This window comes from Drosophila miranda, chromosome XL (genome assembly GCF_003369915.1).
Source record: "Drosophila miranda strain MSH22 chromosome XL, D.miranda_PacBio2.1, whole genome shotgun sequence".
Classification (NCBI taxonomy): Eukaryota; Metazoa; Arthropoda; class Insecta; order Diptera; family Drosophilidae; genus Drosophila; species Drosophila miranda.
In genome coordinates, this window is record NC_046673.1 from 13826968 (window position 1) to 13964994 (window position 138027).

Below are 138027 nucleotides of genomic sequence, written 5' to 3' on the forward strand. Positions count from 1 at the left end.
GGTCTGAGAGGCTTGTGCCCATAACAATCTAAACTAACGCTAAATATCGAGAATGTTTATCAAGGCCTGGAGCCGGGGCCGGGGCTGGGGCCGGGGCTGGGGCTGGGGCTTGAGTCGTCTGGGGACTGGGGTTTTTCGGGTAGATACGAAAGTGTCCGTGGTCGCAGCAATATTTACGATGCGATTCAACGGTGGCGGTGGTAGACGTACTACGAGTAGACCCCGCTCTAACTAACAAATTAGTTGCAGTTGGCAGAAGTACATTATCAGTTTTTGACTGCCAACATTGCCACACCATGCCACGGCAGCCATGCCCGTACCATGCCCCTGCCCCTGCCCCTGCCCCAGCCCCAGCCCCAGCCCCAGCCCCAGCACCAGACACAGTCACGCCCACCCCATAGGATTCAGTTTTGTTGCGACTGCATTTGCCCTGGGATCCTCCGCCCCACCCATCACCACATGTGTGTGTGTTTGTGTGTGTAGCCTCCCGTACATGCCTCCCGAATGCACATAGATACACCACGCTCCATATCTATCCATCCATCTATCCGTAACGTACGTGTACGTGTACGTGTACGTGTGTGCCACCGGCCGACCGACATTTACCTGCGCCGTAAGCCCAGGCCCTGGACTCCCTCCTGACTCTATGTACGAGAGCCATTTACATGCATCCATCCGTCCATCCAACCATGTGGAAGAACCTGCCACATCGGCACCCCATTGTGTACATGGATGGGTCTTTGCTGGCTTCGACCTGCCTGCCACTGATGGGTGCACAAGCGATGGGTGGCAGTACGAGTATCGTTGTTCCAAAAATACAACAAGCTTGTGATTCCAATTACTGGCAGCATTATGGGGCCAAATGTCCTCTAAACCGAGAGACTGATATTCCAATTAGCAGCCAAACAAATATTCTTTCAGTAGCCAGTAGCGCACTAAAGCTGCAGCTTTTCGAATATTTTTGTAATAAGGACTGAAAAATAGTTCCAGATATTGCATTAGGAACAAATTCCATTTAAATACTTGTTCGCCAATGTCTGTGTATATTGTTGTTGGATTCTGGGACCAACTCAGCGACGAAGGATAGCCCAAGAGATCACCGCCATAGAACAGCTTTTTGGTGAATCCAAGGAAAAACATATCATAAGAAGAAATCGTATTTGATCTAAACATATTTTATATTCAAATTAATTTATACTTGAATTAGTAAATATTTTCCAAAAATTAAATGTATTAAATGTATTATAAAGTGTTCTATGTTTTCATATAAAAAACCGAATATTTAATTAAAGCATTGTTGTGTTTCTTAGTCATTTATCTCTGAGTGTTGTATGCTCTTTTGACACTTGTACGACTCTGAAACAAATGGCCAAAATCGGCTCTCGGGGATGGGGAAATGAATAACCTTTCATGATTAAATGCAGTTGTTACAACACTGTCTGGGAACACTGACAGCGAATCCTTTAACGGACAAGAGAGATATATTGCTGCGTGAGGAGGCATCAATAATTGTGACAATTTCTCACTCCCCATGAGATGCCCCCATGGAACCCCATGGAACTAGGCGATTAATCAAATATTATATTGTAAAAGCTCTCAATATGACAAAAGTGGAATTAATGATATACTTGAATACCGATTCCGAAAAATCCTACCAAAAAAAAAAAAAAAAATAACAAGGGAAGAAGAAGGCAAAAAGGCAAAAAGGAAAACGAAACCGAACGGAGTTGAAGCCTGAAAACAACAAATCATCAATTGACAAATCGATGCGCATCACTAAAAACTCATTATTACAATAACAGGACGCAGCAGCAGATCTTAGCCAGAAAAGACGGAGACGGAGAGCCCAGGAAAGGGCCAGCCAGTTGCCAGTTGGCAGTTTCTTTATGGAATTTTCTCCCCTCCTGTTGGCCAGGGCAATGGTAACACAGCATCAACATAACCATCATCATGTCTGTCCCTCCATCTGTCTGTCAGTCCATCTGTCTGCTGGACTCACCCACCTCCATGCAGGGCATGAGGCATGAGGCATGAGGCATGAGGCAGTCAACGTTAACGCTGGGGTCTCAAAATCGTCGCATTCGTCATCGTCATATCAGCCGCTCATCTTGTAGTTGAGTGCGAGAACAGTGGTCATTATCTGTTCAGATTTTGTTGCCCTGTGTTGGACACAAAGGGCAGGCGGATACTCGGATACTTGGATACTACCTACTACATGGATATACCATATATATATATGGGATCTATATATGTGTGGCTCTCTGTGCGACAACGGCGGAGAAACAATTTTGTAGTCCACTGCAATCATTGCCAGGATCAGGGCTCAGAGCGAAGAGTGGACTGTGGACTGTGGACTGTGGACTGTCGAGTAGTGTAGTGTAGAGTGAAGTGGAGTGCAGTGGTGTGTGGTGTGTGGTGTGGAGTGGTGTGTGGAGAGGCAAACTTAAATCCACTTTGCCTCATTCGTAATTTACCAGGTTAATGGCAAAAGGAGGGAACCCAAAACCGAAACAAGCTAAAGGCGACAGCCCCGGTCCCAGTACCGTCCAAAACGATGGCGAAAAACGAACGAAAACAAAAAAAAACAAAAAAAGAACGGCCAGGCGAAAAGAGGGAAGAGAAGAGGCTAACCAAACTAGACTGAACAATGGTTGGTCTCTAATCCATTCGATAAAAATGGCCCCAGCCTCGGACAGCTCATCTCAACTCATCTTAACTCGGTCTCCAGGTCCGTCCAGAGTCCGAGTGCCGCCTGCCGCCTGCCTGTTTGGGCTGGACTGGACTGGACTGGACTGTTGGCCTGTCCATCCATCTATCCATCGAGGGAGCAGGCGACCAAGAGACACATACAGCAACCAGCAACCAGCAAGAGGTAGAGCCAACAGCCAAGAGCCACAGCCATAGCCACAGCCAGTGTCAGAGTCGCAGTCGCAGTCGCAGTCCCAGTCAGAGCCACATATACATACATTATTCCAATTCTGATGGTCATCATCTTTATCATTAACTTTTTGCCATCGAAGATTATGCCCAGTCCCAGTCCCCAGTCGTGCCCTGTGCCCTGTCTGTGGTGTCCATGTGAGCGACAATGGCGCAGAGTGAATTAAAAATACAAAAATGAAAATAAATCATCATCAGAGACGCATGTCAAATTCATCTCTCGACTGCGTGTGTGTTGGATGGGGATTGCGGGATTGGGGGATTGGGGGGGGACACAGACTGTGAGACCCTGCCTGAGATTGAGATTGAGGCGAAGACGAGCCAGAGACGTCTCCCCGGCCATGGTTGTTGAACAATGTCATTGGAAATGTAACATGATGAAAATAATTAAGGCGCTTGCTCAGGGCCAGGGCCCAGGAATGTGACCCACGAGTGCGGTCCAAATGCGATTTACATATCGCCATTCTTGTGGCTAATCGGTGAAAAACACAACAGGGATGTATCGCACGATAATTCGATTACGATTGAAATGCAACGAGAAAGAAGAGGGAGGGATATACCTGAAGATATGTGTATATATATACCTGAAGGGGAGGTACTTTTCCTACTTTTTGAATGAATTTCAAGAGATATTATTGAAAATTCTGTTCAACTAAAATCAAACAAATATTTGATATTTACTAATCTTAGAAATACTTTTAACCTTATTTATAAGCTTTTATACATGGATTGGGCACATAAATTAAAAGTCAATAAATTATTAGAAATTATTTTCTAAAAATATTGATTCTCAATTGGCAAATAATTTCATTAACTGATCTGAAAACCTATTAAAATAAGCAAAAGTTTACTTTTTCTGTATTTTTGTTGCATTTTCTTATACTTTTCTGGTATATTTTTCAGATTTTAATATGAAAACCTATCATAAAGGATTGTCACGATGAAAGGTCTCACCTGTTTTCAAATTTGTGCTAAAATGTTTTATAAAATACTAAAGAAAGGAACTGCAATTAATCCCTGCATGAATCCACAGAAAAATATTTTTGCAAGAATAAGAAAATGATTTAATATAAGCCAATTCCTATGATGCATATGTATGTATGTACATACATATAATATAAAATGGAAAAAGTCAGTGTTTTTTACAGTCATTTACAAGCCATTCATCGAAGAATTTCATCTTGAAGCTATTATCAGTCTTTAGTATTTTTACAGAATCATTTGAATTACGCGTGTGCATCTCCAAAGATCAAGGCCCTTAAAACTTTAACAAAACTGTCATCTATATAGCATTTTAAATGCCAATAAACCAAGATGCAAGCAACATAATGTGGAATAATCCCCAAAGTTGAAGACCAGTCGGACCTGCATCGAAATGTCTTGTTAAAAAGTGTCAAAGGAGGGCTATGTGGTAATTACCCAGCATCCAGCAGTAATCTTCGTCTGCCTCAGTGCCGAAGTGTGAAAAGAAATCGGCTTAGAGACGCGTCTCAGTAGCCAAAGAATCAGATACCCCGAGACACACAATTGGGTACAGACGGACAATGGGCCCCCAGGCCTGGACATGTAATCAATCAAAATTAGATGTGACTTAGGGCAGGGCAGTAGTGCATATTGTGACAAAAACGCTGGAGAAGTGGCAAACCGAATCGAAGCCATCGCAGAGGTCACAAAAGCCACAGTCCAAAGCCAAAGCCAGAGACACAGACAGAGTCAGAGCCAGAGCCCCATATTCAAACTCGAATTAAGACACCACACGCAGACACCAGATACTCGTACGAATGCGCCCCGTGGGGATGCGTTGACAAACCGTGGGGACCGACGGACCGACGCGTTATGGAAGAGTTGTTGTCCCGAGTCATAACAGAGTCATTGCCGAAATCGCCCTGGATTCGGTGGGTACTCGCACTCGCGGGCAGTACTGCAGTAGGTTAGGCCCTGGCTCAGGCTTCATCCGTCTACCTGGTTATCCCAGATGCAGATAAAGCCGAGACCAGACCAGACCAGACCAGGCCTGTGCCAAACCGGCAATCAGTGGGCTTTAATAACAAGCTGGATCCAGGACCGACAGCAATTCCCATTCCCACAATCTGGTTGAGTGCAGGGTTTCGGTCTCTGAGGCGTGGATCGTGCCAGGCATTCAACATTATTGTCCATCGATCTTGACGCTCTGCATCTCTGCTTATCAGCCATACAATCGCAAGTCTTATGTGAGAGGAAAATATGTCAACCAAAGGGTTTCTAGATAGTTTATTCCTATTTGAAACCGTAAAGAATCCTACTCATTTTTCAATAATGAAATATACGAAACGATCTTTGAGATCTTCTACTTTTAAAAGGGTCCTTAATCGCGACTTTCTATTGCCTATCTAAATATCGGAATCATATATCGAGAGAATAGATATAGAAGAAAAGTCTATCGATGTTTGGTGGTGGAAACCGATCCTAACCGATCTGTCACCATGATGGTAAGAAGACCGATACGAGTACTCGTATCTTTCGCTGTCGGAGGGGAGGGATCCCTCAATGGAATGACCTTGCGTAATAGCAGGTAGCCAAAGTAGAGGTGGCCATCAGAGACAATCAGAGGCACCACCGAATGACACAACAGAGAGAGAGAGAGAGAAAGGGAGAGAGAGGATCGTTAAAGTAAAAAGGATGGAAAGGCACAGAAAGAAAAAGAGTAAGTTCTCAGGTAACCAATGGATTGGTTCAAGTTAGTGATTGCAGAGTTTAATAGCCGCATTATTACAGCCAAACAGAGCCATGCAAAAACCATAAAAAATGAAACTCCTCGAAAAAAAAAAAAACACACACACACACACACCAAACCCACAAGCAGGCACGGCAAGAAAGCTACCCAAGAAAGCCTACCAAAGCAAAGATCCCCAGCAAAACACAGAAAGCCACACAATATCCAGCGATATCCAGCAATATCCAGGCACCGTTCAAGTTCCAGTTATGCCCATAGTAAGTGCGCCTGCGCCCCGCCAGCAGCAGCCAGCAGCTCCATCAGGAGCCGAGCATAAAGAGGCTGTGGATGTGGCTGTGGCTGTGGCTGGGGATGAGGAGGCCCCTCCAACATTAATGCTCTCCAAGTTAATGAATATTGTGTTTCATAGCCTGCCGCAGAAGGCTGAAAGTCGTCTTTTACAGCTTCCGACTGGAATCCGTTTTGCCCACTGAAAATAAACCGATAGAGTCCCAACTTTTTCGCCGCTTCGAGAGATGGAAGCTTGAAGCTTGAAGCTGAAGCTGAAGCTTTGGCAACGGTTTGGGTTTGGGTTTGGGTTTGGGTTTGGCAGCAAATGGATCGTCTGCGTCTGCGTCTGCGTCGCCAGGGAAGGTCGTGCACGCCATCAACAGATCACCACGACACACTTACGCCGCTGTAGCGCCGTCCATACCATACCATACCATACCATAGCATACCCTCCGTGTGCATCCTCAGCCACAGATAGACAGAACCACACCGATCCAACGATCCACAGATCCACCGATCCACCAGGCAGAGTGAGCAAGTGTAGGCGTAATTGTTTTATGTTCGCTCGCTTCGCTACGCAAACTGTTTTTTGAAGCCCCGTCTCTGTGGACTGGGACTCCGAGTGGGTCTGGGTCTGGGTCTGGGACTCGGTCTGAAGCTGAAGCTGAGGTTTTGGCACTGCCTGTGTGGATGGTTATGTTATGGAGATGGAGATGGTTTCGGGAAAGCAACAACGACTCCAAACAAATATTACCAGAGTACGAGTACCAGTGCAATATCAAACGCTGACTGAAACTGCGGCTCATGTCATGGCTATGGCTGTGCGCTTCATCGTTCCAGAAGCAACATGCCTTTTAAATTGGCCGACTGCCCCGCCTACCACAGCCCACCAGCCTACCAGCCTACCAGCCTTTCAGTCATTCAGCCTCCATGCTGCTGCTTATGGCTGCACTTGACTCTAAACTCCGCTTCCATCTGCCATCTCTGCCTAGGCTGGCAATGAGCGCATTTTCAATTTTATGCTAATTAGTTTGGATTTGCTTGGGAATGGCGTTGGAGGAGGAGCTGCAGCTGGAGCTGGAGCTGGCACAGGAGCACTGGAACAGTGGTGCGCCGTTTGCCAGGGGTCTGGGGTCTTGGCTCTGGGGTCTTGGGTCTTGGGTCTGGAGGTGTTGGCCAAGGTGCGACTGCCTGCAGTTGCCTGCAGTGGTAGTTGGGGCTAAACGCCTTCCAGCCATAATACAGCCAAATTAATGAATGATTGCACCCGTTAATAGCTCAAATCGAAAGGAATCAGATCTCGGATTGAATCGAATCGGATTAGAGTTCAAAGACAAGTTGTCAAAGCACTCAACAAACAGCTTGGGAAAGCTATACTTGACCACTTTTCGACTTAAGATATTGCCTATTATATATCATAAACATTTTTGTGGGAACCATATAGCCGTTCCAGCAGTTTCAGCCTAGAACACACCCTAATACAGACGAGAGAGACCCAAAGTAATATCTATAATAAACAAATATAAGAAAGTGATATGAAGCCCCAAAGAGTTAATGGTCGTGGCATTATATTATATATTTTCTAATATGCTAAAATTAAAAGACAATTTTGGCTCATCTCTGGCTTATCAAACTTTCGACTCTGCTGGCAATAATACCAGTAAAGTACTATACTACTTACTCTATACATATAGATACTTATACTTACTCTATACTATACATATGTATCTCCTCATAGATCACAAGAAAAGACATTTTGGAACATAGCAATCATACAGCTGATAAGATATTTGGATATATGTTGAACACTTAATGTTTTAGTTTTATTATATTAAAGATCCTTTATTGCTTTTTCTGTAAGAGAAATCTATATTCTTCAAATTTCCTTTTTAAGACACAAAAAGAATACTCCAGAAATAATGTACAGAATAAAATACCGCTCTTTATTAGTATTTTCACTAATATATTATTAAATATAATAAAGATATTTGTAAGTAATTCCTTAGTAATTCCACGTAATTCGGTGACTAAATTTCTGAGAAAGGATATTCTCGTACCTTTAAATGATATATGGCGAACGAATTCAATCTTATCCTTGAGTGCCACTCAACTACAGCGACAAAATGGGAATTAATTGATTTCAGAATGTTCTAAAATGTGTTTTATTTTAAACTACATTTTTAAGATATCAAGATAGTAATGATAGTAATAGTAACATAGTAATATGATAGTATATGATAGTAAAATAGTATATGATAGTAATATATCAATATCACTAGACACAAGCCCCACCAAGAACTGATTTTCTACCTACTAATCGAATACTTACAAAACTTACCAAGGTATATGTATGGATATTTAAAAAATAGGAAACGCTGAAGAATATTTCAATTAAATGATCGAAAAAAAGAGCTCGAGGAGATTTGAAGGGCTTCGATAGAAACGAAAACCAAATATGCAGGAAGAAATGTGTGACAGGAGGCACGTCGGATATGGCTAGATAGAAATATAGAGAAATATGTAGGAATATGTATGGGAAGGCTGGACTGTAATGGATACTACACACAGTAGCTGGTAGCTTCTGTTTTTCTGTCCCTGGGCACGTATTCCTGTGGGATGGGAGATGATGCTGGGATGAGACCTTGGCATTGGGCCCCAGAACGGCAATAACATCAATTTCCTGTTAATGTCCATATTGTGCCTCTCGATACACGGGGGTACAGGGCAACAACAACAACAGCAACGGCAAAGGCAAAAATTTAATTGAACTCAATGCAAATTATGGTGAAGAGAATTTTCCCACAGATTGCCAAAGGTTTTAACGATACTTTTTCTCTCGCATCTTATGGACGTAATGAGCCTTAAAGTCAAACGTAGACCTGACAGCTACCAATGGCTTAAACGTAGCACAGAAGCTCTGCAACTAACCACAAATCACAATAACACCACACCACATCACATCATACCACAGCATGGGCTTGGACCTCAACCTGAGCCCGAGTCTGAGCCTGAGCCTGGGCCTCGACCTAACTGAGAATATGGGAAGAGTCGAGGCAACGCATAATCATTATCACTCAAATTGGGGGCCCCTCTCAATTGGTCGGCCGGCATACGATACGATGCGATATGTATGCATACATCCCCACAGATCCCCCCAGACGATGATGCCACGCCAGACCAAGACCAAGACCAATTATGTGGCGAAAGCCAAAGCCAATGCCAAACCCAAACCCAAAACTGAAAACTGAAAACTCAAAGCCAAAACCCAAAGCCAAAGCCAAAGCCGAAGCCAAAAGTCGAGACCAAACTCCTGACTTCTGAAATGATCAGGCGTATGCATATGAGCCCAGACCCAGGTCCAGACCCAGACCCAGGCCCAGGCCCGAACCTGAACCAGAGAGAGCCTTGATGGGATGCGCCGGCACTTAAACGGTCTACTAGCATGAAATGGGCTGGTCCCGAGCCATCTCCCCATCGAAATCCCAATTCGAGTACCGTAACTTAAGCCCCTGAATTAAGTCGCAGTCAAAGCCAAAGCCACAAAGCCCAGAGTACGTACATTTTTCAGCTCAATCGATCGACGGATCGATCGACCACTTGCCACAGAGATTGCCAGTTAGACGATCAGAGGGCCATCGCCGAGATCCTCTCTCTTTCTCTCTCTGGGGGATGGACACATCCCATCCCAACCCCATCCCCATCCCCAGCCTCATGCATGGTGGACTGCATGCTCGGAGCTCTGTGTTAACGCAAATTGTATGCCCCAAGCAAATTAATCGGCGATCCGTGTGTACTTATACTCGCTGAAACAGTTCTCACACTGATCCCCACTCACAGTCGCAGTCGCAGTGGCAGTGCGAGTGATGGGTGGTCAGCCCCAACACCAAAAACCATTGCTAATCAATTAAATCAATCTCCCTACCGGGAGGCATGCGACAATTTCCAAGTCCTTTCAGTATCTACTGGAAATTAGTTCATGTCTTCATATCCTTTGTCTGAAAATCTTTACTTCGAGCGCAGGAATGTTTTTCGCAATCCAAAAATTAACTGGGGAATATTGGAATAGAGAAGGTACTTCAAGATTAATCTGTTTTACCTTTAGGAATATTATTATGAATATCAAATATCTTCGTAGGATTCGGATAACATCAAAGTGCCTATTCTATACATAATTTTTGTGGAATAAAAGGCGAACTCATTAAGAAACTGATGCACATCGATTTGAATAGTCATTAACATAATGTTGTTTTAAGAAAATTTGTTTTCATTCGAATATTTATAAAGTTGTTTAGTAGTGATAGTCTAAACCCCAAACTAACACGATTTTTACTAGCATTGGCATCGGAGGACTTTGGCTATCAAACGAAAATGATTTATACAATTTATACAACAGCAAAACAGGACTTCCTGCCTCTTCCTCAATATACATTTACGTATGTATTGATTTAGAGCGCATGAATCCACAGTATTCAAAAAATCACAGCTATGTTTTGATCAATACGAATCCTGCCTTCGAATCACCCGGAATCCCTGCCCTAGCCAAGGCAAGAACCACGCAACTTACGCTAGCGTCCTCTATGGGATGGGAAATGATCATGCTTTAAAGCGGTGACACAAACCACCGCAAACTTTAAGCTCTATGAGGTTTAGTTTTTTGCTAAAAGCTAGTATTCTTTATTCTTGTTTTGTGTAAAAATATTATTTATAATTTTCTTAAATACTGCAGATTGCTGAATTTAGAGAATATTGGATAATTTTTGCCTGGGATCCGCGCTCAATTGCTTCACCTCTTGTAAGATGCAGTCAACGTCCAAACATTTATTTACTGAGATTTTCAATCCTCGGGCCGCCAAATATACGACTTTTGCAGAGGCAGAACTGCGAAAATGCATTTTACAGACGGAAGGTTCCTTTAAAAATTCTCTAAAAAACAATGTTTGTCGTATCTTTCCGAAGCCCAACATTATGTGCAGCAGAAATTTTTGTGAAAGCTGTCATGAAAACGAGCTTTGCATATTTTTCTTAAGACTCCCCTCTCAGTTTTCACCCGCTTATCCCACGCCCTTTTTATTTATTTTTTATATACATATGAACAGCATATTGGTTATTCCAAAGTGCATACTATGAAAGAGCTCTTATGCATAGCATTTCGACACCAAATCGCGTCGTTCCAAATTAGCGAAGTCAGCAATTGAAGAGTCCGTGGCTGGGCCCCATCCCCAGCTTGAGCCCTGTGCAGCGCATTTAATTCGAACCAAGCATATATGTATGTATGCGCGACGAATGACCGGCGGTTCCCGGGTGCAAGTTGCTGACGGTGAGTTCTGCCTGCCTTTCTTGTAATAAAACGGCAGTTCTCATTCGAAAAGGAAGCAGTTCGGAGTGTTCAGGCAGACAGTATAACCACAAATAGAATAAGTGTGCGCCCAGTTCGTTGAAACCCCGCGAGGTACACGTGAATACACGTGAATACACCGGAAACACCCACCCACAACCCGACACCGCCCAATAGATTAGAAACACAGTACACAGCAGAGGTAAGGGTAAGTTTCTCCGCCGACTCTCCTTAACCGTGATGTAGTTTCAGCGGCAAAACCTGACCCCACTGATGTGATACGCTCCGTGCCCCAACCTGCCAAGCCTGAAATAAGTTCATTACAAGGTTTTCCTATACTTTTTGTGCATTTACTTCGATTCTTTTAACGCTTCTTGCGCCTCGTCTTCTTGTGGGTTTTGTGGCGATGCAAGCTGACTTGCGATTTTCAAGGCTGCGCCTGCGCCTCGTTATGCCACGTGCACCCACCTCCTCCTCCTGCAGCTGCAAGCCACTGATTTATCGATATTTTTTTGTGCAGCCAACTTCCCTTCGAAGCGTTTGACCAGAAATTGCGCTTCAAAAACAAGTTGCTGAAGAAAACGAAAAAGAGTAAGTCTATTGAACATACGGATCACACACAGATCAATCCAGTGACGAAAATGGACAGCCAGGAAAGCTCCGCAACCTCTTCGTCCGCCGCTAAGAGACACCGCAGCTCCAAGCCAAAGCCGGTGCACGTCTTCGGCGACCAAGTCTTAAAGGACTTGGGCAGTCTCTGCATGAACGAGCTCTACTCGGACGTGACGTTCTTTGTGGAGGAGCATTGCCTGCCGGCGCACCGTCTGATACTAGCAACGCGCAGCGAGTACTTCCGCGCCCTGCTCTTCGGTGGCATGTTCGAGTCAACGGAACAAAAGGTGCGACTGGAGGCGCCGCTGGATGCATTCAAGGTAATCCTAGGCTATCTCTACTCGGGCACTCTTGCTGTATCCACACTGGACGTGGATGCAACCTCCAAAGTGCTTGGTTTGGCAAGTCTGTATATCTTGCCAGAAGTCGAATTGGCCCTAGCCAAACATCTGCAGAATAATCTGTCCATCAGCAACACGTGCATGATCCTGGATACAGCTCGCAAATTCAATCTTGCAGAGCTGACCATGAAATGCCTCAAGTTCATGGACAAAAATGCACCCCAAGTTCTGAAACATCAGTCCTTCGATATGCTGTCCAAGGAATCACTGGAAGAAGTCCTGCGACGGGACACATTGATTGAACACGAAATCAATGTCTTTCAATCGGTACTCAAATGGAGTCGCCACAATCAGGGCGTGGACATCAAATCGGTGCTCTCGCTTGTACGTCTCCCTCTCATTAGTGTCGAAGACCTGGTGCGTGTGGTGCGTCCCTCTGGGATCGTCGAGTCCTTAAAAATACTCGACGCCATCGAGAAACCGATAATCACGTCGATATTGCCCTATCGTGCCCACGTGTCTCCAGGAGTGGATGTGGCCTTCCATTTAGGGAGCGGTTTTGGTGTCAACCAAAATGAGATCGTTATTAAGCTGAGCTTCTGGTGCATAATCAATAACATCTCTATCGTAGGTATTCAAAATACACTATATAAACTATATACTAAAAACACGTCCAACTGCACCGTGGAGGTCTCTTGCGACATGATCCACTGGGATGACGTGGGAAATATAGCATTATCCGCACCCACGCAGCAGGATATCCGCTTCGCCCGCAGGCCTGTTCGCTTCATTCGGATCGTCCATCCAGAGAGTGGACGAAAAGATATTTTAAATGATGTCCTGCTCAAAGCCATTCTAAATAACACTATTCCCTAGACGCATAATCATAGAAAATTGCCATATCTACCAGATTGCCGTATCTGGATCAGATCTGATTATTTTTATAGCCAGAATGAACAAATCAATTCAGGCTCTTCCTCATTTCCTGTCTCTCACACTCTTCCTGGTGCAGTGTGCGCCCCCTGGCGGAGGGGAGACGTACTGACCGAGTATCGGGTAATAAATGTAGTTCCCGCTCGTTGTTTTTTTTTACTATTTAATCTTTTCGGCGGCAACGGCTATTTAAATACCCATGAAAATTAAGAAACTTGAGGAATATGTTTATCTTCTTTCAGAGACAAGAATATATTTCGGGATCAAAATATATATACAGAAAACCAATAAGATCCATGAATGAGTGAAAAAATATCAATCTGAGAAAAAGAAATTATTAATTAGGTTTTACAGCAGCTTGGAAAACATAATTTTAAAAGGGTATGCAACTTTCATCACCATCGAACATCAACACGCAAGTATGACGTAGCATTCCGAACACAATTTCATTCCGTAGCAAATGTGTATTTAAGGCGTAGTTACCATGTAAAAAATTTTTTGTAATCCTTATTTTATAAATAATGCAATAAAAAGAAGCACTTAAAATTAACCAATCTTGTAGAAAAATAATTCATCAATCGTATAAAAGTATGTGTTCAGTGCTGAGAGTCCCAGCTAGCTAAGTAACATTCAACCGAATATCAAAATCAAGAAATATGATTCCGACCATGGACAGAGAACGATTAACCCATTATAGACACGTGGGTATTTAAGTACATACACGAATATTATAAATCTTGACATTTTCAGCGCAATTCTGGTGAAAAATAAGGTGTACATTTGTAGGAGGATGGATAGGATGGATTTACAAGAAGAATATACAACCAGTATTATTTTCCGCTGTTTAACTTATTTTGCTTGCCTGTTTAAATAGAGTGGGATTAAGTGGGTTACGTTCGCTTTTTCTATCGGTATATTTACAGTATATTTTTGAAATAAGAAGGTATATTTCGATATATTTTTGAGGGTCAGACGGTATATTCTATCGACAACTCCCCGGTCACACTGCCGAATACTCAAATGTTTTCCAACTTTTGAACTGCGCGGTTCTGGGGTGGTCGTGTAACGTGCGAGCGCTGCGTTTAAATTTCTAAGTGTCTTGTTTTCAGTTTTTGCGTGTTTCGTTTGTTTGTTTGCATCTAGTTATTGTGTGTTTACAAGTGCTTGAAATACATGCAGACATTTTCGTGGCGAGCGGACGTGCTTTTGTTGTATTTTTTTTACCCGCCGTTTTTCATCGTATAGTGCGCGCGTAGTAAATTGTCTTTACTATTGTTTTTTATAATTACCGGAGAAGCGGAGCGGTTGACTGCTTTTTGCAATCTAGCAGTCAAGGAGAGCGTACGAGAGAGAGAGAGAGGTACAATAGGTTTTTTTTAACGTGCCTACGGTTTAAGTTAATGGTCGTTTACGGCGAAATTAATAACACTACAACAACCACCAAAAAACGAGCCTCTGTTGAATGCGTGTAAGAGTTTATCTGTGTGTGTGTGAGTGGTGATAGTATCTGTGTGTCGGCTTAACCAAGAATTGGAGTTTTTCTACGAGACCAACCAACTCGGGATGTTCTTATTGGCATTTGTCTCTGGTTGGGTTTGCCGGTGAATGAACCCCAGTACCAGTGCTTACCCTGCCCCGTGTAGCCATAACACGTACCCCGAACCCCTCACCCACTGCCGGAGAACGGCATTTACAAAACAGAGCTGTTCTGCGGCGGCCTCAAAATGGTGGTTTGTGGGAGAGGGAAACACTCAAAAACATTTTCGAATTATTAAACCAACTGTGCGCAACGGCATACTAAAGCCGCTGCAATAACAATAACGGTAACAAAGGCAAACGAAGAAAGCCAAACCAAAAGCAGAGCAGAAGGAAAGAGGTGCAGGGAGCAGGGAGCAGAGCGGAAGAGTGTGGGCAGCAGCGCTACAGCAGCCCGAGCAAAGCGGTGCACAGAGTAGAGACAGAGCGGAAAAAGCAATGACTTTCAAGGGGTAGAAGGGAGAACCGAGGAGGATAGACAGCAGCAGCCAAAGCAAAGCGGTACAGAGCAGAGCAGCGATGCAGCAGCGGCAGCAGCGGCAGCAGCAGCAAAGCCATGCCTGGAGTGGAGCGGAAGAGATTAGGCAGCGCTGCAACAGCAAAATCAAAGCCATATAGGGAGAAGAGCGGAAGAGAGTAGAGCAGAGCAGCGCTGTACCAGCTCTGCAGCAGCAACGCCGGCTGCAATTTAATGTCTTTCACAGTTGCTTTCGACACCCTGGCACTCGTAAAATACAAGGGTATATGCAGCAGGCAGCGGGAAGTGATTTTTGCTCTGGGTTTTTCTACCGATGCACCCAATATTATTTCCGAACGAATAATAATTTCAGAATTAGGAGTACAATACCTGTGACATCTGTAGTTTCCAAGGGTTAAAGTCCATAGGTCCGTGGGCGTCCAGTGAGTAACGGGTATCGTTTCGTCTAGACTCTCAAATGAGCTATAGCATTCTCTCTCTAGTTCTTGTTGTTATTCTCCCAATGCATCTTCCGCTGCTTTCCAAGTGCATACATGTACGACTGTGCATATGAGTGTGTGTGTGTGTTTGAGAGTGTTTGCAGTGCTTGGGTTTTTCCAGCCTCTCTCTCTCTCACACTACAGTGTGTCACTGCTTGGAATTCAAATTAGAATTGGAGCGGATCCACTATGTTTGTGTTTGCGTTTGTGTGCGCTCGCCAAGATAATTGTTGCTATCTTATCAGAGAGAGGTTTAATCTTTTTGCAATCTGCTGCTGCTGCTGCTGCTGGCAGGCCCCAACAGCTGCCTATTTAGCCAACTAACTAACTGCCTTTTCTAAATATATTCAACAAATATGGATAAAATATACTATAGATACCTGTATGTATTTACTAGATGTATGTGCATGTGCGAACTGGTGCTTAGTCAGACGGGGGCCATGTACTCGTATATTAGCTGTCTTCAAGGCGCGTTTTTCGGCGTGGCATAACGATGACGTTGCCCGGCCTGACACCCGATACCCCCTTAACCCATAACCCATACCGGTTTAAGGATTCTTCCACATAAAAACATACACACATACAGACACTGGCAAAGGGTGTGCCGAAAAAAAAGCTTGTGCACTTCCCATGTATTTGTTTGCCGTGAGTCGTCTTAAAGCGTCTTATGTCTGGAAAGACAAGCCATACACACAGGCCTAAGCATGTATGTGTGTGTGTACATACATACATACATACAGATGAGGGCAACATAATAGTGGTCCTACCCAGGGTTGGTATGTGTATGTGTGTATGGGAAGGGAATAACAGTTCTCACTTCCATATCAAGCTAAGAATTTGCAATACGATCAAATGTTCGCTTGGGATTGGAAAATGTCTTAAAACTTGTTAAGGAAACATGTATATACTCAGTGACAGACACTGTTTTAGAGGTTAAACCTTAAGATTGAATGACTAATAAGTGGTATATTTGTTTCTGTAAATATTTGCTCAGATGTCAGAGACACTTAACATCTTCACCGCAGCTGTGAATATGCGAGTATCTTCCCAGAAGTTTGTACTGACACATACAAATGTTTTTGGTTTTCATACACAGCTGTTCACACACACACACACATCCACCGTGATCGTGATCGGTTATCACACATTGTCAAGGTGAATCTGCTGTGTAGGTGTGATGGCTTTTTGTAATGTGCTAATACACGCAGCACAGTCGAAATGTCATAACGAAATATGTATCATGATATATGACTGGAACCGAAAGCCCCCGCCAAGCAGCAGCAACCTCCAATCACACACACACACATACTTCTGCTTACAAACACGTGAAAAAGACCCTCACATGCCAGTGTAATCTCCATTCCATACTATTCCATTCCCCAATTGAATGTCGCTATGTACTCGAGTACAACACACTGACGTGTGCAGCTCTGCCCCACTAAATGCTACAGTAAAAGCTCTCTTTGGGGGGCCGATGGCGATCGATCTCTACAGAGAGCCCTGTAGAGCCCAGCGAGCCTTCACTGTACCCAAATATTGCTCTTTTGTTGTTGTTGTAATTATGGAAATGTGAACAAAGTCTAACAGCCGGAAAAGTCACACACAGCGTTTTTGTTGTGCGAATACGATTACGTTTAATTTTTTGGGTGGGCTGTGCAGTGGGGGGGGGGAAGGTTTCTCTTCCTTTGCCCCGTTTCGTGTTACTTCGGAAAACTTGCGCAACATTTTATGGCGAAGCGGTACATCAACCCCAGGGCCCCGCCCAGCGGCGATGCAGAGTGTGAGAGAGAGAGAGAGGGGTGCAGGTCGCTTAGCCGACAACCGGCAGCCGGCTGCTGTAAACGCAATCAAATCAAATGTCAATCGTCAGCGGCCAACGGCAACGGCAGCCCCACCGCAGAGGCCAGACAGGGAGACAGCCACCGGTCTCCGTCTCCGTCTCCGACTCCGATGTCATAAAACTGTTTGTGCAAGCATCTGTGTAATAATTGCAACTGAATTTCCCCCCAGCAAGCGGTACGAGTACGAGTACGAGTAGTTGCTCCACTGAACAGCAGCAGCACCGAATCACACCACACACTCGACACGAGAGTGGGGAGGGCGACCCCTCCAGGGAGTAGGGTCGAGTTCGGACGGTCGAGTGGTTGGTTGGCTGGCTGTTCGGTAGGTTAGTAGTTCACCTGTTGATTCCAGACCGCAGCTCGGGCCTCGGCTCTGGTAATTCGATACACATAAACCCGTAACTGTACCCGTACCTACCCACAAATGTACTTATCATCAGCATTTGAGCGATAAATTTGTGGCAAATTAATGCACGATGTACGACCATGAGCAAAACAATAGATCGCACAGAAAATATGTAAATTTCTCCACTCTCCACAGACTACCATTAACTATTTGTAAATTCCCCTTTTGTATCTATTCAATTTCAATGTGCGTGACATTAATAATGGTGTAAAAGTTTTCAAGTTTAAATATGAATAAGACCTTTGGAAATATGTATAAGAGTATTACGAATCTGAATAATTGCTTGTAATAATAGGTAGTCATACAATTCGAAAAACAATAAATAAGCACGATCGATCTTTCAGAGCGGCCTGCAAATCCATCTAACTACATCTTTAATGGTAGATATAAGGTAGATATTGTAGATATAATAGTGCCTGCTATATAGCAGCGGTGGGCCTGCTTTTGTAACGTACTCATGCACACGCCATCTATGTTGTTTGCTGCTATTCTCGGGGATCAATCTACCGCGGGATGTCCCTGTACATCTATCTCTATCCAGTATCGTTTTGGGTGAAAAAATACCCTCTAAAGAGATAAAGAGGGAGTAAAATATATCCAAATAAGATCAGGTATTCCCTGATGGCAGGCACCACTATTATTTCTACCTCCATTGTGCCACAAACACATACGTATGTATATGTGTATATCCGCTGGAGTTATAACGGTGCTTTTGCAACATTGTAGATACCCTCGTATCTGTATCTGTATCTGTAGCTATGTGTGTGTGTGCACACTTCTGGTGCTTCCAGGCATTGCACAATCGCCACAAAACAGCACAGATACTCGCACTCGTACCCGTACGACTCGTGAGTTATCCATGAAATGAAACACAAGAAAGACTCCCCGACTCCAAGCCCCCGACTTCTTCTGCAACTTCTTTTTGGGGCCTCCATGGAACGACGCGGCGTACAACAAACGCTTTTCCGTCTGAGGCAAGCGAGTGACGTCATGCGGTGTATGCGCTATATGATGCACGATTGAGCGAACGGTGGATACAGTGGACGCGCGATGACGTGTACCACTCACATCGCATCGCATCGCAACACACAGGTTACAATCAGTGGCAGTGCCGCCGCGGGACCGGACCCGGACCCGGGCGGCCATTTATGGTGCGATTGTTAAAATCAATCAATATCGCCGCATCGTATGGCACCCGGGGACTCGGACTCGGACTGGGACTGGGACTGGCGCACTAAGCATTTGATGAAGTCAACCTCCCCAGTCGCTCAGTCGCTCAGCCGCTGCTCAGATTTATAGTCTAGTAAAACTAAACCCAGATAGTGCAAAAAAAAAACTGTTTGACATAGCCGTGATGGGCTTTGACAGCAGACATAAACAGTGAACGCTCGATAAGGCTCATTAGTTATGGCCAATGATTTCTCAAGATCATTATGGCAGGAGCAATCTTTAATGGCAGGTACTTCAAAGATATTTTTGCCCTATCGAACAGGAAGAACTCCCAATATTTATGAAATATTGTAGGAACCAATGTTCTCAGCGATGGTAGATATAGAAATGTGGTAGAAATCGCAGCCAGTGTCCACTGTATTACACCGCTGCGAACAAGCCTGGGCATCGATAGGAATTTTATGGGTCAATGGGGGCAACTATTGTTGCGACGTCATCTTCCATCAATTAATTGTGTGGAATGGAAAACCGTAAACTACAGAACTGAAAAAAAGCTGAAAAACTGAATGTTTAAATTTTCAAATTGATGATCGGAATGGGGGCCCCCAGATTAGCCAAAGGTCAGTCCCAGGCGCGGATGAGAGGCAGGAGGAGCGGCCACTCCTCAATTGGTCCGAAACCAAACCAAACCATTCTTTGCCACTGCCACGCGCACATTTGACGTATTAAGTGAACAATTAAAGATTCATTAGATTGCACAGATTGCCCCGGAGGAGGCCCGGGCCCCGGAGCGCCATGCCCAGGGCACATGCATATCATTATATAAATATAAATACGAGACTATACTCGTAAATATCATCTCTGGCATTTCTCGTACGCACATTTCTCGTAAATAAAAACAAACACTTGAGCCGGCTGGACCGTCGGACGGACTCCATCCCATCCATCCGCCAGATCTCATCTCCTCGCTCTACCACAAAACTTCTCCCCACCCCCCCTTCCTCCTTCATCGAGATCAAATAAAACGGGCAAATGCAAAGGCAAACACAGGGCGATACCCACAAACGAGTGTTGCCTCGACTTTGGGATACTCAGAAACCACAAACCCAAAAAAAATTCATGAAATTACTCCAAGGAAAGTGTATTAGGAAATGAAAGGAAACATAATGTGTAGTAATAATGAGATCCCTGTCCAATATACCCTCAAACTCTGCACAAATTACAGAGAGGTATGAAAGCCACCACGGAAGATACTCGTACTCCAGTCGTAAGGCCCGAGCTAAAGAAGTCAAAGACGGAGCCCTGAGGCTCTTCATTCAAGCTGATATTTGAGTACACACACCACACAGATACATACATATTTACCATAGATTTGTATACTATAGTATCTGTAGGGAGAGATCTCTGTTCCGTAAGTGTTGCGCAATTAATTATGCGAGGAGCGGCGCAGGGCGGAGCGGGTACTACGAACTACGTTGTGCGTGCCTGCGTGCGTACAACTTCTCCAGCAGTCCGATCTGAAACCAGAGTCAGAGCCACATAAAAAGCCCAAATAAAAATGACCAAAACACAAAACCCAATGCCAGAGCCACTGGTCAAGAGTGGCGTCACGAAGCACCGAAAATTGCGCCAGCACTTTACGAGTACGAGTACGAGTATGTCTGGGGATCGTTTGAAGCATCCGCATACTCGTACACACAAGTACACGCTTTGTACTCCACGTCCGTTCTTCGTTCTACGTTCTACGTTCTGTGGCAAGTCGCGACTCGAGCACAACACACCACACCACACTCTTGACCCAACCTGTTTGCCAGGTTCTAAAGTTCAAGTCGAGCACTAAAACTGTATTGAATTGACCAAAATAAAATGGTCTTGGGCTAGCCTCCCTCCATCCTCCAAGAAAGAAAGGCCAGACTTTGAAAGAGTTTTCGATGGTGCGGTGTGGCCGTTCCCTAGCAATAGATGGATATCGTTTGGAGTGCTGCTTTGAAGGACCTTTAGATGTCAGAATATGCCATCATCAGGTGTTTTATTTGCGTCTTATTTGGACAATATTTTACTGCCACTTAGCCTAAATAGTGGAATTGCCTTTAATGTGTGTACGCCTAGGCATTAAGCTGCTAAGCTGTGCTGTCCACTGAATACTAATCAAATACATCCACTGGCATGACTAAATTGTAAATTAAATAAAGCTGATGCCTGGGGGATCCCAGATGATTTTCGATAGGAGTACGACGATATTTATGGGGTTTCTAAAAAGAACAAGGCCAGAATTGTGGAAAACTAAAGCTCCTTTACATTCATTGGGATTCCATATTAGTTCTTCAAGCCTTCGGTAGTTACTTTCGGATCTAATCAGATCTTACAATAGACCCAATGGGTTTTACATATCATATGTACAGTACTTCCCATAACCATTTAATGGCCCATTGTTGCCGCCTTTTGTTTCGGCTCTTGACTTATCCAAGTGCTGTCGCTGCTCGTGGGGAGAGAGAGAGAGCACCTTAATAGAATTGATCAACTCAATTCCCGAGTGAGAATTCCCGAGTCGTAGATACATATCTGGCGGGCATATGCACGGTACTGGGGTAAGATACGAATAGAGCGCAATAGTACGGGCATCGGTACTGCCTGTGTTGCTGTTGTTGCTGTTGTCTGCCTTTATTGAGGTCGATTGTTCATTTATCGTCAATGTCAGTCATCAGTTGGGCTGCGTGCTGCGTGCTGTGTGCTGCCGCGTGTGTTTTGTTGTTTTTACACATTCCCTTGCGTTTTGTTTACGCGTTTAAGGCGTTCAATTACAAGACGCAGCCATAGCCTGGCCGGCCCTGGAGTTTCCCAATTCCAAACCAAATCCCAACCAGCTGGGAGTCTATCGATTGCCCAAACTCGCAGCCTGCTGCATCCTCCATCCGCCATCTGCATGAGTCATGGCCTGCTGGGTCCTCTGGACATTTGTCGCAGCTCATCTGCAAGATGCGCCCATAAACATCCATCCGTCTGGTCTGGTCTGGTCATTGACTCTATGACGTCCGAGTCATGCGCCAAAATATTCACACACAAACACCACATAGCCCCAGACAAAGGACCCAGAAGTCTGGCCAAAAAGAATGATTCACATCGATTTGGAACGGTTTCAAAAAAGATTAACAAAATGCCTCGGAAATATAAATCAAGCACTTAATCGATGAGCCCCGCAGCACAAAGAATACTCAATAATTGTAGATCTTTTGGTATGCCACCCACTGAAGGGAAGAGCTAAACAGATCTCGAGAAGAGAACTTGTGATTTTCCCACAAATTTGTGAAACCCAAACAAGCCCAAAATATATACAAACTAAGACTCTAAACGAGAGCGAAAGTGGAGTGGAAGAACTTTCCATAAACATTTGGTTTTGAGAGAAATTTCGAACAAAGAAATTATCAAAAATTCAGAGAGAGGACAAGAGGCAATCCTTTAGATTAACAAAAGAGGAGAAGTAAGATCTCTACAGATTGATCTGTATTAGATATTGGTAAAGGATGGTGGGCACAGATTTCCCTGGGCAATAAAATTAAGTAGCATTTTGAATGGCTTTTGTTTTTGATTGGAATTGTGCCTTGTGTGCCGTGTGGCACATGGCATATCGAATGGATTTGGCCTGCAGCGAAAGCGAAACGCAATGAAAATTTTTCCAATAATCCAAGAACTTTCTCCGTAGAGTCGTTTTGTCCGGGGTTCCGGGGGATGGTTTGGCCTTCCAGCTGTTGGGGGGTGGTTGCTAGTTCTAAGGGTGGCCGGCGGTGACGGTGACGGTGACCCCCGCCAGGCTATGGCTACCCCCAGAGAACCCAGAGAAAACAGAAGGGTGGTGCCATTTAGTTTCTGCCGACGGTTCACGGTCGGACTGGCTCTGCAACACCTGCCCTCGCAACGGCCCAAAAGCATTGTTTGTTTTTCTCGAGATTCTCGAATCTATGCAAAAATTATTATAATAATAATCACATGCAAGCGAGAGAGCAGATTAGCGATGGATTAGCACACGGGCACAAATGTGGCACAACCATAATGGGCGGGGCAGTGGGGGTGGTAGTGGGAGGCAGGGCGGGTCGGGTCGGGTCTTTGAGCAATTTGCAATTTAGCGTCGATTTCATGAGGCGAGCACTAAATGCGCCACTGTCCGTGGATCCAAGGTGCACTAGATACTGGACACAGAGGCGTAGGCCATGAGCGAGGGGGCAGACCCAAAAAGTAGTCCCAAAAATAACAGAAACACAGCCAAAAATTAAACAGAACTCACTTTGATTTAAACATAAATATAAAGCACTTATTTTTATTTTGTGGAAAAACATTTAATTAAAATCCGAAATATATTTAATTTAGGCATGAAATATATTTAGATTTATTTTTTTTTTAATTCATAATTTATTAATCAATCTAGGGGCTAACCAAAGCCCTAGGCTCGTTCTGGAGAGCTACAGCCCCCTCGGGGACGCCCCTGTCTAGATTTAAAAAAAAAAAACGCGCAAAACGGGGCCCCCCGGTTATGCAAATTGGATGTTTGTGCACTTAGAAATGCAGCAAACCGGTTTAAGTCGTCTCCCGGCCGCTGTCCCATCCCCCCGCCGTCAGGGGCTGCTCTCTGACCCACATTCTATGTAGAGTGTCACCTTTGGAGGCCTCCGAGAAATTATTGAAAAATATTGATTTCATCTGTTCTTCCTTCTTTCTGACAATTCCTCCATTCTCTGCTCTGGCAGGCAGCATTGTGGCATGCCCCTGATTGGCGGTAAAAGGTAAGGCGATGCCTGACCCATTATAAAGCCACCACAATTGGGGCCAGACTCAGGGGATTACTTCTTAGATTACTTCAAAAGCAAATCACAAAAGGGGGATTGTATCCACTTCGAGACTGTTGAAAGAAGATCCATAATATTCAACATTTCAATGGTTTGAAATCACCTAAAAGCGAGCAAAGAAAAAACTACTAAAAGAAAACCCTTTCTTGTAGAATTGCTAGTACTCGTTTTTGATATCTTCTTCTTTTAATATCCTTTAAGATGATTCTATTCCATAATGAATCTTTGACCCTGAACTTCGTTAGGTAGCGCCAAAACACCTCAAAAGAATCGAGCGAGAACGTCGTGATTCGCGGCAAGGGCCGCGGCTCTTCTCTTATACCTGGTACTCAGTGGGCCTACAAAATATATTTTATCACTGTTCGTAAAAGGGACAAAGTAATTTGTTGGTTTATGCGGGGAGGGGGCGATCTCTCCGCGATCTCTCTCAATTTTTCCCAGAGATGGAAGAATAAGGGAGAGAATTTTTTGGATTACTTTGGCGCCACTTAATCATTTCATAGGCAAATAGGAATAACTTGTATCTCTTTCGCTGGCAGTCTATTAGGTGTCCCGTAGAGTGCTGTTGGGGTTTATTTATCAACTATTTATGAACCACCTTGCTCTGGGCTACGTATAACCAGAATCGATCGGAAAGTTGCCAAAAACAAAACCAGTTTCTCCGTTTTTAGTTGGTTTTTTGTTTCGTTTGTAGCCATTTGTTGATTAATGGCCCATGAAATTTATGGAAACAGACTGAAAGAGAGGGCGATGGCAAATTGAGGGATTGCGAGTACACGTATAAGAATCCCCCCTGCCTGATGTTTACGCTAATCTTTTGGCATTTTTCCAGGTTCTGGCGGCTATTTTATTAACGATCTGTTGAATGGAGACTGCGTGGGAACTCTTCTTGGGCTAATCGCGCAGCCCCCACAAAAAAGGAAGAGATATTTAGACGTACGTATGAATGAATGAATGAAGGAATCAATGAACGAATCAGTGAGTGAGTGAGTGAATGAATTACTTTTTGATCTATTTAGATTTCCCCTAACGGACATTCAGGCCAGGCATTATCAATGGTGGGCGGATATACGAAAGCCAACTCCAACTCTTCCACTCTTCCAACTCTTCCACTCCAAGCCCCCTCCAAGTTCTCCCCCTCATTACCACCCCCCTGTCAGCAGCCATTGGTGAGCTATTACGAAACATGTCTGAGGCGATTATCGAGGAGGGAAATTGCAAACCAAATGGCAATGTAATCAACGAAGCCGTTGTTGAGGTCGCACCAGAGCCAGAACCACAACCACAGACAGAGCAAGAGAAAGTTGCAAACGGTACCAATCAGCGAGAATCAGAGATAGATAGCGATACGATCGACTATATCGATGCAACCCTGAAAATAGTGGAGGCCTTCGAGAGTGACGCGTCCTATGCCACACTGGAAAAGAGCAACGTCAACCTCAAGGACGGCAAGGCAAAAAAGAAATCGGTTAGCTTTAATCCGAACGACGAGAAGATACGAAAATTCACCACTGGAGAGCCCATCGTTGATCAAAAGAATCCCTTCCGGAATGGCCATATAGCGGGTGGAGGAGGAGGAGGAGGAGGCAGGGAGAAGAAGACCCCACCGCCAGTGCCCACAAAGCGATCGACATTGAGCGTACGGAAGACGGTTACCCAACAGCTGCGCGAACGGGAACGAGAACGCGAAAAGGAACGAGAACGAGAGCGGGAGCGAGAGCGAGAGCAGCTCAAGAACGAGACGAATGCGCGAAAGAAGAACGGAGGCATCAAAGGGAATCCCGCAGGTGCTGAGGAATACATAACCACCGAGGAAGTACTTAAGCAATCGAAATATGTAAAGACGTATATTAAGAACCCGGACGCCTACTTTGTCTACGATCCGACGGTGCTGGCCCGCCTCAAGTGCGAGGAGGAGCAGCAGAGAGAGAGGGAAAGGGAGAGGGAGAGGGAGAAGGAAAAGGAGATCCCCAAGCGAAAACAGACGGGCCTGAATCGCTCCACCCGAATACGAACAGCAATCAGGAGAAGCCTGCCCCTGAGGACATGACCAGCAGCCAGCCGCCTACGATCCCGAAGGATCACGAGCCACCCTCGACCTTCACGAACACCATCAGCTCTGAGGAGTTCCAGGCCTATCTGGAGCGCAAGGGTCTGGCGCTGATGCCCAAGCGAGAGCTGGCCACGCCCTCGCCCTCGTCGACGCCCTTGGCCTCGGCCTCGCCCTCGCCATCGACGCTGCCGAGGACACCGGAGGAGCGACGCAAGCAGGTGGCCGAGTCGCTGGCCGCCCTGCGCCAAAGCAACACCAAAAAGCTATCCGTTCTGCAGCGTCTCTCCAACAGTTTGTTTGCGCCCAAGCGCAAGACGACGCCCAAGCCGGTCATGCCCTTGCCGAGGTCCGTTTACGGGCAGGAGGAGTACCGGAAGGCCAGTGCCGGAGATGTGCCCACGGAGATGCGGCGCATTCTGCTAGAGCGGCAAAGCCACCAGAATCAAAACCAGAATCCGAATCAGAACCAGAACGGTCGTCTCCAGAACGGGCAGGCCACCGCCATGCGACGCTCCACCGAGTACACAAATGGCCATGCGGTCCAGAACGGAGGTGCCAGTGCTCCCTTCCAGCGCACTATCGAGCGGCAGAGCCTGATACCCAGACGCGTCTCGCCGGAGAGCCACAATCCCAGCCGTTTCAATCGCTCTGCGTCGATGGACAGAAACCAGATCCGGGCCCAGAGCCAGAGGCAGCCCAGCCGACTGGAGGCAGTGGGCCAGCGTCGATCGCTGGCCTCCGCCTATGTGTCGTCACCTACCGAAGAGCATCTCAAGCCAGTGGCCACCTCTACGCCCCAGCGAAAGACCCAAGAGAGCAGCAATCAGCAGCAGCCGCAGCAGGCCAGCGGCAATCAGAACGACTGGGAGAAGCTGAAGGCCATCAAGGAGGTGACCGATCGTCAGCTCTACCACAAGGTGCTACAGCAGCAGCAGCAGCAGGGACAGCAGCAGGGACAGCCGCAGGGACAGCAGCAGGGACAACAGCAGGCACAGCAGCAGGGACAGCGGCAGGGACAGCGGCAGAGCCAAGAGAACATCTACGAGCACCTGCAACCGAATCAGTTGCATCCCGTCCAGCAGCAGTTTGTGAGGGGCTCGTTGCAGCGGAACACCTTCTCGGGGATCAGCGGCCGCAATCGGCAGGTGATGATCCTCGATGGAACACCAATAATCCCTGTCCAGCAGATACAGCAACAGCAACAACAGCCGCAACAGCAGGCGCCACCGGCACGCTGCCAGAGTGTCCTGGACAATATGATCCGTCAGGCGAGTCCCGGCCAGATCCACGCACGACGTGGCTACGAGAGCGAAAGCGAGGCGGCACCCAGCGATGGTGCGGCGGTGGTGATGCGTCGCTCGAGCAGTGCCTCGAGCCGCAGGATCGGGGGACTGCTCACCCGCGAGGAGATACTCGAAAAGGTCAAGGAGTTTTGCCGCAAATCGATCAGCCGCACCCCTCTGCCCGCGGCCAAGATGCAGCCCATCTACGAGACCCGGAGCCAGAGAAGCCCCGCTTCTGGCGCCGCTGCGGACACCTCACCCGTGTCGTACGCCTCTGTGGAGACCAGCCACAAGCGTCCCGCCTCACAGCTGAGTGCCGCCGCCCGGCCGCAGGTGCCACTCCGAGTGCAGAGCCTGCCCCAGTCGCGTGCCTTTGTGCCCGTTGCAGCCGGCGCCGGGGGGGCCACCGCCTCGCCCATTTACGCGCACGTGAACAAGCGCAGCAGCCTGCTGTCCAACGACTCGGAGCAGTATCTCTCCAGCCAGCAGCTACAGCAGCTGCCGCAGCTGATGAGGCTTACCCCCACCGAGTACGTGCTGGTGGAGACGGGCGAGGGCCTGCAGGCCGCCAAGCTGGTGGACTACCACCACAACAGCCTATACATGCAGCCGCAGTTCGTGGCGCGTCCGGCTGCCGGCCACGGCCACGGCCAGGGCCAGGGCTCTTATTTGCTGCAGGATGGTCGTGCCACGCCGTTGATACTGGATCGTGCCCCCAACGGACACCAGAGCCAGATCTATTGGACGCCACAGCACCACCAGCAGCTGCAGCTGCAACAACAGCAACAGCAGCAGCAACAGCAGCAGCAGCATATGATCCAACAGCACCTCCAGCAACAGCACCTCCAGCAACAGCACCTCCAGCAACAGCGGCTCCTGACGATGCCCCTGAGTCCGCGCGGATATCCGGTGCCAGCGCCACGCGTGAGCATGCCCATGGGTGCAAAGGGCATTGTGCCCGCTCCGAGGAGTCTCACACTGCACCGGGTACAGTCCAGGTCCAGTCCACAGGGGCGAAACGCCTCATCCGATTGGGAGCTGAGCTCGGAGGCGGGCGAAGTGCGGCGCATCATGGAAAAGAACTTATAAGGTGAGTCTTTTACAAGATTTACAAGGCTTATTAAAATTGGATAACGGCTTTTCACACTGGCGGTTCCATGGTCTTATATGAAAAAACAACAACAACCGTACATATTTCCCCTTCAGGTGTCGCTTTTGATCATTACTTACTAATGTAGTTAAAATGTAGCAAATGTGTAGTTACCATGTACAACAATTAATTAATTTAGTGGAAATTGTTGAGCTTTTTTGTTTAAATCTTATTTTATAAAAAATTCAATTAAGGGAGTCCTTAAACTGGATAGTTTAAATAAAGGGGGCACACTGATTTTCTTGCCACCATGTCTAGCTCACACACCTTGCAAATTTTATACTTTTCATAGTATTTTCTAGTACTTTCCAGTATATGTTAAGACGCGTTATGGACTCACCCTCTTGTAGCGATGTAGAAACCGTGTAGAAATGCCACTTGGAGTCATGTCCCAGACCACATCGAATACTAATTCGTGATCAGCATCAAATTCCTGATAGTTTTCCATCAAAACCTCAACTTGTTCAAAAATGTCGGAAAGAAATGCATGTCAATAGGTGGATAACGGAGGTTTTTCACACTGGCGCTTCATGGGGCTTACATGAAAAAAACGGGTAAAAATGTAGTTAATATGTGGCAAATGTGTAGTATGAGTGTAGTTAACATGTAAGGAAATAAGTTTAGTGGAAATTGTTCTTGACCGGTTTTGCTTAGACCTTATTTTATAAGCAATGCAATTAAGACGAAAACTTAAATTTACCCAGTCTTGTAGGAAACCGACTTAATAATCGGATAAAACTATAAGTTGAGAGCGAAGGGTCCTTGATAGCTAATAATATTAAACCGAATATCAAAAATGAGGAATATGATGGAACCTTAATACAAAAAATGCATCAGTATTTGTGCGGTATATTTTAAAATTTGTGACGTATTCGCCATAATACTGCGACATTTATTTATGGTTTTGAGCGAAGCTGACAGTTTTTATCTCAAATTGCGACAACTAAAAGTGTCACTAGCCGCAGAGAACTGATAGTGATTCAAGGTAAAACTGTGAACAAAGTGTCCAGTGAATAATTTGCATTTAACCAGAAACCAAATGAAAAACAAAACAACACACACATACAGGCAAACAAACAGTTGTGCAGGCACTCATACATACACAGCACGTACATACATGTATGCATTGTTTTTGATTTGACTTGCTTTTTAATGCCAATAAGAAATGTGAAATATAACACATATGAAAAATCTGCAAATTGTGTGCATCTGTGTGGGTGTATGCTGGTGCGTGTGGGTGCCGTGTGAGCGCATGCATGTATACCGACAACCCTGAGAGCCCCAGACAACAACACAAAAGAAATGCAACAGTTCATGCGCGAGCGAGATAGCCAGCTGTTCTGTTCGTGCGTGTGGGTACAATTTAGGCCTCGCTCGAAGGTCACACGCTGCAGAAAACGCACTCTCTTCCCCATCCTGCTTTGTCCTGCTTGAGGGGCGGCAGACAACACTCTCGTTATCTCCTTCGTTTTCCTGCAGGAAGCTCTGTCCTTCTCCATCCATCCATCGAGCAGCGCAAAACGCATTTCAGATGGGTTTTTGAGTGCCTTTCAACTGGTGTTTGCAACGCAGAAAATACACAAAATAGAGTAAAAAATTAATTAAAAATAGTAAGAGTAATAGCAAGGACTTCTGTATACCTAAATCATTGAATGTTTCCTAACCGGTTCCCATTTTTCGCCCATTTCCCAGGCAAAAAGAACAGCATGGACGAGGACAGTAGCAGCAGCAGCGGGAGCGACAAACCCAAAACCCACTCGAAGTCAACATCCACCGAGGACTCGCTCGGCGTCAGCACAACATCATCCACATGGACCATTCTACCATCGGACAGGATCGAGATGGTGTTGGACAATCCCAACAGCAACGAAGAGGCCAAAGTCCCAGGGGAGTCCCAGTGCGGCGACTCCGACGAAAAGCATGAAAACGACAGGTACACAAAGATACCCTATAGTACCTAGTGCACCCTGAAATAACCCAATTCCTTCGCTTCGAAACAGATGCAACCTGGCCGTGGTGGAGGACTCCCAGGCGGATGACATTTCCGATGGCATTTCCATCATCAGCGACTGCGAGAGCACCGATCGCATTTCACCCCATCCCTTTCTGCGCGACACCCTGGCCGACCTGAACTTCAACGAGCTACCCAACACCCCCCTGCGGCTTAGTCCCAGAAATATAGAAGGATTGCCGCTGACGCCGCCGCCACCGCCGCCGCACAGGCAGCGACGCCACAAGCATACCGAAACGGAGCCGTATGTGGAGCCAGAGTTGAATTTATTGCAGCAAGAAACGAAGCTTGAGACCCTATATCGTATGTATCCGGTTATGCAGAACAGCCTTACGGCCGTCTTCTATGTGGGCGCCACTCTGGCCATACTGGGCTTCATCGGGAAGCTACAGCATCCCGAGTGGCCGGGTTTTGGCAACGACAAGCCCATAGCCGAGCTGGAGCGCCGATTGGGGGAGCTGGAGATGTCAAACAACCTGATGCGAGCCGAGATCGACATAATGTCCAAGCAACTGCAGTACCTAAGCTCCGGACAGGGTCCAGCCTATGCCCCAGATGGATACTACAATGCCTATGCCCAGGAGCAAGGGGGAATGGAAAATCGCCAAGGCAAAAAGTACAAGAAGTTCAAGGCCTGGCCCGGACTCGGCGACTCACTGGAACCGTTGGACATAACAAAGGAGGACCTCAAGAAGCCCCACAAATGCCGCGATGGCCAGTACGTAAAGTTTGCCGCCATGTGCTTGGAAAGCCCGCTACCGGCTCCCGAATCTCTGGTAGATGAGATCGGTGATGCTGTCCACGATGTGCTGCAACAGTCTCAAGCCTTTCGTAACTTTGAAAAGGTCACCGAGAAACTAGGCACATTAGGCACTGACGGCGCCGAGGACGAGGGCGACGCCACTAGCACAAACGAAGCAAAGGCTTTCCATCCAGATGGTAGACAACAGGCAACAGGCAATGGCAACGGCAATCTCCATAAACAACCCAAGCCGAAGGTGGATCGATACAATGACAAGTACTCGCCGAATGCCTCCAAGGATCGGTACAACGATAAATACAATCCGAATCACTCGCACGAAGGCAAGCGGGATAATGGTCGCGGCAGGAGCAAGGAGGACCATTCGAAGGAGTACAACAACAAGCGGCGTCACAACGACGATCCATCCAGGCGCGAGCGGGAGCGGGAACGAGAGCAGCGCTTCAACAAGAACGGCAAGAAGCAGCGCCACACTAGCGGCGAGCGGGACGAGAGCGATGGCGATGGCGATGGCAGCGGCAGTGGCGAATGGCACGGGAAATTGATGCAGCATCGCGAGCAGAGTCGCCACAGACACGACCAGAAGCGCAAGGACAACAACAACTGGTACATTGAGCGCGGCGATGGCCGCGAGCAGGCGCGCTCCACCGAAGCAGGACGCTGAATGGCCAGTGGAAAATGGACTTGGTGGAAGAGAAGATGTTGGATGTTGGATGTTGGCACGCATGTATTTTAATCCCAAATGTTAGCTTAAGGACAACCTACGCGCCGATGCGTATATGGATTTGTGTGTTGGTTTCGAACCTAGTTTATGTATATCCTTTCGACAATTGCTACCAGTACAGTGCGTTTCGAGGCAATAAGACAAAGACAGATAGTATCTCAAAGGAAATGAAGAAATGTTTTTCAAAACAATTTCCTATATACTAGACTATATATAAGTTTTATTATAGTTTCTCATGGTTCTATAATGGATGTTTATTGGATGATTTGTCAAGTATTTTATTATATGTTGTCCTTTTAAATGAAACTTTATGGCTTTTCCATTATGATTTCATATTTCATTGTTATTTTGTATTTGAAAAAGAAAATCAAACAAAGGCATTTGATTTTATATTTGTAAAATATGTTTTCTATATAGGTTCTATAGGTTCTACGGACAAGAACCATTTTTGTTGTATTTAAATCAAAGGAAATATTTGCAATTTGCCAAATCTTGATGCGCTGTCTTTTTGGCAAGGAAGCGCACTGTACAACTTGAAAGCTTGACTCGGGTCGAGCAATGCACGTGCTTAAAAAATAATATTTATATATGTTAGTCGGGTCTTCGGTTTTGACGAAGCTAGAGGCAGGCATACTACTCCCAGCAAACCCCAACAAACCAAAAAAAAAAAAAAAACAATACAAAAAATACATACTTAAAACCCAATCGCTTTGTATGTGTACAGTTGAAGTCGACCATGTTGAATAATCTTAATGTAACGTATTGATGTATATCATAATATGACTACGAATATCCTATATGTATAAATCGGTTCCATCCGCTTGTGGGTGTGGTTCCTTGCCTAAGTTCCAGCTCAACCTAAGAGATAGACCTGGACCCCCAGCTGTGGGTCTGTCATCAAAAGCAAAATCAATTTCCTTTCAACGAGTATAACGAATCCTTTTCTTTTTGTTTTGTTTTTAAACATCAAAAGCTTTCGCCTAAAGTTATATATTACCATATATATATATATTTGTGATACATATACTTACATGTTTTTTTTTTTTGTGTGTTTAGACTAGAGGAATAATTTATAAATTATTGTACCATAATAAAACGACAAAATCCTTGAAAGCAAGTTCGAAAAAGAAAAAATGAAATATTTTTGTATGCATGTTCGTTCGTTTCGAAATTTGAGAATTTATTGTATACGTCTATGTATGTATGATGGATCTATTTATGTGCATGTCGGTGTACTGTACCCCCAAATATACATATTGCAGAAATAAATAAACTATCCCAAAAACCCTTACACAATCGACGTCTTTTTTTTATATCTGGGGTTTATCTTGAGTTGGTTGTCCCTGATACCCTGATACCAGACCTGAACCATTGATCTTGTGGCTCTCTAGAAAGTCGGCTGTAAGCCACACCTAGGGATTGATTGAGGAATTCGATCTTTCAAGCCGATCTTCGTGACGATTTTCCACTTGCCGAATTCCCTCATCTAGACGTGGGAGCTCTTCATCCAGAGTTTCTTCTATCTTCCATCTGTTTTGTGATTGGGCTGTGGTTCTCTCCACTGCAGCTCCACACTTCTCCTCCACTACTCTATTAAAAATCAGATGATTTTTTGTTTCCTGAATTCTTGAATTCGAGATCCCACCAGAAAATATCCACGTGAGTAATCTAGTAATCTGTGGTTCCAGTCTGCTGGCAGCCACTCTCCCATTCTCTTACTCTCCTGCAGATCCTTCCGTCCGACTGGAAGCCCTCGACTTACGGAGAAATCAAGGAAAAGATGGGGTAGCCTTCTGGAGGGATTAGTTCCACGTTGGGAAAGGCTTAGTCTTAAAGAATTTAAGCATGGAGGAACTGACTTAACTTTGTGCTCAGGAAATACCTACATATGTATGTATGTATGTACAATCCATTATTTTGACCCGTTGCGAAGGACGAAATGCTAAATGTTAACAGTCAAACGCTTGAGGGTAAATGAAAGAAGGCTAACTGCATATTTTTGGAACCCTCTACTACTATTGCGGTATAGCAGTCTATGACGTAAATACAAACGTACATGTGTACATATGTATGTGGATGGATCCTTAGGTGGTTGTGTTGCATATTTTCTCTATAATACATATGGGAATAGGCATATAGAACGACATACGTATGTATGTACATATGTGTGTGTGTGTGTGTACATGGGGCATGTAATATTTATGCTACTGTGCATGCACTTTCGTTTCTCGTTCGACTTTTCGTTATTCTAGGGCATGCGGCCAAGTGGGGGCGGTTTTGTGGGCTTTTAGAAATTGTCTGTGCCTGTGTCTGTGTGCCCGCGGACCGAAGACCGAGGACCCGCACAAACCTCTTGCCGGGCTTTCGCGTTGTCCTAGCTCTTTTATTTTTACTACGAATACACACAGCGCGCACATTGCAGAGAAAGCTTTGCACCCCCACCCACCCACTCTCCGCAAAGGAGAGTGCAAGTGTACGAGTGAGTGACAGAGAGCACGGCGGCCCAAAGTGGGTGGGTAGATTCGAAAACAACAAATCAACGATGAAAGCTCGACCGCCAAGCGCTTCGTGAATCACGCTTCGTGCCAACGTATATTAATATAAGGTGAGGCTTTGCGGCGCTCTACAAAGGGTAATAAATTAATTTAATAACTACTTTTAGCCCTCAGCTGTATGAAATACTTTTTTATTTAATACAAGTTTTTAAGGCAATTCTAGTATCAACAACTATCATAAGAGCACTTTCTGGCCATGCCCTACCTTGCGCAGATGTACCCTGCTTCGTGGTGCGTCGTGTTTCGAATGCAATTATGCCCGGCGCTGGCGTATGTATGTATGTATGTATGTATATTTGTACGTACCTATGTAGATGAGTGTTCGTGTGTGTGCTGCTGCTGACTGGGGCGTTCGGTTCGTTCGCGCGTCAATTCTCATTCTCGAGCCTCAAACCTTACTACAACGGGATTTTCAAGAGCCACGGACGTTCACACGGCGTTTTGCTGTTGGCGCGCGCGATACCCATTAAGTAACGGGCAGATGAGGCGTTTGACAAAAAGAAAAAAAAAATACCACACAAAAATTTCAAACAACCAACAAATAAATAGACACCCCACTCACAAGCACATCCGCATTCAAAATCGAAAAAAACAACAGATCGGAACAGAAGAACAATTGCGCCTGCAATTGGAATAAATCGAGGATTATACAACCCGTGCTACGCTTCATCATCATCGCCATCAACAGCATCGTCATCAGGCAGCAGCATCAGCAGCAGCAGCATCCCAATCAGCCAATCAATCAATCAATCAACAAATAGAATTCGGAACATATAACTGCAATGTTTAGATAAGACGTTTGAACCATCAAAAAGATGCACAGATATGTATGTGCAAACATATGTACTATGTAAGTATATACATACGTGCGACGGCTGGAGAACTATCACACACGCACACACACAAAGGCAATAACAATAATTGAGATGGAAATGCCAAAAGTAGGGGTAAATGGATATACATATGTACATGCGTATGTATCAACACATAAATATATGCTCAGTGCGGGGAAAGTACACATCGTTCGGTGTTGTGAGTTTTCATTTCGTTTTCGTTATCGCCGCTCAGTAGGGCAGTGTGGTGCTGCTCCAGTTTGTGCTGCCAAGAGCGAGACACAAAGGGGACACCACAGCTGTTTCTCTCTCACACGCAATTGGGCTTTTGGGCTACAGGAGCACCAGCATCATGCTCTCTCCCTCCCACTCTCTGGGCTGACAGCTGATAGATGCAAAAAAAAGAAGAAAAACGAAGAGTGGGTAGAGAAAAGCATTTGCCGTTGCATACATCATGTACATACGTAGAATCTACAAGGGGAATTTTTGAGGGGAATTTAGTGGCTAGAAACCAGAAAAAAAAAAACCCATTGACTGCAGCTGTTTTTGCATTTCTATGTAGAGCAGAGTGAGGCCCAGAAACCCAGCAAGCAAAAGCAGCAGCGTCATTTGACATTTCAGCATACAACAAAATAGATATAAATATTTACTCATGTATATGTATGTACATATGTACATACATATATCTAATAGACATTCCGTTTGGGAATCTATTTGTCGTTTCCACTTACGAGTGTACCAGTGTGTGTTTGTGTTTTCGGGCATAGATAAACGTACGAAAAAATCATGTGCTTTCATTATTTTTGTGTGCTTTATTTTTTGTGACGTAAAGAGTTGCGTTCATACCGTATGAACAGCTGATTGTGTGTGTTTTTTTTTATTGGTGTCTGAAAATGTGCTTGAAAATGAACAAATTTTAGATCATCTCAATGTCGAATAGAAATTTTCCCACAAATTCCTGAAAAACGGGTGAAAGGTAGAGAAAGAAGGAAGAAAAAAAAATAATGTCAATAAGTCGCTCAACACAACCACACACACACACACAAACCCATTCGATCAGCTGTTTTGTGTTGTTTTGCTATAAGCAAACAATTTCTTGAGCCAAAAGTTTTGCCATGTCGAATGTATGAACCACCAAATGGTAGTACGCGTGTGTGTGTGTGTGCGTGCCACTCTGCTTTGGTATGCGTGGGTGTTGCTCTCGCACGAGCGCTCTCTCTATACTCGCTTTCTGATAGAGGCAAGGTATGTCAAAAGATGGTAGGTTGAATTCCAATAAACTTCAATGCCGGTGTAGCTGATTCGTATATGGAAAATACTTATTTCAGAGTACTTATCGAATTTATCGCTTCTCTGGTGCTACGCTGCCACTAATGCCTTGGATGCTTTTCGCCATAATAGGTGAGTGACCAAAACACTGGGATACGGGCATGCCATACCTTCCATACAATATACTTTGGATAGCAGCAGCAGCAGCGGCGGCAGGGGAAATTGAGAGCTAAGCTGCCTTGGCGCTCGGGCTAGTCGGTGGAAAATGTTGCTGACATTAAGTACAAATTATTTAGTGTCTTTTTTTTCGTGATCTTGTAATATGAATTACTGCATCCGTGTACGTATGTATGTGTGCCCCAGAGTTTCAACGATTCGTTTGATTCGTTTCGAATTATGATAACCTAAAAGCATTATGCAAGCATTGTTTGTATTTTGTTGGTTCTTTTTAAGTGTGTGAGACACATTTACTATCAGTGTGTGTGTGTGTGTGTGTGTGTGTGTGTGTGTGTGTGTGTTTATAGTAAAACAAGAGACACAAACACAGAGTGAGAACATAGAATTTTATGTAATCAGGCAGCCCGTTTGATTTGCCATTTTTACCCCTCATTGCCCAGGGCTCTGCTCTGCTCTGCTCTGCTCCGTTGAAAATTACCAGCTTTGAAACGGTTAAAAGTGCAGTCAGTACTTTTGATCTCTCTCTCTCGCTCCCTCCCAGTGTCAGTGATGTAACAACAATTTTGTTTTGTTTTTTTTTCCTTTTATGCGACATGTGAACTGGATTACACAGCGGTATGTGAAAACAATAGGGGAAGGCCAGAGACGGAATGCTGAAGCTTTTGATACCCTTGCATATCCCGAAGGGTCATTATAGAATCGTAAGGGTCATTATAGAATCGTTCGATTTCATCAAATTTGATTTGCAAATTAGTTTTTGCATTGTTTATGGATATGGATATGGATTTTGTTGGTGCTAAAAAGATGGTATCACATGGGTTTATTCCATCTGCTCTCTTGATTTAGTCACAATTGCTTCTCTTCCTTCTGTGCGATGCCAAGCATCTGCTCCGAATCGTAATACCCTCTTCAAAGAGCACAGCAAAATTGAAGCAACGCAAATGAGAAAAGCAAACAAACAACCGCAATAAATTGACACACTGTGCTCTGTGTGAGCTCCCCCTCTCCCCTCCTCACCATACACCTTCATTTTGCATACGTATTACGTATGTATGTATGTAAGCCAAGACAGAGAAAGAGAGCGCTAGAGAGGGGTCTAATTATGTGCAAACAAGCAATTTGAAGGCTGCCGTCTGGCCGTATCGCGAATGCCCTTAACTGCTGATTATCGTCGTAGCATTCGGAATCGACGGCTGAACGTAATTGAATTAAATTTGCCTAATGGCAAAAAAACAACCATGGGCGAGCGGTAAATGCAGCGATAAGTGCTTTGCCGCTTTGGGCCTGATCTTTCAATCGATAAGACTCTAGGAGACTCCAAAAACTATGCTATAAACACAAATGGTCACATATGTTCCTTCCAAAGAGTATACATTTGTTATTATTTGTTAAATTATCGGTAAAATTAAAGCTTGAAAAATGTTTAAATTTAACCTACATTCATATGTAAATATTTATGTAAAAAAAACCTCCTTCAGTTAAAGCTTCTATAAATGAAACCTAACTAGAATTTCTCGAACGTGCCTTTTGAAGGTAGACTTTTTAGGCAGAACATCTGAGGAGCTTCAAGAGCTTGTTGATAATTAAGTGCTAGACCTTCTACGGTTTCGCATACATAACTCTTTCATTACTTTTTTTTAATCAAATTGCACTAACGATGTTTGATAAGAACATAAGAAATATTTCTTATCGTATAGTTTCCACCGTGGCACTGCTTCCCCCTAGTATATTTTTGTTTTGTTGTCTGTTCAGCATTTTACTTCCGTGGGTAACATATAGAAATATTAAAAATTACATAAAAACACTTACTATGTGTTTTCCTTTCATTCAATTGAGAGCTACCATCCAGAGCTAATTAGGATAAATAATAATTATACTCGTAATTGACAATATGTATGCCTAAAAGGCTCCAATGGGTACCCAGAGGATGGGAGTTGGGGGGGCCGCCATTAGGAGCTGCGATTCCATTAAACCCCAACTTAAGAGTCCTACTCCATATGTAATGTACATACAGACGTGAGGAGCATGTCCTGTGCACAGATGGGTAATAATCCCCATTTATGTGCCAGAGGCGGCAGTATGACTGTTTAACATTTCTATATTTCACACGATGTGGAACGTAAACACGGGAATAACAATAACAACGGTCATTTGGCACTCTCTCTCCTTCTCTCTCTCTCTCCATTAGCAGCTGTCTGATGGGGGTGCTCTCTGGCTCTGGTTCGTGCTCGAAGCTCTCTCTTTCCCACTATCTGTCGCTGTCTCTGTCTCTGTCGCTGTCTCTGGCCCCACTCTGCCCCTGTCTATTGTATGTCGCGTGCGCTGTTGCACTCGTAAATGGAGGCCCGGGTCGCCCTTTGCAATGCTAAAATCAATAAAATCTGGGCCAACAGTTTTAAAGGTTGATTTAAACGGTATGACGCTGTCGCAGCTCCTGTATATCCGTATATCTGTTTGTGTATGTGTATGTGTACCTTGTGCGCGTGTCGGTGCTTGTGTGTGCTTGTGCTTGAATATAAATAAACATTCAAGAGTCCAGAAGTCCGTCCGCGCTCCTCCCCACCTGAGGATTATCTCCGAGGCTTCCCCTTCGGGCTGTTGGTGTCGCACTCTGCCATTAAAGCCAGCGCGTGTCCTATGTACAAGCGTAAAAGTGAAACTAGAGCTTTTTCAAGTTCACTTCGCAAGCACACACGCGCACACACTTGCATGCACATGCTCAGGCACATGCACATGCACATGCACAAGCACAAGCACAAGCACATGCATATGCACAAGCACAAGCACATGCACATGCGGCTAAACACATAATGTGTAATATTTTTGCACCTTTCACGTCATCAAGAGTCGTGCTTCGCCATGGAATGATCTTAGCTCCGAACTGGGTTAACCGCCGGCCCCCGGCCACTCCCCACTCCCCGCTCTCTAGTCTAATGTCAAGGTTATCGTCGAAAATCCAGCTAATTTGCGTCAATCCCCCAACTAGTTAGTCTGCAATGCCAAACTAGTTAACCTTGTTAGTTCATGAAGAAATTCAATTAACTCGAAAGTTTTCCCCAAGGCAGCTACAGCCTCCACATGCAGGGATAGTCCAGGCTAGGGGAAGATGTTTATGGTGGGGGATAGGTCTACTCATAGTGATTTATAACCAAGATTAATTGTACATATGTACATTTTTATATTTAATACCACAAATAAAGTATTACTGGTTCTCCTAGTTGAAAGAAAGTGCTTTCAGAATATGTTGGAATATTTTTAATAATTCAAGAAAATTCTTCAATAAAATCCTGCGATTCTAAAGCCTCCATTAAACGCAAATAAGTGGAGGTATTTTAAAGTATTTAAAGTCTAGGTCTTAAAGCTCCCCAAGACTTTGATATTTAAACAAAATTTCTGACCAAAAAAGTGGCTATCAAGTAAACACTTGTTTGATTCCAAAAGAATTTGGAAAACTTAAAAAAAACATCATTCTGCAGAGGGGAGTATCCATAGTACAGCCAGCCAGCAAATCTGTTCAGAATCTTACGAAACACCTGACGCATTACCGGAGGTTCAACAAATGTTGTTGCATGCATCACCTTTGACCTTTTACCCAATGCGCCATGCTGTGCCCCAGCTTAAGCTCTCCACTGCATCCGTGGCATCTGCGGCATTGAAATACCGTTTGGAAAATGGCCTTTTTCCCCTTGTGGATGATGTATTGCATTGGCTAGGTGGCTATTTTTGGAATTTCCCATTTATATATGTACATACGAGTATGTACTCGTGAAAGGAAAACTCAAGCTTCCAGTGGCGGGGCTTGAGGCTTGGCGAATTCAATGTGTGTGGCCTTCAGATGGTTTAAAAAAGACACACAGCCAGTAGTATATACTACGAGTATATGTATATGTATACTTAAGCAGCACATAAACGAGCTCTGTCTGCCCCGCTGCAGCTACACAGCTGCTGCAGCAGATTGCAGTAGCAGCAGCAGCAGCATAAATCAAGTGTGTGTGTGGGTGTGAAATGTCCTCCTCTCGGGGTCGTTTATATGTCATTGCGCACCCGTTGCTCGGCGCGAAAGCAAGAGCAAGAGCCAGCCCAAGCTTTGTCCCTCTCTTCGGCTTTGAGTTTATTTTTATCCGCACGCACCGTCACCGTTAGGCGAGAGACAGAGAGAGAGAGAGAGAGAGAGAGAGAGAAAATGGAAGGGTGTAAGCTTTGCGTGGGAAGCTCACTGGACGGTCTCGGTACCTGCTCCAGTTGTCGCTACGAATGCACTTCGGCTTACTGTAATACGCTCTCGCTCTCTCTCTCTCTCTCTGTCCACTCCTCTCTTCAGTTAACCTACATATAATCGGCAGTTGCATGGACACTGCAGGGGAAGTGCTGCTGCTCCGAATGACGTAGGAAGAATATACATACGTGTAGCTCCCAAACTGTTGCAGGAGTTGCAGGAATACATACACAGATATAGTCAATACATATGTATTACTTCATTGTACATGAATTTGGAAAATGGAGAGAATGGTAAATGCAGCCATTAGCTGGAGTCCATGAATAGCGGGTGGATGCCGAGCCCTTATGTATGATCGCTGGTCTCCACAATGCGACATATAATGGGTATGTCCTCCTCCTGGGTCACATTGCTCTTCGAGTTGGGGTCCAGAGTGCTCTGGATGTAGGCGCGCCGGAACTTGTCCCAGCGCCGGGTCTTCAGGTAGTCTTCGAACAGGGCCTGCCGCGAGGGCACACTGCACTCGAAGTAGAAGCGACGACGCTGCCAGATATTGCCCGGATTCTGTTCCTCCTCCAGCAGCCAGAAGCGAGGCAGGACCAGGCACTGGACCACAGTGCGGGCCATTAACACGCGATGCTCCATCTTTTCGCCCAGGCCAAAGATGGCACCGAATGTGAGCGAACCGACGTCTATAAAATGGGTCCTCGTGGTGTCCTGTGCCCACGGGCAAGTGAAAGTGAGTGAAAAGTGATAGTGATTGGCGTTGAGGACTTACGCGCCTCGAAGAGAGAAATGCCGCATCTGAGCGACTAGACGAAAGCAATTGGGACCTTATTGTGTCCAACCTTTTCGAGGATTGAGAAGAGACAACTGTTGTACGCTTCATAGAGAGCTGGGAGACCGTTTCATGCTTCGATGGCGATATGGAGACGAGGCTCTTACGCTTCGTTTCCGAGCTAGAGGATTCCACGGCAAGGGAGGGTTCCGATTCAACGGATACCTCCTCGCCGTAGTATTCGAAATAGTCCTCGTAGTCGAAAAACTGCTCCTCCTCTTCGGCGTCCTCAATCTCCTCGGACTCGATGGTGGGCCTTCTCGGTTTGTGGGTTATCCTTTTCGCGTGCATAACGGTTTTCCTCCGATGTCCGTGCTTCTCAAGGAAGCTGGCTGGGCCCAAGCCGCAGAATGCCTCGATTTCTTTTAGTCCCATTTTGCGCATCTACAGAGCTCGAATTAGAAGAGAAACACCTCTATCTATAGGTAGATCGCATACTTGTTTCCTGAGGCCTTTCGACTCGCCCTCCGCTTCCGAGGAGGTTGAGGCCAACAAATTCTGAATATCCAAATACGACTGTTCTGGAGGATAGGACGAGTTCTTTGTTTCCAGAAACATGGGCTTGGACTCGTTGTCCTTTTCCATATCTGACATATCGATAATAGTCTTTCCCCTACTGTGACTGATCTGCAAGAATCAAAGACTGAGGATATACGTATACACATATCGGATATAGCACCTTGAGGTTCAGGCATTGCAGGATAACGCACTCGCCGCTCAAAATAAAGTGCACCATGTTCAAAGAGCCCTTGTCCTCGACATAGATCGTCTCCAGAGGATCGTACTGCACCACTGATCCGAACATGCAGGCGCGTCGTATCTGATCCTCGTTCAAAAAATCAAAGTAGTGGAAGGCGCGCAGTGCTTCCTTCTTTTCGTTCCACTGCTTCTCCATAAACGGCCTCAGAATGCGATTGTAGTCGTTATCGAACAAGGCCAATATTTCACAATTTGCTAAACGAAAGAGCCAACAAATAGACGATCGGATCAGTACGTTTCGCATATTTTTATGTAGTAAGTGCTTACACAGCGTCGTGTATGTGTTCATTCTGGGGCAGTCCTCCACCATTTCCACTTCTCCGATACAGTCGCCCGGACCGAATATGGCCATTGACACTTGAGTGATTTCCTTTGTGACCTTCAGAACAAGATTCAAGGGGATTCTATACCGTCTTAAGGAACTACCGCGTGGACCTACCTTATTGTATTCGGATCTTTTCATTTCGACCTCGCCGTTCAGTATGAAATACACGGTGATGGGCAAGTCCCCTTCTTTGATCAGCACTCGGGACTCATTGATGGACAATAGCTTTATTACCGGCACCATGCGAGCCCTGATTTTCTAGGTCACAGATCACGGATCGTAGGTGAAGTTATTGGTCAGATGAAACTCAGTTTGACAGCTTACCGGGGGTATCTTGGCGAAACACGTTAGCCCGGCTAAGACCATACAGAGCTTTTTCCGATCATCGATTGTCCGCGCCCAGGGTAGCGTGCGCAACAGCGCCTTGTCCTGCAAACGATTATCGGGAATCGTGACACGCAATCGATTACCTAAACGATTACGATTGTTGATGGGTAGAGCTTACCGCTACGGTGATCATGCCCCGCTTCTTCTTCTGCCGCACCAGCAGAGCCACATTCTTCTTGACGTTCATCGAGAGGCCCTGATCCTCGGAATCGATCAGCCAGTGCTGGTTCATAATCACCGCCCGCACCAGTTTTCTGAATCGGGTGCGCAGCAACTTCTTCTTGTTGTTCGACTCCGCATCATTGCGTGCTCGCTTCATCCTTGAACCCCCAAATGGAATGCAACTCTGTGTTCAGTGTTTCCCTGTGGTGTGTGTTTTTTTATGTTTTATGGTTTCTAAGTATATTCTTGTAGTTTTTTTGTGTCTGTGTGTCAAATGTGACTCAAGAAAACTGAGTTGTTACGATGCTCCGGGAACGGACAGCATCTTATACTAATTCTTATCGACTTGTCAACTATCGATAAAGGCCAACAGAAATATGTATATCGTGGATCAAGAAAGGGTTACTTTTCTGCAAAACATGATGGATGAATGTGCGTTAGAAATCCATCACTGATCAGGGATAAAGTCCCGATGATGGCGTGCCCATTCTGTAAGATATAGTATGCAAATTTGTATCTTAGCAGGGTAATATATTCATTGGGTAGTAGAAAGAGTAGAAAAGGCTGTTCCAGATCTGTTCTCACTCAGACTCCGACCTCGTGGAACATGCAGATGCATAGACGACAAATACTGTCTATTTTGTTGTTGAATTTCTGGGACCTCTTGTGATTTCTACTAATATTAAATAGGGAGCAGGCGCATTAAGTATCCCATCCGGTGTCAATTGATTGTCTATAAACGTTTTCCTTTCTTCCTTTCGTTCTTGCAGCTACGGACACCAACGACTTGTCATAGAATCGCACGGCTCTGAGGAGACACCACTCATGGAGGCGTTCTAGGAAGGAGACACGGGAAACGGACCAACGTTTGTCAAAAATCAAAGACAGCAAAAGACAGAGAGTAACTAACTAGCAACCGACTTAGACAAAGCCATTAGCAATTACTTTACACACACACACACACCTAAACACACACACAAAATCTACCCTTTTTATGGGAGATGCTCTGTAAATACATAAAACACAATACACTTAGGATCTAGGACTCTACGCCTCACACATCAGACATCAGACTTAATTCTCTGAGATATATAAATAGAACACACACAAAAACAACTACATAGACTCACAAAATAGAAACACTATTAAATCTAGTTACAACACATCGCCTGAAACTTCACAGCCAAAAATTGAGCTAGGATATTCATAATTGTGCGTTTGATCAATCAGATAGATATATAATCGTACCCGTAAACGTATACGGAAAGCACGCCGAACAGAATCGAACTAAGAAAAAACAAACAAATAGTGAAGAATCTTCGAAAGGATCTGGGTACGGAGGACAGGGTACGGTGCCAAGGACTGCCAAGATGCATATTGAAATCCAGGTGGCCCTAAACTTTGTCATCTCCTATCTGTACAATAAACTGCCTCGCCGACGGGTGAACATATTCGGCGAGGAGCTGGAGAAGGCACTGCGCGACAAATTCCAGGGACACTGGTACCCGGAGAAGCCTTTCAAGGTATGATTGGAATGCGAGACGACCTTTAGAAACGGATTCTTATATGTGAATATTCATTGCAGGGTTCTGCCTATCGTTGCCTGAAGACCGGGGATGCCATCGATTCGGTGCTGGAGCGTGCTGCGCGGGAGAGCGGTGTGCCCATCAGTGATATTTTAGAGAATTTGCCACACGAGCTGTCCGTGTGGATGGATCCCGGCGAGGTGTCCTTTCGCGTTGGCGAGAAGGGAGCCGTTAAGGTATTTGTTGCGCCGCCAGGAATCTTCCCCGAAAAGGAATCGCCCATTAACCGCCCTTTTACGATGCAGATTCTTTATACAGAGAACAATGAGAACCACGAGGATAGCCGCTCGGCAGATCGCGAGGTCAACAAGACGTTCAATCCGGAGGCGCAATGCTTCCGACCCATCGATGTGGTCAACACGACCCTGACCAACCTGAGCCTAAGCCCCAAGTCGTTGCCGGTGCCTATGCCCCAGGCGGGCTCCTCGCCACAATCGGCTGCCTCTGGGTCGCCCACCTACAAGGGCAGCCCCAATCCCAATGCCAGCAACGGCAGCTGTGGCTCCGCCTCCGCCTCCGGTTCGTCCAGTGGCTCGGCACCGGCTCCGGCTCCGGGTCAGACTCAGGCCACGACTCAGGCACCGGCTCACGGCAACACTTCGGCCGGTGGCACAGCCTCGGCGTACTTGCAACGTGCACCACAGGCGCCTTTAACCTTCACGACCGCCACCTTTGCCCAGACAAAATTCGGCAGCACCAAGCTCAAGACCAGCTCGAAGCGGGCCAACAGGTAAGGTCTCGCTGCCCTTGTGCCACCGGGCACCCACTAATGCCGCACCACATTTGTCCTTTGCAGCAGCGCGTACCGCATGTCGCCCACAGAGTTCTCGAACTACATCAAGCAGCGGGCCATACAGCAGCAGATGCATCACGGCCACGGGGTCGTCCCGTCCCAGGGCTATGCCGCCCTGGACCCTGTATCACCGGCACGCTCGATCTCACCCAACCCGTTGGCTCTGGGCGGCCAAATGGCCACCGGTGCTGTAGCCGGCGAACACTTTTTCTATCCCGGCGTGGTCATGGGCCTTTATCCGCAGTTCAACGGCCAGCGGAACCTCTACGAGCCGCACTTCAACGGCGACGCCAACATGGCCATGTTTGCCGGGCATCCCCATGTCAATGCCGTGGGTGGAGCCAAGTACAGTACTTACATGGAGGCATGCTACTTTCCCAACGGCCAGCATCTGTCCCAGCAGCAGCAGCAGCAGCAGCTAGGCGTTCAAATGGACAACGAGAGCTGTTCATATGGCCTGGAGACAGAGCAGTGTGTCATCGATGAGGTGGCAGCAACAGTGGGAGCAGCAACAGGCGGAGTTGGAGTTGGAGCTGGGGACTCTTCCCCGGACAACAGTCCCATTGCCACGCCACCAGTGGCTGCAATGCCCAACCAAACAGCTGCTGCTGCTGCTGCTGATGCTGCTGCAGACACAGCCGGTCCCGACAGCCCTGGCGTCAATCAGCAGCAGCAGCAGCCGGCCGAATCCTCATCGGCCAGCAATCTGATTGATGGGATCAACTCGTTCTACGGCTCTGGATCGTCTTACCAGCAGCTCCTGGTGGCCAACTAGGCCTCCTCTCAGCCCCAGCCACAGCCACAATAACCAACAACACCGACAGCAACAGCAACCAGCAACAGACATACCAACTCGAGGGCCGAGACCGTAGAACCGACATCTAAGAGCCAGAACAATAGAACCTAGAATTAAACGAAAGCTCCGCCACATAGTTATATAATAGAGATAATATTGAATCTGACTGGCTCCACAAAGACAGACACCATACCGATCCAATTATTACAACATTTTGAGCCACAAGAAAGAAAGAAAGAAAGAAAAAACCCACATATAAATTCCGAGAACAATGTAAAACAGGATCCGTTTAGCTACTATATACATTTTGGATTTTGTACACCCCTCGTTTGTGTTGTATATAATTATGAAAGCTATGGTACATTAGATGAAGACCTACTCCCATAGACGATAGACCATAGACATACCCTTAGACCGTTCAATCAGACTGTGTACGATGGCCCCTATTTATAGGAAAGTGTATAGATTCATATTTTTGATGGCTCTCGTTCGTAGGCGCTTGCAGACATACCCATAGATAGACAACCAGACCTGAGCATGGGCCTATTTTATGAGAAAGTTCATTAGTTAGCGCCCATACGGACAGGTATATTATACACTATTTATATTTTTTTTTTATCAAATTCGAAGTGAAGTTTCTTTCATCTACAAACAATGCCTAGATTATACATATACTATATACATATATAGCTGCATATATGTATAGGATCTGCACGGACACACAACAAACACTGAGACAGAGACAGACACAGGTGGGGCCGCCATAGGCGTGCTTTGCTCTAAAACATAAAAACCAACAATATATGTATAGAAGGAATTCAAATAGAATTTCTCAACTAAAATTGTTTTTAATTGTTATACATACATATATATATATATATGCATATATTTAAATGACTTTCGACACTAAGTTTTTAATTAGTTATAACGATTAAGAGATAAGCTCATTTTTGATATCAAGATGCGACCGACGACAACAGAAAGATGTGTGAAAATGAACAGGAATGACCCTATACTAAAAGCCACACAAGCGTTGGGCGTCTGGGAGCCGATCAACTTCGAATGAGCCCGAAGATCAGTCAACCCAGATGCCCAACAAAAGTCTGTGCCCCTCACCTCGACTGTAACCTACCGACTGCAAGTGGTTGGGATATTCTAGCGAACTGAATGACACGATGCGAAAGAAGTGATCCCTAGAATATTGGGCCCCAACCATTCGAGTTATCGAAGCCATCTTTAGTCTCTCCCAATGTCCCAATGTCCCAAACGGAACTGTCTGCTGTCTCCAGCCAATCCAGATGATATAAGCCATGAACATTTGCATTATCCAAGGCAAGGAATGGAAAGGGTAGGCTAGGCGCATGTCATAGGGGAAAACAAAATAGAAGTACTATAAACAACTCTTTCATTTGTGTGTTATATTGTATGTATTACTATTTGACTTCATATTTTTTTTATATTGTATGTATATCTATTTTTATATGAACATTTGTAATTTTTATAAATCAAGTAAAGTAAAAAACAATTTTATACTTTTTATATGGGCTTACGTGAAAAATACCTTGTGCTATAGTATGAATGTTTACTTTAATTTTCAAACAAACAAAAACAAAGCGAAACGAAACGAAAAATGTTGCAAGAAAAAAAAAACCAAGAAAATCAAACCAAAAAACCAAATGAGCATTTTTATTTAATCTCCATATTAATGAAGTCCCCAATCGAAGCACGAAACACGATACACAAAGAAATTATTGATGTAAATATCTCATCGGATATACAACAGATATACATAGGTCTATAATTTTCCTTCTCCCGAATTTAATGGCTGACACCTCTCAATGTATATTGTATGTAAAATGGTTTAATGGAAATATATATATATAGACTAATGTGTAAGTAGAAACCAACCAAGAAAAAACATACAATATGTGTATAAGTACACTCTCTCCCACATGCAGAAACCTTAGAGATAATGTTAGTGCATATATTACAGATATATATGCACGTATAAGAAGATCTTGTTAAGTAGTATTTGTAATTTATGCAAATATTTTTTACATTTTGTTACAACTGAGAAGAGAATGAAAAAAAAGAAAGAAAGAAAGAAGGAAGAAGGAGGCAGTGATGCAGAGCGACAAATCGGTGGACAGGAGGAAGATTTTAAACATTTTGAAAAAATTGTATTCGAATATATATGTACCTACACATCCCACAGATGTGTGTATCTCAAAACTTACCACTGAAAAACGGAAATTAAATGAAACATTTAAGTACCTTAAAGAAGCTTCTGACTACAGCTACTGTGATCACGATCAAGAGTCAAAATCAAACCAGAATCAAAGTCAGAATATTGATAAGCTTCGAATGCAATTCGCTCACACCTCAAATCCGTGCGGACCAGGAACTGGACAGAACAGTTCACTGGGAGCCACCGCATGGACATCAGGGGTCAACGAATTGTGGATTTCTTGCTTTTGTATTCTGATCATAGTAGTGCTTAAGTACAGTACCTACATACATTCATATAGATACATACATACATTCATACTGAGATACATCGCGTCCCATTTGATGCCCGAACACAATGAGCGCATGGACACGGGACGGTTTTTTAGATATATTAGAGCTATTCAAAAACTATCAAAAAACAGAAAAGGAAACAAATTTTTTACTTTTATATATATATATATATATACATATATATACATATGTAGATAGATATATATGTGTGTATGTATCGGTATATACAATACGAGTATATGATAGCATGTCTCCATTCTCAATGTGTTTGATGTACAATATTATACAATACAAAGCAATGTCTGTTTCTCGATGTACATACTCGTAAATAGTGAAAATACATAATGTTAACAAATGTCCCACATGCCATAAGCTGTTTGAGTAGGTATATGGCCCTAAACTCTCTCTCTTTCCCCTCCGCCTGGGTAGGTTGGAGGGCGGTAAAGTTGTATAAAATACATAGTACAGTACTTATGTGTAAGAGAATACTGATTGCTTGCTTAGGCACTTTTCTATTGTGATTGTGATACCAATGTAAGGCACAGATACCGATACAGATACCGATAGAGAAACTGATAGAGAACATACCTATTTAGATGTCGTTGTCCACCAACTTGAATCTTAAGCTAAGTCGAGATCAGATGAGATTGTATCTGAAAGACACCTAACAGCAACAGAAACAGCAACTGGAGTAGGAATAGGAATAGGAATAGGTATAGGAAAGGAATCATCATGGTAGATAATACAAATATACAAGTACATACACTATATTTTACAATATGAAACACACACACACACACACACACTCATAGTATCTAGAGTTCGGATCTGGCAAGATTGTAGTAGGAAGCAACTCACTAACTAAACTAAACCGCAACAACATTGGTGTTATCAATATTTGTGTAAGAGAGATCCGCAACAGCTAACAAAATACATAATAATTAGAATAACAAACTGCTTTTTATACCTCAGATATGTTTCTATATATGAGTATGTTTACTATATAATATTCCACATAGGGAAGGAAGGAACTCCACTCTCTTCCTACCCAAATGCAAACCCGAACCCAAGCAAAGCAAACTAAATTAAATGAAATTACATTACACCCACTGGTCGTCTATACGGTGATTAAGTAACGTTATCTGGATAAGTAGTTAGAGGAAAGAATTCATTTATGAATGTTGGATGTAACTTTTGTATATTTTTAGGTAACTTGTTCAATTGATACGCTTTTTTCCAAACAAAAATCTAGATGTGCATTACCTACTACCTACCACACAGACACACAGCCACTGACTAATGTGGGGTCCCCCCAGAGTCTAAGATAGGATTGTATATGTATATGTGTATTCCTGGAAAATTGGCGGGAAAACAATCATCGCCACAAATTAAGCTCAATATGTGTGTTTCGGTATAATAAAATCCAAATCCAAATCCAAATACTCGTAGCTGTACCGTATAGGTATTCCCAAAGATACGATACTGACGAATATGTACCCAGATATGAGATTTTTGAATGAGTGTCTAGTTTCTTATATACGAGTACATATACTAACTATATCTATTTTATGACTAAGCAATGGACATGGAAAATATTGTGATTTAAGTTTGGCAATTGGTCATCTTTCGTTGAATAGAAGTACATATGTATGTAGGAGAGTGCAATAAATTACAATTTAAATTAAATATACACATAGGTATGTATGGTATGTACGACTATAATTATGTTTTAAACTTTGACTCGAATAAGTTATCGTGCTATCGTATCGTACTGATTGCCATATCGCGTATGATTGCAATATCGTTCGTTTGACAGGAAGGAGGAAAGAGAATTGAATTCGAATTAAATAAATGCATATCAGTGAACACAATACAATAACGATGTACAGACAGACAGACAAACAATATATTGAATTTAAAGTGCTATAAATGTGTATGTATGTATATCCTATACCCAGTACACAGATACGAGTATTCAATCAATTCAAGAAGAACAGAACCCCTTACGTGTGTACATAAGCATAGAGGTAATTAATGTAATATATATGTATTATGTATAGTAAAAAAATATAACTTCCATATTGAGTATTTTTCATATTACCTTTAATAGAATAAAGATTATCGTATTATTCGAATACATGACACCTGCAGTTTTACCTAAGGAACAACGACCCAAAAACTACTACTTTTATGGGCATCCCATCCGTTAAGGCGTAGCTTTTTTTATCCTCTACTTTCGATGCTCAAAAACTACTACTTTTATGGGCATCCCCTCCATTAAAGCGTAGCTTTTTTCATCCTCTACTTTCGATGCTTAATACCGAAATTGCCGCATGCTCTCTCTATCTCTCTTCATTCCGCTACATCTGTCTATCTCGCTTTTTTCGCACCAACACCAGACTTTTTCTCGCTCCCTTCCGCCTGGACGTAAACACATTGGCGAGTTAGAGTGTGTGTGGGAGAGAGTAAGCGTGCCGATTCTGCGCTAGTGGACAAATTAAAATATTCTTAAAACGAACATGCGTTTCATGTCGACTTCAAGCAATCAGCTCTTCCCGAAGAGAGCCGAAAGTCAGAACTTCCAGACCAAGGTGAGATTTCGCAGAACCATGCTGCCATCGTGTATTCGCTCTCTTTCGGCTCTTTGCACCCCATGGTTGATGCGAGAGGGAAGACAGAGAAAGATATATAGAAGATGTTTTGTTTTCTCCACTCTTTGCTGCTTTGTGCGAAATGAAAAGAAATGGCATGGTTGTTGTGGCTTGTATTACATCAAAACTTTTGTGTACTTCTTACGGCTTAATAAATGATTGTTTCGTATTTGTATTCAATTGCTTAAGTGTATAACATTTTGCGGTCGGCACGCACACATTGCTTTGCGCTTGTGTCCATTTGGACAGCAGGCAAAATGGAATAAAGAAGTGTTTTTGTATTTATGCCTATAGGGCCTTGCCGGCCCCTGACTTAAATCCAATTATAAGGCGTTTCCGGTCAGCTTGGCCATTTTATGGACGCAAATCAAAAATAATATGAAAGGTTCTAACCTTTTTAAACACTTCAAATATAAAGAAAAACGTCGACATGGACGAGGGAACTTAAAACTTTGATTCATGTTTTTTCGGATGAAAAAAGTCAAGTACGCAAACCATTACTTAATAGGTATTTCCGGAGTCGATTTTTAAATTCCCTTGGATTTGGGTGAGGGTCCTTTGAGCTCAGAGCGTTGAAGAAGTGCTTCAAGGGGTCCTCTGATATTCTGCTAGTTATCAAGTAATTCTTGCCATCTTTTGTGCCCACATATTGAAATAATTGATCCAGCGAGGTATTGTTGACAATCACTCCATTTTGAAAGGGAAGTCGCCGCTGGGATTTCGGCACTATCAAAGCGGACATGATGGCAGACATTTTACTCATCACTTTACGCTGCACATTTAGGGATTTTCCAAATTGCTTGGACGGAGTTGAGTTTTCGGCTAGCAATCTGACATTAAACATTTCGACCCAATCGTGGATCAGCTCGATGAAGTCTGCTGTTTCACAGGCCTTATATACCTTCAGTCCCAGGTGACTGCAACGGCGAATGGCACTTGCTGTCGCCTTGGAGAGCAACTGAGTGGCCAATTTGATATTTTGCCTGTCGGCGGACTTCACGTTTAAGTGGTCCTCCGTTAGTTTCCATAAAATTTCCAAATCCGAAGAAGCGGCATGGTTCATCGCTTGCCTTATAGTCGTGGCGGTTATTTGATGGCCTTTTATGACAAGCCCAGAGTCTAGGAATTGATTCCTTATTAGCTTTACCAGGTGTAGCACATCGGCAAATACAAAAATTTTCATCTGTCCATTAGATGGATGCTCAAACCATGTTTTTTCTAAAATAAAATACGAAACATAAGTATGTTTTTTACAAAAATAATTGCTTTCTTTATAGATACCTGTTGATATTCCCAGCTGTGCCCATAAATTCGAATTTGCGGGTCCCATGTTGGACACCATTGCCACAACATGGTATTCAGAAGCGTGAAGCTTTCTGATGAGCATAAGTAGAGTGTCGAGGGTCATGGGTTTGTCGAAATCGTAATAAATGAGATTCTTCCAGGACTTCCACAATCCCTGAACCATGGCCACCTGTACATACTTTTTGGTCTCTTGTTCGGCTTTTTGTTCGAAGTTGTACTCATCGAAGCACAGCACGCACTGTTTGTCTTCATTTTTCCTGTCAACCTCAGCCTCCATAAGTTCAAATATAAAATTTAATGGGCCAGGGCTTATTTCCACCGTTTGCGACCATTCATGCAGTGTGGAGGTACTGGGGAATGGGAAGCCCCTTTTGAGGAGATGCCTGTAGGCCCTAGGTCCAGCAGCATTTAGACAAATTCCTGCCGAAATGTCTTCGGTGCTCCAGCGCACCCGTGTAAGTCCATTTTCCATCTTACTTATTTGCTTTTCGGAGAATATGCTTTTAAGTGACTCTGCCAACTTTTCCATGCTCTGCACTCGTTTGACAAGCCGATTATTTTCCTTTTCCAACTCCTTTATTCTGAATTTTAGCCGCAAGTTTTCTATCGCTATTCCGCATTCAATTACTTCTTTCCTGTAATGTGGGCAACATTTCGAAATTATCATAGAAGGCACAATAGCTTTCAAGCGGCACTTACTCAGTTTGCGAGCTAAAATCACAAAAATTCTGACCGGCAGCAGAGGGTATTTCCTCTGTGTATAAGTACCCCACTCTATGGGGAACTGCGTTTGGCAGCAAACGCCTCCGCTTTGCCTTGCTCTCGGACGCATAATGAAAATCGCTTTCATTAAAATGATTCTCGCAAATTTTATTGCTCTCATCCAATTTAACTTGCATTGCATTTATCCATAGTTGTCTTTTTTTTTCGTCTTTCGGCACACAAATCAGGCGACCAGAATTCGAGCGGCAAATTTTGCAAACTTTCGGCATTTTTCCGACGTCCGCGCTCCACTCGCACGGAACACACAACGAAAACTGAGCGAAATAAGTCCCGAAAAGAGAGCGCGTTGTTGGAATGAACACACCACCTTGTTGTCGTGATGAAATCATATGTATGTACAATGTGGTGAATTCGCTCTATATCGGGTCGCATTCATCACTCACACACACACATTATGCAGTTATATAAGATGATACCACATGATAGAATCAAACAAGGTGGTCCGCTCCCGCAACGCGTTCTCTTTTCTGGTATTATTTTGCTCAGAATGACAGCAAACTCATTCTCTCTTTCGGCTCATACTCATACTCTTAAATTTAACACACATTAAGACCCAGAAAGAGAGCGCATTGAGCGAATATACCACCACTTGTATGATTTCAACATACTTGCTTGGTGGTGGATTCTCTCTATTTCGGTTCTTATTTCACGCTCAGCTGTCTGAGACGCTTTGACGGCCATGTTTGATGCGAAAGAGAAGAAAGATAAAGAGATAGTATGTATATGTAGATGTTTTGTTTTGTTTTCTATAATCGTCGCTCATTTCTGCTGCTGTCGCACTGAGCTGAGAAGACAATGCGCTGCGGAAATCTACCTCCATGCATAATTTCATGGCTCTGAGCTAGCTTCGGCGGGTTCTCTGGGCATCTATTGTTTATACAATGTATAAGATTACATTTTCAGCATTGCACAAAAATGAAACCTATTCAAGAATCGAAGACTTGTCAATCTGTACTCTCTGGCATATTGGTAATTAGTTTATTCAAATTTCAATCAGCTGTTCAGTCTTAGGCCGCTAAAGTTAATGTCGTTCGCATGATCATCCTCGATGGTAAAGTTGAACTTAAATTGACTCCCCGTGCTCTCTTGCCGCAGGCTGCCGCGAAGCGATGGCAAATCAGACGACTGTGGATGCGATACTGTCTCCTGGGCGGGCTCTGGTGCATTCTCATTGGTATTGGCGGCGTTGGGCAGGGCAAATTCAAAGCGAAAGTCCTTTCCAGATGTCAGAAGCGCCGACTTCTTCACAAAGCTGTACTTTTTGTTTGTATCAGCGGAGGGTGTGAATTTTATTTGCCTGGAAGCTGTAATACAGAGAGATGAGTTATATATAGCTTATGTATGAATATTTCCATCGAAATGAGCGTTACACAGATCAGAAAGAGAGGCAAATGCATTGTAAAACAGAACGAAAATGTGCTGTTGTGCACATTGTGTAAAATTGTAAATTGTGGGCCATAGTGTTGCTTAAAATAACATCTTTTGGAGGCAAACAATGTAAGACTGATCCACTGCATAGACAGACTCACAATTGCAGCAGGTTGTGGATGAATACCAATCTCAGATAGTTTTCAAACATAATATTTTATTCTTATAGGTTTCTCACCTAGCATCATTTTTCTTTCCTCCTGTTGCATTTTGGATCGGTAATCCCCCATGGAGAGCTTCATTACCTGCCGCTTTTTGATGAGCGGCGCCGTTTGGCTTGTCAGAATCTTAAGGTTCTTGGCAGTATCTTCGGCTATGATTGTTGATTTCAAGAGAATGTTAGCACAGATCCATTTACATAAATATTTTCGTAGTGTGTTTATGAGACCGACTTACCAACTTTTTGGCTCAGTTTGCCGCCGTCCAGAGCTAACTGCAGCTGTTGAACACACCAGCAGAGCTCCAGCTCGAATTGAATGGCGCTCTCGCCGTCAAATGCCGGGGCCGTTGCAGCCGACGCCGCAGCCACCGGCTTCTTTGCTGGGCCCTGAATTGGCGGTGGTTTATTTATTGACTTGGCGGTTTTTCTGCGATGCATGCTGTTCAGATTATTATTTTTGTTTACAAAAAAAATCAATGTGCTCTAGCTGGACAAACATCGATGGTATCAACGATGTCATCGATGGTTCTTTGTCAAACATCGATAAGCGATGGGTGTAAAGTACCGATCACAAGACAAACACATCTCTGCCAACTAGTTTTATTAAGTTTTATTAGTTTTATTAATTGGATAAAATTATGTGGGCGTGGTTAAATTTTCTATCTAGCTAATAATATTCGACGGAATATCAAAACTGAGGAATATGTATAATAGAACTTGAGTTCGTCAGTATATTTACGGTATATTTTTAAAATTGGACGGTATATTTTGGTATATTTCTGAGGGTCGCACGGTATATTTTATCGCTAAGTCCTCGTTTCCGGCTTCTGCCTCTTTCCGTCTTCTGCCTCCTTCTTTTCACACTGTCAGCCGACGAAGGTAGGTTTGCCCTAAAATGCGTGCTCGTTTGAAAATATCTAAAAATTAATTTTTCCTCAGTCGCTACTTTGATTTAAATATTCAAAATGGTTGCCCCAAAGAAACAGGTAAAAATGACAAATAGTGAGCATGATCTCGTACATGTGTGCTAATCGCTGCATTTATGTTTATAGAAAAAGGCGCTGGAGAGCACCAATGCGCGTCTGGCGCTGGTGATGAAGTCTGGCAAATACTGCCTGGGCTACAAGCAGACGCTGAAGACTCTGCGTCAAGGCAAGGCCAAGCTGGTTCTCATTGCCAGCAACACGCCCGCCCTGAGGTGAGAATGCTACCGAGAAGTAGATTTCCATTGCACCCAAGTATGTATGAACAGCAACGCGTTGCTGTTGTTGGAACCATATGGAGTCTTGCTTAATGCTGACTGAGAAATATGATTCCAATCAAAAAGAAATTGATGGAAACTATGGAGTAGTATATATCATCTCAACCAGCGCAAGCGGCAGGGCAGAGGCAGGGCGACTGTTTTTGTTGGATCTGCCTTGCCTGCCCCTCCACGTGGTTTCCACTAACGACACGCACATGTTGCGGCTTGGGGTAAGACTGAACATGTATTTTATTAAATGTGTACATACACACGCACTGTGATGATTCTGTAATTCCGACTGCCCTGACGAATCTTTTTATTACTAGAGACTCTTTCTGATTGTATTGACCCTCGGATTGGGGTGCTAGAGTTGTGTATTGCTTACTAATATATTATGGTTTGTGCCTTTGCAGGAAATCCGAGATTGAGTACTACGCCATGTTGGCCAAGACTGAGGTCCAGCACTACAGCGGCACTAACATTGAGCTGGGCACTGCTTGCGGTAAATACTTCCGCGTGTGCACCTTGTCCATTACCGATCCTGGAGATTCGGACATCATTCGTTCATTGCCCGACAACTAAAATGGCTTGAAATTCTGTGCTTTTTTTTATACAATAAATTCTTGTAATGAGTTGAAGAAGAAATATTCTGTGTTTTGGCAGGGAGGTTCTGAAGCAGTGCCACGGGTCTGGGACACCCACACCCCCTGTGCACTGCTTGCATAATTCAATGAATGTGTGTGTTGGTGTGGGTACCACACGGATGGGTTCTAGCAAATGGTTGTGACGTCACACAGTCTTGCTGTATATATAATATATACATATGTATGGCATAAAAATAAACAATAAAAGGTATCTTCTGCATTTTTCATTGCACTGTTTAAAAAGTCAACGCGATTTTCCATGTGTTGTCGATACATGCAGACGATATATCATTGACATCTCTAATTGTCTATTTTTGTTTGATTTGTCCTGAATAATTCGAGTTTCAATGAAGAAATACCACAAGTGGCGATAAACGCATCGCAAGTAGAGTCCGTGGACAATTCTCCGACACTCACTCATGGCATGGTTTGGAAGCAATAATCAAGTTGTTGCGCCCGGGGACCAGGAAATGGCCCTTGCAGGTGTTCTGGTCCCTGGTCCAGGAGCCGCCGCCACAGCGCGTCCAAGGAAGCGCAAACATTCTGCCGGCGAGCCGCCTGCCAATGAAAATGCTATGGATGTAGATGGAACCGAAATGAGCTACTTTCTGGGTCGCCATGCGGGCTACCCCGACGAGCTGAACGTCCTCATCAAGCCGATGCGCTGCGAGCTGTGCAAGGCGACGATGACATCGTGCAAGAGCGCCGAGGACCACTACTACTCCAGGGGGCACGATCGCCAAGTCGCCGCATGGATCACCAAGACCTACCCGGAGCGTGGCTTTCAAATGACACCCGGTCGGATTGGCACGACGGCCTACCACTGCAAAGTCTGCGACCTGTCCTTGAGCTCTGCGTCCCACGCCCGTCAGCACTATGGGGGCCGCAAGCACAAATTGGTAGAGTCGAAGTTCTCGCGGACCTCGGGAGCTAGCTATTGCGACACCTCCGGGGATTGGTTGCACGTGCACACACCCGAAGCGAAGCTCAAGGACTTGTCCTTCCTGGCCGACGCAACGCGCTCAGAGCTGCCCGAGGATTGCCCCCAGTCTGAGGCTCTAACACTCAATCACGCAAATCGTCCGGCGATAGTCGAAGAGCACGCTGAGGCTAGCAGCAAAGTGGAGTGTAGTCTGTGCCAAATTAAGGTAACATCTTCGGGGCAAATGGAAATGCACGTCAAGGGAGTGAAGCACCAGAAGAATCTACGCAAAGTGAGTATGGAGCCGGACATAGAGATGGACTCAGTCCCGTCCGAAGGATCGATTGCGGCCAGTCTTGGTGAGGAGTTGTCGGCTGCGGATCAATCCATGTACCGCACACCGACCGGCGGCTACTACTGCGAGCTCTGCAAGAAGCTCATGAACCATGCGACCACCTTGCAACAGCATCTGTGTGGCAAGAAGCACTTGAAGACAGTACGTCAGCATGCTGAACAGTCTAGTCAATAATTTAACGATCTCATTATTTAAGCAACATTTTGTATGGCAATACCATCTTCGAATACTTAGATGGAAAAGATTGGTCCGTCTCCCATTGCCCATTAAGTTACCTTTATTTTGTCTGCATTAGACTGCATTCCCAGTGTGTATTGCTATACACAGTATTACAGCATGTAAAACAGCATTTAGTTTAGCGAAAACATTTCTTTTTTTTTATCATCTAGGGTGTAACCCCAAAGTGGAAGGGATACGATACCGACAAAACACTCAATAAATCTTGTAAAAATTGTTATTATGCTGTAAAGTTCGTGTTTTATCCCAGGATGAGATTTGGCTGAAAATTTCCAGCCCCTGAAGGCTTTATCTTTAAAGGAAACTAGATGAAAGTAGACGGCCCAAAACTTATGTAGGCCTATCGAATTTAGAAGTCTAATGCACAAGTTTTCACGACTATCATTCCTATAACCCAAACTTCCCCCAAGCGCTGAGAATATATTCATATTCATATCACAACATCGAAGTGGAGAACATGCTCGTTTAGATGCAGATACATTTTAATTTATGGATAAGTGGTGCAAACAATTTTATGAATAAATGCAAAATTATTTTACGCTTTTGCTTGTTTCACAATATACACTCTTATAGCACTTTTATTATTGTTTTAAAATATTACAAAACGAAATTTTTTGTTTTTCATTTTTTGGTTAAATTCAAGATTTTGTATGTGGGGGCACCACACATACAGGATAGTTCCTTTCTTTAGAGTAAAATGCACACTTTTTGACCTTATTTGATACTAGAGAAAACTAAAATTAATGCATATATACATACATATGTGTATATGTATATGTATGATGGCATTATATACAACGACTAACACGAGCGGAAGCGGCAACATTACATTCTCACTGTTTCACAGCATTTCGGATTAGATCAGATGTTGGAAACGTTTAGCCCCCCGTTCTCAGATACGATACGGATTGAGTTGGTCCATGCTTATTGTGTGGGCGAGAACTCAGTGGGAGCGAGGACGCGGCAATGCATATCTCGAATCAACGGCACAGTGTAGGCTACACACTCGTCCCAGCCAGGGGAACGCCATGCGGCCTCTCTGGTCTCCTTGCGGTCCTGCAGCGAGCTGTAGCCTGTGCAATTAATAAAATTGGGAATCGTTCTTCATCTGTTCCAAGGAATACATATATGTACTATATAGTTTTACATACACCAGATGTGATGGACATTGTAAAGTCGGCCGATCTGCGAGAAGAACCCAGCAAAGGCTTCGTTGTTGTGCTTGCGATAGTTGATGGCACGAGCCCAGTTGTTTCCCCATTCAATCATGGTGCCAGGCGTCAGTCGATATGATCTGCAATTTATGTATAGGATATAGGGTAATTTATCGTTTCATATATGATTTTGAATGGATTTTGTACCGCATTTCGTAGATGTTCTTGCCGGAACGGCTGGCAATCTGCGGCCAGTAGCTGAAGGCCAACAGATATTGAAGGTGGCGAGAGCGCAGAAATTTGGAACGCTCCTGCATTAGACTCAGGTACTCTGGATCGTTCCACAGATCCTCTTTGGCCTGATCGATTTTCTCGAAGCCACCCGTGTATTTCCATAAATGCAAGCACTGATCCATGTCGCCCACCTGCACGCTCCATGACGCCACCAAATTGCAAGACAGATTTGCCTTTTTATCGTTCATCAAAGACACGGTTGTTTTGCTAAAAGGAAATGGAAGTATTCAAGACAGTTTGTGAGACAATTCGTAAAGGTCACCAACCAACCAGAAACGTTTTTGAGAACCAAAAGGTTTGATAATGAATATAAGTATTTTTTGTGGAGGAACGGGGAAACCTTTGGATTAGCCCAATGAAACGTACTTGCTACTGGGTCAATTGTTAAAAATTGTTAGCTGGAATATGCCACTCCACTCACTAGTTATTAAGATAGGCGCTCATCGAGTCGGGTCGTACATTATGTGTATGCAATGCATATATGATTTCCTTGTCGCTCAGCATGCGGCTGTGCGACTCTTTGGTTGGTTCGATTTTCCGCACAAGTAACTTTGAGAACCATGAATCTGATTCCCTGCAGTTGGCAGTGGTCGAAATCCATCTAAAAGTACAAAATTGACAATATTAATCCGATTAGCAAGCCCAAAACTCAATCAGAAAGATAACTTTGATAATTTTATTGGTAAGAAATGAATGACTAGGGTTCACCAGCAGATATTATAAAAGAAAAAGTCTTTTTATTCCCAATCTTATCTTTCATATATTCCGATATTCATGAAAGAATAGGGATGGCTTCAGTAAAGATTGTATTTTAATTAGATTCACAAGATATTTTTTTTGTAGAATAGATATGGCATTCAAATGATCTGTGAGTAATACATATTATATATTATATTTCCTTCCGCTCTTCTGGAAGACATTTCCCATGAGCGGAATTATACCTTAGATATAAAATAGGCCGATACAAATTAATTATTTTTATACTATAAAGAAAACTTTGGAATGTATGCATATGTATGCATATTTATCACTTGGGCGGACATCATTAAGGGTGTCCGCCCACGAGAGTTTTTCCTTTACGCGTCTGTATGCATACATATGTATGTCTGGCTATTTTACTCCTTAGAGTACTAAGAAATGAGTGCTATTTGATATTCTACTTTTAAATAAATATTAATGCACCTTTCGACGAATGTACGAGCATGCATACATATTTATGTACATATGTACATACATATACAGCTGCGTATGTTTGGACGTGCTATTTATTATTTCATATTTCTTACCTGACAGCGGACAGGCCATTGTTATTGCCGACACTCAGAATGTTACGTAGCTTCAACATTTTCGATTTGGTTTGACCGAATTATGCAGCGATGCAAGCGTTGATTGAGATATGAAAGCTGTGGGAAATCAGTTGCATATTATTTGTGCTGCTGTTATCATTAATATGTGTTTTTTTTGCGCACTGCCTCCCCTGCCGCGTCGTGTGTACTTTAGTCAAGGTGAAGTCAGAGTCAGACCGAGCTAACAAGTGCGACAGTAATTGCCTTTTCGCATCGATAATATAGATGGGGTGTCGTGTTGCGAGTTATCCTCCTGTCCGTTTCCCCGTGTGTCCGGTGGAATTTATCTGTGCTCTGTGTCGTATTGACGGATTATTTCCATAGTTAATGTGATTGCAATTTGAGCTTTATCGAGTCCTACAAGGTCGAAGGGAGGCAGCGCAGGGGATATCTGTTGCACATTAGAAACCCACTTGTTGTATTGTTGCGGTATTTTTCGTAAATCAAACTACTATCTAGGAACAAACGTTAACTTTAAAAGAAAATAAAAAAATTGTGGGCCTATAAATTATTATTTCTGACCCTCAAAAATATACCGAAATATACCGTCTCATTTTCAAAATATACCGTAAATGTACTGATAAATTATATACCACCATATTCCTCGATTTTGATATTCAGTTGAATATTATTAGCTAGCTGGAACTTTTAGATCTAAGCACATAATTTTATCCGATTAATGAGTCGATTTCCTAGATGACTGGCTTATTTTAAGTACTTCCTTCAATTTGATTGATTATAAAATAAAGTTTAAGCAAAAAGGTCAACAAAAATTTTCACTAAATTAATGTTTTTACATGGTAACTACACAGTAAGTACACATTTGCTACATGCTAACTACATATTTCTTAATTATCAACAGAGACACCTGACGAGGAAGTGTGCACGGTTGTTGGAAAAATACTGGAAGAGATTAGAATGTATTAGTATATTCAAAATCCTATACAAAATATACCGATATATATGTATATATATGTATATACATTATCCAAATATGCTGTAAATAGGTCATTAAATTTATGTAATATTCCATTATATATGATATATGATTTTTCATCAGATTTTCAGAAATGTAACGTAAAATTTTTTTCAGATTTGTCAGTATATATTTTACATTGTGTATATATATACATTTATATATATATTGTATATTGTAGATCGTGTAGATTGTATTATATTATGTAATAATAAAATAAAGTATAAAGATGTAATGCAAAATTAATTTGCGCTGAAAAAATGGTTTTTTCCTGGAGAATGCTACAATGCCAGTTGCCCTGGGACTTGGCCAAGAGACTTTCTTTTCGCACTTTCACTGACAAAAAAAAAACAAGTTCCTTTCTTGGAAATTGAACAAGACAAATTTAATATTTATTTTATTGGTTATACGAATTTAATCAAATAGAAGAAATTAATGAATGCAAGTACAAATAAAAATAATCCATTCATAGGAAAAAGAAAAGGAACAAGTCTTCAGACTCTCACTCAGTCATCGCTACTGTTAAACAGTTTCCAAGTCGATCGATCGTCTAGGGAATGGTGTTATTTAGAACGGCCTTGAGCAGCAAATAACTTAAAACATCTTTGCGGCCACTCTCTGGATCGACGATCCGAATGAAGCGAACAGGCATGCGGGTGAAGTGGATTTCCTGCTGTGTGGGAGTAGATAATTCTATATTTCCCACGCCATCCCAGTGGATCATGTCGCAAGAGACCTCCACGGTGCAGTTGGGCGTGTCATTGGTCTTTAGAATAACTTCGATAGAGATGATATTGATTATGCACCAGAAGCTCAGCTTAATAACGATCTCATTTTGGTTGACAAAAAAACCTTTACCTAAATGGAAGGCCACATCCACTCCTGGAGACACATGGGCACGATAGGGCAATATCGACGTGATTATCGGTTTCTCGATGGCGTCGAGTATTTTTACGGACTCGACGATCCCAGAGGGACGCACCACACGCACCAGGTCTTCGACACTAATGAGAGAGAGACGTACAAGCGAGAGCACCGATTTGATGTCCACGCCCTGATTGTGGCGACTCCATTTGAGTACCGATTGAAAGACATTGATTTCGTGTTCAATCAATGTGTCCCGTCGCAGCACTTCTTCCAGTGATTCCTTGGACAGCATTTGGAAGGACTGGTGTTTCAGAACTTGGGGTGCATTTTTGTCCATGAACTTAAGGCATTTCATGGTCAGCTCTGCAAGATTGAATTTGCGAGCTGTATCCAGGATCATGCACGTGTTGCTGATGGACAGATTATTCTGCAGATGTTTGGCTAGGGCCAATACGACTTCTGGCAAGATATACAGATTTGCCAAACCAAGCACTTTGGAGGTTGCATCCACGTCCACGGATACAGCAAGAGTGCCCGAGTAAAGATAGCGTAGGATTACCTTGAATGCCTCCAGCGGCACGTCCAGACGCACCTCCATCGGCTTCTTCAGCGGTTCCTCCATCGACTCCTCCAGCGGCTCCTCCAGCGACACCTCCAGCGGCTCCTCCAGTGGCTCCTCTTGGGGCTCCTCCTGCGGCACGTCTGGTTCATTTGACTCGGTCATGTCTCCGTAGAGCAGGGCGCGGAAGTACAGGCTGCGGTTTGCTAGTATCATACGGTGCGCCGGCAGGCGCTGATCCTCCACAATGAACCACATATCCGAGAAGAGCTCGTCCATGCAGAGACTGCCTACATCCTTCAAGACTCCTTCGCGGAAGGTGTCCTCCAACGTTTTCATGGAGCTGCGGCGTCTCTTAGCGGCGGACGAAGCGGAGGACGAAGAGGTTTCTGGACTGATCTGTTTGGACTGGTAGGTGTTTTTCTTTAGATTTGTAATCCGTATATTCAATAGACTTACTTTTTTTTCGTTTTCTTCAGCAGCTAATTTTTTAAGTGCAATTTCTTGTCACACGCTTTAAAGAGAAGTTGGCTGCAAAAAAAAATATCGATTGATTTGATGAATATATTGCGATATTGCGTCCATGCGATATGTGCATTTTAATTAATTTTTTTTTCTTTGAACCCCCTACTACTCTGTAATAAATTGCGTACTAATTGTCGCTGTTTCTATTTGAATTCTTCCGACTATTTACTGCTTCTATGTAATTTAATGTGGTACATACATATATCGATAAGACATTCTCCATCCAAAAACCCCATCCCTATTTACATATGAGTTGTACTTGGTAAGCGATGCAAAAAGTACACTATTTTCAGATTAAATGCACAAATGCACAAATGCACAATCCCCGTGTGTCCGGTGGAATTTATCTGTGCTCTGTGTCGTATTGACGGATTATTTCCATAGTTAATGTGATTGCAATTTGAGCTTTATCGAGTCCTACAAGGTCGAAGGGAGGCAGCGCAGGGGATATCTGTTGCACATTAGAAACCCACTTGTTGTATTGTTGCGGTATTTTTCGTAAATCAAACTACTATCTAGGAACAAACGTTAACTTTAAAAGAAAATAAAAAAATTGTGGGCCTATAAATTATTATTTCTGACCCTCAAAAATATACCGAAATATACCGTCTCATTTTCAAAATATACCGTAAATGTACTGATAAATTATATACCACCATATTCCTCGATTTTGATATTCAGTTGAATATTATTAGCTAGCTGGAACTTTCAGATCTAAGCACATAATTTTATCCGATTAATGAGTCGATTTCCTAGATGACTGGCTTATTTTAAGTACTTCCTTCAATTTGATTGATTATAAAATAAAGTTTAAGCAAAAAGGTCAACAAAAATGTTCACTAAATTAATGCTTTTACATGGTAACTACACAGTAAGTACACATTTGCTACATGCTAACTACATATTTCTTAATTATCAACAGAAACACCTGACGAGGAAGTGTGCACGGTTGTTGGAAAAATACTGGAAGAGATTAGAATGTATTAGTATATTCAAAATCCTATACAAAATATACCGATATATATGTATATATATGTATATACATTATCCAAATATGCTGTAAATAGGTCATTAAATTTATGTAATATTCCATTATATATGATATATGATTTTTCATCAGATTTTCAGAAATGTAACGTAAAATTTTTTTTAGATTTGTCAGTATATATTTTACATTGTGTATATATATACATTTATATATATATTGTATATTGTAGATCGTGTAGATTGTATTATATTATGTAATAATAAAATAAAGTATAAAGATGTAATGCAAAATTAATTTGCGCTGAAAAAATGGTTTTTTCCTGGAGAATGCTACAATGCCAGTTGCCCTGGGACTTGGCCAAGACTTTCTTTTCGCACTTTCACTGACAAAAAAAAACAAGTTCCTTTCTTGGAAATTGAACAAGACAAATTTAATATTTATTTTATTGGTTATACGAATTTAATCAAATAGAAGAAATTAATGAATGGAAGTACAAATAAAAATAATCCATTCATAGGAAAAAGAAAAGGAACAAGTCTTCAGACTCTCACTCAGTCATCGCTACTGTTAAACAGTTTCCAAGTCGATCGATCGTCTAGGGAATGGTGTTATTTAGAACGGCCTTGAGCAGCAAATAACTTAAAACATCTTTGCGGCCACTCTCTGGATCGACGATCCGAATGAAGCGAACAGGCATGCGGGTGAAGTGGATTTCCTGCTGTGTGGGAGTAGATAATTCTATATTTCCTACGCCATCCCAGTGGATCATGTCGCAAGAGACCTCCACGGTGCAGTTGGGCGTGTCATTGGTCTTTAGAATAACTTCGATAGAGATGATATTGATTATGCACCAGAAGCTCAGCTTAATAACGATCTCATTTTGGTTGACAACAAAACCTTTACCTAAATGGAAGGCCACATCCACTCCTGGAGACACGTGGGCACGATAGGGCAATATCGACGTGATTATCGGTTTCTCGATGGCGTCGAGTATTTTTACGGACTCGACGATCCCAGAGGGACGCACCACACGCACCAGGTCTTCGACACTAATGAGAGAGAGACGTACAAGCGAGAGCACCGATTTGATGTCCACGCCCTGATTGTGGCGACTCCATTTGAGTACCGATTGAAAGACATTGATTTCGTGTTCAATCAATGTGTCCCGTCGCAGCACTTCTTCCAGTGATTCCTTGGACAGCATTTGGAAGGACTGGTGTTTCAGAACTTGGGGTGCATTTTTGTCCATGAACTTAAGGCATTTCATGGACAGCTCTGCAAGATTGAATTTGCAAGCTGTATCCAGGATCATGCACGTGTTGCTGATGGACAGATTATTCTGCAGATGTTTGGCTAGGGCCAATACGACTTCTGGCAAGATATACAGATTTGCCAAACCAAGCACTTTGGAGGTTGCATCCACGTCCAGTGTGGATACAGCAAGAATGCCCGAGTAAAGATAGCCTAGGATTACCTTGAATGCCTCCAGCGGCACGTCCAGACGCACCTCCATCGGCTTCTTCAGCGGTTCCTCCATCGACTCCTCCAGCGGCTCCTCCAGCGACACCTCCAGCGGCTCCTCCAGTGGCTCCTCTTGGGGCTCCTCCTGCGGCACGTCTGGTTCATTTGACTCGGTCATGTCTCCGTAGAGCAGGGCGCGGAAGTACAGGCTGCGGTTTGCTAGTATCATACGGTGCGCCGGCAGGCGCTGATCCTCCACAATGAACCACATATCCGAGAATAGCTCGTCCATGAAGAGACTGCCTACATCCTTCAAGAATCCTTCGCGGAAGGTGTCCTCCAACGTTTCCATGGAGCTGCGGCGTCTCTTAGCGGCGGACGAAGCGGAGGACGAAGAGGTTTCTGGACTGATCTGTTTGGACTGGTAGGTGTTTTTCTTTAGATTTGTAATCCGTATATTCAATAGACTTACTTTTTTTTCGTTTTCTTCAGCAGCTAATTTTTTAAGTGCAATTTCTTGTCACACGCTTTAAAGAGAAGTTGGCTGCAAAAAAAAATATCGATTGATTTGATGAATATATTGCGATATTGCGTCCATGCGATATGTGCATTTTAATTAATTTTTTTTTCTTTGAACCCCCTACTACTCTGTAATAAATTGCGTACTAATTGTCGCTGTTTCTATTTGAATTCTTCCGACTATTTACTGCTTCTATGTAATTTAATGTGGTACATACATATATCGATAAGACATTCTCCATCCAAAAACCCCATCCCTATTTACATATGAGTTGTACTTGGTAAGCGATGCAAAAAGTACACTATTTTCAGATTAAATGCACAAATGCACAAATGCACAATCCCCGTGTGTCCGGTGGAATTTATCTGTGCTCTGTGTCGTATTGACGGATTATTTCCATAGTTAATGTGATTGCAATTTGAGCTTTATCGAGTCCTACAAGGTCGAAGGGAGGCAGCGCAGGGGATATCTGTTGCACATTAGAAACCCTTTTGTTGTATTGTTGCGGTATTTTTCGTAAATCAAACTACTATCTAGGAACAAACGTTAACTTTAAAAGAAAATAAAAAAATTGTGGGCCTATAAATTATTATTTCTGACCCTCAAAAATATACCGAAATATACCGTCTCATTTTCAAAATATACCGTAAATGTACTGATAAATTATATACCACCATATTCCTCGATTTTGATATTCAGTTGAATATTATTAGCTAGCTGGAACTTTTAGATCTAAGCACATAATTTTATCCGATTAATGAGTCGATTTCCTAGATGACTGGCTTATTTTAAGTACTTCCTTCAATTTGATTGATTATAAAATAAAGTTTAAGCAAAAAGGTCAACAAAAATTTTCACTAAATTAATGTTTTTACATGGTAACTACACAGTAAGTACACATTTGCTACATGCTAACTACATATTTCTTAATTATCAACAGAGACACCTGACGAGGAAGTGTGCACGGTTGTTGGAAAAATACTGGAAGAGATTAGAATGTATTAGTATATTCAAAATCCTATACAAAATATACCGATATATATGTATATATATGTATATACATTATCCAAATATGCTGTAAATAGGTCATTAAATTTATGTAATATTCCATTATATATGATATATGATTTTTCATCAGATTTTCAGAAATGTAACGTAAAATTTTTTTCAGATTTGTCAGTATATATTTTACATTGTGTATATATATACATTTATATATATATTGTATATTGTAGATCGTGTAGATTGTATTATATTATGTAATAATAAAATAAAGTATAAAGATGTAATGCAAAATTAATTTGCGCTGAAAAAATGGTTTTTTCCTGGAGAATGCTACAATGCCAGTTGCCCTGGGACTTGGCCAAGAGACTTTCTTTTCGCACTTTCACTGACAAAAAAAAACAAGTTCCTTTCTTGGAAATTGAACAAGACAAATTTAATATTTATTTTATTGGTTATACGAATTTAATCAAATAGAAGAAATTAATGAATGCAAGTACAAATAAAAATAATCCATTCATAGGAAAAAGAAAAGGAACAAGTCTTCAGACTCTCACTCAGTCATCGCTACTGTTAAACAGTTTCCAAGTCGATCGATCGTCTAGGGAATGGTGTTATTTAGAACGGCCTTGAGCAGCAAATAACTTAAAACATCTTTGCGGCCACTCTCTGGATCGACGATCCGAATGAAGCGAACAGGCATGCGGGTGAAGTGGATTTCCTGCTGTGTGGGAGTAGATAATTCTATATTTCCCACGCCATCCCAGTGGATCATGTCGCAAGAGACCTCCACGGTGCAGTTGGGCGTGTCATTGGTCTTTAGAATAACTTCGATAGAGATGATATTGATTATGCACCAGAAGCTCAGCTTAATAACGATCTCATTTTGGTTGACAACAAAACCTTTACCTAAATGGAAGGCCACATCCACTCCTGGAGACACGTGGGCACGATAGGGCAATATCGACGTGATTATCGGTTTCTCGATGGCGTCGAGTATTTTTACGGACTCGACGATCCCAGAGGGACGCACCACACGCACCAGGTCTTCGACACTAATGAGAGAGAGACGTACAAGCGAGAGCACCGATTTGATGTCCACGCCCTGATTGTGGCGACTCCATTTGAGTACCGATTGAAAGACATTGATTTCGTGTTCAATCAATGTGTCCCGTCGCAGCACTTCTTCCAGTGATTCCTTGGACAGCATTTGGAAGGACTGGTGTTTCAGAACTTGGGGTGCATTTTTGTCCATGAACTTGAGACATTTCATGGACAGCTCTGCAAGATTGAATTTGCAAGCTGTATCCAGGATCATGCACGTGTTGCTGATGGACAGATTATTCTGCAGATGTTTGGCTAGGGCCAATACGACTTCTGGCAAGATATACAGATTTGCCAAACCAAGCACTTTGGAGGTTGCATCCACGTCCACGGATACAGCAAGAGTGCCCGAGTAAAGATAGCGTAGGATTACCTTGAATGCCTCCAGCGGCACGTCCAGACGCACCTCCATCGGCTTCTTCAGCGGTTCCTCCATCGACTCCTCCAGCGGCTCCTCCAGCGACACCTCCAGCGGCTCCTCCAGTGGCTCCTCTTGGGGCTCCTCCTGCGGCACGTCTGGTTCATTTGACTCGGTCATGTCTCCGTAGAGCAGGGCGCGGAAGTACAGGCTGCGGTTTGCTAGTATCATACGGTGCGCCGGCAGGCGCTGATCCTCCACAATGAACCACATATCCGAGAAGAGCTCGTCCATGCAGAGACTGCCTACATCCTTCAAGACTCCTTCGCGGAAGGTGTCCTCCAACGTTTTCATGGAGCTGCGGCGTCTCTTAGCGGCGGACGAAGCGGAGGACGAAGAGGTTTCTGGACTGATCTGTTTGGACTGGTAGGTGTTTTTCTTTAGATTTGTAATCCGTATATTCAATAGACTTACTTTTTTTTCGTTTTCTTCAGCAGCTAATTTTTTAAGTGCAATTTCTTGTCACACGCTTTAAAGAGAAGTTGGCTGCAAAAAAAAATATCGATTGATTTGATGAATATATTGCGATATTGCGTCCATGCGATATGTGCATTTTAATTAATTTTTTTTTCTTTGAACCCCCTACTACTCTGTAATAAATTGCGTACTAATTGTCGCTGTTTCTATTTGAATTCTTCCGACTATTTACTGCTTCTATGTAATTTAATGTGGTACATACATATATCGATAAGACATTCTCCATCCAAAAACCCCATCCCTATTTACATATGAGTTGTACTTGGTAAGCGATGCAAAAAGTACACTATTTTCAGATTAAATGCACAAATGCACAAATGCACAATCCCCGTGTGTCCGGTGGAATTTATCTGTGCTCTGTGTCGTATTGACGGATTATTTCCATAGTTAATGTGATTGCAATTTGAGCTTTATCGAGTCCTACAAGGTCGAAGGGAGGCAGCGCAGGGGATATCTGTTGCACATTAGAAACCCACTTGTTGTATTGTTGCAGTATTTTTCGTAAATCAAACTACTATCTAGGAACAAACGTTAACTTTAAAAGAAAATAAAAAAATTGTGGGCCTATAAATTATTATTTCTGACCCTCAAAAATATACCGAAATATACCGTCTCATTTTCAAAATATACCGTAAATGTACTGATAAATTATATACCACCATATTCCTCGATTTTGATATTCAGTTGAATATTATTAGCTAGCTGGAACTTTCAGATCTAAGCACATAATTTTATCCGATTAATGAGTCGATTTCCTAGATGACTGGCTTATTTTAAGTACTTCCTTCAATTTGATTGATTATAAAATAAAGTTTAAGCAAAAAGGTCAACAAAAATTTTCACTAAATTAATGTTTTTACATGGTAACTACACAGTAAGTACACATTTGCTACATGCTAACTACATATTTCTTAATTATCAACAGAGACACCTGACGAGGAAGTGTGCACGGTTGTTGGAAAAATACTGGAAGAGATTAGAATGTATTAGTATATTCAAAATCCTATACAAAATATACCGATATATATGTATATATATGTATATACATTATCCAAATATGCTGTAAATAGGTCATTAAATTTATGTAATATTCCGTTATATATGATATATGATTTTTCATCAGATTTTCAGAAATGCAACGTAAAATTTGTTTCAGATTTGTCAGTATATATTTTACATTGTGTATATATATAAATGTATATATATAAGTTAACACATATTACAAGTTATCGCACCACCTTAACTTCATCATCTTGCGTCACCCCACACATAAACATCTTGCAGCGCTCAGTTTCCCTGGGCCGTCCCTCACTCCATTGGCCAACGGCAGTCGCCTGATTCTGCCGGATGTGCTGGGATCAGCGAATTCCATTCTTGCATAAATGGTTCGCGAGCTGGGGATCTGGGAGTTAAGTTTTAGTTTAGAATTGAATAAAGAGCGCGTCGCTCCTAATCAAACTCCGGCTAAGCCGTCAATATATTCATTTAATTGGGTTATCGTGCCTTAAGGGCCGGTAATAACGGAAGGAAGTTCTTCCCATCATAATCTTCAAAGAAGAGAAGACAATTGGTCACGGACCGTGGCAAGGGACCAGATCAACCAAAGAGTTCAGCTGCTTAGAAATATAATTGGCGCCCAACGGGATTGGAAATATCCTAAGAGAATTCACGTCCCCAAAAGATAAAACCATGTAAGTGACTGTTCGCAAAAGAGAGAAATAAAAATAAAAAATTTAAAAAATTTTGTATAGATATGATAAATATAAATGTCTGACAGTGCAAGTGTGAACGTCATGCAATACAATAAATTTTCGTTTTGAAACTGAATGAGTGCGTCTGTGTGGTTAAATAAGTGATCGCCCGAGTTTGTTCATTTGATATCTTGCTGTGTGGTTTGATTTTTTTTCAGTAATTGCCCATGAGCTGGAATTATTGTTCCAGTCCCACCTGAACAATAGGTGGCCAGGGCTGAGGGCGACGCGCCATCTAGCGGAAGTCCAGGGAGGCTCGATGGTGTATGGGGACATCGGGGGGAGCTGGAGCCGTCACTGGGGATATACGGAAGAGAATAGGATTAGTTATATGTATTAGTAAGGGAAAAAGGGATAAATAGGAGTGAAAATATTAGAAAACGTGGATTGGATTATAGAAATCGTGGAGCGTGGACGGAGTAACGTCGAATTTGGAAATTTTGTGCTTAAAACAGAAAGTTTGAAGTGAGTACAGAAAAGGCGGGCGATAAAATAGGTTGTAATGCAGAAAATTTTACTAACAGCCGGCAAGGAATATAGCCACCAGAACCGGGCCAGAAGGTTTCCTGGAGAGGGACCCTGGAGTTCGAGAAAGTCGACTGCAGAGAAGAAGACTGCCCAACGGAACCTGAGTGAGTTCGTTCCAGTTGCGCGTGTGTGAGCCAAGTAGCGCGGGACGTGTGAAGGGGGAGGGTGAAAGAGGACGATTTAGCTGCCAGGGCGATTCTAGCCACACCGCATGATCGTTGCATCGCCTTCCAGTGCGTGCCACACGTTTGGTCTCATTCACCAAGTAACAACCCCGAAACCCTATTCACACACACACACACGCGCACACGTATACACGGACCTATACAAATTTAGGGCTGACCGGCCACGGCCAGCGATCGCCCACGTCGTTTGAACTTAAAGAAAAAAAAACATAGTCCGCACTCCAAACACCGTTCCACATTAAATGTTATTTTGTTCCGTGTGTTGTCCTTTATTTAGTAATTAGTATTAGCTTAAACCGTTTAACGTACATTGAAAAAAAATATGTAAAAACACCAACACCTTTCACGAACCTAAATCTGCGATCAGCTGTTCAGTGCCAGAAGATTAACCCTTAGTGGGTGACGCGGGGGTCCCATCAGTCCACCGTATTTGGTCGAGCGATTTGTGGAAAAATATTGTTTATTGTTTATGTCCCGGGGACCCTTAACAAGAGCTCTTGGTAGGTTAAGTCTCCGTAGGGGCCCGAGTTAAATTAACTCCCGTAAAACTGGATCCACTCATCTACACATATTCCATTACGTATGGGTGAGGGTATCCCTGTTGGTTGAACGAAATTTCAGCAGTTATTTCCTTGTTTGCCTTTGTGTCGAACGTTTTGGTGTTTCTTAGTGGTTAGTGATAATTTTGAGTATAGCTATTTATTAATGAGAAAGATGAAATTGTCAATTTACGATTATTAAAGCTTGGATATATATTGAAGCATGATGCATTAAATTTAAAATAGAGGGAGGACGCGTGGCGTAAGCCATGGATTAGGCCAGCCGTTACCGTTCCAGCAGAGGGTGGCCAAAATGAACGTTGTGTTTGGTCACAGGTAGGGCGGGCGCGCGAAGTGATAACACCCAAGCTTCACCCACTTGATAGCCGTCTGTTTATGATTTTCTTTGTTGTTGTTAGGTTGTTGTCAGTTTTGATGTCCCGAGAAGTAGTATGTCTCCTTTTTTGTCTACATTTGGCGGGCAAGGGGAACTACCCAGCCCTGGGGTCGACAGCTAGCCGGCATTGCCCTCTGGGAAACAAGCCAAGTGTAACAAATGGCGCCGCGCCCAATATTATTTTCGAATTCGCATGCATCTGGACTGACGCAGGTTCGGGTGGTATTACAACAAATGTCACTCGGCCTGGTAAAGGCAGATGCGGGGAATGAAAAAAAATAATAAATTTAGTGAAGAAGACGACAGCTCGCGAAGTGCAGTTTAGCTGTCCCGGCAGAAGTCGCTGCTGCAGGCTTAAGGTGAGCGTAAAGCTGGTCCTTAATGGCGCGGGGTGATTGATGCTAGGGATGGATAGACGGAGGCAGTTAACGGATATATAAAATTTGTGATAGGGACTTACGAATTACGTTTGAACATTTTGTCGCTATTCGATGTCGCAAGTGAACGTAAGTCACTGCCGTTCAACAAAAAAATGGACAGGGAGTTTGCGACGGACACATTGCCTGGTGGACTGTGATATCGAATAAATCTGTGATGGAATGTGATATTGAAATAAGTTAAAATAAGTCATGTAGGTAAATGTTCATTGTAGTTTCGCACCTGTTTGTTTAAAACAAAGCCGCTTTCGTGTTTTTGAACCTGTTGTCTGTCTGCCGAGAGGTGGTGAGGAGTAGGTGGCCCGGGAGTCGTAAAGACAACCCGCGATGCATCTGTTGTCATGGCAGATCGGTATGATGGATGACAGGAACAAATCACAAGCAAAGTGAGCTCATGCACCGTGAGGCTTCTCGTTTATCGGCCATCGCTTAGAGCGATGACTAGAGTAGATGACAGGCCACACAAAGGTGGTGTTCGTAATTGTAGGATATCCGTAGGGCGACTGTCAAGTGGAGCGCAGAAACTGGAGCGGTTGCTGGTCCCGGCTAGTCACGTGTCCCCCTCTTAATGAATCTTGTAAGAAGAAGAAGAACTGTTAGGAATTTTTGTTGTTAGGTTTTGTGTTGTGTTGAATGTGTTTGAAGTTTGAGTGTCTTAGGTGTCGATCGAATATACATGTATGTTATTATTTATTTATTCAAATATTTAATTGCATATATCTCGTTAACGGCGCTGATTGGCGCAATATTTATATCGGTATTTATTTATTTATTTATCGGAGTATTTATTGGTCCGAAGCGTGGTGTTATTTATTCTTACTAGTTATTTCTTTGGGTATTTATTTCTTTATTTATATATATTATCTTAGTTTAGGAGTTTCCCTTTTTATACCCGATACTCAAAATGAGTATTGGGGTATATTAGATTTGTGGTAAAAGTGGATGTGTGTAACGTCCAGAAGGAATCGTTTCCGACCCCATAAAGTATATATATTCTTGATCAGCATCAATAGCCGAGTCGATTGAGCCCTGTCTGTCTGTCCGTCTGTCCGTCCGTCCGTCCGTCCGTCCGTCCGTCCGTCCGTCCGTCCGTCCCCTTCAGCGCCTAGTGCTCAAAGACTATAAGAGCTAGAGCAACGATGTTTTGGATCCAGACTTCTGTGATATGTCACTGCTACAAAAATATTTCAAAACTTCGCCCCGCCCACTTCCGCCCCCACAAAGGACGAAAATCTGTGGCATCCACATTTTTAAAGATACGATAAAACCAAAAACGCAGAATCGGTGAGGATGACCATATCTTCTACAGTGCAAAATCTGAACCAGATCGTAAAATGATTATAGCCAGAATCAAGAAAACAATTTCATTCTTTCTCGCTCTGTCTCTCTCTAAAACACAGGTTTCATGGTCGGTTTTGTCAATTGCAAAATATGAGTTCAAGGATCTCAGAACCTATAAGAGCCAGAGCAACCATTTTTGGTATCCACACTCCTGTGATATCGGACCTTGACCGTTTCGTGTCCAAATTTCGCCACACCCCCTTCCGCCCCCGCAAAGGACGAAAATCTGGGGCATCCACAAATCTCAGAGACTATTAAGGCTAGAGTAACCAAATTTGGTATCCGCACTTCTGTTAGATCTCACTATAAAACGTATATCTCAGAATTTCGCCCCACCCCCTTCCGCCCCCACAAAGGACGAAAATCTGTTGCATCCACAATATTGCAGATTCGAGAAAACTAAAAATGCAGAATCATAGATAATGACCATATCTATCAGATTGCTGAATTTGGATCAGATCGGATCATTTTTGTAGCCATAAGCAAGAAATCAATTTTCAGTGGCTACGCAGCGCCCGACGTCACGCTCAGACTGATTTTCTGTCTCTCTCGCACGCACTCTTTGTCGTGTGGTTCAATATTAGCGGCGTCTGCCGCAGGAGAGCCATACTGACTTAGTATCGGGTATAACTGTAGAGTTGCGGTGTCCGCAGCAACTCACAACGTTCCCCCTCGTTTTTTTTGTAATATTGGTGTTGCTCGGTGCAGATGCCACAAGAAGGGGGTAGTCGACAGTATCATACGCGATCACGCGTAAACAAAACAGTGGACCAGATAGGAGAAGTGTCAGGGGCGATGTTTGATCAAGATCGGGAGGAACTTGGAGCTGTGGGTGGGTTGCCAAGAACACCGGTCCAGGCCAGGTCAGAAGAATGGCCAATGTCCGATCCTACACCCACGCTTGCTTCCGAACTGGCATCAGCAGTCAACGTATCGTTGGCTCAGGCTCATGCGACACACAGGGCAGCGAACACTGACTCGATTAGTCGGGTGTTGCGGGAGGAGTTGCGTAAGGGGTTTATCGAGATGATGCACCAACTCAACGAGGTACTCCAGCCGGTTAGACAGCTGCAGCAGCAGAAGGAACCGCAGCGGGAGGAGGTTCACCACGAGCAGGAGTATCGAGCAGCAATCCCGAAAAGAAAGCCGTGTAGCACGACTGATGCGCCGATTCCGCCACCAAAACCATTTTTGGCTCGCTCGGGGAGAGGTGGTATTGGTCCGAAACCGTCTTCAGGAGTAGGACCGACCGCATCCAGTGAGCAGCATCAACGGGGTGGGCATCAAGCGCGAAATTGGCGAAACCCGATAGCACTCAGACTCTCGGGTCAGGGTCGTGGCGAGGGTAGGAGAGCTGGTGGGATTCCTCGAGAAGATCCGCATCCAAATCCCCCGGGTTATAGACCTTGGCCACGGTGGGGCCGAGTCGAAAAATGGGACGTGACGTTCGACGGAGACAGCAACAAAATGACAGTCGAGGATTTTGTGTTCCGAATTGAATTCCTACAAGCCCAATGCCGCTGTCCGTGGGATGAAGTTCTAAAGGGATTTCATCACCTGGTTACAGGAAACGCGCGGGAATGGTACTGGCAGTACATCCGTGATCATGGCGGTGGTGTTTGGCAGGAACTAAGGGGCGACTTAATTGCTCGTTTCCGAGGCACGGCGTCCGAGTTCGACCGCATGAGAGAACTGCGAGAAAGAATGCAGCGGTCAAACGAGAGTGTGGAAGACTTTTTCCATGTCATGAGAAAGCTCGCGTCGAGGTTGGAGATACCACCACCTGAAAAGGAGAATGTAGTGAGGTGTGGGTGTGGCCTACGTTGGGCGCGGCAAAAGAATGCAGGGCACGCCGTCGTGTGCTCAATAGTGTTCCGGAATCCGGTGGGCATGCCCACGCGTATGTTGTCCCTCCTGGGACTGACGACATACTCGTGGGGGTGTTCCAGTCCCACCTGAACGATAGGTGGCCAGGGCTGAGGGCGACGCGCCATCTAGCGGAAGTCCAGGGAGGCTCGATGGTGTATGGGGACATCGGGGGGAGCTGGAGCCGTCACTGGGGATATACGGAAGAGAATAGGATTAGTTATATGTATTAGTAAGGGAAAAAGGGATAAATAGGAGTGAAAATATTAGAAAACGTGGATTGGATTATAGAAATCGTGGAGCGTGGACGGAGTAACGTTGAATTTGGAAATTTTGTGCTTAAAACAGAAAGTTTGAAGTGAGTACAGAAAAGGCGGGCGATAAAATAGGTTGTAATGCAGAAAATTTTACTAACAGCCGGCAAGGAATATAGCCACCAGAACCGGGCCAGAAGGTTTCCTGGAGAGGGACCCTGGAGTTCGAGAAAGTCGACTGCAGAGAAGAAGACTGCCCAACGGAACCTGAGTGAGTTCGTTCCAGTTGCGCGTGTGTGAGCCAAGTAGCGCGGGACGTGTGAAGGGGGAGGGTGAAAGAGGACGATTTAGCTGCCAGGGCGATTCTAGCCACACCGCACGATCGTTGCATCGCCTTCCAGTGCGTGCCACACGTTTGGTCTCATTCACCAAGTAACAACCCCGAAACCCTATTCACACACACACACACGCGCACACGTATACACGGACCTATATAAATTTAGGGCTGACCGGCCACGGCCAGCGATCGCCCACGTCGTTTGAACTTAAAGAAAAAAAAACATAGTCCGCACTCCAAACACCGTTCCACATTAAATGTTATTTTGTTCCGTGTGTTGTCCTTTATTTAGTAATTAGTATTAGCTTAAACCGTTTAACGTACATTGAAAAAAAATATGTAAAAACACCAACACCTTTCACGAACCTAAATCTGCGATCAGCTGTTCAGTGCCAGAAGATTAACCCTTAGTGGGTGACGCGGGGGTCCCATCAGTCCACCGTATTTGGTCGAGCGATTTGTGGAAAAATATTGTTTATTGTTTATGTCCCGGGGACCCTTAACAAGAGCTCTTGGTAGGTTAAGTCTCCGTAGGGGCCCGAGTTAAATTAACTCCCGTAAAACTGGATCCACTCATCTACACATATTCCATTACGTATGGGTGAGGGTATCCCTGTTGGTTGAACGAAATTTCAGCAGTTATTTCCTTGTTTGCCTTTGTGTCGAACGTTTTGGTGTTTCTTAGTGGTTAGTGATAATTTTGAGTATAGCTATTTATTAATGAGAAAGATGAAATTGTCAATTTACGATTATTAAAGCTTGGATATATATTGAAGCATGATGCATTAAATTTAAAATAGAGGGAGGACGCGTGGCGTAAGCCATGGATTAGGCCAGCCGTTACCGTTCCAGCAGAGGGTGGCCAAAATGAACGTTGTGTTTGGTCACAGGTAGGGCGGGCGCGCGAAGTGATAACACCCAAGCTTCACCCACTTGATAGCCGTCTGTTTATGATTTTCTTTGTTGTTGTTAGGTTGTTGTAAGTTTTGATGTCCCGAGAAGTAGTATGTCTCCTTTTTTGTCTACATTTGGCGGGCAAGGGGAACTACCCAGCCCTGGGGTCGACAGCTAGCCGGCATTGCCCTCTGGGAAACAAGCCAAGTGTAACATTATAGGGAACAAAAAGTACAGTACGATAGTGACGAAAGCTTAGACCTAGGGTATCGCCCCCCAGAGCCGAAACAAAATCGGTCAGAAATGGATGCAGGAATGATAAAAGCGTTGGTAGACGGCGCGATCGCCAGCGCCCTCGCCGAACAAGAACGGCGTTTAACACAGGAATTCAGCAGTGAAATCCAAAGTATGAGGAATCAAGTGAGAGCCCTAAGTATAGAAACCCCTCAAGTAGAAACCTTCAAAAGAGTGACCATCGACCCTAACATAAAGTGCGAAGTTAAGCTAGACATTGTGAAATCGGTGCCGACCTTTAGCGGAAACCATGAGGAATATGTGTCGTGGAGACAATCTGCCACAGATGCGTACGAAGTCTTCAAAATTTATGTAGGTAGCCAGACACACTACGAGGCTGTGGCCATTTTGAAAAACAAAATTTGCGGTACCGCGCGAGCGCTACTCACGTCCCACAATACCGTATTAAATTTTGACGCAATTCTGGCCAGGCTAGATTGCACATACGCGGACAAAACGTGCCTACGGGTACTACGTCAGAATCTGGAAATGGTTCGACAAGGTGACGCCGACCTTATGGCATACTATGACGAAGTCGAGAGGAAACTCACGCTCGTCACGAACAAAATAGTCATGTCACATAATGCGGACACGGCAACCATCCTGAATAAGGAGGTTAGGGACGACGCCCTCCACGCATTTATTGCAGGGCTCAAACGGCCGCTTAAATCATTGGTGCTGCCAGCACAGCCCAAAGACCTCCCGTCCGCGCTAGCGCTAGCGCGGGAAGCCGAAAACAGCATTGAAAGAAGTGCATTCGCGGCATCTTACGCAAAAGCTATAGAAGACAAATCCATTGTTTACGAGGGTAACAAACGTAACAATAAATTTCAAGGAAAGCAATGGAAAGGTGAGGATAAAAATCCACACTTCATTCCTAAGCAGGGCCAAGGCAAGCCGCAAGAGGACAGCCTCTGGCCAAAGCGCGGGGATACCGAAGTCGTTGACCAGAATAAAGTGCAGCCTATGGAGGTAGACCCTTCGTTATCCAAATTTAGGCAGGACACAAGCTGGGGAAAGCCACAGAGTAATAATAATTACAAAAGGCAGAATTCATCTCAGCGTCAATCGGGGCAGAGACGCCAACGAGTAAATAACATAGTGCAGCAGGCCTATAACCAAGAAGAACAAGAGTACTCGAATACAGCCGAAGCCGCAGTCGCCGAGATCGACGAAGAAAACGACCCGACCGGCAACGACTTGCTCAATTTTTTAGACAGCGCTCCCAATTGCCGTTCGTCGAGCGACAATTGGCGGGCAAAACACTAAAAATTCTAATCGACACCGGAGCGGCAAAAAATTACGTGAAGCCCATAAAGGAGCTAAAGAACGTAACTGCTGCCGACTCCCCTTTCACAGTGAGCTCAATACATGGCTCCAGTGAAGTAAAACATAAGTGCATAATGTGCATTTTCGGGCTAAAAGCCCCATTTTTTTTGTTGAACACGCTAAATACGTTTGATGCCATTATAGGTTCCGATTCGCTAACGCGAGCGGGAGCGGCATTAAACCTGCGCGACAAAACAATCAAGTACGGAAACGTAACGGAACAGCTTCAGTTTCACGAATGCGACAGTGTAAATTTCACCCAAGTCGACGACCTAACGGTCCCAAAGGCGGTAAAAGCCGAATTTAAGAAAATGATACTGAAGAGAATTAGAGTTTTTTCGACCTCTAGCGAGGCGCTTCCCTTTAACACCTCAGTTATCGCCACTATTCGAACAGAGAGTAACGAACCAGTCTACTCTAAATTATACCCCTACCCCATGGGAGCAACAGACTTCGTGAACAAAGAAGTCAAAGAACTACTGAAAGACGGAATAATCAGGCCATCTAGGTCACCGTATAACAGTCCGATTTGGGTCGTAGACAAGAAAAAGGACGACTCAAACGGCAACAGGAAAAAACGGCTGGTAATCGACTTCAGGAAACTGAACGAGCGAACTATCGCCGACCGATACCCCATGCCTAGCATACCCATGATTTTAGCAAATTTGGGAAAGGCAAGGTTTTTTACCACCCTAGATCCGAAATCAGGCTACCACCAAATATATATGGCGGAAAAAGACCGGGAAAAAACTTCGTTTTCAATAAACGGAGGAAAATACGAATTCTGTCGCTTGCCCTTCGGGCTTAAAAATGCGGGAAGCATTTTCCAAAGGGCAATCGACGACGTTCTACGTGAACAGATTGGGAAAACATGTTACGTCTATGTAGACGACGTAATAATTTTTTCTGAAAACGAAAAAGACCATGTCAGACACATCGACACGGTACTGAAATGCCTGTGCGAAGCTAACATGAGGGTGGCCCCGGAAAAGACAAAGTTCTTCAGAGAAAGTGTTGAATTCTTAGGCTTCATAGTGACCAGGGGCGGAGCCAAGACAGACCCAGAGAAGGTGAGGGCGATAAAGGAATACGCCGAACCAAAAACGCTGTTCAGCCTCAGGTCATTCCTCGGGTTAGCAAGCTACTATAGGAGCTTTGTCAAAGACTTCGCGGCAATAGCAAGACCCCTAACTGCCATACTCAAAGGAGAAAATGGCACGGTCAGCAAGCACATGTCAAAGAAAGTTTCGGTTCAGTTCGATGAAACGCAACGCGACGCTTTCGACCGCCTGCGAAACATACTGGCATCAGAGGATGTCGTACTAACGTACCCAGACTTTAAACTGCCTTTCGACCTAACCACCGATGCCTCAGCAAGCGGCATCGGAGCGGTGCTTTCCCAAAATGGCAGACCAATAACAATGGTGTCGCGCACACTCAAAGATTGCGAGATGAACTACGCCACAAATGAGAGGGAACTACTAGCCATCGTTTGGGCCATAGGGAAACTACAAAACTACTTATACGGTACTAAGGAGATGCGAATTTTCACCGATCACCAGCCCCTGACCTTCGCCGTGTCTGGAAGAAACACAAACGCAAAACTTAAACGGTGGAAAGCCTTTATAGAGGAACACAACGCTAAAATTTTCTATAAACCAGGGAAGGAAAACTATGTCGCAGACGCCTTGTCCCGACAAAACATTAATAACTTACAGGACGAGCCGCAGTCAGACGCGGCCACCATGCACAGCGAGCTCTCACTGACCTACACAGTGGATACCACTGATAAGCCTCTAAATTGTTTCAGAAACCAGATAATTCTGGAAGAAGCAAGCCAGCCGCTACGGCGGAACTTCATTATCTTCGGCGGAAAAACCCGCCACATAATCCATTTTAATAACAGAGACTCCCTGATCGAATCAGTAAAAGAGGTGGTCAATCCGAACGTCGTGAATGCAATTCACTGCGACCTTCCAACTTTAGCCTCTCTCCAACACAACCTAGTGCTGAGGTTTCCGGCATCCAAATTTTGGCATTGCAAAAATTTCGTGAACGACATCACAGATGCAAGCGAGCAAGTGGAAATAACCACAATAGAACACAATCGCGCCCATAGGGCTGCGCAGGAAAACGTTAAGCAGATCCTCCGGGACTACTATTTCCCAAAGATGACGAAGCTTGCCAATGAAGTGGTCACAAACTGTAAAGTATGCACCAAAGCAAAGTATAATAGACACCCTAAAAAACAGGAGCTAGCAGTGACCCCAATTCCGTCGTATGCAGGAGAAATGCTGCACATCGACATTTTCTCTACAGACAAAAAACTCTTCTTGACCTGCATTGACAAATTCTCAAAATTTGCCATTGTGCAGCCCCTAGCTTCTAGGGCAATAGTAGAAGTACGTGCCCCCATCTTGCAATTGATGAACTTCTACCCGAATACCAAGACCATATATTGCGACAACGAAGCCGCCTTCAGTTCCGAGACAATTACGTCTCTGTTAAAAAGCCAATACGGAGTTGATGTAGTTAACGCACCTCCTCTTCATAGTAGCTCCAACGGGCAGGTAGAGAGGTTCCACAGCACCTTGGCAGAGATTGCAAGATGCATGAAGATCGACAAAAAAATCGACGATACAATCGAACTAATCATGCGTGCCACGGTAGAATACAACAGAACGTTGCATTCGGTCATAGACGAGAGGCCGGTTGAAGCAGTTCATACCAACAACGAAGATCTTAAGTTGACAACCTCGGGAGGATTAACCCCGGTAGACAAAACAGAGTCTTCGAAGTAGGCGAAAAAGTATACCCAAAGAATAACAGAAGGTTAGGAAACAAGCTAACCCCGTTGTACACGGAAGAGCGGGTGCAGGCAGATCTGGGAACATCTGTTCTCATTAGAGGGAGGGTGGTCCATAAGGACAATTTGAGATAATCTAAACAAAAATTACTACAAATCTAGTTATCACTCCCACAGGTTGGCCGCGATACTCCTCGTACTCCTTACCACAACAAATGCGCGGATTACCGACTTTTCCCAGGCGAACTATATCCCTGTACGGGACGGAGATGTGTTGGTGTAGGAACAAAGAAGCTGGGTGAGGCACTCGACAAATCTGACCGAGTTAGGGAACATCATAGACGATACTGCAAAAATGTCCGAGATATTACCCCAATCGCATATGCGAAAGCTGTTAGAAGTAGACGTAGAACACGCAAAGAACATATTGTCCACCCTAATGATACACCATAGAATGGCAAGAACCCTAGATTTCTTGGGAACAGCACTCAAAGTTGTTGCGGGTACCCCTGATGCTTCAGACCTCGAAAGAATCAAATTAACAGAAGCCCAACTTATCAAATCAAACAATAGACAGGCAGTGATCAACACAGAAGCACAGAGACAAATCAATTTGCTCACCGACACGGTTAACAAAATATTGAAAGAAAAACAAGGTGATCTGGTAGACACCGCTCACCTATATGAAACATTACTAGCAAGGAATAGAATGCTTATCGCAGAGATCCAGAACTTGATGCTGACTATCACACTTGCCAAGTCAAACATAATAAACCCTATCATATTCAATCATAACGACCTAAAATCTATCTTTAACGAACAGCTCACGGAGGTCCCCATAGTTAGTCTTATGGATGTATCTAGAATTAAGATTTTTCAATCGAATATTGTTATCCATGTCTTAGTTGAGTATCCTCGGATTAAAAGTAGATGTAAGAAAATCCTAATTTTTCCCGTGTCGCGCAACAACACCGTGCTACAACTACAAGACAACTGTTGCAGCAGACGATCGTAATTACCCTATCGTAGCGTGTGCGATGTTGTGAGCAGAGCTTTTGCTCTCACACGCCGCGCTCTTGTACTGCTCTCTGCGCATTCAAGATCGGCTCGACGGTGGAGTCGGGGAGTTTTGCTATCTCTGGCTGCGACCAGTCGAATAAATGCTTTGAAGTCGAGCACTTTTTTTATTTAGTCATAAATTACCTGACAATTTAACGTAAAAAACCGAAACTAGAGCCCGCTGGACCGGAGTCATCAAAACGTTTGTTTTGGAAAAACTCTTCCGAATTTTCAACAACGTCGTAGCGGAATGCGAAGAGGGGATCCTAGCGGTAACCGAATGCGTCGTCACCAACTTCGCGACATTCTGCAAGCAGGCCGCACACAGCACTTGCGCCCGCGAGATACACGCCGGACGCGCAGCCTCATGCCGCACGCGACCGAGCCACCTGGCATAATCATCATCAACGGGCAGCCGGCGAGGGTCAGCGTGGACAACGGACCTCCAGTAACAACAAGAGGGGCTAATCTCGTTACATTCGAGAGCAAGGCCACAATAAACGATACCACATACGTGAACCTCAACGGAGCCGTGAGCAAGGTGCCAGGCACAGCGGCTTCCCCCCTACTCACCGTAATAGGGCACGACGAAGTCCTCAGCCTACCACTCCTGCGACGGATGAACGAACACAACATTCAAGTTATAGAAGATCTAAGGAATGATGTGACATCCGGCGGATCACCCAAGATCTGGTTTGCGGCAGGAGTAGCCGTCAGTTTCGCGCTTTGTGGCTTGATGCTTCTACACCAATACTGGAGTCGGAGAAACTCCACGATCAGGCTCCAGAATGTCATCAGGGAGATCGGCATCCCCGAGGACAGGGATCACCCAAGGGGGGAATAGTTAACACATATTACAAGTTATCGCACCACCTTAACTTCATCATCTTGCGTCACCCCACACATAAACATCTTGCAGCGCTCAGTTCAGGAAGCTGACACAGCACTGACGCTGTTGTGGGCCGTCCCTCACTCCATTGGCCAACGGCAGTCGCCTGATTCTGCCGGATGTGCTGGGATCAGCGAATTCCATTCTTGCATGAATGGTTCGCGAGCTGGGGATCTGGGAGTTAAGTTTTAGTTTAGAATTGAATAAAGAGCGCGTCGCTCCTAATCAAACTCCGGCTAAGCCGTCAATATATTCATTTAATTGGGTTATCGTGCCTTAAGGGCCGGTAATAACGGAAGGAAGTTCTTCCCATCATAATCTTCAAAGAAGAGAAGACAATTGGTCACGGACCGTGGCAAGGGACCAGATCAACCAAAGAGTTCAGCTGCTTAGAAATATAATTTATATTGTATATTGTAGATCGTGTAGATTGTATTATATTATGTAATAATAAAATAAAGTATAAAGATGTAATGCAAAATTAATTTGCGCTGAAAAAATGGTTTTTTCCTGGAGAATGCTACAATGCCAGTTGCCCTGGGACTTGGCCAAGAGACTTTCTTTTCGCACTTTCACTGACAAAAAAAAACAAGTTCCTTTCTTGGAAATTGAACAAGACAAATTTAATATTTATTTTATTGGTTATACGAATTTAATCAAATAGAAGAAATTAATGAATGCAAGTACAAATAAAAATAATCCATTCATAGGAAAAAGAAAAGGAACAAGTCTTCAGACTCTCACTCAGTCATCGCTACTGTTAAACAGTTTCCAAGTCGATCGATCGTCTAGGGAATGGTGTTATTTAGAACGGCCTTGAGCAGCAAATAACTTAAAACATCTTTGCGGCCACTCTCTGGATCGACGATCCGAATGAAGCGAACAGGCATGCGGGTGAAGTGGATTTCCTGCTGTGTGGGAGTAGATAATTCTATATTTCCCACGCCATCCCAGTGGATCATGTCGCAAGAGACCTCCACGGTGCAGTTGGACGTGTCATTGGTCTTTAGAATAACTTCGATAGAGATGATATTGATTATGCACCAGAAGCTCAGCTTAATAACGATCTCATTTTGGTTGACAACAAAACCTTTACCTAAATGGAAGGCCACATCCACTCCTGGAGACACGTGGGCACGATAGGGCAATATCGACGTGATTATCGGTTTCTCGATGGCGTCGAGTATTTTTACGGACTCGACGATCCCAGAGGGACGCACCACACGCACCAGGTCTTCGACACTAATGAGAGAGAGACGTACAAGCGAGAGCACCGATTTGATGTCCACGCCCTGATTGTGGCGACTCCATTTGAGTACCGATTGAAAGACATTGATTTCGTGTTCAATCAATGTGTCCCGTCGCAGCACTTCTTCCAGTGATTCCTTGGACAGCATTTGGAAGGACTGGTGTTTCAGAACTTGGGGTGCATTTTTGTCCATGAACTTGAGACATTTCATGGACAGCTCTGCAAGATTGAATTTGCAAGCTGTATCCAGGATCATGCACGTGTTGCTGATGGACAGATTATTCTGCAGATGTTTGGCTAGGGCCAATACGACTTCTGGCAAGATATACAGATTTGCCAAACCAAGCACTTTGGAGGTTGCATCCACGTCCACGGATACAGCAAGAATGCCCGAGTAAAGATAGCGTAGGATTACCTTGAATGCCTCCAGCGGCACGTCCAGACGCACCTCCATCGGCTTCTTCAGGGGTTCCTCCATCGACTCCTCCAGCGGCTCCTCCAGCGACACCTCCAGCGGCTCCTCCAGTGGCTCCTCTTGGGGCTCCTCCTGCGGCACGTCTGGTTCATTTGACTCGGTCATGTCTCCGTAGAGCAGGGCGCGGAAGTACAGGCTGCGCTTTGCTAGTATCATACGGTGCGCCGGCAGGCGCTGATCCTCCACAATGAACCACATATCCGAGAATACCTCGTCCATGAAGAGACTGCCTACATCCTTCAAGAATCCTTCGCGGAAGGTGTCCTCCAACGTTTTCATGGAGCTGCGGCGTCTCTTAGCGGCGGACGAAGCGGAGGACGAAGAGGTTTCTGGACTGATCTGTTTGGACTGGTAGGTGTTTTTCTTTAGATTTGTAATCCGTATATTCAATAGACTTACTTTTTTTTCGTTTTCTTCAGCAGCTAATTTTTTAAGTGCAATTTCTTGTCACACGCTTTAAAGAGAAGTTGGCTGCAAAAAAAAATATCGATTGATTTGATGAATATATTGCGATATTGCGTCCATGCGATATGTGCATTTTAATTAATTTTTTTTCTTTGAACCCCCTACTACTCTGTAATAAATTTCGTACTTATTGTCGCTGTTTCTATTTGAATTCTTCCGACTATTTACTGCTTCTATGTAATTTAATGTGGTACATACATATATCGATAAGACATTCTCCATCCAAAAACCCCATCCCTATTTACATATGAGTTGTACTTGGTAAGCGATGCAAAAAGTACACTTTTTTCAGATTAAATGCACAAATGCACAATCCCCGTGTGTCCGGTGGAATTTATCTGTGCTCTGTGTCGTATTGACGGATTATTTCCATAGTTAATGTGATTGCAATTTGAGCTTTATCGAGTCCTACAAGGTCGAAGGGAGGCAGCGCAGGGGATATCTGTTGCACATTAGAAACCCACTTGTTGTATTGTTGCGGTATTTTTCGTAAATCAAACTACTATCTAGGAACAAACGTTAACTTTAAAAGAAAATAAAAAAATTGTGGGCCTATATATTATTATTTCTGACCCTCAAAAATATACCGAAATATACCGTCTCATTTTCAAAATATACCGTAAATGTACTGATAAATTATATACCACCATATTCCTCGATTTTGATATTCAGTTGAATATTATTAGCTAGCTGGAACTTTTAGATCTAAGCACATAATTTTATCCGATTAATGAGTCGATTTCCTAGATGACTGGCTTATTTTAAGTACTTCCTTCAATTTGATTGATTATAAAATAAAGTTTAAGCAAAAAGGTCAACAAACATTTTTTACATGTTAACTACACAGTAAGTACACATTTGCTACATGCTAACTACATATTTCTTAATTACCAACAGAGACACCTGACGAGGAAGTGTGCACGGATGTTGGAAAAATACTGGAAGAGATTAGAATGTATTAGTATATTCAAAATCCTATACAAAATTTACCGATATATATGTATATATATGTATATACATTATCCAAATATGCTGTAAATAGGTCATTAAATTTATGTAATATTCCATTATATATGATATATGATTTTTCATCAGATTTTCAGAAATGCAACGTAAAATTTTTTTCAGATTTGTCAGTATATATTTTACATTGTGTATATATATAAATGTAAATATATATTGTATATTGTAGATCGTGTAGATTGTATTATATTATGTAATAATAAAATAAAGTATAAAGATGTAATGCAAAATTAAATTGCGCTGAAAAAATGGTTTTTTCCTTGAGAATGCTACAATGCCAGTTGCCCTGGGACTTGGCCAAGAGACTTTCTTTTCGCACTTTCACTGACAAAAAAAAACAAGTTCCTTTCTTGGAAATTGAACAAGACAAATTTAATATTTATTTTATTGGTTATACGAATTTAATCAAATAGAAGAAATTAATGAATGCAAGTACAAATAAAAATAATCCATTCATAGGAAAAAGAAAAGGAACAAGTCTTCAGACTCTCACTCAGTCATCGCTACTGTTAAACAGTTTCCAAGTCGATCGATCGTCTAGGGAATGGTGTTATTTAGAACGGCCTTGAGCAGCAAATAACTTAAAACATCTTTGCGGCCACTCTCTGGATCGACGATCCGAATGAAGCGAACAGGCATGCGGGTGAAGTGGATTTCCTGCTGTGTGGGAGTAGATAATTCTATATTTCCCACGCCATCCCAGTGGATCATGTCGCAAGAGACCTCCACGGTGCAGTTGGGCGTGTCATTGGTCTTTAGAATAACTTCGATAGAGATGATATTGATTATGCACCAGAAGCTCAGCTTAATAACGATCTCATTTTGGATGACAACAAAACCTTTACCTAAATGGAAGGCCACATCCACTCCTGGAGACACGTGGGCACGATAGGGCAATATCGACGTGATTATCGGTTTCTCGATGGCGTCGAGTATTTTTACGGACTCGACGATCCCAGAGGGACGCACCACACGCACCAGGTCTTCGACACTAATGAGAGAGAGACGTACAAGCGAGAGCACCGATTTGATGTCCACGCCCTGATTGTGGCGACTCCATTTGAGTACCGATTGAAAGACATTGATTTCGTGTTCAATCAATGTGTCCCGTCGCAGCACTTCTTCCAGTGATTCCTTGGACAGCATTTGGAAGGACTGGTGTTTCAGAACTTGGGGTGCATTTTTGTCCATGAACTTGAGACATTTCATGGACAGCTCTGCAAGATTGAATTTGCAAGCTGTATCCAGGATCATGCACGTGTTGCTGATGGACAGATTATTCTGCAGATGTTTGGCTAGGGCCAATACGACTTCTGGCAAGATATACAGATTTGCCAAACCAAGCACTTTGGAGGTTGCATCCACGTCCACGGATACAGCAAGAATGCCCGAGTAAAGATAGCGTAGGATTACCTTGAATGCCTCCAGCGGCACGTCCAGACGCACCTCCATCGGCTTCTTCAGCGGTTCCTCCATCGACTCCTCCAGCGGCTCCTTCAGCGACACCTCCAGCGGCTCCTCCAGTGGCTCCTCCATCGAACCCTCCAGCGGCTCCTCCTGGGGCTCCTCCAGCGGCTCCTCCAGCGGCTCCTCCAGCGACACCTCCAGCGGCTCCTCCAGTGGCTCCTCTTGGGGCTCCTCCTGCGGCACGTCTGGTTCATTTGACTCGGTCATGTCTCCGTAGAGCAGGGCGCGGAAGTACAGGCTGCGGTTTGCTAGTATCATACGGTGCGCCGGCAGGCGCTGATCCTCCACAATGAACCACATATCCGAGAATAGCTCGTCCATGCAGAGACTGCCTACATCCTTCAAGACTCCTTCGCGGAAGGTGTCCTCCAACGTTTTCATGGAGCTGCGGCGTCTCTTAGCGGCGGACGAAGCGGAGGACGAAGAGGTTTCTGGACTGATCTGTTTGGACTGGTAGGTGTTTTTCTTTAGATTTGTAATCCGTATATTCAATAGACTTACTATTTTTTCGTTTTCTTCAGCAGCTAATTTTTTAAGTGCAATTTCTTGTCACACGCTTTAAAGAGAAGTTGGCTGCAAAAAAAAATATCGATTGATTTGATGAATATATTGCGATATTGCGTCCATGCGATATGTGCATTTTAATTAATTTTTTTTTCTTTGAACCCCCTTCTACTCTGTAATAAATTGCGTACTAATTGTCGCTGTTTCTATTTGAATTCTTCCGACTATTTACTGCTTCTATGTAATTTAATGTGGTACATACATATATCGATAAGACATTCTCCATCCAAAAACCCCATCCCTATTTACATATGAGTTGTACTTGGTAAGCGATGCAAAAAGTACACTTTTTTCAGATTAAATGCACAACAGTTGATAAAATACGGAAGGTGGAATGTCAATCTCAACAGCACCATCCAGTGGGAAAAGCTGATGCAGTCCACGCAGTACGCCCCAGCCCCTCCCTCTACTGCAGTCGGCATCACATAATTACTATTACAGGTTAGGTTAGGTTAAGGCAGTAGCCGGGAGGGGGGGGATAAGAGCCTCCCGCCCCCAAGCTCACTTGGACCTATAAAAGGTCCGTTGTGTTGCCGCATGGGCATGTGCCCCTTCGCGTTGCCCGAACCGTGAGAGCAGTACAATTACTATTACAAGTCGCTGTCAATGCTGACTTCGCCGCATTGACCTGGGTTTCGAAATGTGGGACCCAGTTATAGGTCGTTACAACCTTCAATTGAACTCAACCGATCCTCACCCTCACACACTGCTCCGCTTTGGCTTTTGTGAGCAGACATCGTATAAGAGTTATTACATTGAACGTTAGAATAGGGACCAAAATGGATAAGAAAAAGGGGCAACAAGTAGAGGCGCTGCTTGGTTGTTGCCATGGTAACTATGGTTAATACAGTAGATCTATATAGCATAGGGTTCGGTTGGATAATCGTGCAGAATGATGATCATTCCGCGGCACAGGATTAAAGAATAGTACAACAGTGTTCGGCGTACGATAATTTATATTAATGGTTCGTATATTTGAAAGTATTTTGATTTACTCATTCAATAATAATTAATTACACAATGACTTCAGTTTAACAATATTTGTTTGTTTTAGGGATCCTGGTAGACTGCCTCCCGATTAATTACAAGGATTTAACTATACATAATCAACATGATTTGTGAAAGGAGAACAATAATCCAACCGTATAAGGATAATATTTGTAAATCATGCATTTAACCTTACCAATTTTACAATATGTATTTACATAATTACTGAACGAAATCACATCGTTAAATTTGTTGTATGATTCATAACTAAGAGAAAACATCACAAGAACAAAACAAAATAATTCCTTCTTAAGCTCACTGAATTTGTACAAAATTGCATACCTAAAGGGTGTACTTTCTTCATTTTTTGGTTTTACTTTAAATAAAGCTGATACATTCGAAGTACAATATATGATAAGGTGTGGCAAGGGGTGTTGGGTGTTGGGAGTTGGGAGGGGAAACTGATATACAGACTTCACATCAAGTTCTTCCTAATCTTGTTTTGTAAAGGAGAAGAACGCGAAGGCCGAAAGAGAGATCCAGACATAAGGGTAATGCCATGTAAATTGATATATAAAATCCTATTGTTTATATGAATATTGGTTTGGACAAGTTTCCAGTTACTGTTACTGTTTTACACACACGAAAGTTATCCGAAAGTATTACATACATTATTTACTAGGTAAACGGTGTGTGGAAATCCAATCAATGTCTGATTCTCGTCATCTTAAGCACTCGTCATACTAATGTCAAGATGTCGTCTACGAAGTACGAAGTGGAAAGCAATTGGCATTAGAAGGAGACACCAAAAGCCTTCGGATCTGGGCGCCAAGTTGTGTTGGACAGCAGCGGGTAATTCCCCTAAAAACATACAACACATATGGTATATATACTTCATCCGTGACTGTACCAAAAGAGACTGGGATAGAGAGTGCTTACCTGTAAGAACTTGTACCTGGACAATTACAGTAAATAGTCTGCCAAGGGAACAGGAATAGTTTCCACTATCGGAGATCTTTGCATCTTCAATGGAGATGCGACTAGTTAGCCATTTTTCAGATACGCTGAAAATACAGAAATATGCATGGATAGGATACAATGTTGGGATAACGCATGGGTGGACGCACCTTGAGCGTTTATTGGTCAGTGGTTGGAGTGGTTCTTCGTCCTTGGCCCATGTAATAAACTTTGTAAAGTATTTCTCCAGCTCCTGGCTGGTTAGTTTCAGTTGAGTTTGGTTTGTGTCACCGATCAGATTTAGTTCATTGGCCGTCTCGTTCGAGAGTACTTTGGGTGTGGCTGGATGATCGCTCGACTTGAGTATGTTGTATCGTTCCTTTTGGAAAAAGTTGCGCGATATTTGGCATTGCAGATCCACGGTACTCCCCGACTTGTAGTATCGGTCGCCCACATCCCGTTCATGCTCATCAATTATCCTTAAAGGGGGCTCTGCAAACACACAACACATTCATTCCGTTTCACGAAAGAAGACATATAGTCATATATATGCCATGCTCTTACCCAAAACGGTTAGGTTGGTGGTAAACACCCGCGGCGGATGGGTGGATACCTGACACATGTAGATACCGGCATCTTCCCGCTGTGTGGGATTTATCAGCAATCGCCAGTTGTTCGGGTACTGGAACTTGACGCGAATCCGCGGATCTCCGCTGTACGTGACATTGCCCACCGTGAGCAGCGACACCTTTTCGGTGGTGCGTCTGACCCACATGACCTGGAAGTAGTACACGCCATAAACTAGGGGGTTTCTTTCCGGCTGCCTGTGGAGTGTCGACTTACCGTCTTGTCCTTGAGCATGCCTACGCGACAGTTGAGCACCGCCTCGGTGAACAGGTGCACGGCGGAGACGAGGCTCTCCCCGGCGGCCACCGAGCTGATTGGTTCCTCGAAAAAGGGCCCCCAGTGGTGCTCATGATGGTGCTTGCTGCGAAAGGTGCGTGGCCTCTCTGTCTCATGGCCAGCGGAGCCTACAAACAAAAAAAAAAGTGAAAGGTAAGTGTACGGATCTGGGCTATGCCACGTCTACACACACACACACACACACACACACACACATACCTCCCACTGTCCAATGGTTCCGGGATCGTGTGGAGTCGATGGGTTGCTTAACGGTGCTCCTGGCGCTTTTTGTTGTTGCTACTGCCAGTGCTGCCTCTGCCACAGCCACAGCCGCTGTTGTCGGTGGCAGCACGTCTGTTGTCCCAGGGCGCTCAAGGCTGGTAATTAAATTTTTGATTGGTGCGCTATGGCTAATCTCATTGCTGCTGTCTGGTGTTTTCACGGCGTACGCTGCCTGCTTCAGTCCTGTGGGTACGGCAAAGTGTGCTGCTGGGTGCGGCGTGTCCGTTGTTTTCGATGGCATTTGGGCCTGCCCCTGCGACTGCGACTGGGGCCGGGGCTGGGTCTGGGATACGTAAAGGGTTGTGCTGGTTGCTGCTGACGGGCCAACAGCGGCTGATGATATTGCCTTAGTTGTATTATGGTCATCAAAAAATAAATTATTATTCTCGGCTCGACGGCTGCCGCTGCTGCCGCCGCTGCTGCTGTTCTGTGTGCTCGCTGTGGTGGAGGCCGCCGGCTCGACGCTCGCTGTGCCAGTGCCTGTGCCTGTGCCTGTGCCAGTGCCTGTGGGTGTAATTTGGGGATGGGATGGGAAAGCCTTGTCAATACACTACTTATTGGCAGCGAAGCCTGCGAAATTTCACTGATTGGAAATACTGATTTAGCAAAGGGTTCCACATGAGCACTGGGCGGGTACATTTGCGTGTATTTGTTCCTAAAATTGTCGCTAAATCGCATTCGTACTCTCTTTAAAATCACACATACATATGTACATATATTGGAAATGAAAATCTGTTGGCGAATAGCACAAAAACTTTTGCATCTTTTGATCTGCTCCGAGCTGGAAAAACAGCTGTTTATGAATAAACATCCGAAACAGCTGTTTTTTTTCCCGCCAGCAGCCGTAGGTACCGCACTGAATTTTCAATGGCATGAAATCGTACTCTTACGCGAATATCAAAATATTTTTGGCATTTCCATTTTAAAGAATTTTTTCCCAGGCACTGGAAAGAGCCTTGTGGACATATCATGCCACTGCCAGCGCCACGGCCACGGCCACGGCCACCGCCACCGCCACCGCCACTACCACTACCACATGCCGCACTTAATTACATTTCGATGAGTTGATTAATTATTAAACATTATTTCGAAACGCATTTAACAAAGCCAAGGCAGACAAATGATGAAAAATAAAACAGGTAAAAAAGGTAAAAAATGTGAATTAATACACAATGGGGGCCAAGTCAAGAACGCGGGACACCTGGCTGATGGCCCCACCAAATACCCAGTATACATTTATGTATGCCCAGAGATTTTGCTAAAATAATCATCGCCTGCCGAGTGTAGGGAATCCAGGGTACTGCAGCGTCCTGTATCCTGCATATGTAATCGAAATGCGCGAAATTTAATTACATCGATTGTTAATATTTAATTTACAAATAGGCTAAACTCTTGAATAAGATATGGGCTTTAATTCGGCACCTCTTTGCGAAATTTGGACGGGACGGGCGGTGGGGACAGGCCCATTAATCACGTTATCTGTGGAGCCTGCCTGCCTGTGGCTAAACGATACGATACGCGGTCGCATATCTAAGTCCATACTAATGGAGGATGGATGCAATTGGTGCACTAGGATAGAGTGAATTTTGAATAGGCCCCAGGACTATGGCTACAATGATACGATACTCGGTTACTGTTCCATTGAGGGAGTGGCTGTGTTTTATGAGACTTTAATTTGAAATGGATGCGAGGCTTTCTGCTTGGCATTGGCTAAGTAAATAAAATCCCTCTTCTCAGTGGATTATTTGCGCTTTTCGCTGTAATAATAATATTTAAAACAATTTCTCGAGCACTTACCCAGAGCAGAATGAAACTGCGATCCAATTACAGAGACAACGGCGAGCAGCCGGATGAGACTTAGGCCCGTCGTCGTCTGGAGACGAGTATGGGGATGCGACGACTGGGTCCGGGTCCGTGTCTGGGTCTGGGCCGCGTTTGATGCTGATGATGATGCCCTATATAGTACTCTTGGACGCCTCATCCTTTGCACGGGCTGACGTGACTTGCAGAATGTGCTCGATAGAAATCAGAAACCTTCATTTTATTCTAACAAAAACGCAGCTGCTAGGCGTTCTCCGTTCTCCGTTCTCGGTTGTTGGCTGGCGAAAGCGAAAAGTTTATCCAGCACTTGATGTTGTTGATGTTGCAGATGCTCCCCCAAGGATGCTCCCCTTTCGAGGGACCTGGTATCATTCAAATTACTGCAAGGAGCCAACACACACACACAAATTACATGAATAAATATACAGATTTGTAGTCGCTCGCTCGCTTAACTTTGCTCATTTATAAAATGCCACAAAATAGATTACGTTAAGTGAGTCTTACCCTTTGGGCCTCGACTCTGGATAGTTTCGAGCTTTGATTTATGTAGCGTGAAATGTCTTCGCTAAGCCACCAAGGACCCTCTCAACATCCACATTAAAGGACTTACGCTTGCGGCTCATTTAAATTACCTGAATATGGATATATTTGACCCTTTTTCGATAAACAAATTATTGAAAATAATGCAATGGAAAACTGTTGGCTTTGCCTTTAAACTAAGAGTCCTTTGTTACAGCTTTCTACTCCTTGGGCTTTCCCGAAGGCAATCACTCATTCTGTCTAATGTAAGTTTTATTTATTAATTTCATTCCATTCCCATACTGATTGCCTTGCACATATGGTGAACACATAGCTGCAGTCTTTGGTGGGGTATTATATCCTTTATATACCCAGGAGGAGCCACGTTGATGATAACTAGGTCAGGTGATGACATTCTTTAACTATTTTCTCTGTTTCTCTGTTTCTGTGTTTCTGTGTGTGTGTGTGCGACTTTTCGTCAGTGTTTTTTCACTTTTAGACGACTGCCCCAATTCTGTTTGCCATCTCCTTTGCGCTTCCTCTGTCTTTCTCCCGCTAAGCCTTAAGTCCTCCTCCTCCTGCCACACTCCTTCACTAGAGTACTCCTCGACTACTGTACGCCTCCACCTGTGTGCCATCCATCAGGGCTCCTTTACGGTCGCTTTATTTGCGGTCAACTCGATGCTGACCGGACGCCATACCTCATCATTGTCCTTCATAGACGTCCCACAGTCGTTGACAATGCAATTTTTAAGTCTTTCCGGCAAATAATTATTCATACAAGGCAAACATTTATCATCTGACTGACCTTGTCACAGAAAACCAGCAATTAAGCTAAGTGATGAGATAAATTTTATTTATTCAAAAAATAAATTCAAACAAATAACAGTTGGATGCGCCTTCGATTTGCTACTTGGGCGCCCCAGGCTTGTCATACGTCAGGGTTTTAGGGTACAGTAAACGCTCCAATGGGTGGCCACTCTGTCACGAAAAAAGCAACGAATTTTTCCCCCCATTTGGACACTGGTCTATCCCCTGTTCTGTCATCATTTTGCATGAATTACATGGAGGCTCCGCTTAAAAATTGATAGATGGATGGATTGCATTCCCCGAATTGAATTGCAATCGAGACTATAGAATGGAGACACTCGTTAATAATTCCGAGTGTTCCCAACAGAATATGAAACGACGTTCAGGGCAGATTATCAAATGCATTTGTTTACCAAGTAATGTGCAGAAATGTTTTAGAAATAAGCCCCTTTGCGAGTGTGAGGCTCTGGACGGTGTCTGTTGGTGGGAATTTGTCCTGTATTAATGTGAATTAAGGCAGTCTGCGGCTTAAGTTGCGGCTGACAATCTTAAATTCGGCATCGTCATCGTCATCATAGTTTATGTGCTTTGCGGTTGATGCCACAACACAAAAACTCATCATTTGCCTTAGCCATGGATCCGTGCTTCGGGCTGCTGGCTTCTGGCTCCTGGCTGCTGGGCCCCGGGCCGGAGGGCGTTGCCGCCCTGACATAATCACCGTAATAAATATTATATTAGTCTCCTTTTGCCGGCATTCGAGCTAGGGCTCATCTCCGGCTGGTCCTTTTTAGTTGGTCTTTTCACAGTCTGTTCTAGAGAGTGTTTGGCTTTGTTTTTAGTCGGTTTGCCTTGCTGATATCCTGTCTTTGTTCATTTCATTTAAAATAATTAAATGCTCTCTCCTGTCCTTTCACTGTCTCTGACTCTATCACCGTGGAGTGCCAAAGGGTAAACTGTCGAAATCCAGGGGGTAAGCGCCTAAAGCCAAACCCCCCCACCAGTCAAGCGTTTGCCATCAAAAAAAAGAGGCCGAGATTCCTTCACAATGGCAATAAAACTTGAATTATGTCTATGGCGTTTTGTTGAGCAAAAATGTGCCCCTCCCTTGCCTTCCATCAACCACAATCCCTTTCAAAAACTGGCAACAGAAGTTCCATACACTGGGGGAAACACGCACAAGTTTTGGGTCTTACAAAGAGATCTTCAGATGAGATGCGATGCAAGCTCTTTGTTCTCAAAGAAAAATGTGAATTTTGTAATCATTTTCGTTAAATCTGCCTGTCAAATAAGTCTTTTCAAGGAGATAAAATAACCGAAAAATTCTAGATTATATACTTTTATGTAATGAAAATATTTCACACAAAAATTTAGGTAAATTGCGTTAACCTATAACCATTCAGTGACTGAATTTCACCTCAATTGGTGCGGAACTTTTCGGGTTTTGAAGTGAGACCCAAACCAGTCTACGGTATTTGCAAAGTTTGCCGAAACCAGAGCACGCACTTTTGCGATTTGCGTTTTGGGAAATATGTATTTTTTTGTTCTTTTAGAGTCTTAAAGGTACCCATGCCAATTCCTGATTTAAGACGTTATTCCTCTGCGTTCTCTCTCTCTTTCAGTGTAGCTGTAGCTGGATGTAAGAGTAACGGAAACTGGAATGTCTGTCACGTCTTGGTGCCTCTGTATTTGTTGTGCCAGTGCCAGTTTCTTTAACTGTTTCTGTGTTGTTTTGTTTGCCCCACGTCAGGCCCTGGAGTCGGCTGTCCTAGTCGTCATTTGCCTTCCTCTCACCTGGCCCTGCTAACTAGCTCTTAACGCTTTAGTCCCCGACTAAACCAGCGGGAGATGATGATGGTCCTACCCTAACCCACCATATACATGCCATATACCATAGGACATCGCATACCATCCCAAGGCAGAGAGAGATGGAGAGAGGCTGGCACCTTCTGTGGCGTCCTGCCTAAGTGCGAAACGTGCTTTGGGTTATGTTTTGTTTTCCGAGCATTAACTCTTGTACATATTTTGCTATCCCGCTGTGTTCATTACACCCAAAATTCCTGTTCCATTTTTTTTTTTTGGTACTCCACTTCATGCGCCTTATATTCAGATTAGAAAGTTCTTCGGGGGCCTGTGCGACCCGCGGGGCCCTGGGCGTTAGCCGGCTCTGACATTTCGCAATTACCGAGCATTTTCTGTTGACTTACTCACTTACGAGTATTCGCATTCGCATTCGTATTCGTATTCGTATTCGCAAGTATTTCTGAACGTTCTCCCCGGCAATATGTTAATTTGTCAGATTTGAATATTTGCGACGTTCCCCCCGAATGCTGGATGGTGGATGTGGGATGGGGGGCTGGCACGTACACCCACAACCCACACAGTATTGGCACAAGGCTATGTATATCAAAAGTTTAATGGATAAGTTTAGCACAACAGGAATTGTCAATTGCCGCCACATTCCCTTAAAAAGCTGGCAAATTTAGTTCTTCTTAAAGGATGGCTGCCCCCCCTAAAAGTTTTTGGGGCACGCAAGTGTGAAACGTTTTTAATAAATTCCTGGGCTGCCCGCCGGAGATGCCCAAGTGTGCTTTCCATAAAGAAAGATGTGGCCTCGGGTGTAATAATGCTCCAGAAAACAGAACATCTCGTACTCATGCGTATCATCTCTTGAAGAACTTTTAACCAGGCTGCCCATGGATGGGCTGTGGCGTGTCCTCCAGGGATTGATTCAATTACAGTATATTGTGCCCAGGCCCCAAACCACGCCAAAAGAAAGGGTTCAAAGCCCCTCTGGTCGTTTTACCCATTGATGGATATTTCATGTTTCAAAGGATGGGGGCAAAAAACTGCATTATCTATCTATAGACGGAGATTCGTTTGCACTTATATAGAGATACATCCATTAACTCCAAAAAGAGGGAATTGGTTTATTTTTTTCTCTCCTCTTTTTTTTGGTATTCGATACCAGGCATCGAATCCTCTTCTTTGCACATGTGCAAATGTATATTAATTAAAATTAAAATGGAAATAATCAGCATTTTATTTACGTTTTTTCCTTTTGTCATGTGATAGATATTTCCAATTATTTTGCACACCTGTGGTCTCTCTTGAATTGTGGATGCCGTTCAGGGCTCCATCGTCTTGCGGGGGGAAGCAGCGTGATAAAATTGTACAAATAAAATGGTACAGATATGTTTCAGATACAGATGTTTCAACAGACCCACAGGAGCAACCACTGTTGTGCAAATTTATACTCATTTTTGAATGAGAAATCGGTTTTGTCTTTGAAGTTTTCCTGCATTTTTGGGGCGTTGTTTAATCGGAAAATATACCATTTTCCTTGACCCATTTTTTGTGGCATGGAAGAACTTTTTGTACGAACTCTAATTCATAATTTATGGCCCACAAGCAATGAAATTTATTCAGCAAACAATTAAGCATTTATTGAAGTTCAATAGATCTGTTCTTTGGCTAGCAGACTCTTGAGGGTCCATTCCATATGCATCTGTTCGTTCCTGTTCATGCCACACAGGGCACAACGTGCCACATGCTCGTAGCAAATGTTGAATTTATTAGGTGCCAAAACCTGCACAAATATCCTCAGGTGTCTGTGACACTTTCGGTTTTCGTTGTGTGGTCAAAATAGATTATTTGGCAAATAAACTTTTTCAATGGCTGCTTTATGCTAAGCAGGAAATGCAAAATGGAAAATGCAAAATGGGAAAAGTTTTCCCTAATCCCAAAACATTTGTGCAAATCATTTGGGGACAGGATATACATAGGACGACCAGAAAGTGCTTGTATCGGATTGATTTTCCCTTTTTCCAAAGCCAAAGAAATGGCAAACAAATTAATCATTTCATGGGCGAAAAAAAAAAAACACTCCAACTTCAAATCGAATCACGCCCTGGGATTAGGTCTTCCTTGGTCCCAGGGGAGGGCGGGGGCCACACATGTACAAAGGGGAAGGTCTTTAATGTATGACGAATATTACGAGTACGACATCCGCCCCACCCCTGTCTCCACTTACCCCTTGCGAAGGCGACTTTTACAAGTACTTAGACACTCGTTCGAATATATTCCATTCCGGGCACAGGATGGCTGGGGGCCCAAGGGCTAATGCGATAAGAAAAGCGCGTTCTTTGGTTTATCCTTGCTCCTGGCTCACAGCACTGGCACTTGGCTTGTCATTACACAAAAAACACACAAAAAAAAAACACAGTGCAGGGTCTGTTTAGTTCTCAGGCTTTGGGCATCATCGGTGTCGGTGTCGGCATTTGTTGATTCATTAAGTTGATTTGTGCATTTTAGGCAAGAATTTCCCAGTGTGAGAGAATCACATCGTCAGCGAACCTCGAAGGGGGCGGTGGGGGGGTTCCGCCATGGCTCTGATTCCGAAACTGCCTTAAAGGGTGACAGCGACCACGAGAACGAACCGCGACGGGACGAAAGGACGATACGATTGACGATTGGCGACTATTGACGAAGTCGTCGCCGTGCGATGGCTGTGCGTTTTTTATTCTTGCGTGCTCCCCAGCCAGCACGTGGGCATCGCCTATCCTTGAAAACAGTTATACCGTTCGCAAAAATTACAGAGTCCTCGCCAAGCATCCAAATGAACAAGCTCCAATCGCTGTGAGTGGAAGCATGCCGCTCTGCACACTCAACGCCCCAAAACGACTCACTCAATGGAGCACTCACTCCATGGGCGCTGTTCACCACACTTCCCCACAGCGTGTGTCCCAAAGCCCCGCTGAGCTTTGTGCAGAAGCAGGGAAATTATTTGGTTCCCTGTTCCCCGTTGAGTCTTTTCCCAGAGCTTTCGGAGTGGGAAACAGCACTGCCGTTGATTTGAGACCAGTTGTGGTATTTATTGTTTAATTTAATATTGGATCTCATTAAAAACAGTCTCTGTTTTAGCTTGAATGAGAAGAGAATCGCCACCGAATTTCAGACGTCGATAGCTGAGGCTTGGCTCTCTCCTCTCTTTGTTAGAATCGAGGAATAAGCTGACGTAGTCACCACAACTGCTCTCTTTCGAGGACCATCCGTTTGTCATAACGTTAAACGTATGCTATCTTTTTCTAGCACTTATCTCTCTGAGCGCCGAGAGAGCTTGGTTGGTCCTCCCCACAGGGGACGACGTGACCTGTGCACAATCGCTTCTTGTCTGTCTCCTTCCCTCTCTGTTAGCTCTGCAGAGGCTTACTCTGTTGCTCTTTGGAACTCTGTTGCTCTTTGTTGTTGATCTGTTGATCCTACAGTAGTTTCAAGGTGTTAACCCAGAGATGACTCGTCAGATAGCGATACCGAGCATACCGTCCATGCCATTCTTGAAAAATGCAGGAATATCTGATGTAAATCATATATTCTTTCTTAAATCTATCAGAGTCTGAAATCTGTTACACATATAACTAGAAGAAACGAATACAAGCCAATCTAACATCACCAAAAAAACGAACAGATCCAAACAGATCAAAGACCAAATACTTACGATCTAGCCAAGGACAATTGGCTAGAGCTTACTTATTGAACGATTAAACCAACGCCAAACACACGGTTTAACCTATAAAAATAGCAAATAAGAAATGTCGAAGCGTCAACGCGATAATCCCGATGTCTCGGCCCGGAAGGCGGCCAAGGCCCGGTTCAAGCAGCTCGTCCGCAGTGTCATCCTCAATATGCAGTGGCTCAGCGATGCCACCGAGGAGACCGGCCTGTCGCTGAATGTCAAGAAGAATGTGGCGATGCTGGTGCGACAGAAGCGCAAGATTGGCATGATGACCATGGCGGTGAGTGTCCTGCCCGATAGTGTCCTTGTGTCCCTATGATTTGGTTCGATTCTCAGGAGAAATCCCTGCTGCGCATGCCACACTCGACGCGCACCGTCGAGGAGAGGAAAAAACTCTGCACAATTGTGGCAAATCTTTCCTGCTTTTCCAGATTCAATCCGGTGAGTGATGCAGGACCTCCGCAGACCATCGTCGTTAATTTTTGTGTGTTTTTTGCAGAAACTACGTGCACGTTTGGTGCCGCATCTGAAGTTTATAGCGCTCACTCCCGGACGGCATGTCATGAAGGAGGGCGATTTCCCCATAACCATCTATTTCATCATAACCGGCGAAGTGGAGGTGTCGAAGATGTTCTTCAACAAGGTACAGTCACCGCAGAAGACCGTATAGTGGTAATCCTTTTGCCATCCATCCAATAGGTTACCAAGCAATACGAATCAATATCGGAGGCTATTTTTGGTCCCGGTGACTGCATTGGAGACATCGATGTGATGGAGGATGCGCCCAGGACGAACACATACACGGCCACAAGTGAGCGAAAGAGCTGGCTTCCTCAGGAAGGAATATTGATGCCTTATTTCTGGTTTTTTCCAGCGAACTGCGAGCTACTGGCCCTCTTCGACAACGACTACACAACCCTCCTGCAGCCGTATATGAAAAAACTTTGGGAGGAGAAAAAGGCAGGAATACGCGCCCTGGATTACTTCAAGTTCTTCACTCCAGATCAGGCAGGTGTCTCCCAACGAGAATGCCCTTCCCAAGCGATAATAGCCATTCCATTCCATCCCCAGATTGTGAGTGCCTGCAAGTTTGCGACCATTCAGCAGTTCGATCCGCTGGACACCATCTACGAGGAGGATCTGGGCTCCCTCAGCGTTGTCTATTTCGTGCTCAGCGGCGAGTGTGTGGTGCTGCAATGCCTCCACATGAGGGTAGGTGCATCCATCAGCCACATCGAACTTTTCAGAATCTAAATTTCGATACAATTTAGGTGTCCTTCTTGGGCAATGAGAAAAGGTTCGAGCTGGACAGTGTGCAGAGGAATGCTTCTTCTGGCATTTTGGATATGGAACACACCAAGAACTTTGATGTCACCGATTATCTATTGTCCACTTCCACGTCGGAGCAGGAAAAGAAGGATAAAAAGAAGGCTGTAAGTGTGGGGGATCTAACAATCAAAGGAAACCTTTGAAACGTTACACCTCTGCCCCGATAGATGCGTAAAATGGGGCTCAAGGAAATAGAGGAGGCATGCGGCTTGATGGCGAGGCCAGTGCCTATTTCGCCAGAGCCTGAGCGGAAAGTTTTTCGGAAAACACGATATACAGTGTACAAGGGACCCGTCGACGACTACGAAACCTATGTGATGGATGAGGACGCTGGGGAGAGCCAGGAACTGCAGTCGCCAGCGGCCTACAGCGAGTACTCGTCATCCGATGATAGCTATCGTACGCCAAGCCCCGATGTGGAGGTGGAGAGCGAATCCGAGGGCTTGGAGATATTCACCGCTTCCATGGAGTCGAAGCATTCGGAAGTAGCGCCAGACCCGAGTCCCGAGAAACGGGAAAAATATGAGACCCATTTCATAGATGTGGGATCGCTGACGTTCGGGGCCATCTTTGGTCTGGGGGAGAAGATGCACCATCGCAACATAATGGCCCGCACCACCGTCCAGTGCCTGATTATACCGCGCTTCTGGCTGTTCGAGCCCGCCCAGAATCCGGGCAACATGTGGCAGCGACAGCTGCTCTACATCCAATCGAATCTACCCACCAGAGAGGAGCTCTTCCACGACTTCCTCAAGACGCGCAAATGGCAAATGTTTCGCCACAACTATGTCCAGAAATTATTGACCGAAAAGTCCAACTACTGCGATACAAAGCCCGAGGATGTCCCCATCGTTGGTCGCATCGTCGAGTCAACGGAATACTCCTGAATTCTTTTCTCTCATTTCTACATACGATATATCCCCATACACGTATTAACTACCTTTTCAAATCAATCGTTATAAATATGCTGTACTCGTATCGCATGGGTATCAAAGGCAGAACCAAAAAAAAAGACTTATTTTTATTTGGGATACGATGGGGATGAAAAGGGGGATACTGCTATCCAAAATGTGACTGGTCAGAGGTGCTTTGCTTTGTACTTCAAAGATTCCAAGTCCAGGCTACGTCAAAAATCCCATCAGATGGCTTAAATAGGAAAGCATACTTTGGGCTTTGTTTGTCTCGTTTGGTGTCTCGTTTGATGCTCCCATTTTGTGAGTTTTGGCTGGAAGATGATAGCCTTCTTGGATTCTCGGACAAAAGATGGTGCTATATGGTGTCCAAGGCACTCTAAGACATCTCCCGAATTTGTATTTCGAAAGATTCTTTGTAAAGGTGGAAGGAAGGAGGCTTTGAAATATATTTCTAGCTTAGAAGCAAATATATTTACTACTGAATACTTGCTTTTAAGCAATAATACCGGACAAAAACATTCTCGTATTCGAAACATTTATACACCGCCGAACGATCGTTTTCGATCTGTATCTTATAAAATCGTTACCGCCACTCGAACTCACAATATATTATTACGGAAATAGTGAAAGGCAATTAAACGGAATAGGAATCGGAACGCGCTAGAAGGTGTAAACGAATTATATGGAGAAAATATTCATATCATCGCTCTCATTAATCAACTAATTACGATCTACAGTTCGATTGTTTTTCCAGGTAAGTGTTTACTTCCAATTTATGGCAGCGCGTACGTATACCATTTTTTTTTTTTTTTTATAGTAAAGAAGAAGAACCAATTACGTATCAAAGATATTACAACTAGACGGTAAGTGAAATACCCCGATTTACGGTAATGTACATTTATCGCACGCCATAGACTTTTTTTATAGCGGAATAAAGTCCCGTTCCAGCAATAAAGTCCCCCAGATTGAGGGGAAATTCAGTCGGGTGGGTATTATTCGAGTAACATCCCTTATAACCAGATGCAGTGAATATCGTTTAATCGAATGCTTGGACGCGCTCGTTCTAAAACTAAACGGTCCTAGAAAAGCTCTAATTTTTATCCGAATCCACGCTTAACCAAACCCCTTTGAAACTTTCTGAAGGCATTTTTGGGGAAATTTCATAAAAGAATTGCATTCTGACATTTACAAATATTTTTTTTTTTATGTAAACAACTATCTCCTAACATCCTTAGTCTGAGAGAAATATGGTCATATCTTCTATAAATTCGTACATACGGGACTTCATCAATTGAGAACGTCTGGGCGGGTTTGTTGAGGTGGCTCGTATTTGCCAGGTGAAGGGTCTTACGAGTTTCGGGAAAACCCATCGGTTATTTCAAGAGCATATTTTTTATTTTTTGTTTGGTTTTTAATCTTAGGCAAAGTAGGCGAAGAGTCGGTAATCAGTTTCAAGCTGGAGATATTATTCCCCATCGACGAAACAATCAATTAGGGCCCGCGAGAAGTAGAAATAAATAGAACCAATGTTTAGTCCAACCAATCATCAATTTGGATGAGCAAAGTATTGAACCACAAAAACCTTGGCCCGCGATTTTTATATATTAAATATTTAGATCCTCTCTCGGCGGAAATATAATAGCTTAAATATTTAAATCTAAGAGTAACTATTTGGAAATCTGGGTGCTGTTAAACAATTAAATTAAATTGATTTGATTTGGGAATTTAAATGGAACTGGTGTTGGTTTTATGTTTCAATAAATAATCTTACAGCTTTCTGAAAAGCTCTGTTCTGTTTCAAAAGCTTACCCAAGGGCAAGAAAAGTCCGTTCTTAAAGAACTTTGGTTGTTGAAAATGATGTCCTTGTTTTTGAAAATATTCTCCATGCAACAAGGGTTGTGGGGCCACCCATATCCTCCTTTTCCGTGTTTTTTTATATTCATACATCCATGATTTGGCACCTGTGTAAATATATATTAAACACAGCTATTGAAGCCCCAATATCGTATTTTTTTACCATACTATACCACACCAGTGGACGCGAGCCTCCTCTTGGGCAATTTTTAAATTGTGTGGGATCCCATGTAGATCCAATATGGACGTCATACTAATGCCTCAATCTCACTGTATGTGACATGACGATCTTCCTTAAATATTTATCGCACAGCTTCGATATTTTGTGAGACAATCTTCACGGAGTTCGTCCTGCAACGTAGGACAGAAATTGACTTAAAAATGCCTATAAAATCTGGTCTGAAATTGGCATGTGTCCGAATAAATGGCACCTCTCGTAGTGTAGTCCAGGGTGGAGTCCTTGTAGCGCTACTGTTTGTGCTTCCTTGGCGTAGCTTCCTTCGTTCTTTCTTCAGGACTGAAATGAGCTTTATTTTTGCGTCGGCTCTTCAGAAATAAAGCGCTTGCCTTGTCCAATGAAAGCTTCCTTCTATACAGAGCACAATATGTGGACAAGGCTTGTTTTCAAAGCTATTTTATATGGAAGCTTTGGTAAAAGCTCTCCCTGGATGTAACCTAGTGCCTTAGTTGGACCTGCTTTCTGGGCTGCAGACACACTCTCTGTCTCCCTCTCTCTCTTTGTAGCTAGCGGTACTTCAATTAAAGCTTTTCCCTTTTGAAGCTGCGGCCCAAAACAAATGGTTTCTATAACTTAGAAGCTTGTAATAGGTACTGGTGTACAATTTGTCACGTGCCTCCATCTGGTGGTGGCATCAGCCCGACCACTGGTTGTAGTTGTAGTTCTCGTTGACGGCACAGAGATTGGGATATGTGGGATTCCGCCCCGAGGTGCACTCGGAGGCTGGGGCACCAGCGCGGTAGACGGGGTTGTTGAGCACATTTGTAACGGCATAATCGCAAGCCAGCAGCGTGGCCTGCACATTGTTGGCGTCCGTGAATCGGGCAACGGCACATCCCACGCGGCTGTTCCGCTCGTTCACCATCGTCGTGAAGTGCCCGATGGCGCTGTAACCGGAAATGGGATACGAATAGAATACATGAAAATTACAGGGATACAGGGATACAAGGATACGCACGGGCCGCCACGCATTTGATAGTTCTCCATGTCGCCGCTGGTTGCATATCGGTTTTCATCGAACCAGGAGGCAATGCGCTGGCGCAGGAAATCGTCCACATCCACGCTGCGGGTGAAGAGAATGCTGAGGTTCTGTCCCGCGTAGCGGTACGTGTTGGTGTTGCGGCACTCGTCGTGTGCCATGCGGCACTGCAGGGCATTGTAGGCGGCCAGCTGGGCCAAGGCCGGGTCCCAGCTCATGGTGGCCATTTGAACGGCGCTGGGGAAGCCGCTGACTCCTCCGCCGGCGATCTGGTTGCGGCGCTCGTTGTGCAGCTGCAGGATCAGCTGAATGTGGGGATCTATCTGCACGAACTCGCCGCGGCAGCCGCTGGCAAAGCGCTGGACCCATCCCGCCACAGGTGGGTTATTACATTTAGACGATAATGGGACCAGGGCCCGAGGCCCCTCATAATGTGCACACAACTTACACCGCTGTTCTGGCACGCCACGTGTCTGCCGCTGGGGCATAGATCCGGGTCACAATAGTTCTGGCCAGCCGACAAAGGGTACAGGGACCCCAGGACGGCCAGCAGGAAGGCCGGCAACAGCCTTGAAATCTCTCGGGCACACGATTGACGCCGTCTCATCGCGGGCCTGGGCATTCATAAATGAATGGAGCCCAATAAGCCGGACGGTATTTATAGGCAAGCTCTGCTCAAAATTACAAACAAAAAATCCCGTTTACGTTCCCACAGAAGTGGGTGAGTGTTCTATATATAACTTTTCGGCTTTAGCGTAAACAAGAAAATGGATCACTGAAACAGAAGGGCTAATCATCGTTAAAAACACAGTTGGTTTAAATATTTCAGGGTGGCCCCAAATCGCACGGACGCTGAAGGGGGTCTATAATTGGTATATAATCACAGTGACGATGAAGGGCGGCAGATATTAACAAGAAATACATTGGACACCGACTTTAAATAAAATATGATTAATATGAGAGCATTACACAGCATTAACATAAGAAAGAATAGAGCAGCCGCCCTCTGGCCAAAAAAATTAGTTAGCATTGGTCGCGCGTTTATACTCTCGGTCCGATAGTTGGCCGCCGTGTTAGGACAAACATATGTAGCAATAAACATTTGGGTTGTCTGTCATATGATGCTGGACGGTTAGTGTCCGTTAATTAATTAATTAAGTTCGTCAGATCTCCATTTGTATCGGTATTGTAAACAAATATATCTGTTTTTAATGGGCAATAATGCACTCACCTTGTTGTGCTAGTGCACCTAGTAAGATTCCCCTCTCTAGGCCACACACCATGCACCAAAAGTACCAATTTCATCGTCAGGTGTCTCTGTTGATAATTACTTGAATATGTAGTTGGTATGTAGCAAATGTGTAGTAATCGCTAATAGTGTAATACTTATAGAAAATTTATTCATTTAATTAATCCGGTAAACCTGTTTTACTGTTTGTTGCTGCGTGTCGTAGCCTGATTGTAATAAAAAATCGAGGAATATGATTTTCTGAATTTTAACGGAAATCTGGTATAAGATATCGGGGTATCGGTTTTTTCTTGTATGTAAATACGAAGAGTGGTATCTACACGGGGAATTTACACAACCAGCTGTTCCCCGGTTTAGATAGAGGTTTTTATACCCGATACTCCAAATGAGTATAGGGGTATATTAGATTTGTGGTAAAAATGGATGTGTGTAACGTTCAGAAGGAATCGTTTCCGACCCCATAAAGTATATATGTTCTTGATCAGCATCAATAGCCGAGCCGGGTCGCTCAATGTAGCCATACTGACTATGTATGTATCGGGTATAAATGTAGAGTTGCGGTCGCCGCAGCAACTCACAACGTTCCCCCTCGTTTTGATGTTGTGTTAGGTGGGTTAAAAACAAACCGTTTGACGTTTGATTCTGACGCGTGAAGACTTAGGAGGCTTAGAACATCATGCACAAAAACATGAAATATGATAAACATTGGTGCCTTAGCATATTAAGTCCATTGTTCGTTACTCGGTTACTTGTACTCGTGCTAGAAATATATTTTAAAAATAGTCTCGAACTCTTAAAGCCAACAGAACATGTCTCTCGGGCGTGTGTCAGGGATACGGAATAGTATGCTCAGGGAGCTAGCAAAGAAGGTGACGGTGCCGAAGCTCGTAAAGAAATCAAGCAAGAGCCGCTCGTTCCATTTCCGCTATCTGGAACTATGTCGCAACAAGAACCTGACACCGCTGGCTGAGATACGCAAAAAGTCAAATGAGACCACACTTCTAGAGTTCTATGCCGACAAGCTGACCGTGAGCGACTGGCTCCTCATCATCGAGGCCATTCACCATGACTTGACTTTGAAGACCTTAGTGCTGCGCATGCGTCGCACCTATGAGCACAGTGAGTAGCCAGAGTTTGACCGCAGGTCGCAGAATCTAAGCGAAAGCTTTTCCATCCAGATACAATTGATCCCATCGACACGGAGAATCGTGCCCGACGCTTTACCCAGCGTCCCGTGATATTTACGCGCTTTATTTTCCGTGCCCTCGTCCAGGCCATCTCAAATTGTGTTTTGAGCAACAAGAATCTCACAGTGGTCAAGTTGGAGGGTCTTCCCCTTTATGAAGGATACATCGAGGGCATTGCCAAGGTAAGTCGAGGACCAGTCATCCATTCAAGCAATCATTGGTTCTCTGCTTCTAGTCGCTGTCCGGCAACGAACACCTGGAGACATTGAGCTTCCGCAAGTCCACGCTCGGGGACAAGGGGTGTCAACTGGTTTGCAATACAGCCAAGTACCTCAACCGGATAACAATAGTCGATCTATCCGAGTGCAACATCACTTGCAAAGGGGCCGTTTACGTGGCCGAAATGATAAAGGTATGCATATCGAAAGGTACATCGGCTACATGGTAATGGGAATCCTTGATATCCCTCCAAACAGATGCAAAAGATTTCACGTTTCACGGAGGGGTGGGAGAAATCGTTGCGCTACCAGACTCCCGATATGAACTCATTGTTGGGCTTGCGCACAGTTCTTCTAGCGAACAATCCCAATATTGGGGACCAAGGCCTCTCAAGCATCGTCGAGGTGCTGAAGGAGGATGCCTGGATAAAGGGTAAGTAGGAGAAGCATTGCCAATGCCGCTCTAAGACTTTCTGTCTGTCTTTCTCTGCAGTCGTCGACATGCAGGGCTGTGGCCTGACAGATGTTGGAGCCAATGATATACTTAGCCTACTGGATCTGAATACTTTCATCCAGGAGTTCCATGTACGCAACAACGATGGGATAAGCCAGGCATTGCAGCGTACCATTCACGAACGCCTGCTGCCGCCCGAAAGCGAAGTGAAGCAGGAAGTGGATTTCGATTCCAACTGGTTGAAAGACGTAGAAAACGGAATCTATACCCAGGGCAAGAAGAATACTATCGTCAAACTGCTCGCGTACACCAAGTCCGTTGGGGAGCAGCTGGCCTTCGAGCGCATTCTACGCCAAAAGGCCGAGGACCTGAACTTAAAGCTCAGCAAGCAACTAATGTGCAAGAACAGCCAGATGGCCGCTAACAACGTCGCGCAAGGCCCCGATATGCCCAAAGATCATATGCAAATGAAGAAGGACGTCAAAGTGTATGTTTTTTGTCTGCTTTGTCTCTTTGTGGATATCATTCATATAATTCGTATAATTCATAGATCGCCGACACCCCGCCAGATGCGCAAGCCCAACGAATATATGGAAATGAAGGAAGACTTCCAAGAGTATGTTTTTGCCTGCTGTACCTTTCTGTGCATAGTAAATCCCTCATTGGTCTGATCCACAGGTCGCCGACATATCGACAGATGCGCAAGACCAACGAATATCTGGAGATGGAAGAAGACGTCCCAGAGTATGTTTTTGCCTGCTGTACCTTTCTGTGCATAGTAAATCCCTCATTGCTCTGATTCGCAGGTCGCCAAGATATCGCCAGATGCGCAATACCAAGGAATATATGGAAATGAAGGATATCGTCCCGGAGTATGTTTCCGTCTGCTGTACTTTTCTGTGAATTGTATAACCCTCATTGGTCTGATCCACAGGTCGCCGAAATATCGCCAGATGCGCCAGACCAACGAATATCTGGAGATGGAAGAAGACGTCCCGGAGTATGTTTCCGTCTGCTGTACTTTTCTGTGAATTGTATAACCCTCATTGGTCTGATCCACAGGTCGCCGAAATATCGCCAGATGCGCCAGACCAACGAATATCTGGAGATGGAAGAAGACGTCCCAGTGTATGTTTCCGTCTGCTGTACCTTTCTGTGCATAGTAAAACCCTCCTTGGTCTGATCCACAGGTCGCCGAAATATCGCCAGATGCGCAAGACCAAGGAATATATGGAAATGAAGGAAATCGTCCCGGAGTATGTTTCCGTCTACTGTACTTTTCTGTGAATTGTATAACCCTCATTGGTCTGATCCACAGGTCGCCGAAATATCGCCAGATGCGCCAGACCAACGAATATCTGGAGATGGAAGAAGACGTCCCAGTGTATGTTTCCGTCTGCTGTACCTTTCTGTGCATAGTAAAACCCTCCTTGGTCTGATCCACAGGTCGCCGAAATATCGCCAGATGCGCAAGACCAAGGAATATATGGAAATGAAGGAAATCGTCCCGGAGTATGTTTCCGTCTGCTGTACTTTTCTGTGAATTGTATAACCCTCATTGGTCTGATCCACAGGTCGCCGAAATATCGCCAGATGCGCCAGACCAACGAATATCTGGAGATGGAAGAAGACGTCCCAGTGTATGTTTCCGTCTGCTGTACCTTTCTGTGCATAGTAAAACCCTCCTTGGTCTGATCCACAGGTCGCCGAAATATCGCCAGATGCGCAAGACCAAGGAATATATGGAAATGAAGGAAATCGTCCCGGAGTATGTTTCCGTCTGCTGTACTTTTCTGTGAATTGTATAACCCTCATTGGTCTGATCCACAGGTCGCCGAAATATCGCCAGATGCGCCAGACCAACAAATATCTGGAGATGGAAGAAGACGTGCCAGAGTATGTTTCTGTCTGCTGTACCTTTCTGTGCATAGTATAACCCTCCTTGGTCTGATCCACAGGTCGCCGAAATATCGCCAGATGCGCCAGACCAACGAATATCTGGAGATGGAAGAAGACGTCCCGGAGTATGTTTCCGTCTGCTGTAACTTTCTGTGCTTAGTAAATCCCTCATTGCTCTGATTCACAGGTCGCCGACATATCGTCAGATGAGCCAGACCAACGAATATCTGGAGATGGAAGAAGAATACCGCTCTGAGTATGTTTTTTGTTGTGCTGTTGCCCTTTGTGTATGGTGTATCCTTTACTGGTGTATTTCACAGATCATCGACTTATCGCCAGTCACAATTCGACAGCTCCGTGACCACCTCGGAGTTGAGTCCACGCAGCGACGCGAAAACGCTGCGTCCGTACGATGAATCTGAGGATACCGATAGCCGTTCCCAGGCAATGGACCCAATGGAGTTCAGCCATTTGGACGTTCGCAAGGTGCGCAGCGAGACGAAATACGTTGAGAGTAACGTGAATGAAGGCAAAAAGAATCGCGAGTCGAAGTCTGATCACGAGTTCTCCAACGAACTCCACGTAAGTGATTCATTCTTCACTCTTGGACAGCCACATTCATTGTTCATTGTTCCAGTTCAAGCTTAAGTCGATGGTGCACTTCGAGCGTGATATTGGCGACAGTGCCAACGTGTCCGCCAAACAACAAAAGCGCGATCGTTACGAAGAAGCTGGAGACGAGCAGCACATTGGGACAACTGTCATGGTCAAGGGCGGTCGTAAGCAAGGGCGTGGTCGCAACGATGGAGGTGGAGATGCGAAGTGCAACTCGGTGGGGCAATTCGAGCAGGACATTGGTCCCACTTCCATGATCAAGGACGGCTATAAGCAAGGAAACGATCGTAAAGTGGGCGCTGCAGACGGCAAGCAAGACTCCATGGAGCAAATCAAGCAGCCAATTAAGAAGACAGCCAAGGCCGGCCACAAGCAACGGCGTGCTCGTAACGATGGAGGTGGTGACGGACAGTTCAACTCCATGGAGCAATTAGAGCAGCACATTGGTCCCGCTGTCATGATCAAGGACGGTCAAAAACAAGAGCAAGATCGTAACGATGGTGGTGGAGACGGCAAGCGTTCCAAGCAGGCAAAACAGCGACGCCGTGCAAAGATGCCGGACAGTATCGATTAACATGTTTGGTTGCCATGTAATGTTTGTCCGTTTTTTGTTTCATATTTTATAAAGCAACCCAAATTAATGGGAGTACAAAAAGTATACAATCCTGCAGAAAATGTATTCATTTAGTGAATACAATTATATTTTTAAAGGTAGCCATCTTTTAAACACCAAAATCCAACCATGGACAGCGAACGATTAATCCATTTTCGACCAGTGGGCGTTAAAATACACGCCAGGAAAATGGGGCAGCTATCGTTTGGGCTTTTGTTGGGGTTTTATAAGAATAGGATGGAGCTACAAGAGGAATTTAAAAAACAGTTTAAGTTTCCGCGGCTTAGCTCCAGCTGCTCGCCTGTTTAAATAGATGGGGCTTAAGTGGGTTAAATATATCATCAGTATATTTCGGTATATGTCTTAGGTCGTACAGTATATTTTTTAATCGAAAATTTTGTATCGAAATCTTCTGCCTGCCGCAGAACAACAAACCGGTGCCAAAAAATTTTCATTTTCATTTCTAAATTTCGAAACTCAACTCAACTTAAAGGGCAATAATGGCAGCAGTACCGGGACGTGCCCTGCACTATGTGTTCAAGATCGGAGATCGGGCCAAGAACGCCTTCTTCTTCCGCCGCATCCTGGGAATGAAAGTGGGTATTTTTCTTATGATTTGCGAATAGGATCTTCGGACCAACCAACGTTATCGCTGCGGGGTACAAGGTTTTTTTTTATCTGAACAACGCAATTGGCAATCAGTGGCTGCTGACTGATTAATTAAAAGCCCAGATGCCAGATAGCGGTAATGACTCTGTAATTTTTCCCGACAACTAATGCTGTCTCTGTCTGTCTTGGCCAAACAGGTTTTGCGTCACGAGGAATTTAAAGAAGGTTGCGATGCCGAATGCAATGGGTAAGTCGCTAGCGACTGGCAACAAGAATCAGAGAAAACGTTGTCCTTCCCCAAATCCCTTGCAGCCCTTATGACAATCGGTGGAGCAAGACCATGGTCGGCTACGGTCCGGAGAGCTCCCATTTCGTGATCGAGCTGACATACAACTACGGCGTGACCAGCTACGAAATGGGTAAGGGGCAGTAACAATCAGTAGCAATCAATTTGTGCCGTCATTGTGCCAGCACTCTGTAATCGACAATCTTACCACAGGTAACGATTTTGGCGGAGTCACCATCCACTCCACCGAAATATTGCCACGCGCCGCCCAGCACTCGTACCCCATCGACAAGACGGAAGGGGGCTGTCTGCTCACCTCGCCCGACGGCTACAAGTTCCTTGTGATCGATCAGGCAGCGCCGACGGCCGATGCCGATCCCGTGCAGTCGGTGGAGCTGCACGTGAGCAATCTTGCGGCCTCGCGCCAGTACTGGGAACAGCTGCTGCGGATGCAACCGCTGGCGGAGAACAAGCAGTCCGTGCGGCTGAGCTACGGCGGCAAGCAGGCGTCGCTGCAGCTCACCCAGATTCCGGATCCCATTAACCGGGCCAAGGCCTACGGACGTATCGCCTTTGCTGTTCCCTCGGCGACGCAACCGCCGCTGTACGAAGCAGTCAAGGTAGCCGGCGGCACGATCCTGAAGTCGCTTATCACCCTGGAAACGCCCGGCAAGGCCACCGTGTCAGTGCTAATCCTGGCCGATCCCGATGGTCATGAGATCTGCTTTGTCGACGAGGAGGGATTCTCGCAGCTCTCCCAGGTGGAGCCCGATGGCGAGCAGCGACTGGACAAGTACATTGCCAAGGATCCCTTCCAGAAGGCCTAGTTCCAATCTGGAATGTGCATTATTTGGCCCTAGCTGGGCTCCCTTCCAGCCGAAGTGATGCCTCTCTGAGATGTGTTGGAGTTGTACATAAGTTTTACATTTGTTTCATGGCCTAACTAGAATTTTATATCGTGGAAATCGGGTAATAATATACATATATTTCGGATAAATATTGTACTAATGCTTCGATATGTTGGCTGGTCTAACCTTTGGCCTCTGCCTTCCAAAGGAATGTCTGTCATTTGCATTAGAGTTTAATGATTCGTTTTTATAGGCTATTCCATGAATGTGGAATGGATTTCCAGTAAGCTTCGGGTCTTGGTCAAAGACAATGGATCTTCCCTGTACATCGAGGTTCTCGCTTCAATCGTGGCCACCTGCCCTAAGCACAGACTCCTATGGAATGCTTTTCTCCAGTCCACGGACTGCGAAGGACTGCTGCGAGTCGGAGTGTCCATGATCTGTTGCCCATCAACTCTTGCCTTTGGAACTGCTGACCTGTCGCCTGAACGCCTTTCGTGTCACTTTCTTTCTAGCATTACGTTAAGCAAAATCGTTTAAATCTTTTTAAACTTTTTAGGTTTCCTTTTTTTATTTTTGTAGTTAGTTGTAGTTTTTTTTTCTTGTTTTTACTTTTGTGACCATTGCAATGAAAAATCCGGTGACCATCAAGATGGAGCCAGCGGTGGCGGCGCCCGCGGGCAAGCTCTTGGAACAGGTGAAGCCCTGGGAGGTGTTCGACTGGCCGGAGGAGCAGCGTCGGAACATCCACCGGAGCTGGGGCAGTGTCTTTGCCAATGCACGGATGAACGCGGCGGCACAGAAGTACTTCGACAAGTGCATCGAGGACCACCATGGGCACGACTGCAGGACCCTGCAGCTGAGGAGCATGTTCAATCGGTCGGTGGCACGGGCCGAGGCGGCCCTGGAGGACAGCAGAAGGGCGGCCCAGGTGCTGGGGCCGGGCGATGTGCACTCGCAGCGGGAGATGGCGGATGCCCTGTACGACCTCAATCGCTTCGAGTCGAACAAGACGTTGCTCAGCGACAATGTGCGCCGCCATGTGGGCACCTCCGTGGAGCCGTTCGAGAAGCGCCTGATAGTGGTCAACGAGAACTTCAAGGACAGCATGGGCCACAGCCTGGGCAATTTCTTCATGGAGAATTCGAGCAGCCTGGGGTCCTTCTATGAGCAGAAGCGGCGCGATCTGTTGCCGCCGGACAAGCGGCCGCACTGGAAGATCCTCAGGGAATCGAACCAGTGCGATGTCCAGAGCGTTCAGGAGGAGGAGAAGGAGAACCTCTCGCCCTTGGAGAAGGCCCGGCGCAGTCGCAAGACAAAAATCTTTTACCAGAACTATTTGAATCGCGCCTGGACCGACTTCATCTTCCTCAAGACGCTTCGCCAGAACCCCAATCTCCTGCTCGACCATTACTTCGGCACATCGGAGGAGCGGAGAAAGTACCTGGACAACTCGTTCCAGCGCATAAAGACCTTCACCCGGATGCTCCACTCCCGCAGTCCGATGTACAACGAGATGCGTCGCGGGCACAACTTGTCGCAGCGCTTCCGCGAGGAGAACCTGTTCCGCATCCAGTACCAGACCCACCGGAACATGCACAGCATTCTTCGGACGATCCGCGTTTTAAAGCAGCACGATGATCCGGACGTAAGTGTGGCATCTGCATTCATTTGGATGCCCAGTAACCCGTAACCCTTTTTCCTTTTTCAGCGCCTGCGGAAGTTCGTGGAGGATGTGATGGCTAACTATGTGACCATCAAAACGAACCGCGTGATGCCTTGGAAGGTGGAGTTCACGAACGAGGTGTACAACCATTTGGCCCTGAGCCTGTGCGAGAGATATCGCCTGCCGACCACACGGGTCAGCCCGTATGACAAGAACTCCATGTGCCTGATGCTGAACATACAGGCGATCAAGCCGCTCGAACGGTCCGTCTATGTGTTCGGGGATCGTTCCTCGTACTCCTATCCACTGCATGACAGACCGAAGTCGCCCCTGTGAGTAATGGGTGATTCGCTTTCCTTTGATCATGCCTGTACCGAATGGCTACTCCTTTTGCAGAAACCTGCAGCACCTGGAGCAGCGTCTGTTCTTCGCCAAGCTGCCCATTGAGCGCACCTATTTGCTGCACGAGATGGCCGACTATCATGTGCAGCAGAATCATTTCGTGCAATGCCTGTCGTATGCCCAGCAGGCCATCGAGGAGTCCAAGCTGTGCAACAGCAAAATCTGGCAGTTCCTCAGCACGATGCTGATGGCCAAGTCGCACGCGGTTCTGCACAAGTACGAGCGCCAAACGGAGGTCCTCAACGACGCCTACATGCTGGCCGCCGAGCTGCAGAACCCGCGGCTCTGCACCTTCGTCGAGCTCTGCCGCATGCTCAACAAGGACTACATCACCCTGCGCAAGATGTCGCAGCTGGTGGCCAGCAAACGTATACGCACCAGGCAGGACAATCGCTCGAGCATCATCAGCTCGCCACAGATCTCGTCCACCAACCTATCGCTGTCCCATCCCACCGAGAACGAAAACAAGGGCTCGAGGGACTCCAATAGGAATACGCTCAGCTCTGTTGATCCAGGGGCTCAAAAGCCAGATACTGATCTGTTTTCAGTAAATGGCATTTGACCCCCTGGCATCGGCTGAGCGAGACGCAAGCCTGGGAGCCCCCCTTTAGCCCACAGCGAGGCAAAGCCTTGCAATTGGAAATTTCTGCCAACAAAAACCGAAATTGTTTAAGAAAAAATACCATAAAATGTAACAAAATCGTATCAATAAAAATATCCATACCATAAAGAATTTTATGTAAGGGAAAGGTATGGTATATTTTGGGGCCGATTTGAGGTTTGGAAAAAAAGTCCTTTGTTCAGCGATAGACTTCTTTTACCACTGGGGCTGCTGAACTCACAGAAAGGAGGCCAAAAGGAATTTTGTCTCTCTGAAAAAATAGTGAAAAATTCTAGAAAACCACAACATTTGGTGGTTGTATCTTCAGGCACGATTTTAAAATCCTGTGAAAGGTGATAGAAATTTTTGTTGGGCTTATGATATACGTAGGTGGAAAGAATAGCACGTGTGGATTGTAAGATGGAACAGATTATGGCACGTATATATGGATGTGGTATGTTTGTATCAGGGGTGTTCCTTATTAAGATGTATTAGATGTAGAGTCACAGCCAACATTTTTGTTCGAATATCGGCGCTTCAGTTTTTGAATATATGGCAAATTCCAAGAGGTGTTATTATTAAACCCTCAGAATAAATAGAATACTAATTTCCATAGCAATAATATTCCATTATAGATCAAGAGAAACTGCACCTAAATACAATAAAAAAGTGTGTCGTTCCTCTCCTGTTCTTTTGAAACGATGCCAAAACCAAGATCCAGAGCATACCTTTTGACACCAAAAACAGGCCCAAAACAAAAATAAATATGTATGTATTTAAAATATATACCAAAATCGAAAATACACATAAAAAGCGTAATTGAATGTTACATTGAAATACAATTAAAAGTATAATCCAATTTTTGTGACTGTAATTATTGTTGCCACATCGAAAAATGGAACGAAGCGATACAAAAAATGGGTTTTTTTTTCACACATTTAAATTATTTACGATGAGCGGGGAATGCAATTGCACTTGACTTCAATTTGGCCAATAGCCTGCCGCCCCAAACCCACAACAGCCCAGCCGCCAGCCCCCCATTCACCAGTGGCCTGACCTCGCCCAACTAAAAACTACGATTTGCATATTTTGTTGGGGAATTTGTTGGTTTCGTTGTCAGCATTGAATTGTCGCATGTTTGCCCCGGACTGGGGTTTTGTTACTGGGTCTGGCAGTGGGTTTGTGGGGACTGGGGACTGGGCCTAAAGGAGGAATTACATTTTATTTTGTCGCGGGCTTCGCTCCACGAAAAAAACAGTAACAAAAACTGAAAGGAAATTATGGATTTAATAGGACGAAGCTGCAAATACACTTAAGGGTACAAGGAAAAAGAATACATTTTAAAGAAGATTTCAAGAAGGAAGATATGTTTCTCAAGAACCAAAAGAAGACGCCCAAAGACCCTTATTAACTCCTTTGGATATCGTTCAATGGGTTCTATGGTTCTATTGGTGTCTCAACAAGAAACATTTGACTCGTTTTTGAATTTGAGCGCATAAAAATGTGTAAATTCTTTGTCCAAGGCCTCAATCAGCACTTTCGGGTGAGCGGAATTTTAGAATTTTGGTTCCTTAATGCAAAATTTACTAAAATTCCGATTAAAAAATAATGGGTGGTGGTAGGAAGATGAAAAAGAAAATTTTATAAGAAGAGACCTAGCGGTTTTGAAAGAAATAGAACCAAAAACACCGTTACACGAGATTTAAGAGTAACAGAATGTTGGGTATACCCTTAGATAGGGCCTGGAAAACATTAAAAATAAGCAAAAGAGCAAATGCGTCAATAAATGCAACGACAACAAATGTTTTATTGTGTCAATGCTGGCCCAGAAGAGTAGATGAGGGGAGCAGGGCATTGGGTGTGATGGGATGCGGCGGGGCACCGGGTCCCAAGTGGCCAAAACAAATGCAGAGCCCGAGTCTAGCTCCATTGTGGCACATGGCACATGGCACATGGCACACATACTTTTACCCGTGGTCGGGTCGTCGGGCCCTCACTCCTATTTGCAGCTCATTATGCCAGTTGCCATTAAAAGTGAAAGAGAAACCTGCCTGCCCAAGGACCTCTATCTGCACCCTTGTCCCGCCCTGTGTCAAACACTGTGAGAAATTGTCAGAGACAGGCCGCCGTGCTGCCTCTGCCTCTGCCCTGGCATATCGTGCCTCACCTTGCTCTTCAATCAGACTTGGAGGCAATCAACAAGCTCCCTCCTATTCGGAGATTCGAGGTTCGAGGCTCGAGGCTCCTCAGAAGGAGCACCAGCAACCGGCAGAGCACCTTATTTGCCAAATTGAGGTCAGCACAAGAAGGTCGCGATAACAGCGCAAATAATTGGTAACGGCAGCAGCGGCAACAGCAACAGCAAAAGAAAACCAAATTGCATTGAACGTTAGGGTTCCATTTTGGTCTGGTCTCGGGCTCGGGCTGGTGTTTGTTCTGGTTCTGCTTCTGGTTTCGGGGCTGGGGTTTGCTCTGGTTTTCTGGGTTGTTGGGTCGGTGGCTCGGGGCGGTGGGTCAACTGCAAGTCATTTCAAATTCAAACTAGCTTAAATACTTAGAGCTTTTGTTGGGTGTTCGCATTCAGATTGGAATGGCAGATGACTGACTCGGGGGAGCGGCGGTTCCACAGTTACCACAGTTAGCTGTTGGAATGTGTGAAAAATTGTTGTTGTTATTGTTTTGTGTGCATTTAATACTCGTACTTCTCCTTCTACTTGACTTTTCCTCCTTTTGATTCCGCCCTCGATTCAACTTTTGGCATTTTTCTTACACCCATCCCACCTCCCACACTGGTTGGAGTATTTGTTGTTGTTGAAGTTTAAATGTTCGTCACGGGTGGAATGGAATATTGTTTGTGTAATTTTTCGTGGCTGCAAATCGTCTTTCATGCAATTGTTGTGTTGTTGAGGCTTTTCTTGTAGAATTGTGGCTGTTGTTGAGGTTGTAGTTGGCTTTAACATTAGTTCATACGGGTAGTATTTTATTTTTGGCGCCTATTGAGGATGTTAAGTTGGAGTAGCTTCTTACACTCATCCCCCCCCCCCCCCCTCTGGTTGGAGTGTTTGTTGTTGTTGAAGTTTAAATGTGTGTCACGGGTGGAATAAAATATTGTTTGTGTAATTTTTCGTGGCTGCAAATTGTCTTTCATACAATTGTTGTGTTGTTGAGACTTTTCTTGTGGAATTGTGACTGTTGTTGTGTTGTTGAGACTTTTCTTGTGAAATTGTAGCTGTTGTTGAGGTTGTAATTGGCTTTCACATTAGTTCACACGAGTAGTATTTTATTTTTGGCGCCTATTGAGAAAGTTACGTTGGAGTAGCTGTTGGTGTTGGCTTTTGTATGGTAATCAAGCCCTATTACAAAGTGCTAAAGATGTGCCACCAATCTACAAATGTCACATACATTTCGTGGCCAATATCTGATAAGAATTTTAGTTTAAGTTCCAGCTAAACTTTTGATTTTTGCCCCTTCCACCGCATGCCACGCGATTCGACTTTGTGAACTTTTCTCGCTCTGTAAAGTTTTGGTGTTGGTGTTGGTGTTGTTGTTGTTGTTGTTAGTGTTGTTGGTGTTATTCGGGTGTTTTTCAGGGTGTGATGGTGTTACTGCGCTGCCATTCGCAACTAATTTACGACTGGCCATCGTTGCGCTGGGAAAGACTCTCCAAAGACTGCGGCAATTGTCGGCCAATCCCTGCAACACCCCCCTCCCGCCTCCCCCTCCCCCAGCACTCCCATGCACCACAAAGTTAAATGAATGTGGCGGCCAGCGAAATATGCTACAAGTAAACCATGAAAATAAATGCCCAAAAAGAAAGAAAAAAAAAGGAAGCGCACAAATTTAACTACAAAATATATGCTATGTAGCGCCCCCAACCCCCCACATATATATATGTACTACATAGTGGGCGTTTGCAGGGGGCGTGGCGCGCACTAAGTGTCCCCAATAGGGCATGCAATGCATTAGGCCACCCGGCAAGAGCGAACCTGACCAAAAAAGCGACCGTCCCGAGATGACGACGAATGCCAGTACGATGACCTCAAAATACACAATCAATGGGGGAGTCGAAGGAGGAGGAGGAGATGGGAATGCGGTGCCCCACCAAGGTGCCATTAGAGCCATTAGGATTGGCAACTTGAGCCGATGACGAGGCCGATGATGATGCAGCAAAACTAATAAAATTAAATTATTATGTAAAATGCAAATAAAATAATATGCAAATCGAATTTCATCACTACTCCGGTGCCAGAGCCCGAGCCCATATCCATTCCCTCTATTGAGTATCCGTATCCATGGCAGGAGCCGTAGCTGGGGCTGGGGCCGGGGCCATGAGTAATCACAGACGCAAAGCCAAAAACAAGGCAAATAAACACATAAATAAATCAAAAATGGACTACGACAAATCTCTAGCCGGGTTGGCCGACGGACGGTCGACAGATACGGACAGCGGAGAGCATTAAAATATGGCCAATAATAAGGGAAGTCTCCAGGCGATAGATCCCGACTGAGGGGTAATACGAGAAGGCATGATCAGGGCAACAGACGGGGCTGGAGAGAGAGCGAGTGGGAGTCGAATGGGGGATATAAAAGCACTCGAAATCTATATATATTTTTGTAATATTTTAGATCTCTTGAGTAGAACTATCCTGAGTAGAACTATATTTTTACAGTGCGAATCCCTGACTCACAAACCGCCCCTCGTACTACCCTCTGGAATACAGTTTTTTTTTGGGTGGCAGGGAGGAGGGAGCTCTGCTCTGTGAAAGCCAAAGCCAAAGCCAAAAAATTCGACTCGTGCAGACACACATAGAGTCAGAGACATTTTCGTAATCAACATAAAATCCAATCATCCGTCATGGACAGCAGCAGCAGAGCAGCAGGAGTACTAAAGGGCTGTCCCTGCCGCACCACTGGCCGGCCCCCCCTCCCTCAGCCAGTTCTTGCCTTTAAAAGTGCCAAAACCGAAAATTTTGATTTATGGGCTACTAGAAGACGGGAGAAGCCAGGGAAAATCATAAGAAGTGGAAGTTGAAGAAAGCACAACCAGAAATATCGTTTCGCTGCCCCGAACCATTTGATACACTCTGCTTCCGATCCATTGTTCTTAAGGGGGGAAGCACTGTACCCCTGAGACTGCTACACAGGCTAGCCATAGGCTATAATGATCCCATCTTATCGGTTCCGGTTTCCGCCTCGCCCCTGGCTCACGCGCCTGCTCGCGCCGATATGAGTCAAAGGATTATCTATATGGTTGGAGATTTCTGTATAAAATCATGATACCCTTTGGATACTGCAAGGGTATGGCAATTATGTGTGTGTATGTGTTTTTGGGGGGCTCATTTATAACGCGCTTAAATCTAATACGCGGACAGTACTCTCACTGCATGAGAACGAGAGATGGACAGTGGTGGGGGGAAAGCGAGATAGAGAGTGGTGGGGGAAAAGCAAGATAGAGAATGGGAAAGCAAGATGGGTAGGTGGGGGGGCCTGTTGTATTGGGTTACTTTTTGCCGAGTCTCTCGTTGTCTTCCGCATCCGGCAAACGTGCGTAAAGCGACGCGTGTCCGCTTTATGATTAATATGCGCGACAAACCCACGAGAAAAATACACGATAAATGCAAAGGAGACAAGAGAATGGGGCAAAAAAGAGGCGAGAAAGCAGGCGGACAGGGGAGGATGGGTGGCTAAAGAAGAAGCTGAAAGGAAATACAACTCCCAGACACAGGCACAGACGTCCTGTCTCCTGCTCCTCCGCCCACACTGCGGATCTGATGACCAGCTGGCGGCAACGGCAGCACAAAAACAACGGTAATGATGGAGCTTTTGCTGCATATCTCGGGGGCTGGCTGTCTGTCTGTCTGGCTGGAAGCCGGAATGGAGTGCGTGCCAGGAGTGAAAGTGAATTAAAAGTGCCGGCAAGTCGAGGATATGTCTCGTCATCGATTGCCACGGCCATCAAGTCTTTAATATTCAGTGGCTGGAAGGGACTTCCACAGAAGATCTGTATTTGATGTCTTCTCTGAAGGGTTAACCATGGAAACTCATCGCAGAAGTAGTTTCTCCAAAGATGAGTTGGAGGTCCCAAGAAGACGAAGGTCTGGGGCACATATATTCCTGGTAACGACGCTTCAAGCGATATTATTTGTGGCTTACCTGCTCAGAGACCGTGAGAGCATGTTAAAAGTGTACAAGGTGGTACCTTTACTCTCTGACGGGTCTTATCTTACGCTCAGCACTGCTGAGAGCGCTTTGAGGCAAAATAAGACCCGAAAAGAGAGCGCGTGACGAGAGCGGAGCAGCTTGTATAGTTTCATCAAGGGTGGAAAGCCTTGTGGATCGTAACAAACAGATCGAGAGCGAGATTGAGAGCCAGCGCAAGCCGCTAACACTGGTCTGTAGACGGCAGCAGCCGCAGCAACAGACTGTTACCTCCTGGAGCCCCTGTTAACTGCGCTGTTACCCCCTAGAGCCCCTGTTAACTGCACTGTTACCCCGTGGAGCCCCTGCTAACTGCACTGTTACCCCCTGGAGCCCCTGTTAGCTGCACTGTTACTCCCTAGAGCCCCTGTTAACTGCACTGTTACCCTCTAGAGCCACTGTTAACTGCACTGTTACCCCCGGGAGCCCCTGTTAACAGCGCTGTTATCTCTATTCGTTGGTCATTCCTAGGCAATCACATTAAAGGCTACCCGTACGGTGATAGACCGAGTTATATGCGCACACATCTGTACACATGATCCGTAACGATTTGTGATTTGCATATACTCCTCTTAACAATTTTCTGAGGATTATCTTAAGCGGAAATCTCTCTCAGACAGGGACTTGGAGTTTCTGCTGCTCCCGTGATGATGGTCCCATCCAGGCGTGCCTTCATTGCGCTTGAGAGAGCACTTCTCTCCCTCTCTATCTTTCTGATTCGGTGGTGACCTCTTGCTCTTGCTGTCGTTGCTGGCTTTTGTGCCTTTGTGCGGCTGCTTGTCTTGGACAAAGGAAATCGGTAGGGTGGTTGGCTGCTGGCTGGTGTGGCTTCCAAAATGGGAATGCCTGGGCCGGGCAGAGAGGGAAAATGTAAATGATAACGACAAACAAACAAATTAGCACAACTACCGCAGTAGCATTTGTGGGTCCGCCCTCGCCCTCGCCCTCGCCAGCCCCAGTCCGCACCCACTATCACGGCTTTCTCTGCTCTACCTTTCCTCCAGCTCCTGTTGAGGTGTTGCTCCCCTTTTCTCGTGTGTCCGTGTGTGTGTGTGTGTGTGTGTGCGGCTGTGGCAAAGTGGCACACTAACACCCATTTGCTCACCTTTCAGCCTGGCCCAGTCCTCGCTTTTGGTGTGTCTCCGGCATAACTTTATCGCCTGCATGTCATATTCCATATTCCATTGTACTATTTGCTGTCATACGTAATGAAAAGGAGCGCACATTTGTTAAAGAGCAAACGAGCGCGCAAATGAACGTGCGAACTGACCCAGGACCAGGACCAGGCCAAAGCCCAGGCGGAGGGGTTTCCTCCCCACCACCATCATCGTTTCCATCATCCATTCCTGGCCCAGAGATGGTCAAGTGAGCCGGCCAGCCCCAAGAGACTCGGTGGGTTATTTAGCAAAAAAAAAGCTATGGCTTAAGGCTCTTCAAATGGAACCCTTGATGGAAATGTTCTCTGGCATGTTCAAAGGTGATCGAAGAGCACTACTGTACGGGTTTTATAGAGTCCCCTTAAGTCGGAAGCGTACAGAGAGCTTTAAGGCTTGAAAGTACAGTCTCGTTCAGAGAGAAAAGGGCTCTAAGGAGAGCTCCTGAAATTCAGACTGTGGGCTTCCTCCGCCTTTGGAATACTGTGCAACCCCTGGCTCACTAGCCTCGCTATAACAGAGCTCTATCGTGTCACGAGCTACCCTCTGGGCAGGGCAGTTGAAAGTACAGTCTCGCACGGAGAGAAGTGGGCTTCCTGCTGTACAACCCCTGGCTCACTAGCCTCGCTTGCTCGCGCCGATAGAGCCCTATCGTGTCACGAGCTCCGCTCTGGGCAGTGCAGGGCCTGCTGCTGATGTTCGTTCGTGTCCTCTGTCCTTTTTCTCCACTCCTTCGACCCGACCCGCTCCGCTCTGCTCTGTTCTGTTGCTTGTTGTTTTGGCCAGTGCGGTCAGCTCCGCACCCAGCTGCGCCTGGCACTGCCTCTGCCACTGCCTCTGCCTCTGCACCTGGCCCCCTTTGCAATTCTTGTGCCCGTTTTTGCACCTTTTGTTATACTATTTGTTTTTTTTTTTTGTTGCTTCTCCTGCAGCCCACAAATACCCTTACATATTAGAGGGGACACTCGTGCCTTTGGCAGAGATTGGACAGGCGGCGCGGAGGAGGGCGAGGTGGGAAACGCTTTCACTTGGCCATCACGTACGGCAAACATACGAATAGCGTCGCTTTGGTCGGGGGCTGGTCGGGTGGGGGGGGTCTGGTCTGGTCTGGTCTGGCCTGGCCTGCCCTGGACACTTCTGGGCCCCACTGTGCACAGTGGCAGCAAAAGTGCAAATGTCATTCGATGCCTGCCGCATTTAAAGTATTACGGAATTAACATTTCTTTGTGTTGCTCCTCGTCTCTCCATCCTCTTCTCTCCCTCACTCCTTTGGAGTTGTGTGTGCGTACAAAAATTGTGCTTCCTTTTGTGCCGTCGCTTCACATTTTTCATTAGTTTAGTGGGTTTGTGGCACATGACAGTCACAGTCGGGCCGGGCCAGGCTGGGGCCAAGAAGCAGCCATCGCCCAGGACTCCACACAGGGCGAGAGAGAGAGAGAGAGAGAGGGGAGGAGGGGACTAACGATGCGCGCTGTTCATGCCTCAGTCTCAGAGTCTCAGTCTCTTGGTGTCGTGGCCTCTTGCCATACCCTTAGAGTCGCAGAGTCTCCCTGAAATCGGAGGCAGGCCGCGGCAGTCTGGGTATGGAGCTCAGGAGCAACATGGATCCTTGCAGGAGCACTATCTCCGAAAATATCCATAGGCATAGGTCTTGAATAGAGCATTGCCTGGTCGTTTACTCGTGTACTCCCTGGGATTTCGTGGCTGTTGTCGTTTTCGTTGTATTATTTCACTCTTTGACTTCAGCTTTCTTCCGTGGTGTGCTGCATATTTCAAAAAATGATTCAAATTTGTGCTGCCAGCAAAAAAAATAGCAACAAAATCCAAATGGAGCAGAAGAAAAGAACGAAATTGTTGGGCCTAATTCAAAGTGGAGCAATGTGTGGGTGGCAGGGCATACCGATGGGTACAAGCCGGACTTGGGGCGTCTTTAATTGAAACATCATTTAAGGCTGCAGCAAATCTGGCCGGTAACTTCTTCCAGAAAACTGGGGAACGGCGGGGATGTCGATGGCGTTGTGGCACAAGAAGCGCGGCAATACACAGGCGGAGTTGTGGAGGTGCAATATTTGAGACCATGTCATTTTTCGCACCAGGCGATAGAAGACGCCGATTGTGAGCCCCAGTCAATGGGCCTCTGAATATCCTCTGCAGATCGCAAGGTATCGCCATATCGCCACACATAGAAGCACTTGGATCCACTTCGGTTGGGAAGTAACTCTTTCGGAGCCATCGTCTTACCTTATGACTGGGGCTCCATTGATGTAGACCTCCAAACAGGCTGGATAAATGCGCTCTCCATTGACATATCAGCCACGTATTCGTGGAGACTCTCGAATGTGTTGCCCCTCGAGGTGCGGAGACGTCCTATACAAAGTCCATCAGCACTTGTCGGTCATTCTCTTCGGTGCTGTACAAATGATACAATCGGAACTGTGTAATGGGGCACCTGGTGACTATTCCCTGAAACGGCGAACAACTCCCTGCGCCGTTAAACCATGAATGAATAATACCTTTTTATCTAAAGTGTGTTCAAATTTTAGTCTTATTTCACAGAGAGAAAGAGTCCGTAGAACTTTTCTTAGACCTGACTTGTGGTGGAAGGCCAAATCATTAAAAAAGGTGCCCTCAGTCACCTTTACTTCACCGATTATTTATTTATTTATCTGCTTTATCCTAGCGTTACAACTTTACACTTATGTTTATGGCGCTAGTCACCTTACGAATCTGTGTAGAGAGTTATTTACTTAATTTAATTTTATTTACTTAAAATATTTTATCATATTTAAAACAGGATTACCCCTATCAGCCAATAATCCATGAATATACGGCCATTCTAGAAAAATAACGAAGATACGGCCACATGAAAAGTATGTAGAACGACGCTCGATCATCTGGAGGATAAAGTCTTGTACGGAGAAGTAAAACATCCAAAAGAGTATTTCTATTTCTATGGCAATAAATTTACATATTTCTTATTTATTATATCTTATTTTATAATATATTTCTAGAGTTTTACAATAAATTTACATCTTAATCTGCAGAGAATTTTATTTAATTTCGATTTGGTTTTCCTTTTACTTGGGTTTAGGAACAGGAAGGCACTATCCCTATTGCCATTAGTTCCATTAATTGATGACAATTTGTGGTCTTAATTAATACTGAAATACTTATAAGAGGAGTTCTCTTAAGGGCTAAGGTATATACTTACTGCACATCCAATGGAAAGAACCTCTGACTATGGAAGAGTGGGGATTCTCCTCCATCGAATACCGATGAATCCCTGCAAAGGCCATTGGAAGCACTTGAAACGTGTCCCAGCCAATTATGTACCGAGACAGAAGCATCCTTCATCCCCTCACTAGTCTTGACCTATGTACATATGGATGTCCTCCATCCTTCGTGCTTCGTACTCTATCCATTCGATGCGGAACCCAGCTCCCAATGCGACAACTTCAACTTCACATAAACAATTGCTTAGCCAAACACTCACTTACTGCTTACTGCTTACTGCTTACTCCCATTCCGGATTCCGGATTCCGGACAGATGCCACAGATGACACACAGAAGGACACAGGACACAGAGCCAGGTCTAAGCAGATAGATCCTTTGGCCAATCGAGACGAGGGGAATATGTTTTTTTGTTACGTATATTGATTCATAAATATTTCAATACATATCGAACACTCCCAGGGAGTGGGGGGGTGGGGTGGAGCAACCAATTTCAATGAATATATCAAACAACTATAAAAATGCCGCAAAGTGTTTTCTTTTGGCCCGAAGCTTACCTTGAGATTTCGCCCCTCCCCATCCCGCTCCTCCCCGCTAATGCTTATCGGCATCAACAGTTAAAGAAGAAATTCATTCTTTTTTTTTTTTTATACAGAATTTTCATTTTTATTTATTTGCGCATATTTGATTTGGCCCCAAACGAAAAAAGCACAAGAATGGATGGAATGGCAGGGACCCCCGCTATAAAGACGACCATCCGAATACACTGCCGACCCAGGAATGGAATATAACCCAAGAACCTTTATTGAGTGATTTTTTCTAAGAAAATTAGTTTCAAAAATGTTTTAAGAACTATTTTTGGACAAGCCTTTGTAGCGGGTACGCCCTGTGCGAGGCAGGGTATTTTGGGGAAAGAGTTTTTGGTTGCTTCGGCAGCAGGACACTTGAGCTGCAGGATGCTTACGGCTTTTTATGTGCCTTGTTTGGGGTGCTCCCGGCTTGAAGTAGGCGTGTGTCCGAGTGTATCCATAATATCCTCGCCCTGCCTTCCGTCCTGCCAATAAAAAAAAAGAAAAGGGACGGACACAGGCGGACTCCGATTTGGATTCAGATTCCCGCCTGCTTACGGCTTACACACAGTTATAAAGCATATATCTTTGGGCCAACCTTTCTCTCTCTGTCTCTGTCTCTCCGTCTGATTTAAATATCTTCTCGAAGGAGTTGGGAACCGGAGTTGGATTTGTGGGGATTGTGGGGAGGGGGGGTACTGGGGGCTATGCTAAATATTTATGCATGACTGCTTTTCTGTGACATCAAATAAATCACTTTTATAGTTTTTAGGGCTGGAGTTTCTCAATATTCTTTTGGTAGTTTTTTTTTGGAGGAGGAGGAGGCTGGGGCTGCCTCTGGTGCTGGGGCAATAGCCATATTTATTGAGTTGAACAAATTGCTAGACACAATTTGCATATGCCCACCGATTGAAGGGCAAACAATGCCGGCTTTATTTAACCCTTAAAGACGAGCCACTCATCGAATCATGGCATCATCCGCAGTTGCAGATACATATATGTATGTGTGTGTGTGTGTGTGTGTGTGTGTGTAGATTGACGGATGGTTAGGTTGATTCATTTCCAGTCGGTCTGTACCTGCTGCTGGCTGTCCATCAGTGCAACGCTGGGAATCCTTGACACTTGACCGAAAACATCAAATCCCCATTAAGCCATAGGGAGGAGAGCGACAGGAACAGCATAGAGCCCTAGGGAAGGCAGGAACAGCGGCACGAGGCGGTGGAGGGGCGGACTGGATGGAGAGACGGAGTAAATGGCCCAACCTCCAAGCAATGACAGCCACCGAACATCACACAGGATGCGACTCGAGGATGCATCCATTTGTGGCGCAATCGATGCTCAAGCATCATTTGAACCTATGCACGTAAATACGAGTGGGAGTACGAGTACATATGTATATCTGTGTACATGTAAATATGTATATGTGATCAGCTTCAGCGGAAGGGGGGCCTCTGTTCAGTTCTTATGGCAGAAAATCACTCATCTTTCCCTCTTTTAATGAGTGCAGCACATGATATATTTATTATAAACCTGAAAAGAGAAAAGTAGGTTCTGTAATGGCCGAGGAATAAATAATATAAATAATACTCAATATATATAATCCTTCGACTTTAATACACTGCAGTCTACCCTGTCAAGGGTATTGTGCATACATATAAGCCATATAGTAACCAATTAATGCTTTCATTCCATATTACTGCTCATCCACTGGTGAAAGTGGATGTGTGCTGCACCCATAATATAATTACAAAGAAAATAAAAGCATAAATGGCAAAGAACAACAACATTTTCCCCGTCTTTTTTCTCACTTACCCACAATCCTGCGCCGATTCTTACGATTCGTCAGGGTTCCACGAGTTGCAAGCGAAACGCACAATTTATTTATTATTTATTATTTTAGGCATTCATCTATTAAGATGAGGTGAGGCACGAGGGGGCGGAAGAGACAGTCAGATCGGGAGTATTGGAATGCCTCACCCTACTATGGACTTCCCTTGGAACGAGAGCACCCATTCCCTTTTGATGCTCTTCTTACTGCTTCCTTAAATCATGGAGTGGGAAAGATACAAAGCTAGACGAAGCACACACACACACACCTGGAACTCAGGCGATTCAACGAAAAAAAGAAGCGGCACAAAGGAACAACAACACTTTTTTGATTTTTGCAAATGAAAAAAATTAATTTGAATTAATATGAAACACATATATGCAGATATATCACACATTGATTTAATTTTCCTTCGACGAGCTGCATTTTTGTCGCCATTTTGCCTTTTTCTTCGCCCCCGCCTTTGATTTTGCCTTAAACACACATTTTTTTGCACGAAAACACTCTTTTTTTTATCACCAAACATCACTACCCGCGCGACATTTTAGCCATCAAATGACCGTCGGAAAAATGAAACGGAGAGCGGGGCAAATGCGTTCATTCTATGCTCTCCTGCTACTCTTCCTATTTGGTCTATCCTGCTCCTTTTCCTATTTGCTCTCTCTTCCACTCCCTCTCGGGTACTTTTGCTTATGCTTAACTCCACTCCTTGTCTTCTTCCTCTGCTACTGCATAGGGAGATCAATTAATTTAATTAAATTGCACCCACACCGCGCACTGTAACACTCTCCACAGTCTCTCCATCTCACTCCCACTCCCGCACTCTTTTGATCGCTCTTTGCAGTAGCAGCAGTAGACGACAAGGAGCATGATGAAATTATACAAGGTGGTCCTAGACCCGACTTTTACGCTCCGCACTGGGACCGATTGCTTGGTGGCCGACCATAAGAGAGCGCGTTGCGAGAGTGGACCACCCTGTGTAATTTCGTTATGAGCATAAGCTGCTGAAGAGAGCGTGGGAGGAGTGATGGAAGTTAGAAATAGCAGCAGGCAAGGGCGTACCCAGGGGTCAGAAGGGGGTGAGCTGGCCGCCCCCTTCAGCATTCATTTTAGTAGAAAACTAATTTTCGTATAATTTTCGCTGCATATTTAAAGAAAATGATTGTCCATATCAATCATTCTAAATACGTGTAGCAACATCATCCCCCCTTCACCTACTGGGTACGCCTTTGGCAGCAGAATGAGAGATCATAGAATTAACGCATTTCCCCCGCTCTCACTCAAATTTTTTCCACCGGTCAAAGCGCGCGTTCGTAACTCAGCTCCGCGTTTAAAATTCGAGAAAATTCGGAAAATGGTGAAAATCCATCGGGAAAAATGTCGCGCGGGTATCTAAAGTGAAGCTCAGTGTAGTGATCAGAAATAAATGTAAAAAATAAATTTGTTTTAATGCAAGAAAAGGTTTTTTTTTGGTTAATGGTACAGAAAGAGGCAAAATGGCGGCAAAAATGCAGATCCACGAAGGAAATGTGGCAGCAATGTGTGATATATGTAAATACATATATATTTAATATATACAAATTTATTTACAAAATAATTGTTTTTTCATAAATTATTTTTCTTCATGTGTTAAAATACAAATAATATGTTATTGTTCCGTTTTCTCCATTTTTTTCGTTCCGTTTTTCGTTTTCGCAAAAGTAGCTGAAGAGAGCGTGGGAGATAGAGCAAATAGGAAGAGGAGCAGGAGAGCATACATATAATAGAACGCATTTGCCCCGCTCTCCATTTCATTTTTCTACCGGTCAAAGCGCGCGTTCGTGAGTCGGCTCCGCTTTTCAATCCGTGAAAATCTGTAAAATGGTGAAAATTCCAGCAAGTAAAATGTCGCGCGGGTGTGTAGTGAATTTGGGTGATAAAAAAGTGTTTTTGTGCAAGAAAATGTGTGTTTAAGGCCAAAACCAGCTTTTGATCAAAGGCGGGGGCGAAGAAAAAGGCAAAATGGCGGCAAAAATGAAGCTCGTCGAAGGAAAAGTGCAGCAATATGTGATATATCTACATATGTATATGTATGTGTTTCATATTAATTCAAATTAATTTTTTTTCTTGTGCCAAAATCTAAAATGTGCCGCATTTTTTTTTTGTGGGATCGCCTGAGTTCCAGCTGTGTGTGGGTGTGTGCGCTTGCTGTCGTCTAGCCTTGTCTCTTTCCCACTCCATGATTTGGGGAAGCAGTGAAGAAGGGAATCAAAAAGGAATGCGTGCTCTCGTTCCAAAGGAAGTTCATAATAGGGTGAGGCATTCCCAATACTCCCGATCTGACTCTCTCCTCTTCGGTGTGTTGACACGAACTACCGCCCCCTTGTGCTGCACCTCATGTTAATAAATGAATGCCTAAAATAATAAATAATAAATAAATCTGACGAATCGTAAGAATCGGAGCAAGATTATAGGTAAGTGAGAACAAAGACGAAATAAATTATTTGTTAAAACCAGGTATGTCTGTCTGTCCGTTCCGATGAGCGCCTAGATCTCAGAGACTAAAAGAGCTGAAAAGAGCACTGAGTATCGGGTATAAATGTGGAGTTCAACGTTCCCCCTCGTTTTTTTATATATTTTTCCAATATTTGTATGTCTTGTGGAGTAAATAAGTTTTTAGTCGCCGATCAGTTGTACTGCAAATAATTTCGAAGGAATCCCCAAAGAGAGCAACCCCCCAGCACAGCCGACTGGGTGGTGGGGGGGGGGATTGCAGCTGGGATTGATGTGGGGAGACACCTCTTGCAACATGCCGCAAGCCGGCAAACTGCAAACTTAACAGCAGCAGCGCAGCCGGCGTCGGCAAAGCCATTGCGGCAGCAGCCGACAGTCGCGTCACAACGAAAGCTCCAGCCGAGAGAGTACCGCAAAAAGAGAGCGGCACTCGCTCTCCCTCTCTCTCTGTGGAAAGCTCTCCGCTGCTGCTGCTGTTGCTGCTGCTGCTCTTGTTCCTGTTCCTGCTCCTGGATGCTGTTCCTGCACATTTGCTTCCGGTTGCAGCATATGCTGCAGCTGCTCCTGGTGCCTCTCCTGCTCCTGCCTCCTGCCTCCTCTCCCCTTTCCCCTTGCCTGTTCCTGCTGCTGCCTTTTGCTGCTGCAGGCTGAAAATGTTGTAACTTTGCAGCTTATCCTGGAAATTACGTAAGCAGCAGCCGAAGCAGAATCGCAGGGAGCAGCAGAGGAGCAGCAGAGGAGCGGTGGAACGGTGGAGCGGTGGGCTGGGTCTCTGCCACTATGACTACTGCAATGCTGTCGCAATGAATAAGGCGGCAAATCAAAACAAAACTAAATGAAAAATAAATCGACGACAGGCCAAAGGAGAGACCTGCCACAGAGAGAGAGAGAGAGGGAGAGAGAGCAGAGCAGGGCAGAGCGGAGCGGAGCAGGAGAGGGAATGCAATGAAGCAGCACAAACACAGAAATTAGGAGAAGACAACGACGACATCGTTGCACCTTTTGGCTAATGTTGTGGCAGAGGAGAAGGGGCGGTAGACGATGATGACGACGATGCTGGTGGTTAAAACTTGGCTTGGCTTTTCCTCTCTCACTCCCTTGGGAGGAGGCTTATGTGTCTGTCTGTCGTTTTGGCAATGGCCACGTGCACTTCATGAGTGTGCCTCTGCGTCTCTCTGCGTGCGTGTGTGTGTGTCTCTGTGTGTGTGTGTGTTTATGGCATATTAACGCTTGCAACCTGCCGGCGGAGGCGGTGGCGGCGGCGGCGACGGCCTGTATGTGTGTATGTGTGTGTGTACATGGAGTGCCAGCCAAAAAGGATAATGACACTTGGCGCGCATTTACCGTTGCTTGCCAAGCTTAAAGCTGCCGGCCACACCAACACTTTTCCACCGACAAGACATGCAAAAAACTGATTTTGAATATAATTAATTTAATCAAATTTTTCTAATTTTTAAAACTTCATATCTTTAATTATTTTTTTAAATTATTATTTATTTATTTATTTTTTAGTTTATTATTATATTATTATTATAAATATTTTTATTATTTTATTATTTAAATTTTTAATTTAAATTTTTTTTTTTTGTATTTATAATCCTTACCAACCAAAATTCTTCCTGAAATTCTACTGAAAATCACTCCATTTTTATATTCTCACAGTTTTAAAAATGATTGATTATTTTCATATCTTTCAATCTTTTATTTATTTATTATAAATATTTATTTATTTATTATAAATATTTATTTATTTATTATAATTATTTATTTATTTATTATAATTATTTATTTATTTATTATAATTATTTATTATTATTTTTATCATTATATTATTATTATTATATATTTTTATTATTTTATTATTTAAATTTTTTCTGATATTTATAATCCTTACCAACCAAAATTCTCCCAGAAAAACTACTAAAAATCAATTTTTTTTTTGTAATTGGGATTGTAATATTTATAATGGAAATCAGAAAAAAAAACATGGGTTCTTCCACCAAAATTCTCCCCAAAATTCAACTAAAAATCACTCTATTTTTATTTTCTCACAGTTTTAAAAATTATTGATTATTTTTTAAGGATAAGCAGCTGTGAAAAACGCAACGTGTCTCTGTATGTGTGCGTGTGTGTGTGTGTGTGTGTGTGTAAGGAAGTTGTCATTGCGATGCGATAACCCTGATAAGATCCTTCGGTATATAGACAAAAGCTCAAAAGTGCACTCCTTTTTGGCCAGCGATAATTGTGGAGGAAGAAAACTTTTAAAGCCAGAACGTGGTAAAGAAAATCCTTTGAGCAGCTCAAATAGAAAGACCAAAAAAAAAACAGACCTTTTTTTAAAGATATTTTGGGGTACTTGTTGACATTTTTATGGGCAGTAATCCGAAAGGATATGGGGCTGTATTGGAATAGTGGTGTAAGGCACAGAAGAAGGTGTTTGGGAACTCGTAAGATAATTCCCCCTGTGATACCTTATCCCCCGGGATGTCTCTTAAGCTAATAGCATGTAATATTTATAAACACCCAAATTTAACAGACTTTTAACTTCTCTTCTTTCCTCCTTTTCTTCTTTTGTAACTAAGTTCCAGATAGTTTTTAATTAAATAAATAAATATAGTCCGTTCCGGCTCCCAACAGATCCCTCCCTCAAGAGCTCTTAGGTCTCTATAGACCACGAGATGACAGACGAAATCGTTTAGTAGGGGATTATCATAGTGTCGCGGAACGGGTGCCGCGATTCGCGACTTTCCCGAATCTCTGTCTGGAATCTTGCAGATTTTAAATGCATTTTCGGCAAGCGTTTATTTAATTACTTTGTGGAGCGTGATTCCATGGGGCATGCTACCGATACGAAATCATCATTCGCAAAGTTTTGATTGTAACCACTCGAGAGCACCCCCGACTCTCTAGCCGTGCCGCTGGTGCTATCTTGTTAATTGTGCCGCCGCTCCGATTGCGATTCTCAAGTGGCTCCAATGCTGGGGCACCTTTGCAGTTTGCCGTCGACTTAATTAGTTTGTTATCCTCACCCACTAACATTCTATACCCTGTCCTGCCCTACCCCGCTTCGCCCCCGCCCTCCGTCTAGTCTGCTTGGTCTTGGCCGTGTCTCGTGTCCTGTCCTCGACGGAAGTGGTTTCACAATGGAACTTAATGAGTATAAGCGGAAATTTAATCAGCAGTATAAATAATGAAATGACAGCTGAATGGTTTGACTCCCTACCTCCCTCCCTTCCTCCCTACCCACCCTCCCCCCTTCGCTGGCTGGCTGGCATGGCATCCACTTGGCATCCACTGCTTCTGGTTGGGGTTTCATTTTACGCTAAATGAATCAAAACTCATTTGCTTCGCTTGTTGACTGGCAATTGTTTGTGGGGTCTAAAGGATGGGTCGGGGGTGGTCCATCCTGCTCGGTTGTTGGTCAATCAGTATCCGGGGATTAGTTATGTGTCCATCTGGATGGATTTCAAGCTAAATGTAAGAGAACTGCTATTCCTTTTTAGCCAGAGATCCAATAGGTAGCCAATACAACGAGGGATAGCATCTGGAAACTTTTGGGAGTGACAGACGACGTTTTGGAAGGCGCCTGTGACCTGTGGAACGATTTCTTAAGGAACATCCGGGCGGAGGGCATCTCCTGCAACGATCGGTTGTTGCCTCTTTGACAGCTTTTTCCCGCTTAGAGTACGCCGTACTCCGATTGTTGGCCCATTTCCCCCCCCAGAAGGAGTGGCAGGCAGGGGCGTGGCACCCCATGTGTGCGTGTGCGGCGGAGTGTGCAATTTGAATTGAACTTTTTGCAGGGAAATAAACTTGTATCCTGCCCGCAGGGGAAGAGGAATTTAATTTTCCAATTCATAAACAATTTCTGCAATAAAAGCCAAACCCAAGAAGCCGTAATAAGGCCACAAAAAAGGGTCCAAAATAGACGAAAAACAAGAGCTCAAGGACTACGACCAGGACTACGAATATCCTTAAATATTACCATCTATGTGGATCTCATTTTGGTGGACGATGCGAGTAGATACATGTTTCCAGTGGCTCCTCCTTGAAGGCTGAGGCGGTTCTTTGATCTGGGAAAGCCTTTGGCCTCTAACGCTCAAGATCTGTGGTGGCTGGAGTGGCCTGGAGCTTTGTCCTGCAAGTA

At 44.5% G+C, this 138027-nt stretch overlaps 20 protein-coding genes and 2 long non-coding RNA genes across 37 annotated transcripts; 10 read left to right on the plus strand and 12 right to left on the minus strand.

Annotated features, from left to right (window-relative positions):
• The first annotated feature begins 11266 nt into the window (after positions 1–11266).
• LOC108165163 (BTB/POZ domain-containing protein 9-like) lies at positions 11267–13711 on the plus strand. Of its 3 annotated transcripts, none has more exons than XM_033386057.1 (2): positions 11267–11463; positions 11776–13711. In XM_033386057.1, the coding sequence occupies exon 2, from the start codon at positions 11897–11899 to the stop codon at positions 13082–13084; it is 1188 nt and encodes a 395-aa protein (XP_033241948.1). In that variant the 5' UTR covers positions 11267–11463; positions 11776–11896; the 3' UTR covers positions 13085–13711. The 3 variants fall into 3 exon arrangements, with proteins under 3 accessions (XP_033241948.1, XP_033241949.1, XP_017156722.1); XM_033386058.1 differs by having other exon boundaries at positions 11267–11457; XM_017301233.2 differs by having other exon boundaries at positions 11267–11457; positions 11879–13711.
• Positions 13712–14159: 448 nt separating this feature from the next.
• On the plus strand, positions 14160–30155 carry LOC108157395 (RNA polymerase II degradation factor 1). The gene is given in 5 exon segments (XM_017289439.2): positions 14160–14501; positions 24722–24825; positions 24909–25935; positions 25938–28315; positions 30068–30155. Coding segments are annotated over 2 exon segments (3237 nt in total). The 5' UTR covers positions 14160–14501; positions 24722–24825; positions 24909–25075; the 3' UTR covers position 28315; positions 30068–30155.
• LOC108157410 lies at positions 30082–31810 on the plus strand. Its single transcript, XM_033389309.1, has 2 exons — positions 30082–30308; positions 30376–31810. The coding sequence occupies exons 1-2, from the start codon at positions 30082–30084 to the stop codon at positions 31808–31810; spliced, it is 1662 nt and encodes a 553-aa protein (XP_033245200.1).
• A 2979-nt stretch (positions 31811–34789) lies between these two features.
• Positions 34790–48185, plus strand: LOC108157425 (protein Tob1). 6 transcript variants are annotated; one of them, XM_017289494.2, is made up of 6 exons: positions 34793–35275; positions 36587–36659; positions 44162–44914; positions 44977–45153; positions 45223–45707; positions 45774–48185. In XM_017289494.2, the coding sequence occupies exons 3-6, from the start codon at positions 44762–44764 to the stop codon at positions 46543–46545; spliced, it is 1587 nt and encodes a 528-aa protein (XP_017144983.1). In that variant the 5' UTR covers positions 34793–35275; positions 36587–36659; positions 44162–44761; the 3' UTR covers positions 46546–48185. The 6 variants fall into 6 exon arrangements, with proteins under 6 accessions (XP_033242677.1, XP_017144983.1, XP_033242668.1 ...); XM_033386777.1 differs by lacking the exon at positions 36587–36659 and having other exon boundaries at positions 44162–44292; positions 44622–44914; XM_017289479.2 differs by lacking the exon at positions 34793–35275 and adding an exon at positions 36179–36518.
• LOC108157404 lies at positions 41158–43676 on the minus strand. The gene is made up of 8 exons (XM_017289451.2): positions 43348–43676; positions 43167–43271; positions 42957–43100; positions 42785–42896; positions 42438–42712; positions 42197–42385; positions 41699–42142; positions 41158–41637 (listed from the first exon to the last, which is right to left on the minus strand). Exons 1-8 carry the CDS (start codon positions 43546–43548, stop codon positions 41266–41268), a joined length of 1842 nt encoding a protein of 613 aa, XP_017144940.1. The 5' UTR covers positions 43549–43676; the 3' UTR covers positions 41158–41265.
• Positions 48186–54775: 6590 nt separating the features above from the next.
• On the minus strand, positions 54776–55932 carry LOC108164847 (UPF0488 protein CG14286). The gene is made up of 3 exons (XM_017300778.2): positions 55650–55932; positions 55432–55566; positions 54776–55129 (listed from the first exon to the last, which is right to left on the minus strand). The coding sequence occupies exons 1-3, from the start codon at positions 55849–55851 to the stop codon at positions 54819–54821; spliced, it is 648 nt and encodes a 215-aa protein (XP_017156267.1). The 5' UTR covers positions 55852–55932; the 3' UTR covers positions 54776–54818.
• A 310-nt stretch (positions 55933–56242) lies between these two features.
• LOC108164966 (60S ribosomal protein L30-like) lies at positions 56243–57301 on the plus strand. 2 transcript variants are annotated; one of them, XM_017300979.2, is made up of 4 exons: positions 56243–56292; positions 56353–56399; positions 56466–56611; positions 57070–57301. In XM_017300979.2, exons 2-4 carry the CDS (start codon positions 56379–56381, stop codon positions 57236–57238), a joined length of 336 nt encoding a protein of 111 aa, XP_017156468.1. In that variant the 5' UTR covers positions 56243–56292; positions 56353–56378; the 3' UTR covers positions 57239–57301. The 2 variants fall into 2 exon arrangements, with proteins under 2 accessions (XP_017156468.1, XP_033244983.1); XM_033389092.1 differs by lacking the exons at positions 56243–56292; positions 56353–56399; positions 56466–56611 and adding an exon at positions 56618–56886 and having other exon boundaries at positions 57070–57141.
• Positions 57302–57570: 269 nt separating this feature from the next.
• On the plus strand, positions 57571–59046 carry LOC108160692 (zinc finger matrin-type protein 3). Its single transcript, XM_017294847.2, has one exon. The coding sequence runs from the start codon at positions 57720–57722 to the stop codon at positions 58749–58751; it is 1032 nt and encodes a 343-aa protein (XP_017150336.1). The 5' UTR covers positions 57571–57719; the 3' UTR covers positions 58752–59046.
• Positions 59047–59349: 303 nt separating this feature from the next.
• On the minus strand, positions 59350–62110 carry LOC108160701 (protein NipSnap). Of its 2 annotated transcripts, XM_017294859.2 has the most exons (6): positions 62022–62110; positions 61549–61665; positions 60684–60863; positions 60176–60469; positions 59966–60108; positions 59350–59887 (listed from the first exon to the last, which is right to left on the minus strand). In XM_017294859.2, the coding sequence occupies exons 2-6, from the start codon at positions 61605–61607 to the stop codon at positions 59739–59741; spliced, it is 825 nt and encodes a 274-aa protein (XP_017150348.1). In that variant the 5' UTR covers positions 61608–61665; positions 62022–62110; the 3' UTR covers positions 59350–59738. The 2 variants fall into 2 exon arrangements, with proteins under 2 accessions (XP_017150348.1, XP_033244978.1); XM_033389087.1 differs by having other exon boundaries at positions 61549–62069.
• An 833-nt stretch (positions 62111–62943) lies between these two features.
• On the minus strand, positions 62944–65062 carry LOC117187109 (BTB/POZ domain-containing protein 9-like). Its single transcript, XM_033389065.1, has 3 exons — positions 65009–65062; positions 64470–64541; positions 62944–64418 (listed from the first exon to the last, which is right to left on the minus strand). Exon 3 carries the CDS (start codon positions 64347–64349, stop codon positions 63135–63137), a length of 1215 nt encoding a protein of 404 aa, XP_033244956.1. The 5' UTR covers positions 64350–64418; positions 64470–64541; positions 65009–65062; the 3' UTR covers positions 62944–63134.
• Positions 65063–65927: 865 nt separating this feature from the next.
• LOC117188808 (BTB/POZ domain-containing protein 9-like) lies at positions 65928–67528 on the minus strand. The gene is made up of 2 exons (XM_033393215.1): positions 67457–67528; positions 65928–67405 (listed from the first exon to the last, which is right to left on the minus strand). The coding sequence occupies exon 2, from the start codon at positions 67334–67336 to the stop codon at positions 66119–66121; it is 1218 nt and encodes a 405-aa protein (XP_033249106.1). The 5' UTR covers positions 67337–67405; positions 67457–67528; the 3' UTR covers positions 65928–66118.
• Positions 67529–68916: 1388 nt separating this feature from the next.
• On the minus strand, positions 68917–70514 carry LOC117185880 (BTB/POZ domain-containing protein 9-like). The gene is made up of 2 exons (XM_033393218.1): positions 70443–70514; positions 68917–70391 (listed from the first exon to the last, which is right to left on the minus strand). The coding sequence occupies exon 2, from the start codon at positions 70320–70322 to the stop codon at positions 69108–69110; it is 1215 nt and encodes a 404-aa protein (XP_033249109.1). The 5' UTR covers positions 70323–70391; positions 70443–70514; the 3' UTR covers positions 68917–69107.
• Positions 70515–71651: 1137 nt separating this feature from the next.
• LOC117188811 lies at positions 71652–72488 on the minus strand. Its single transcript, XR_004472866.1, has 2 exons — positions 72453–72488; positions 71652–72204 (listed from the first exon to the last, which is right to left on the minus strand). It is a non-coding gene; the product is annotated as an uncharacterized LOC117188811 (long non-coding RNA).
• A 13520-nt stretch (positions 72489–86008) lies between these two features.
• Positions 86009–87817, minus strand: LOC108160681 (BTB/POZ domain-containing protein 9-like). The gene is made up of 3 exons (XM_033394246.1): positions 87799–87817; positions 87535–87606; positions 86009–87483 (listed from the first exon to the last, which is right to left on the minus strand). The coding sequence occupies exon 3, from the start codon at positions 87412–87414 to the stop codon at positions 86200–86202; it is 1215 nt and encodes a 404-aa protein (XP_033250137.1). The 5' UTR covers positions 87415–87483; positions 87535–87606; positions 87799–87817; the 3' UTR covers positions 86009–86199.
• Positions 87818–88969: 1152 nt separating this feature from the next.
• On the minus strand, positions 88970–90666 carry LOC108155078 (BTB/POZ domain-containing protein 9-like). Its single transcript, XM_033397804.1, has 2 exons — positions 90592–90666; positions 88970–90540 (listed from the first exon to the last, which is right to left on the minus strand). Exon 2 carries the CDS (start codon positions 90469–90471, stop codon positions 89161–89163), a length of 1311 nt encoding a protein of 436 aa, XP_033253695.1. The 5' UTR covers positions 90472–90540; positions 90592–90666; the 3' UTR covers positions 88970–89160.
• A 936-nt stretch (positions 90667–91602) lies between these two features.
• On the minus strand, positions 91603–95784 carry LOC108160665. The gene is made up of 7 exons (XM_017294811.2): positions 95581–95784; positions 93721–94287; positions 93442–93629; positions 93163–93376; positions 92769–93090; positions 92581–92705; positions 91603–92502 (listed from the first exon to the last, which is right to left on the minus strand). The coding sequence occupies exons 1-7, from the start codon at positions 95762–95764 to the stop codon at positions 92369–92371; spliced, it is 1734 nt and encodes a 577-aa protein (XP_017150300.1). The 5' UTR covers positions 95765–95784; the 3' UTR covers positions 91603–92368.
• A 6537-nt stretch (positions 95785–102321) lies between these two features.
• Positions 102322–104773, plus strand: LOC108160674. Its single transcript, XM_017294823.2, has 8 exons — positions 102322–102725; positions 102782–102886; positions 102945–103088; positions 103145–103256; positions 103320–103453; positions 103517–103657; positions 103717–103878; positions 103942–104773. Exons 1-8 carry the CDS (start codon positions 102522–102524, stop codon positions 104659–104661), a joined length of 1722 nt encoding a protein of 573 aa, XP_017150312.1. The 5' UTR covers positions 102322–102521; the 3' UTR covers positions 104662–104773.
• Positions 104774–105145: 372 nt separating this feature from the next.
• LOC108160647 (protein Cep78 homolog) lies at positions 105146–114040 on the plus strand. 7 transcript variants are annotated; one of them, XM_033389274.1, is made up of 22 exons: positions 105154–105442; positions 105506–105551; positions 109809–110128; positions 110188–110378; positions 110432–110608; positions 110673–110847; positions 110908–111355; positions 111419–111484; positions 111547–111612; positions 111675–111740; positions 111803–111868; positions 111931–111996; positions 112059–112124; positions 112187–112252; positions 112315–112380; positions 112443–112508; positions 112571–112636; positions 112699–112764; positions 112827–112892; positions 112955–113023; positions 113088–113349; positions 113405–114040. In XM_033389274.1, exons 3-22 carry the CDS (start codon positions 109819–109821, stop codon positions 113954–113956), a joined length of 2976 nt encoding a protein of 991 aa, XP_033245165.1. In that variant the 5' UTR covers positions 105154–105442; positions 105506–105551; positions 109809–109818; the 3' UTR covers positions 113957–114040. The 7 variants fall into 7 exon arrangements, with proteins under 7 accessions (XP_033245177.1, XP_033245174.1, XP_033245176.1 ...); XM_033389283.1 differs by lacking the exon at positions 112571–112636 and having other exon boundaries at positions 105151–105442; XM_033389285.1 differs by lacking the exon at positions 112059–112124 and having other exon boundaries at positions 105151–105442.
• On the minus strand, positions 107396–108775 carry LOC108160708 (antigen 5 like allergen Cul n 1). Its single transcript, XM_017294883.2, has 3 exons — positions 108209–108775; positions 107740–108119; positions 107396–107668 (listed from the first exon to the last, which is right to left on the minus strand). Exons 1-3 carry the CDS (start codon positions 108380–108382, stop codon positions 107416–107418), a joined length of 807 nt encoding a protein of 268 aa, XP_017150372.1. The 5' UTR covers positions 108383–108775; the 3' UTR covers positions 107396–107415.
• A 284-nt stretch (positions 114041–114324) lies between the features above and the next one.
• LOC117187186 lies at positions 114325–114917 on the minus strand. The gene is made up of 2 exons (XR_004471925.1): positions 114709–114917; positions 114325–114647 (listed from the first exon to the last, which is right to left on the minus strand). It is a non-coding gene; the product is annotated as an uncharacterized LOC117187186 (long non-coding RNA).
• On the plus strand, positions 114394–115887 carry LOC108164828 (glyoxalase 1). Its single transcript, XM_017300751.2, has 4 exons — positions 114394–114591; positions 114802–114851; positions 114917–115023; positions 115104–115887. The coding sequence occupies exons 1-4, from the start codon at positions 114496–114498 to the stop codon at positions 115715–115717; spliced, it is 867 nt and encodes a 288-aa protein (XP_017156240.1). The 5' UTR covers positions 114394–114495; the 3' UTR covers positions 115718–115887.
• Positions 115888–115990: 103 nt separating this feature from the next.
• LOC108164827 lies at positions 115991–118536 on the plus strand. The gene is made up of 3 exons (XM_033389293.1): positions 115991–117386; positions 117450–117736; positions 117801–118536. The coding sequence occupies exons 1-3, from the start codon at positions 116367–116369 to the stop codon at positions 118366–118368; spliced, it is 1875 nt and encodes a 624-aa protein (XP_033245184.1). The 5' UTR covers positions 115991–116366; the 3' UTR covers positions 118369–118536.
• The last annotated feature ends 19491 nt before the right edge of the window (positions 118537–138027 follow it).

Coding starts and splice junctions, on each gene's coding strand:
- LOC108164828 (XM_017300751.2), top strand. CDS start 114,496: ATGGCAGCAGTACCGGGACGTGCCCTGCACTATGTGTTCAAGATCGGA. Junction 114,592..114,801: donor GCCGCATCCTGGGAATGAAA/GTGGGTATTTTT, acceptor TTGGCCAAACAG/GTTTTGCGTCACGAGGAATT. Junction 115,024..115,103: donor CGTGACCAGCTACGAAATGG/GTAAGGGGCAGT, acceptor ATCTTACCACAG/GTAACGATTTTGGCGGAGTC.
- LOC108157410 (XM_033389309.1), top strand. CDS start 30,082: ATGGACGAGGACAGTAGCAGCAGCAGCGGGAGCGACAAACCCAAAACC. Junction 30,309..30,375: donor GAAAAGCATGAAAACGACAG/GTACACAAAGAT, acceptor GCTTCGAAACAG/ATGCAACCTGGCCGTGGTGG.
- LOC108160674 (XM_017294823.2), top strand. CDS start 102,522: ATGTCGAAGCGTCAACGCGATAATCCCGATGTCTCGGCCCGGAAGGCG. Junction 102,726..102,781: donor TTGGCATGATGACCATGGCG/GTGAGTGTCCTG, acceptor TTCGATTCTCAG/GAGAAATCCCTGCTGCGCAT. Junction 103,089..103,144: donor CGAAGATGTTCTTCAACAAG/GTACAGTCACCG, acceptor TCCATCCAATAG/GTTACCAAGCAATACGAATC.
- LOC117185880 (XM_033393218.1), bottom strand. CDS start 70,322: ATGAAAACGTTGGAGGACACCTTCCGCGAAGGAGTCTTGAAGGATGTA.
- LOC108160701 (XM_017294859.2), bottom strand. CDS start 61,607: ATGTTGAAGCTACGTAACATTCTGAGTGTCGGCAATAACAATGGCCTG. Junction 60,470..60,683: donor AGCGCCTATCTTAATAACTA/GTGAGTGGAGTG, acceptor ATTTCCTTTTAG/CAAAACAACCGTGTCTTTGA. Junction 59,888..59,965: donor CAATGTCCATCACATCTGGT/GTATGTAAAACT, acceptor TTAATTGCACAG/GCTACAGCTCGCTGCAGGAC.
- LOC108164827 (XM_033389293.1), top strand. CDS start 116,367: ATGAAAAATCCGGTGACCATCAAGATGGAGCCAGCGGTGGCGGCGCCC. Junction 117,387..117,449: donor AGCAGCACGATGATCCGGAC/GTAAGTGTGGCA, acceptor TTCCTTTTTCAG/CGCCTGCGGAAGTTCGTGGA. Junction 117,737..117,800: donor GACAGACCGAAGTCGCCCCT/GTGAGTAATGGG, acceptor CTCCTTTTGCAG/AAACCTGCAGCACCTGGAGC.
- LOC108160665 (XM_017294811.2), bottom strand. CDS start 95,764: ATGAGGCGTCCAAGAGTACTATATAGGGCATCATCATCAGCATCAAAC. Junction 94,288..95,580: donor GCAGTTTCATTCTGCTCTGG/GTAAGTGCTCGA, acceptor TTACACCCACAG/GCACTGGCACAGGCACAGGC. Junction 92,706..92,768: donor CTGACCAATAAACGCTCAAG/GTGCGTCCACCC, acceptor CTGTATTTTCAG/CGTATCTGAAAAATGGCTAA.
- LOC117188808 (XM_033393215.1), bottom strand. CDS start 67,336: ATGGAAACGTTGGAGGACACCTTCCGCGAAGGATTCTTGAAGGATGTA.
- LOC108160647 (XM_033389274.1), top strand. CDS start 109,819: ATGTCTCTCGGGCGTGTGTCAGGGATACGGAATAGTATGCTCAGGGAG. Junction 111,485..111,546: donor ATGAAGGAAGACTTCCAAGA/GTATGTTTTTGC, acceptor TCTGATCCACAG/GTCGCCGACATATCGACAGA. Junction 112,509..112,570: donor ATGGAAGAAGACGTCCCAGT/GTATGTTTCCGT, acceptor TCTGATCCACAG/GTCGCCGAAATATCGCCAGA.
- LOC108157404 (XM_017289451.2), bottom strand. CDS start 43,548: ATGAAGCGAGCACGCAATGATGCGGAGTCGAACAACAAGAAGAAGTTG. Junction 42,897..42,956: donor AAAGATCCGAATACAATAAG/GTAGGTCCACGC, acceptor CTTGTTCTGAAG/GTCACAAAGGAAATCACTCA. Junction 42,143..42,196: donor CGAAAGGCCTCAGGAAACAA/GTATGCGATCTA, acceptor CGAGCTCTGTAG/ATGCGCAAAATGGGACTAAA.
- LOC108160681 (XM_033394246.1), bottom strand. CDS start 87,414: ATGAAAACGTTGGAGGACACCTTCCGCGAAGGATTCTTGAAGGATGTA.
- LOC108157425 (XM_017289494.2), top strand. CDS start 44,762: ATGCATATTGAAATCCAGGTGGCCCTAAACTTTGTCATCTCCTATCTG. Junction 44,915..44,976: donor ACCCGGAGAAGCCTTTCAAG/GTATGATTGGAA, acceptor TATTCATTGCAG/GGTTCTGCCTATCGTTGCCT. Junction 45,708..45,773: donor AGCTCGAAGCGGGCCAACAG/GTAAGGTCTCGC, acceptor TGTCCTTTGCAG/CAGCGCGTACCGCATGTCGC.
- LOC117187109 (XM_033389065.1), bottom strand. CDS start 64,349: ATGAAAACGTTGGAGGACACCTTCCGCGAAGGAGTCTTGAAGGATGTA.
- LOC108164966 (XM_017300979.2), top strand. CDS start 56,379: ATGGTTGCCCCAAAGAAACAG. Junction 56,400..56,465: donor TGGTTGCCCCAAAGAAACAG/GTAAAAATGACA, acceptor TTATGTTTATAG/AAAAAGGCGCTGGAGAGCAC. Junction 56,612..57,069: donor AGCAACACGCCCGCCCTGAG/GTGAGAATGCTA, acceptor GTGCCTTTGCAG/GAAATCCGAGATTGAGTACT.
- LOC108164847 (XM_017300778.2), bottom strand. CDS start 55,851: ATGCATCGCAGAAAAACCGCCAAGTCAATAAATAAACCACCGCCAATT. Junction 55,567..55,649: donor CAAACTGAGCCAAAAAGTTG/GTAAGTCGGTCT, acceptor CAACAATCATAG/CCGAAGATACTGCCAAGAAC. Junction 55,130..55,431: donor GGAAAGAAAAATGATGCTAG/GTGAGAAACCTA, acceptor TCTGTATTACAG/CTTCCAGGCAAATAAAATTC.
- LOC108155078 (XM_033397804.1), bottom strand. CDS start 90,471: ATGAAAACGTTGGAGGACACCTTCCGCGAAGGAGTCTTGAAGGATGTA.
- LOC108160692 (XM_017294847.2), top strand. CDS start 57,720: ATGGCATGGTTTGGAAGCAATAATCAAGTTGTTGCGCCCGGGGACCAG.
- LOC108160708 (XM_017294883.2), bottom strand. CDS start 108,382: ATGCCCAGGCCCGCGATGAGACGGCGTCAATCGTGTGCCCGAGAGATT. Junction 108,120..108,208: donor TGGCGTGCCAGAACAGCGGT/GTAAGTTGTGTG, acceptor GGATGGGTCCAG/CGCTTTGCCAGCGGCTGCCG. Junction 107,669..107,739: donor TATCAAATGCGTGGCGGCCC/GTGCGTATCCTT, acceptor TTCCGGTTACAG/CGCCATCGGGCACTTCACGA.
- LOC108165163 (XM_033386057.1), top strand. CDS start 11,897: ATGGACAGCCAGGAAAGCTCCGCAACCTCTTCGTCCGCCGCTAAGAGA.